Source organism: Perca flavescens, chromosome 13 (genome assembly GCF_004354835.1).
Source record: "Perca flavescens isolate YP-PL-M2 chromosome 13, PFLA_1.0, whole genome shotgun sequence".
NCBI lineage: Eukaryota > Metazoa > Chordata > Actinopteri > Perciformes > Percidae > Perca > Perca flavescens.
In genome coordinates this window covers 18,376,206-18,520,384 of record NC_041343.1, presented here as the reverse complement: position 1 = coordinate 18,520,384, position 144,179 = coordinate 18,376,206, and the positions used below count along the sequence as shown (strand labels likewise).

Here is a 144,179-nt window from a genome sequence, read left to right as displayed (position 1 = left end):
AGGTACATTTAGAATGATTCTGACAAGTGCATATTGTATTTTGACAGCAACTGTAAGAGTGATTATTTCATTTAACAACACATCCCATAAAAGCCTAATACTTACCACTCTCTAGGAGGAGAGTGATGGCAATTTGCAGCCTGTATTGGTTAACGTCCTGTTGATTTGCAGGAAAATCTACTTCTTGTTTTTTTAAAAGTAGCTCTGCAAACTTAAGAAAAATTGACATTAGAGAGATTCCAAATTACAACCTGTTAGTAACAAAAAACCTATATATATATATATATATATATATATATATATAAAGCCTTACAGAGACAAATCAGTTGTCAGTGAACAACATTTTTGTTTAAGTCATTGGTTGTCTTAAAAACTATTTTTTGTCTAGCATTTATAACTGGACATCAGTGGTATTATACATTAATATAAGAGGGAGGACACTCGTCTGGTTAGTAACATACTTTCAGGGCAAATACACCACAAGAGGTGGAGTCAGACTGTTTGGGATGCTGGACTGTCTCACATCTCCACCTTGAGACATTGCATCCCTTTTTTCGCATGAATGTCCTGAAGACAACAATATAAAAAAGATTATAATCATTAATGTTGGCATTGCGGCAAGAATAGTGACTTCTTGGATCCTGGGTAAATAACCTTCATAGTTAAGAAACAAGCATTATAAAAAATAAGCAATACAATTTTTCTTGACATGAAAGTTTTTGCAGATTTATGATGTTTAGAATTTTTTCTACCGCTAGTGTCCAGTGGTGATGGTCATTTATAATGCCCACCACAATGTTGTACTCCTGGGGTTTCATCTAAAATTGAAGAAAGAAATGTTGGAATTAAGATAAGTGCAACTTTATGCAGGATTGCAGCCATTCATTCTTATTCATCTTTCAATACTGCTCTCTACTGCTCTCTTATCAGCTGACTGTGTGTTAACCTTTCTTAATGAAAAGTTGTTCCAGACACTATGTTGCTGAAAAAAAATACAACTACTTATATTTTAAGTTATTCCAAAAATGTTATACTTTATATCATGGCCATTTTTAAGTAATCTGAAGAGTTCATTAGAGTACATCCATGAGATATATGATACCAATACAGACCTTGAGTCTTGGAGTCCCCCTGTTCCAGATGGTAGTCATAGCAAATGAGTCTATAAATGCTGCCATGGCTGTGTTTTCATGATTATGGCTACGCACCAATACCGCCAGATGTGCATTGATTGACTGTGAACAAATATTAAACATATTATATTGTTTTTCATAAAAAGGTTTTGATAGCTCTATAGCTGACATACAAATTAGCCTCTACATTTAATTTCCAAAAATGTTTAAATTACATCATCTCACCTCACTTTCCAGCTCCATGTTGGGACCAGTCCTCTTAATGTCCCAATAAAATAATTGATATGCCCCTATCTTGGAGAGTAGGACATGGGCATTAACCTAACTCCGCCAGATGGATTGCATATCCATCTGGGAACTTTCCGTTGGGGAACTTTTGGGAAGGGGCGGAAATACTGGTTAGCTGATTGGATGAACTATCTGTCTATCACCTATGTTGGTGATAGACGGGCCAAATCAACCAATCAGATCCACGAAGCGTATGAAAATACAACCACAAGCCCACCCCTGCTGCTGCAGGCAAAGCATAGCTCGTTAGCTCAGCATGCAAGCAACATGTCGGTAAAGGATATTTGCCGTTTGTGTAACGAGAATTTAGGAATAAAAGGCACCATTTCAGGTTCCCGGACCATATTCCAAAAGAAGGATCCAAGAGAAAAAAAGCATTAGCGAGCGGTTAACAGAATTAGGGCTACCGCTGTCTGAAAATACTGGTTAGCTGATTGGATAAACCATCTGTCTATCACCACCTAACCTACCTCAAAACCAACGCTGATTGGCCCGGTCCTTTGGCTAACGGCTCCAAATTTTCTCTGCCTCAAGATGCCAGACTGATCTGCGAGTGGAAAACTGGAGCTCGCGAGATCAGGACGGTCTCACGAGGCTACATGGGCATCCCTTCCTGCCCAAGCATCCTGTACATCTGTCAAAAAGAATGTAAAAATAAATAATTACAATAATCTACAACAAAAGTTTGTACACACTGCCAACAAAAGACTGGAAACCTTGTGAAATGCTTAAAGAAAAGAAGTGGCGAAATGTCACACATTTAATCATACATTAGCAAGAATGGCAAAACATTTCACATTAAAAATATAAAAAAGTGGTCTTCTCAGTTACCAGAGTCTTTGTTAAAGAGGAGGTGATGAAGAGAGGTAAACATGACCTGGCCCCAACTTTTTGGAGACGTGTTGGCCACAGAAACAGGACAGACAAGAAAATTATTTGTTTGTATAATGAAAATTGAAATATAATACGTACATTTCTCAGCAACAGCTTGATTGTATTGAAGTGCTGCCGATGTTGCGGCCAGTGGAGCTGCTGGCTGCTGGGGGGCTGCAGCTGCTGGCTCCTGGGTGGCTACGGCTGGTGTAGCAGCTCGATGCCTTCGAGCTGAGGCTGGTGGAGCTGTGGTCTGCTGGGGGGCTGCGGCCAGTGGGGCTGCAGCCAGCTGGGGAGCTGTTGTAGCACCCACTGGAGCATTGCGTTTGGTTTTATCCCCCCAGTGTGGCACTCGGGGTGTTTCCCTAATGTTGTGTTTGAGCTGGTCAATGTTTATTTTGCGCAGGAGTGCTCCATTTTCATCCTGCAGATCAGCACTTATATGTTCCACTGCCATGATTATGAATGGCCCTACAAAATGTGCCTCCAATTTCCCCCCCTTCCTTTGTTGGCTCCTAATGTTTTGCCTCAAAACACTGTCCCCGACTTGGAAGACTGGGGTTTTCTCACTGGCTTTTCCTTTGTTTTTTGTTTTTTCATCTCCCTTGGCCAGGTTTTGTTGAACAAGGTCCATTAACTGTTGTTGTTGTTGTTGTATGTCTTGGGCCACAACTTCCTGCCCCACAACGTCCTCCATATACACAAATAGATAGAGATAGAAAAAAGGATTGAAAAATAAAAATATATGAGAAAACAACCATGTAATGCTCAGCGACTTCCGATGGATAGCGAGCCTCTCTGCCGAACATGAGGTAGTAGGGCGAAAATTTTGTTGTAGTTTGTTTTTTTGTTCGGAGACCGAATCCAGATAATCGTCCCAAGTATCTGGATGCTGACCCACCAGTTTGCTCAGGGCTCCGACAATGAAGACAAATGAAGACAAACATTATATTTATGACATAATCATCGTAATATTTATGACTGTGATCTTCTTTTTTATTGTTTTTATATATTTCTCTGTATGCCATTTCAGTGTAAATATTACATAGAATACTATAAGACTGTTATGACACATAAGTATAAAATCTTAATGTAGTAAAACAAAGAGCTCACCTCTGAATTGTGCCATTTATCCGCTCAACCAAACCATTAGTTTGCGGATGATAAGGTGAGCACAGGCTCCTTTTGATGTTTAAAATCTCACAAACTGTCTTGTTGATCTGCAAAAATAAGCCAAAATCATAACATACATTTTGTTACAGTAATAGTTGGTATATCAACAACATGTACACAATTTTTGGCTAGGAGTGAATTAGGCTACTTACGGAATTGACAAATTCTTTGCCCTGGTCAGTTAGAATCCTTTTTGGGGCTTCAAACTGATGGACAAATTTTAGGATGCAAGAAGTCACCTCCTTGGCTGACTTGGCGATTTCAGAGGGTAAGCCTGTGGCCATTTAGTAAAATAGTCTATCATGACACAAATATATTGATGTCCATTTTTTGTTGTGGACAATTTTCCGACCAGGTCCATCCCTACCAATTCAAATGGTTGAGTGACCTGAAAGTATTGACAAACAAAAGATTTCACGTTGAAATTTTTATTTAAGACTCAATTTCTTAAACAACTTTTATTTTATCATGCACTATGAAGAGAAGAGCAGGTGGAACCAAAAGCAGAAGACAGAATGCACAAGATCTGAAGAATAAACATTATTCACTGAAAAATTATTAATATAAATGGGTTACTAGAAGAAAATAAACAGCCATAACTACTCTTGGCTGAGGACAGATCAAAAGAAGTTCTGCTGCTTTACAGTTCAAAAATTGTTATTACTTCTAAACTCATGGCATGTTACCCAACTTGTACAATCAATTGTCTGACGTCAGCCAACAATAATGTCACCCGGTGGCAGCTTTTTATAGTCATCCAAGTTTTTCTATTTTTGTTCTCATGGATGTTGGTGTGTGGAAATTCCAAGTCCGAAATATCAAACTTCTGAATTGTCTGTAAAGCAGCATTAATCAACTAGTAATATCATGAAAACACCAAGTAATAGAAGATTTATGTTAATGTTTTTTATTTAATACTTTTAATTCAATGTTTTTAGAATTCTTTGACATACTTTTTAAAATACTTTTTAAAAAGCCTTTTAAAGTTTTTGGAATAACTAACTAACCTTTATTGGGGTGTACTCTGTTGGCTTTTTAATTGTTATGGTAGCCGCCTGGCATGCAGAGCATTGGGAAACCTGAAAATTATAAACATAATTTAAATAACAGGAAAACGTTTTTATAAATCATTTTAAGTGTATAGAAAAATAAGACCCATGAAATGACAAGCTTTGTTATAGAATAATAACATACAGTTAATATTACTGACTTACCTACTTGTTGATATCAACTGACGTCCCCGGCCAGTAAAATCTGCGGGATATGCTCTCCCGGGTTTTGGTCTGGCCAGTGTGCCCATGGGCTTGCATGAAAGTCACGAAAAATGTTGTCTGCTTCACCAGCACCACGGATCACTTTTGTTTTCCCAGATTTTGCAGTCCCTTTATAGCGGGTGTAGTAGAGCTCGTCCCCTAAATGTCGACAAAAAACATGCTTGCTTACAAATTGATTTACATCAAACCTAATACACGTGTACCTGGTAATCACCATGGTAATAGTGCAAGCTTGAAGAATTATTTGCACATCATTTATAAATCGATCTTTTTTAAGAAAGACCTGTAGAAATAAATGTACACAGGCTTTTCTTTTCAATGCAAGTGCAAGTGATATGAGGTTATACATGTTTCATCAACAGCGAAAATATGTAACCTAAAAAGTTTTTTGCAATAAACTTGATTAAGCCACAATGTTTTAAGCTTTAACCAGTAGGCCTAGCCTAATAATGGGGAAATTGAGCTGAGTGCTGGCGTAGTAAATTATCAAAGAAAGTTTCAAACTCTAAATAAATTTAAATTATCCTACCTTCAACATCATAAAGGCCAGCTTTTCTGCGAAGGAGCAACTTTTCGGTTTTTGACAAGTTTGCTGGATACTGGCGTTTCACTTTATAATTAACTATCTTTTGGTATTCTTCAGGATCCATTTTGAACGATGTCTAATAATACCATTGACATATATAAAAGAATAATACTGACAGTAGTTTCTTGACTCGTAATCATTGACAAATATAAAAGCTCGTAATCACCTTTTAGCCTCTGACCTCAGACGTCATGTAACGTGACCAGCCTCTGACCTCAGACGTCATGTAACGTGACCAGCCTCTGACCTCAGACGTCATGTAACGTGACCATGGGGAATTGTAATTTTTGGCTTTGATGTCATTCGTGTTGTCCTGGAGTAATTCTTACCCCAAATTATGATAATGAATATAGACTAAAAAATGTAGGCATCGAGTTCAGTCACAATGGTGATAAAATACACAGAAATAACACAAATTATTTTTGACATGTGTTTTGGGTGTATGACACAAATTGTCCACTGGTGTCACTAGTGTGCTTTTGAGTGATGTCTGTTTAGGTAGGAACCTTTAAGCAGGTAACATGGGGTGCTGTTCATCGGAGGAGCACAAGTAGTTTTTGACCGCATCAAATCGCAACACACCGCAACGCTAATGTGGATGTGTAAATGTTTGTTGGTGGAGCTTAATGGACATATGTTTTATTGCACGTTCATTCAAAAACATTGTAATCAATAAATGTCCATCAAAACGCAACGATGACTAATGGAGTCTATGATTTCAACAGTAGGCTACTAAGCGTTGTAAGGTAGAAGAGAACGTGTCAGCTAGTTTACTAGCCATAGACAGTTTGTTTGAAGTCCGTATAACCCTCAGTGGCTTTAAATTATCAGGCTTAGCCATTATAAGACCCTTTCCAAGGTAGGGGAGGGGATACACATCAGATTAAAAACGACCTGATAGTTTGTGTATTCCCTCTGTAACTTTGGATAGAAAACAGCACACATCTCCATATTAACTCAAGTTATTTATTGTGACCTGGTAGACACAGAAAATAACACACATGATGACAGGACAGACCATTTGCTTGTTAGGGGAGGGGATACACATTATATCAGATGAAAAACGACCTGATATTTTGTGTATCCCCTCTGTAACTTATATGGCAGACAGGTGAACAAAGTGTTTAATTGAAAAACCATATTAAACTAAATTAAATTAGAACAGAAATCACGTTACAGGGCAGGGAGGGACGGGTTAGCAAGGACCATGAAAAAATATTGTTCACTAACCTGCATGACTAACGTAGATACTAGGCCTATAGCTAAGGAGCATGTCAGTATGGAACTTTGGAAAACACTGTCGAATAATCCACAATAATAAACAGCGCATTAAACAATTCACACGTTGCCTTAATGTAACAGAGAAATACACGTATTTATGTAGATAAATGAGACCCTTGTTACTATGGAAAATCCCGTCAGTCTTCCACTATGTAACTTTTAACTGCAGCTCTAGTTCCAATGAGACAACCTGTAGGGGGACCGAAGCTCTGCACGCGCGCTCCCGCGGCAAGGGGATACAAATCCTGGCGGGGATAAGTACCTCGGCACGACACCGGCACTCCTTAACTCTGTTTTTCATCCACCCTCAGTGAAAGACACTTGGGTAATTAATAATTCAAGTTTACACTGTTATATTATGTTATATTAAAGTAGCCTATTCATATTTCTTTTACATATTTCATACCTCTTTTTTACACAAATTGATGCTATACATTTTAGTATAATGTACATACGTATTTCTTCTATATTTGTTTAGCCTATTTCTTATTCTGTTTAAATATTTATATTTGTTCTGATCATTTCTCTATAGTCCTACTCTAGAATGGAGCAAATGTAAAGAATCAAAGTAAATTATTTTTGATTGATTGATTGATTGATTCAGTCCCGTACTTTCATGTTATCCTGTCCAAAGGTCGAAAAGGTTGCCTGACCAAAAAACGTTACCATCTGACATTTTGTTGTCGCAATCTTTTGTAGCATATATGCTATTATTCCCTGACACTGTATGTATATATTCTTACAGTATGTTTTTACACTGTGGGAAGACACAGGCACTCTGAACTTGAACTTAGACTGGCATATTTAACAATATAATATGCTTTTTTTAACAGTACTAGTGTGTTATGCAGTGTAGGCCTACCTTCAGTTTATTACTGTCACAGTATATGTTATCCACACTATAGCCTACTGTCTGTATGTATGCATATCTATACTGTGTATTTTGTGCTGTACTCACTATGTAAATCCTGCTCTGTGTATTTGTTTGAAGTTGGATTTTTGTTTTGTTTTTATCCAAATTAAATGGAAACTAGAAACATTTCCTCACCCTGCCCATTAAAGCAATATCTCATTCTAACTTTTCCACACCAACAGATTTTTTTTTTGTAGAGGATAAATATAAAGCAGATAAAGTAGAGCCTACCCTGCATTTTCATATTGTATCTACCATATCATGATGTTACATGGTTTATGGTGCCATGGATGGGAGTTGTAATGACAACAGCACAGCGCCAGGCCCGTATTAAGACAATGTGGTGCCCACTATACCTCAACCCCCAAACTTTCAACAATTTCAAGTGAATAATATAACAATTTACGGAAAATATTGTTAAAGCTTGTGTCATGTGGTGCCCCCCCCGCCCCACACACACTGGTTGTGAATGGTTGGTGGCCCAAGTGCCCTTATGGATAATCCAGGCCTGCACAGCGACATTTATAAAACTGAGCGGCTGCTGCTTAAGTCACACTGTCAAGGCTGTCCAGGGAGGTAAGCACTGATATGCATCTCAGCCACTACTCATTTTATAACACATAGCAATGACAACCGCTGTCAATTGTGTGTTGTACTGTACCAGTTGCATTATCTGCATAATAACTCTGCCTTCAGTATGTTTCAGGTGGATGAGAACTACACGCGTGTATCAGAGTTTGTTATTGTGGGCTTCCCAAGTCTCCAACCGGAATATTTTGACCTAGTGGGGTGGTTTTTCTTCTTCCTTTATGTGACCACAGTGGTGGGCAACCTTCTGCTGGTGGTGTTGTTTTCTTTGGAGCACAGTCTCCAGAAGCCCATGTACATCATCATGGTCAGCCTGGCCCTCGCAGACATTGGTAAGTAGGCGATTGAAACACGGGTCGAATGAAACATTCCAGTTTTCTCCGAGTGCAATTTTGATAGACAGACTTCCGGTCAAAACATAGAGCATGTTAACCTCCTTCTATCAGCCAAATATCTTCCTGTTATTTCCTTTTATCACGGAGTTACAGGCGATAAACAAGTTGTGATGGTCGAAAGTAAACTTCATTAGCGGTTACATTTTTTCGATTATTAATTAATTAATAAATATATAATTTAAAGGTTCAACTGCATGCTTATTCAGTAGACCATTAGTGTTCTCCACAATCCCAGACTTTCATATTGCTTGTTTACATGGACGGTTGAAACAGGCTGTAACTCCATGTATTTTAAGTAAATGCACAAATCTGTGTTTACAATAATTTATGGAGGTGAGACATGGAAAAGCAGTTTTAGAAAGATGAAAATATATTTGGGCCCCACCAGGTAGGGAGTTTTCCCATGTTATCCTATGGAGACTGACGGGCTGTGGGTCGTTATAAGGGAACTATTTGGATGTGCAGTGGCCTAACCCACGTAAAAACCTAGTGAAACGACATTTCCCACAATAGAAACGTGATATAAATGGGAAAACTTTAACTGTTTTAGCTATAAAGAAAAATGGCATGATATTTCAAAAACCGTCATTCGTAACCATTTGATTACGAATTACATACAGACATTCACAGCAACAAGCTATATAAAATAACACCTTTTGGGAGTACCAAGCATGATATTGAAGTTGTGGGAAGTTTATATGGCTTAAACTGTATGTTTCATTCGCCCCCCAAGCCGTTTCAATCGTCCCGACCAGGAGGGACGAATGAAACATTACGCACGTCCCACTTTTGCTGTAATAATTCCTGAATGGTTTTGTTCAAAGCAGAAAATGCTTCTGTATTTGACAGGTGTAGGTTGCTAGTGACAAAATATTAGCTTTTAGTGCGATACGATCGCTTTGTAAATTACGTTTAATTAAAAAGTGTTTCAGCTGTCCCGGTGGTTTTCGTTTATGTGTCCAGCCAGACATCATCTGCTTTCAGGGCCTAGTGTATTTGCTGCTGCTTTCATAAAAAATATTACTACTATGGCTATTTTGTACCATGCATGTCTGTTTGTTGTTGACATTGAGTATAGTAGAGACAATAAGTAAAATGAGAGAAATAATTAAAATATCAATAATTGAAGTGTAGTCCAAGTTTCTGAGGTCAGAATGAACCAAAGTTTCCAATAACTAGTGTGTCGGATTCCATGCTGTTGAGTGTATACTCAAAAGTATGTATGTCTGCCCTTTATTTTAAATTAATGCATTAAGTGTGACAATAAATCATAGATTTGAAATGAATGTGATCCTGAAATTGCATGAATGTAGTCTTCTACATTAAATAGTTATTCATATAGAACAGCAGCTGTCATGACCTGTTTTATCTTGTCTTGTCTTTTTTTTCACAGTCTGTCTTTTTCCTACAGGCTTTACCACAGTGGCTTTACCCAAACTAATCGCTCGCTACTGGTGGAATAATGGTAGTCTTGGCTTTCATATGTGCCTCTTCCAAAGGCACATGATCCACTATTTTGGCTCCTTGAACTCACTAATTTTACTGACGATGGCCCTGGACCGATATCTGGCCATCTGTTTTCCCTTTAGGTGAAAAACAAGCAATTTGATTAATTTCCCCTCAAAGCTCTGGAATAAGACTAAAAGCAAATGATTCTCTTTTTTCTCTCCTCTTTCTACCTCCCTCTCTTCCCTCAGATACCCGATGTGGATGACAAACCAAACCATGACAGGCCTCACGCTCTTCTGCTGGGCGGTGGCACACATCTTTACTGTCATCAGCACCATCAACTTTACCATGATACCGTTTTGTGGGCCCAACAAAATCAAACAGGCATTCTGCGACACCTTGTCTCTTACAGCTCTAGTGTGTGGGGACCCCAGCCAACTAATCAGTGCCGCCTATGCTTCAGCAATGTTTATTCTTTATGTTCCTTTAGCTTTCATCATCTTTTCCTACATTTGCATCATCATCTCAGTATTGCACATGGCTAGTGGACAGGTATGGTTCATCTCTTTTTATCCTAAAATAATGGTGTATTTTTACATCTAGTACATTTGTCAGACTAACAGATACTTTCATATGTTCATTTTAAATTTGACACTTATTTCTGTCTTTTTGTGTTCTCTCTTTTTAACCCTCATCTGCTGTTCTTCTCAGGGCAGAATGAAGACATTCTCTACCTGTGTCACCCATAGCTGTATCATTTCTATCTACTACCTACCACGTTTCTTTGTCTACTCTACACCTTTCTTTCCTAACCTGAAGATGACGCCTGACAAGGGTATAGCGACCACCCTCTTCTACAGTCTTTTCCCTCCACTGATGAACCCGTTCATCTACTGTCTGAGAACCAAGGAGATCAAGCGAACATTAACAGACTGGGTCTGGAAATGTAAGAGCATTATGCCTTCAAAGCATGGCCAAATTGCAGCTGTCACCAATTCACACTGACAAGTGATCTGTGCTTTTGTTGTTTATAAATGCTTGCATTATAATTTATGAGTCAGTATGATAATATGCATGAAAATAGGTTAAGTAGCCTGATTATACAAAATAAATTGTTTCAGTGGAAAAACCAATGCATATGTTTGTGTACCTTTGTTTTGTGTACCAATAGTGCTTTAATTCCAAAATAAAAAGTAATTCTGCATTTACTAGTGTCAAGTCCTTGTGTTAAAAATGTGAATATATGCCACAACAAGAACAACATGATCCTTTGTAAGTCGGTCCTATTATTGCAAACTGAACTGTTAAGATGTGGCGAGGGTGAAAGTTTGGGCATTTTTGGACTAATAGTCACATATGACATTTACATAGTTGGAAGCACCATATTGTCTGAGTCATAATTTTGTAGCAAAATATGTTTGCTGTGGTTGGACATACTGTAAGAGACGGACACTATTTTAATCCATAATAATCAGAACACAGAGAAAGAGCGAAGCTGCAGACATATTAGATACACCTTGTCAAAACCAAAACAACAGAAAGTAGATTTATAAAAAAAATTGCATATATACATACAAATATTGCTAAACAAAATGTTAAAGATCTCCAGCTATTTAGGGACAAGAAGGAAGAAAAAAATCTCCTTTTTGTGCAGAAGTATACCCAACACGAGTGTACCATATAGTAAATGAATGCATACTTATGGCCTTAAACACAGACATGCAACAGCTTTATGACTTTGCACGGCTGAATGATGATTGAGTTTGATTTAAGAAATTCCGATTAATATTATGATGACAGAATCTCAGGGAAGCTGTGTTTATAGAAGGACTTAAAGAGTTTCAGTCATCCTAAACTCAAAATAGCTATATCATTGCAGTAAATATGTGTTAAAGAGGGCTATAGATTCACACTATTCTTATTCAGTTCATCCAAATATTACTTTATCATTTTCAACAAAAATGTTCGGAATTTGATTGAGAAACATCTAAATATAGCCCATCTATAATATTCTCTAAATATGAAATTGATTTCTATGCAGGGTTATTTCAAGATTCCTATTTCTAAAGGAAATAAATGAAATACAAACAAATTTGATGTGCTATCATTTGACTGACAACATGAAGTTGTAAAGATGGAGATAATATAAAAGGACCACCCTAATCACATGATATATTGAGTTATCTTCAATTACAATTGAGGCAAACATAAGCTACTTTAAAAATTAAGCAAAATCATATAACATACTTTAGCTATTACACAGAGGAATTAAAAAATAAACAACATCACAGATTTCCTCCAAAGCTATAATAAAGGCAATGAACTGTGCAAAAAAAGGTGGATAATCAATGTGCTTGGGGAAAAAATAAATGTATTAATATATATGTAGATAATACGGAGTTTACTTACCCCTCAACAGAAACAACAAAGTACTTTGCCAGAATCATCCACCTAAAATAACAATAATATGCCACCAAAGCACCCTCTACTTTGCATCTATAGCACTGGTGGTTTTAAATGTTGCTATACCGATATTTTGCCAGAAGATGGCGACATCCTCAAACCTTACAGCAGTCATGTGTCACACACTGAGCAAAGAAAAGTCTTGCCTCTGTGCTGTTTGGCTTATGTTTGGTGGATGTTACCCCATAATTAAATTTGTGCCTATATAATCCATCCAAAGATGAATAATGAATGTGTGAGTGTAGCTCTATGAATGGGATTTCCTCATACGCGCCCACCCTGCCTGTCCTATTCTTTTACAGCCAGTTGTTGTAGTCAGACGCATGAAACAGCATGGGCTTTGTAAAGAGGTTGTAAATGTCACATCTATTTAAATGACACTGCAAAAATGTTTGTTCATGCAGACTGTCACACTACCTTTGAAACAATAATTTGTCTGTATAAAGAGACTGGAGTATTGTTCAGAGGCCAGGCAGCGTATGTGTGTGTGTGTGTGTGTGTGTGTGTGTGTGTACCAGAAGAATAGCTGTATTCATGTCACTGTGTATGCATGACTACAAGGAGGAGAGAAGGTGGTGGGGTGGGGTGGGGTGGGGGGGAGGAGAGGAAAAACTACACAGACAAGAGAAGTCCAGTCATCACTTTTTTAAAGCAAATCAGAACTCCCCTCATACGATGCTACCATGTCACAAACTTTAATATTTGATTTCTTTAATCTGAAACTGTCCCCACGGTAATGTAACATCTTTAGTTTGTTCAGTGAAAGTATGTGAGGCAAAACACATCTGAAAAAGTGCTCTCAAGATACAGTAAGTTCCACTCCATTCTTCCTGCTGCACTTTGGCCTACTGACTGTTGTGCAAACTGGACAAGTGACTTAACAGCATCACGTGGTCGTCACAGAAAAATTATACAATTTTATTTTATTCTTTCTTGCATTACGACTATCATCTCTATCATCTTTACTGAATGTTGAGTGAGCGGAAAGTAAGCAATGTCTTCCTCTTTAGAAAAGCATTGGTAAGTCTGATTCTTTCCTGTACATTGACTGCCCACAAGTCCACGAGGTGGCTGTGGCTCAGGTGGTAAGAGCAGCCACCTTCGGATTGGACGGTTGGTGGTTCAATCCCTGACCCTGCAGTTCCATGTTGAAGTGTCCTTGGGCAAAACACTGAACCCTGAATTTCCCCTGATGCTGCACCATCAGTGTGTAAATTAGCGTGAATGTTTATCTGATACATGATCCTTGTATGGCAGCCTTGGCCACCAGTGTATGAATGTGTGTGAATGGTTCCTGCACTATGCTAAAGTGCTTTGAGTAGTTGTTAAGACTAGGAAAGCACTATATAAATACAGTCCATTGTATTCAAGTAAAAGTCAATTCTACTCAAGTAAAAGTACAGAAGTATTATTAGTAAAATGTACGGTAACTGTAATCAAAAGTAAAAATTGTATCATTACATAATTACCGTACATTGTTAATACTGATACATTAAGGCATAAGCATACTTTTTCTGAGCTAGTTTTAACTACTTCTACATTAAGATTAAAAAGTGGTAGTAAATCTAAGGGTTGTGAGATGATTATTTGGTCAAGAAAGAAGAAAAAAACAATGTTCTGCTGAACAAATTTGTATTCATTTTTTTTGGGACTTTTCTCAAATTATTTTTGTGGAATATATTGGATATTTTTTGGGACTTTGAACAGCTACTTAAATGAAGCTATCTGAGGAGCATGAAGGGGAAATGTGTCTTTGGTGGAACTGCTAATAAGAAACATGACAACCAGTCACTGCTTTCTAATAAGGGATCACATCCAAAAAGGTTGAGAGCCACTAATCTTTGACAGTATATTACATTTCATAAGGTCATGCAATGTTTCATATGCAAATTCTTAGTCTGAAAAGTAACTAGAATATACAACTGTCAAATAAATGTAGTGGTATAAAATAAAGTAGAATATTTCCCTGACATGTACTGGAGCAGAAGTACAGTATCAAGTAACATAAAATAGAAACAAAACAAAACAAAAACTCTCATAATGTACCTCTAAAAATGTATACAAGTACAGTAATTGAGTATGTAACTTTGTTACATTTTTACCACTAATCTTATAAAATATAGTGCATTGTTATGGCTACCCAGCAGCCATCAGTTCCATTGTTCCTGTAGATGTAAAAGGAGAACCAAAATAAATAATGTGAGTCACCCATATTCGGTGGTTTACAGGTAGCACACCAAACAGTACAAAATATAAGCCCCACCACAACCAGGTACATTAGAATGATACATGTTAGTGCATAAATAATAAAATAAATATAATTTACCACTCTAAAATGGATCATTTTGCATAGTTAGTACTTTACTTTTGATAGATTTAACGGTTTACTGACCACAGTAGTTTCACTTGTGATTGAGTATTTTTATATAGTGGTTCTGCTTTAAGTTAAGAAAAATATCCAAGCACTTTATAACTTCAAATCAAATGATTTCAAATGCATCACTGGTCAGTAAATCTTTACTGTAACTGTAAAAAGGGGTTTTACGTGTATATAAAATCAAACGCAGCCTTAATTCTAACTTCAAACAGCTTATTTCCTGACCTCATCTGCTGACAGTGTCCCAGAAGAATATCAATAATTATTTCAGCAGGAATACTTAATGTCTTTACTGTCAGCTTGTAGAACATAAGCCTGATCTGTACTCCCCCATCCCACCTCCATTCTACATACACATTCGTTTGTGGCTTCCTCTTTATGTAAATGATGCTCTGGCTTAATACAGAGAGTTGCAAACAAGCCTGCTACTTCCTTTGTGTTTGCGTAAGAGATTGTACGCACATACACATATACAAATTTGCATTGCCGTCACTGTATATTTTGAGGTTCTTTGAGGCTCTTTTAAGGGGGCTTTTATGGCGTGGGGCTTTTAAGTATTTCTGGCAAATGAGCAAGACCAATGCAACTGTTAATATTATTATATGACAGGACGTGTCCCAGAAGTTAAAATATGATAGGCCTATTTCACAGCACACATTTTGACATACTTGTTGTAGAGAAAACCCAGGTGTTACCATTCAATGGCATCTAGCTGTCTGCTAAAAATCTTGTCAAAATCAGGAGATGCTCGAGTTTTTAAATTTAAGTCATGACAAAAAGGCAGCGCACTTCAATAACCTTTATTTAGTTTACAGATGTATTCCATTTTGAAGTTTGAAGGGGGGAGAGGGAGCATTAGTGCTATTTACAATTGGTTTGAAAACATTTATCTCTGTACAGATTTGAACCCTGATCAATATAAACAATATTTTTTTTAAGACCTAGTGCTGTTACAAAGCGATTCTTTAAAGCAAAGGGGAAAAAAAGGATTACATGAAATTATAAACAAATGAAAAAATAATAATAAAAGAGCACAGAAGAATGAAAATAAAAATAGTCCGTCGATGATGAGGGAGGTTTTGCTGCTGTTAAGCACAAGACATTGTCAGCGAGTGACTGTGAACTGGCTAGAAGCTAACCTTACACACAATCATAGACTAAACACCAATATACTGTATATTAACAGGATCTAGAGTCATCATGTTCTATATAAGATTCATATTAAATATATTCTACACGTTACCTTAGTTTGGAGCATTACTTCCATTGGAAAAATATAAAATAAAACAATAAAACGTTTTATACATTTTTTTAATCTGATAAGGGACCACATGCATCAGTTGTGCAAAATGGACTTTAATTAATGCAGAGAGAGAAAGAATTAAGGAGAGAGTAGGAAGCGAATTAAGACAAATAGTTAATTTCCCTGCTTGGACAGCAATCAGTCAGAGAGATCCTGCACAACACGGTTAAAAAAAGGAGCACAATGAGCATATGGTGCACCAGGGAGGGAAGAAAACTGACATGACGTTTTATTAATCACAACACTGGTCGGTCAGTAATATGCGTGGACTGTCAAAACACAGTCACAAATGTCAAGGACAAACAAATAACCAAAACAAAACCACCAACACTGACTGGTTGTTTGTCTATTTGTTTGTTTGTTAGGCTTTGTTTGGCTAAGAATGTGTCGACTGAGAGAGTAGGACGTGTTCGGTCTCTACAGCGCTCTGCAGACATAAAATAATAACGTCTCTCTTGTGGCCTTTAAGGGCACATACAGAGGAGGGCAGTAAAAAGGACACAGGTGCGTATATATGTTTGTGTTTGTTTAGTTTTTTTGTCCTGCTTTCAGTTCTCTGATCAGGCACGTCTAAGCTTTGTCTACTGCACCGAGGGAGATCCCACAAGCACATATGGTTGGATGTGTGGACAAGATGTCATAGTGTGTGTGTGTGTGTGTGTAGGTGAGTCGTTAGTGGTTAAAATGATCAGCGGTCTGGATTATAAAACAAGGCCACACACAAACTTGGGCACTGCATTAATATGACAACCAGCTAGAATGGGGAGGCAGTTAGAAACGTTTAACAGACTGGCTGAGGATGGCTAGATAAGGTGTGTGTCTATTGTACGGTATGTGTGTGTAGCAGAAGGCTTAAAAAGGTATGCATTAAGAAAAAAAATACCCACATACAAATCCAGTTCCTTCCACTAATTTTCAGTTATGACAACATATCAAGTACAACAAAGGAATCCACTCTATCATTAATCAATTTCCTGCTCCCAACTCTGTGCCTTGAATCGGGCTGAGCCTGCTGCCTTTCTATGTGTGTGTGAGAGGGGGGGGGTATGCGTTTGTCCATATGCATATCTGCATTGTGGACAGGCTCCAGGACAGGGGACAAGCTCATTCGGTCCAGGATGTTCAGGGCGAGAATGGATGAGAAGGATGGAGGGCAGGTGGCGGTGGTGTGTATTTACAGAAGACAGTGTTGTGTCCCCGGTTTACAGAATGACACACACACACACACACACACTCTCACACACACACACACACACACACACACACACACACACACACACACACACACACACACACACACACACACACACACACACACACACACACACACACACACACACACACACACACACACACACACACACAAATCAATTATCATCATCAAAAACTGATTCTACACAGTCAATCAAGGTCATCATCTGACAAGTGGCTATGTTGGCCAATCAAATACATTCAAGTACACGTTCCTGGCAGATTACTCTGTAACGTGAATGCTTTATTTCTCAATTTAACTCGCGATTGAAAGACAAAATAGCTCTCAGAGTATCATAAACCACTGTGCAGCATTATGGCATCTGATAAGTCTTCAAACTCAACATCCTGGATTGTATTTCACATCTCACCGATACCTGAAGCAACACGCCAACTTAGGTTTTTCTGTTAGAGTTGTCTAAGACGGTTTCATCAAGACAAAGATAATAAATAATAATAAAAACTCTACCACTAAACATCCAGGTGATCTCAGAATTTAGAGATGTGTTTAACATCGTCACTTCCTTGCTACTGACAAAAGAGGGAAAACATGGCTGTATTTGTGGTGTGCTAGCAATGTTGATTGTCTTGTGTTTTTCTAGAACACAGTAACCATTTTAGAAAAAATAATTCAGATTTTTCCTTAACCTATAACTAAACTTTGTCTTGTAATTGTTCTTCCACAATGCACAGGTTTTCTTCTGAAGTAAACTAAGGTAAGTGTTTATTTTACCTTTTTTTTCTTCTTCTTTTTAAAATTATTTACCAGGAATAATACCTAGAACATTATCACAACCAGATGTGAAAGATGAAAGGTGTTTAGGACGTCTAGCCTCTGCTAATTTGCAGTCCTTGTCCCTGGTCAGGCTTTTACAACAACAACAACAACAACAACAACAACAACAGTCTGACCGTTTCCTTGGGCTTATTTTACCCAGAATGCATAGCAAATTGAGCACAGTCAATAACTAGAGTTTGTGCGACCTTAGATGTTCATCTCAACTACATACATACATACATACATACATACATACTGTACATAAATACAGTACATACATACATAGTACATACATACATACCTTCCATTACACAGTCACAAAAAGGAGACCTGTCACCTAATATGATTTATATCTGCTGTTTATTCTACACAATGTGCTGTATCTTGGGGATACATTTAAGGGAGCCAATTATTTGCACCACTGGCTGTTCCTAAAACAGAAGCCATGTGTAGAGATAAATAATGGCTGGGAGCAGACTGTTTGGAGTTGTTCAGTGTGTGAAAAGGCCTATTGAAAGGAAAGAAGGGGCTGGTTACCTTGGGAATTTGGCTCAGGCAAAGTCTCTCTGGCAACTAAATGCATCACTGTGGTCTTCCCCAAGGGCAGTTTGAGAGCTAGCGGGGGAGAAGTGAAAGAGAGAGAAAGACAGAGAGTTAGAGAGGATGCAAAGGTTATTCAGTGAGCTACAACATATCTGACTTTACAAAGTCATTCGCCATCATATCATCTTGAACAGCTTTTTAAACTTTTAGAGTACAAATCATGCTAAACTGGAAAGAGTTAAGCTACAAAAGAGAGAAAAGCTAAAATGTTTCTTTTTCCCCCTCTGAGTAGCGATTTGTCACCTGCTCAATTCACTAATCACTCTTAAGAGAAAAGAAAAGTTTCAAATGCATTTACTTTCAACAGGACTGGGAGCAAAATAATATGTATACAGTTATGTGATCATACATTATTTTTGTTGTCCAATGTCCCAATCAATGGTTATCAGAATCAGGTATTGATAGTTCCATTTCACACACAGGAAGAGTTTGATCTCACGTAATGAATGCAATTGGAACACAGCAATTGCTTTGATCATTTGTGATTTTTATGCATTTGCCGTATAATATGCAGCATATCAGAAAATGTATTCTATTTCAAATATATCGTCATATCCTACTATCAACTCCATTACAACGCAAAAAAAAACTGAACATAATCTTCACTATGAAGGATTACCTACCTATTTGAAGCTATTTAGCAGTTGATTCTTATACCAAAATGAATGAAAATCAATGGCTGCCAGGAAAATAGGTGCATTGTGCATTCTACTCATATATTATATGCTTTGTAATATAACAAGTAACACTAGTCCTACTGTGATATTTGATGAAACTAGAATTACAGCCTCATGGCTGTATGCCTCAGTCCACCAGTTGAGTTGCAGTTTAAATCCATGTCTGTCCAGACTCATAATATATGGAGTGAAGACTTTGAAGGATTGTAATATTGACATGTATGACTCCAGTGAATAATTTCATGCTGTCTTCACTTAGAGACTATTTTTACAGAGGAATACAGAGAACTGATAGAGAGCTTTGTTATATGATGCAACGCCAAATATATCAAATATAGATGTTGCTTCAAAAAGAAGCTACAAATTCTAATATGTGGAGGCTGCAGCACAGAAGATCTATACAATCACCAAAGTTTCAAGGTGGACACTCAAGATTGCGGTCACCTATTCAGTATCCGACCAAATGAGGAATATGGTCACAATCTCCCCTTCTGTTCCTGACGTTGAATAATGGCCATTATGCCACATTATGATGTCACAGTGGAACTTTTCAAATAAACTGCAAGTTTTGGCCCGACTTGTAGAGGATTCTGTGTCGACTTGCAAACACGTTAAACCAACGATAAGGGAATTATCAGATAGATGGCAGTAATTGGATGACTAAAAGGGTTAGGGATAGCATGACCCTATTAGCCACACAAAACAGCAGTCCAATCAAAATTGGGTTAAGTAGACTAAAAAGCCTGAAAGGCAGGGAGAAGTGAAGTGGGCTGCCATCCTCTTTCTCTCTTCGCTTTTCATTTTCACGCCCCCCTCCCTTCCTGTCTCTTCTTTGTGCTGCTTAAGGTCTACTCTAATGCCAGTCTTGCCCCTTTCCTGACCAGTCTCTTTCCCCTCTCTTTCTGTATTTCCTCTCTCCATCAAAGCAGGCTTGTCCGGAGCACTGAGGTACCTCTGTTCTGTGGCTCAGGAAAAAGATGAGAACCGCAAAGAACTTTCCAGCAACACACTGCTGTGATTTCGTATGCATGTCTATGAGCACGCAATACTTCTTTTTTGGGAGGTGTACTTTCTGTTTTCTCACCTCCTAGTGTTACGTTGCCATGTAGAAACCGGCCCTGGTAGATCAGCCTCAGGATGTTAGGACTGCTGACCTGCTCTTCCTCCCAGTCTGAAAGAAAAAAGGGACAGAGGCAGATGGAAAGAGAGAGTTAAAGAGAGAAATTAACATAGAAAAACAGAGGACAAGCTTCATATATTGTCCTCTTCCGGCTCATCTCTTTTTTGTTTTTGTCTACATTGTCATTGAAAGTTTGTAATTCTTTGCCACATTATTTTATCTTTTTCCAATGAAACATCATCATTGTATAACCTATAATCTCACAACCTTTTGTTAATGCTACCTGAGGTTGAATATGCTTTAAAAACCACAATAAAGTCAAGGGGAAAGAGCTAACAAATCAGTTCTTTATTGAAAATCGAAAATTCCCAGGTTTTAGTTGAGCAACTTAGAAAAGGACAGAAGGAATTTAATTGTTAAGAGGTTCTACATAAATACTGTAAACGATGTAGTGAAAAGAAATCCTCATCATTGCATGGTGAAAGAAAGAGTCCACCAACAACCGCACTGAAGATATTTTCAGACATTTAGGGCCTTTATTTTAGATCATTATATACGCACAATGTATAATATGTGGGCTCTGTGGGATGCACTACAGAATGTGAGGAAGAAGGAAAGCAAGAGAAGAACATGAGGTGTGGCCTGGGATGAGCTACAGACAAAAGGGAAGCCATTAAATGAGAGAGAAAACAGCGGGAGGAGTTGCACAGCATCCGCGTCTGGCCACCAGATGTTTGTCTCCAGCTAAACGGAGGGTGTTGGTGCTGACTGAGAGCCTGCTCTTGGTTTCACAGGGTTCAGATCTGTTGTCTGGGAGGAACACTGGGCGCTTCCAAAACTGACCGGACTGAAAGCAAAACTGCTCTTGTCAAGGAGAATCTGAGTCCTTTAAGTATAATTTATAGTTTTCTTTATGTACTGTAGGCATCTCCAAAGCCTGACTACATTCACAGCACTGTGGGAAAAGGTGTTCAGATTTGAAAGTGGTGTAAGGTCGGCAGTATCAAATGAATTCTAACAGTACTGTAGCAGTAGTTAGGGAGTGGGTAGATTACAGAAAGGAGGTGGCTGTACTGCGATCCCACATTCCTGTATGCAATGATAATCAGGCTGAAAGGAGGAGCCCACTCTAATTACCCTACACCAAAGATCGGCACGTTCCCACACTGCTATATAGACCTACATCTAACTAATTAGCAGTGGGTTTGAATGTGATCTCAGCTCCCTGGATGCACAGTATAGCTCCTTAGCTGCCATTATCTTTGTTATAGAACATGCAGCCAGGATTAGTTAGATCACATAGTTTCTGTGCTTCCAAACTTGCACACATTGTATGCTAGCCGTCTACACAAGAAGGCTAGCAACATCAGTAAGGACCCAACCCACCCAGGCCACAGTCTGTTTGTCCCTTTTTCATCGGGGAAGAGATACAGAGCCATCAAAGCCCACACAAACATACAGAACAGTTTTCTACCCTGGGCCTTTTCCCAAAGGTATGGTTATGTGACTTCAGACTCCAGAAAAATAAAATAATAGTGAATATAGTCACATATGAAGTCAATGTCTGAGTGAAGAAAATTAAATGGCTGAATCACCTCAGGATGATTTTATTGCCTTGAGACTACACATGTAGATGTAACTTATACTACAGCTTCATCAACTGCCATTGCCAGTAAGAATCACTGAGGTATCTCAATGGAGCTACTCACCCATCGGCCAGTTGTCATAGACGTGTTTGGCAATGTCCGCTGCTGAGTCATTGGGAGAGAAGAAGAATTCTTTTGTCTTTCCGCTGACTAAAATAAGCCGCAGGTTTATCTGCAACACATAAAAAAAAAGATACAGTATGTACATTAGAACAGTATATGAGAAACATCAAATGGAACATAACACAAGAAACCATACCATATGTCACATTAAACACAGTCAAATCAGGAAGCACACAGGTTCAAGTGAAGTAAGTAATTTAATAGGAAACAGGAGAAGGATATGAGGACCCTGAGGAGTGTCCTTCCGCAGGATTAACTCCCATCTGTCTCTCCAACTTCCTCCTCACTTTTCTCCCCATCCCTCTAACTCTGTTTCTTCATCTTTGGATCCCAATTCTGTCACTTACTGACAGTTTGTCACCTCTCAACTTTTGCACTCAAAAGTCAGTTGTTTTTCTTTACCTTGTTCCTCTAGCTGGAGTTCAAACCCCATGTGGTAATTGTTTAAACGTATGCTTTATTATAAGATATTCCTTGTAAGACTAAAATAGAGGTTTACACATGTAACTGCAAGTTAGAGGCACTACTATGCATATTTTGTCAACTACTTTTCTCCATTTATACTCAGAGAGCCAACTGCATTTTACAATGACAGTTTCATTGTCATTTCATGTTTTGTTATAATTTATGAATGAGACTGTGGGTAATTTCAACACAACCAAACTTGGCTCTCACTGTGTAAACAGGCCACAAAACATGAACAATTAGCTGGAAAACTACAGGCTGTAAAAATGTGCAACCTGCCCTGGATAGCTTATCCCGGTAGTCAGTGGTGACAGCCAAGTATTAAAATAAATGACCATAGTCAGATACTGAACAGCACCTCTAGAGATGGTAGGGAATTGTCATTATGGGGTCTACTGCATGATTTATAAGATGGGGAGAGGTCTTAAAGATTATTTAGATTACTGAAACACACAACAGTCAGAACAGAAAATACAGAGGACAACAACCTGCTGGCTATTGTATAATATGGTCAAATTTCCCCCCAAATCCTGATAGAACACAGATTCCTGTACCAAAACAGAAAAGGACATCCATCTGAAAGGGTTTAAATAAGATGGTGAGAGATGAGAGCAAGGAGGACTGTAAACGGTAGGCTAACGTTATCTGCTGCCAAGTGTAGTGTTAAATAGCTTGACGTTTAGGAGCATCAGAGAGAAGCGCAGGCATTTCAGTGGCACCTAAATAAGGCTCCAAAATCCGCGTCGCAATCCGGTCCGGTAGATAACGGTCGTTAAGGCAACGGGGCCATATTAGCACCGGTCTCGGTTATGTGTGTTTAGCAGTGATACAGTATGCCTTTAAGAGCCAGCGCAAAGGTCTGTGGTGTGTATTTGCTTTCTATTTTTGAGTGTTTGGCCTGCAGTACATACTCCCCATGCCCCACCAAACCCACTCTGCTGAGCGACACACACACACGTGTATACGTACACACACAAACACAGAACCGGCTGCAGTGATGTAACAGAGCTGACATCAACGGATTGAAACAGAGATCTCTGTAAGCACGTTATCAAATCAGCTTATAGGTTTAAGAATGGAAGAGCCATACAGAGACATATAGGCCACACACATCCTGTACATATACTGCATACAAAACAACACAACATTCATATATTATATACATTTGAGCTTCTGTTTTTTTATGTATGCAAAATACCCTGGGCCATACAAATACACTGTATGTATATTGATTGACATTCGAATCGCGATCCAAGCTCTACCGATTCAAAATCGATTCATAAAATTCCAAAAATCGATTCATATTTTTTAATTTGTTTTATAAATTGTATGTCTACTGCATTCACATGGGAAAAGTAACTACATTTACATACTGTGAATCTTTTTTTTTTTTTTTTTTTTTATAAATCAAGAATCGTTTTTTAATCAAAAATCAATTTTGAATCGAATCTTGAGCCTGAAAATCGATATTGAATCGAATCGTGACATTTTCTGAATCGTGCAACCCTAATGCAAACACATGCAGCCAGACAGAGACATACAAATGCTTCTTCATATGTATGGACTTATTGTACTGCATTTTTACTGAAAAAAAAACACCAGCAACAATAAACTGCAATTTTCTGCTGTGATTCACAAGGGACAGTTTCAACTATACCAATGAAATACAGATAATAAAGTAAGAATTTGCAGAATGCTGATGAGTGACTGGCTGAATAGGAAATGTAAGTTATTACATCTGCAGGGTTTTATTTTTATTTTTTAAATAAATACACCCTGAAGACAATACCTGAGAATGACTCTAAATGAGACGATGACAGACGAAGATGGAAATAATGAGGAAGAAACACAGAGGAATACCCTTTACATAAGCAAGGTCTTGCTCCATCCTGGCTGAACACCTGATCGTTACCATGGTGTCAACATGGCGACAGCGAGTGGTGGGTGGCTTAACCTGATAACACCTACAAGATAGCTTTACCCCTCCTCCCTTCTCTATATGCCCATTTCCTACAGTGTCACATCATATTGTCTTCCTCTCCTTGGAGCAATGACTGCATCCCTTCCCTCCATCGCTCTGTCTGTTTGACTTGGTCTCTCTCCCCACTCTGCCAATCTCTCGCTCTGCACAGCATACAGTAAAGGAATGCAAAAGGCCAGAATAACAAGAGGCACTAAGCTAGCTTCAATTAAACAACATTAACTCAGCCTTTCTCCTCTTATCGTATACCGGCACAACTTTCAATCTCTTCACTTGCTTCTCTCTCCCTCTCCATCCTTTGCTTTCTCTATTCTTAGAAGTCACTTTCTATTTTAAAAATAGAGACAGGTGACAAAACAAAAGAATAACCTAAATAGAATGAGACTTAACAGATGCAGATATGCTTCCATACAAATTAGAAAGGTTATTGAATGGTTAATAATGGTTTATTCATATAGTTGCCTATTTTTCTTATTTTTTACTCACATCACCCTTATTATTTTGATTATGAATTTACCGGAATCAAGGTCTTAACTCTCTCTTGCTCTTTAACCTCTCCCCGAGGGTCCCTGTGCCTTCTCCCTTCCGCAGAGGGGCTGATAATGAGGTTTCACAGCCAGCTCAGGGAAGTATATTCAATTACCATCTATTCTCTGGAATAAATACAACAGCCCCAGGTATGGGGGGAAAAGTGTTTCATGCATTCATGCATAAACATACAGTACATAAATATATCTGCAGGCAAACAGTCAGTTACTCAGCATGTCCTTGCTTACAACCAGTCTCCCTCTGAGCTCATGATGTCAGAAATCAGCTGTATGAAGGCTTCAGCAGTTTGCAGAGCTTGTGGAGAAGTGGAAGATACTAGTGAGTATCTCACTTCTTCAATGTGAGCATGTGGAAGTATTTGTAATGCTGAAACACCCTGGCTCAGTGACTTCTATTCCTGGCTATTTCTGTGACACAGCTCCCTGTTTGTCAAGCCTCCACTGCCGACATTCAGACACACTACAATAATGTGACCCTGCTGCCAAGTAGTGGCATGGTGTAAACATTTGAAGTAAGCAAACCCTCTTGGGTAAACACTGTTTGCACATGGTGGAGAGCAGGGAATGCAATGCCATCTATAATTATTCCTAGTACCACTCTCAACTCTTTCTCAAGGCAATAGTGTGTGTGTGTGTGTGTGTGTGTGTGTGTGTGTGTGTGTGTGTGTGTGTGTGTGTGTGTGTGTGTGTGTGTGTACCAGAAGAATAGGTGTATTTATGTCACTGTGTGGACACAGCATGACTGCAAGGAAGGGAGGGGGGGGGGCAGTGAAAACAGGGAGGAGGAGAGAAAAAACACTACACAGGGGCTCACTGCTCTTTAGACCCAGCAGCAGTTTTAAAATTATAGAGTGGGAAGCCTTCCTGTGGGAATATATTAGAGTAACTTTATATGTAGTCTGCACAGTAAGGTTAGCCGCTGCTGTCAGTGTGGATTCCTAACTGTATGAATGAGTTTAAGAGAGGAGGTGGGTGATTAGCCTGACTGGGGTCTGTCTAAAACAAGCCAGCTGGATCCAGCAGCCAGCCTGCTTGAACTTGCCTTTTACGGTAAATCTGGAGAAAATGTGACTGTAAACTCAAAAATGTAGCTATGCAGCACATTGATAATACAAATCCCACATGAACTATAAGTCGCTGATTTTAATGATAATTAACAGTAGGCGCTTTTCTTTCTGGCACGGCTGTCAACAAACTTTAATGACTATTAACAGCTACAAAATAGGAGACATTATAGGCCATGCTGCGGCTTGTTGGGCTGAATGTGAACAAGCCTAAAGAATACAAAGAAAAAGAGCAGCCTGAAAGACACTCGTCACTTTTTTTTTAATTAGCCCAAACTGAGTAAATAAAACCGCTTTGCAAGCTTTTAGTGATATTGCAAACACACAAAGAGCTACTGCAATTATTAGCCCCCATTAGCACACAAATTCAATCATGGAGTCATTGTTTTCTTTAATTAAAAACACACTGAAAAGGGTGTTTTTAGAAAAACACTGTACGTGATGGAACAGCAGGCTGAATGCAGCTTCCTCAGATGTTACAATAGCAAGCGAGCTCACAGGAAAATAAACTCTTTTGATTTGTCAAATAACCTCATTTAGAGTTTGACATATTTAATACAATATTATAAATAAAGTTGTTCTTCTTTGTGTGAGTCCCTCCTTTGTGTGTGCACAAAAACACAGAGAGCAGTTACGTAACAGCGGCTGACTGATGATACTGTGAAAAAAAATAACCCATGCAAGGATTTGTAATCTCAGTGAGTCTGTGAGTATGTGTTTTACAGTGTTGGGGATACAGCATTACTGCAATCAGTTTTAAGGTATTTTCTTAAACATTTTTATATCTTGTTTTTTTTTGTGTGTTCTCTTATATGTTACTTCAAGAGCTAACACGTTACTAACTGGAGATAACCATAGCAGCTGATACTACCAGCTGGCTATTTTCATCCTGACAACGGGCAGAAATACGTCACATTATATGCAGAGGACAGCATCTTCAAAAAAAAAAGCTGTGAAGGTTTGATTGCAGTTACATAGAAAGTCTGACAGAACTTCAGGGACACAGAAAGATATTTTTCTTATTTCAGAATATATCAAAAAATGTCTTACACTTCACTTTAGAAACTTGTGGGGGAGGCCATGTCTATGCTTTTGTACCGATTGTTATTTTCTTAAGTGCTATCATATCATGCTCTTTTCTTGCATGTAATTCATTTGAAATGTTTATATTTTAAAGCAAAGTTAGGATAAGCTTGTAGGCTACCAAAATACAGATTTGATGTCAAGGCACATATCCATACAGTATGTGCTTAGCACAAACATCTGCGTCACTGTAGTCAGCTAAGGGATGCAACAGGCCTTTTCACTGCACTAAAGATCTAGAAATAAACAGTACGCCCTTGACCCGGCTGAAGTTTTATATTATTAACTTTTCCATCTTTATAGGGAACTTATCTATAATGGCTAGTGTGTCATGGTTTGTTTTTACCTACTCACTGACCAATTGTATTACACAACACACGCACAATATGCAAAACATTAGTTAGCTAATCTGTTGTTTCCATGAAGGACAAAGGTTGACGAGAACATTTAACAAATAAATAAACTGTGAAATGGAGTAAGGCAACAAGTGAGCTATTCCAAAATCAATCAATACTGGATATAGACCACATGTCAAAAACAAACTGACGGAAAGCGGCACAGTGAGAATCTTTACAACAAGTGCCTGACTGAGAGGGGAAAAAAGCTCCTGTTCTTGAGACAAATTGTCTATTTATTTATTTTTACTGTCACAGAAGCATAAAGAAAGCTCCAGCCATGCAATCTTTTCTTTATTATTTTTTTATTTTACAAAAAGGACAACACACATTAATCAACATTTCTGTAAATGTGCCAGTGTTAGCCAGCTGGCTAATTTTCAACTGTTATCTGACTGGTCAAGATTTATTCCAACACTGCCAATTATGCCTACAGTCATGCTCTGCTAGTTGTCATGCCAACACTTGTGGTAACCAGGGTGCTAGTTAGTCATCAGTGGCGTTTTGTCCTGTTTTTCTATCTTTATGCATGTACACTATGTGGAAGTCCTGTTAGACAGTGCTCTTATAATCAAAATAATAATGCACCATTTGATAGCAAATCAAGCTGATCTTTAGTGTGGTTACAGGTACTTTGTTAAGGCTTGAGGAGCGTCTTTTAAGTTGTCAGTACAATATTAATTGCTATGCTCTGTGTATATTTAATATCATATGCACATTTGTGTCGGAACAGATTTTTCGGTCATGCTTCAGTGCGGTTAAAATTAAACATTTCTAACCTGATTAGCTACAGTAACTCAGCAGGCAATATTACATCGGGAAAACACCATTAATAGTAGAGTTTCCTCAAAGACAAGAGCATTTTATCATTTGTCAGAAAACTGTGCGTTACTCAAAGCTGGAGGTTAAATGTGACACACACACTGAATGTAGTGCTCTTTTCTTCTGTTAAATCAGCTTGAAAACAAAAGCTGATTCTTCTTGCAACATCAGCCCAGAAATGACTTAGCAACCATTTCAGCCAAGGCAGATTATCCTCGTTCATATGTTGCTCCTTGACAGTAAATCCAACTGTTTTGATGGATTCCGCAGTCCAAGTAGTTGGACAACTTGATATCACATCATGTTGTACTTTTGCACTTCCAGGAAAAGTTTGCATAGATTTGCTCACTCTCTCTCATGCCAGGTTTGTATTTTTAGTCGATCACTGCACAAAATGAACAGTGTTTGCTTAAAGGCAAACAGGTCTTACACTACAGTACATTGCTCAGCAAAGCATTCACAGACTTTCCATCTTGGCAACAGATATGACCACTCAGCATGAACATTTCAAAAATATTTCTATCTACATAGAATTTTATATCTTTACATTACATCATTCACAGATACACCTTTCATAAAGCTGTTTGCACTTTGACAACAATTCCTTTCACAAGTTGATGTTTCAGCTACATGGCTGAAGCTTGAAATGTCAGCTTTAATTTGAGGGTGATAAAGTCATGTGTCTAACAAGCAAACAACTGCTCTTAACAGCAAATAGTATACTGTGTTTTTTGTGTCTGTTGCAGAAAATGCAAATAACCCCTAGGCTGGTAGTTCTGGTGCATTCATTCAGGCGTGGCAGCAGGGCCTGAATAATCACTACAGTACAATAATATGTCTTTATCTCTAGACACAATATTAAAAGCAATCTTTTGACTCTACCATGGTACAACCAGCAATTTTACTTTCATCAACAGAGGCTGTGCAATGAGGGGCTTGATTCTAGAACAGGAACACATACAGTATGTGAGAATACTGTTCATAAACTATAGTTCAGCATTCAACACCATTGTGCCATCCAAGCTCAGAGACCTCGGACTCAGCATTCTCCTGTACTCCCTGTTCACACAGGACTGCATGGCCACACATAGCTCCAACACCATCATAAAGTTCGCTGAAGACAAGATCGTCAGCGGGCTGATCACAGACGGCCTACAGAGAAAAGGTCAGAGCCATCTTGATGCCAAGACTACAACCTCCATCTCAACATCCGTAAAACAAAAGGAGCGGATTCCAGACTGCAGGAAGCAACAGAAAGAAGGCCACAGCCCAATCTCCATCAATGTGACTACAGTGGATTGAGTCAGTGGCTTCAGGTTCCTCTGGGTTGACATTAGCGATGATCTGGTCTATATCCTTGACGTTCCGGGATTGCTCCAGTGCCGCAGGAAATTCCTCCGGATGCATGTATGTCCGTTTCCTTCTGTTTTAGAATTTTAAATTCAGTGGATTTATGAGGACTATTGTTGACTGCTCCTCAGATCTCTGCAGGGTAAATTGAGACAGCTAGCTAGACTATCTGTCCAATCTGAGTTTTTTCTCGCACTATTCTAACTATTTTACAGTGGCTCCGTGCGGGGCTTAGCGCCGCCCATAACGACTGTGATTGGTTTAAAGAAATGGCAATAAACCAGGGCACGTTTTTCTCCCATCCCGGAATGCTGAGGGAATTAGCCAGACCCTCCTCCGCTACGCAGCGTGTAGATAGGCTGGCAAAGCGAGACTAGCGATTATCTGACCTGGATTCACCATACCGACACCATCCCAAAGACTGCTAGACAGTAGGGATGTAACGATGCATCGTGAATCGGTTAAAATCAATTTAAATGTATAAAGATTACAACCGGTTGAGATAAAAAAAAAATTACTGCGATGCAACAGCCTACGCCGTGACGCTAGTTAACATACAGCAGGTAACGTTGGCCTACCATTAGCTGGTAACGTTAACTGGCTCAAACACGGTTAAAATGCTGACAGTTAAACATTGTAAAGTGTGACTGTATTTCACTGGAAGGGATTCCAACACCGGGACGTAACGTTACAACAGTCTGCAGCTGAAGACACAGAGGAGACTTTGGGACAGCATGGACACTACCGCTGTCGCATAAACAACAGTGAACGGAGTGTTGCGTTTGGGTCCGGCTCCATAAGCCTTTGTTGCATTCAATGTTGTTGTAAAATATCCATTTTAGCCCTATATCTTAACTTGCACTATTTTTTTGTGTCTTCGATTTAGATTTTGCATTTACTTGTGTTTTCTTTTACTTATTTATTAAACATTGTTGGAGGTGCCTGAGGCCTAAGATTTTCATTTCCATCGACTACTTCTGTTATTGTTGTGCACATGACTAATAAAGAACCTTGAACCTTGGTGAACTCTGAAGCCATACATGTGATCCTTACTGGCAGTCCAGTAAAGTTTTCTTTTCTTTTATGTCCGTTTGTGTATAAAGTGAGCAGCCTGTGCAGTGGACATAAAACACAGACCTCCTTCCTGTTGGACTGTATTAAGGCCATTAATCATTAAAGAGAGGCTCTACTGTAAGAGAGATTGTAAAGGCCAACAACACAGACCTATCAGAAGCACTTTCTGTTGCATCATGCTAGAGGCGGCTAATGGCTACATTACAATTCTAATAGTGTCGTAAAATGAAGTTTTATTTCCTTTATTATAGCATCACATATGTGGCAGTTTAATTGCACGATGCAAAGAAACCCTCAACTTACGGTTCCTCTGCAAACGCTAAAAATACATTATATTCTAGAATTATTAAGGGAAAACTCATTATTTGACATTGAGGATTTTAGTTTTTTAAGGTGTTCCTTTTCAGACTTTAACTCTGACCCTATAAGTGTTTTTGCATAGTGGATCTGCAGCTATGAACATTATTATCCACTGATGCATCTAGAACTCTCGGTTTTGGATCCAGGAGAGAATGTGCAACAAAACTCCCATCTCCCTTTAGTTGCTCTTACTACTATCAGTCATATGTCTCATTACACCGTTACCCAATCATACCTCATATATCTTTCCAAGCCCTTGTCCTTTTGTACTGTCATTCAAAAAGACCTATCCTTTGATACACTGATGTCCTCATCACAACCATAAAACCCCTCTCCTCCTCTTTTTTCCTCCCTCTCCGTCCTGTCACCAGCATGATGGGCAGTTTCCTGCTCTCCAGCCGGCACTGTACCTGACAGCTCTCCGCTTTCTGTCCACTTTCTTCATCCCTCCCTTCTCCCCATTTACGAAAAGATAACCCTTTAATCCATCAGCTGCTTCTCCTGTCTCTAGAAACAGGTAGAGCTCCTTTTCATGCTGTCATCTCCCCTCCTTGCTTAACTCGTGCACTCACCCAAGGCTGCATTCCTCTCTCCTGACAGACGCCAGGTAGGTGCCTTTGATCACACGCTCTGTGTCTCTGTGATCAGAGCTGTCACAAAGAGGTTGACGCAGGTTTACTTCGCATGGCTGCCTCCTGCCTCTCCCTCAAATCTACGTCTAGCATTTCAAAATGGCTGTTCAACAACCCAGGGACAAATAAGTCAACATGCCAACTCTATTGAGAACTAAAAGAAAACTGAAGTAAATTACTGTACATTACCTACTGGCAACCCACACGCTGATGGGACACTGTGTGTGGAAGTTGTGATGAAGATGGTGCAAGAGCTGAAGGAAGGCACCACATGCTGCAGTGTTAGCTAGTAGGGCTGGGCGATATGGTTGAAAACTGTATCACGATATAAGTTTTTCATATCGGTCGATATCGATAATTATTGATATTTTTTATGACCTATTTAAAATAAGGACCAGGAGAAAAATATATTAAATTTAAACATTTTTATTTTAAACTTAACCCTGCTCTGATTATAATCCCCTCAGTTATAAAAGCAGAAATGTCAACACAACCATGGAAAACACTCAAATAATTCAAATGTAAACAAGTCTATAATTACAATGAACACTTAACAATTATCTTTTAACATTAAGGTGCAAAATTAAAGAATAAGTAAGAAATGCTTAATAAAGTGTCATAAAATAGTGCAAAGTGTTAGCTAAATATAAGAAACCTGAGAAGGAACTATTTTCTGCAGGTTTAGTGCTAGGTTGGTAACCTGGCTTCTGGACAGTGCTCAGCATGTCTGCCTCCGTTATTTCTTTGTAGCGTTTAGTAAGGCGCTGACTCTCCATGGCGCTCTGCTGCTTGTGCCGTGTTGCAGCTGCAGATGTTGTTGGACGTTGATGGCGAATACGGCTGTGCTCCAAAGTGTGAGCACGGCTAAAGTGGTAAAACAAGTTTGTGGTCGTACCAGTGTTGGTGGGGACGACATTGGTCTGACTACGGTCAGACTTATAAAATCCCCAAAACTGCCATACTGACTTTTCCTGTTTTATACTGTCTATGGTTTTATCAACGATTTCCTCACTCGCTGCGGCACTCACTTTCCACTCCACGCCGGTTCTGTTATTGAAGAACACGAGACAGCGATGTGGCGCAACCAAACTTGATACTGTTACATGATTGGCTGTTAGAGTGTCACTCCCCACGTTGCTAGGTTGCCAGAGAGTGAGGGCCTTTGTTCATGCAACCAAACTTGATTCACAAACTCTGGTTTCTTCTGATTCGAACGTTTTATCGACCGCATTTTCTATTGATATTGATTATGTGTCTATCGCGATACATATCGTTATCGTTTTATCGCCCAGCCCTATTAGCTAGCCTGATGAAGAGATGTTAAGGAACAAGCCCAGCTAAATATTTACACAAAAGCAGGACCTCATTCCGATGCTACGTCCTTTTTTCATGGCAAAAACGAGAACAACAGGAAAACCATACGAGCTGCATAACAACCATTTATGGGAGCTATTCAAGGGAAAATTAGGAGCGACAAGAACGGAAAAGATTGTGTCTGCTCCACAGACACTGGTTATTTCTGACTTTTTGGTTTGACTTTGATTAGTGTCAGGGCCCTGACATTTGAGGTCACAACAATCGTCCACACACCACAAGTTTCACCACCACCGCATCTTTACCGACTCAACACAAGGAGTAAAGACGCTTCATAATTGGCCAGAGAGAATGAGAAGTAGATGGACATGTAGTAAAGTGAGATAGAATGTCACTTGGCAGAAAAAAGATGACAGCTTTATTTTCCCACGTCAGACCTCAGCTGGGGGAGCTCCGCTGTCCTCATCTCATCAAAAAGAACAAAACTCCAATAAATACTTTCAGAGGGAGAGAGGAAACATAACACAGGCCAAGACAGTGGCATGACACCAAAAGGAAAAAAAGAAGTGGAGTGCTATCACACGCACCACCTCCAAAGTGCTGATGATGTACAGACGCCATGCTAGTGATGGCGAGGTCTGAGACTATAGGAGGACAGAGGAAACGCTGACACTTTTGGAGGCAAACCCATGGGACCGACGGAGGAAATGAGAGAGCGAGAGAGAGGGAACTCAAAGAGGATTCAAAGAGGGAACAACGAAGGTCAGAGAAGAGGAAGCGTGAAAGTGAAATCCACTTAGTTTCTTCGGTCATCCACTAACTATTTGGTGTTTTGCATTCACGCGCATTTGCTCATATATGAACACACATGCACTTGGCGTGCACACTCAAAAAGCCTGCGGGGGAGGGGGGGGGAACTGCTGAAGAGCTCTGCTTTTGAAGCTGTGGGCCGAGACGTGAAATTGCTCTTGCTCTTCAATCGATTTCCCTCTGCACTTCCCTCTGTCAGCGTCTAGACCGGATGTCCCTCTCTCCCCAACACAAGGCAAGAGATGAGATAGAGAATGGGATGACAGGGACATAAAGATGTATCTGTAGTTGTCATTATCGGTTGACAATGTGATACAGGTAGCGAAATGATATTTCTCTTGTTGGTTGACCAAGAAGTCTGAAGGTTAGCACGAGAAAGCACATCTGGAGCTGATAAGGATTGCAGCAAGGTAGATGTTTGCCAACATGGAGATTTAAACCCACATGCTCCAGTTTAGGGGCGGTTTATCAGATAATAACATCACCCTGCTTCGCCGTATACAAACCGTGTGAAAGCAAAGGAAAGCAACAGCTATTTTAAAACTTTTTCGAGACAGTTGCACACCTTTCCCAGCGTACATTTTGACATCGTCTGTGTGGGGGTGAGATAGTAATGTGGGTTTGAACTTCTCTCTCAAGTTCTCTTTTTTTTTCCCCCCCATTCTTTACAGAATTATTTCTGTCACTTTTCGTGTGTACAGCCAAGTGCATCACTGCGAATGTAAAAGTGTGCGCTGTTATCCCCAGGTATAAAAAACATTGTGTATTCCCCCATTTTCTTCAGACATTCAATGCAGACTTACATGATGCCCTCTGTATTAAAAATGTGCCCTTCTCTTATTTATGAGCACAATGAATAGTTACTTCCGGTCTATGTGGCAAATGGAGGTGCAAGTGATTGTTGGGAAGCAGAAAGAAAGAATTAACTACTTCAGGAGGCAAGAATATGTTCAGCAAAAAAGATTTGATAATACAAAGTTGATAATACAATAATAGTTTGAGGAAATTGTTCATACATAACCACTTTGGAAACTGATTTGAATCATAAAAATATCAAGGTCTTGATTTAACAAAACAACTACAGAATTTAATTTGACTTTCATTGTTGCTTTATAGTGTATTCAGCTTTGCAGGCCACCATGGCAACTTCTTTCTTTTTTTGTGTTTCAAGGAAAATACTAAAAGCACAATGAAATACTGTTAAGCTGGAAGCTGTTACGTCTTTATTAAGTGTTGTTAGTTTAAATTAGCACTGGAATGGATTTTGTTTTGGTTTTCAATTTCTGTGCATCTCTGTTTGCTAAATTAGACATTATGTGCCCAGCCTTTGTGTCTACATTCTGTCTATTTAGGCACTGTGGAGGGGGGGACAGCTACCAGCAGAGACACAAACCCAAAGGCCAACATGCCACATGTCGTCATGCTGCTGTTGTGAAGGGACCACACAGAGGGTTGATGATCCCTGATGGCTGTGATGAAAGGACCTCCTGTCCTTTACCTCCTTCGTCCTACCATTTGCTCTGCAGCAGCCCTGTCTGCTCCCTCCCCCTCCTCCTCTCACTGTCCATCACTTCCATCTCAGGGTATCTCACTAATATGACTTCCTCCCCTGTGTTTTCACGACCCCCTGCTATGTGAAAACCCTGGAGTCAAGTAAAGCATCCCCATGCTGTTCTCCCCCTCCCAAGAGAACTACATACTCTGTGGTGACCTCTGCCTTCCCCCCTTCCTCCCTCCTATTTCCTAGGTGGTCTCCCCAGCCGTGTGTAGCCAATGCCCTGCAGTCAGGATTCACATGATATGTAACCTTTCAGGTTGTTCTTTCTAAGCACTTTCCGTTTTCCTGTGTGCATATAACATGAAGGTTTAGGATACTTGGAATCTCTTTTTTCTTTACACATTCATTGATTTTATACATTTTTACATTCACACCTGCCCCCCATGAAATTTAAAAATAAGCCAGTCTTGTGAAATAGTACTGAAATGATAATTATTTATTATGTTGATAATATTTATGAATCAAAATCAATTGACATAAAAACTATTTTGATAGTTGATTAATCGGATAAGCCATTTACTTAGCTATTACTACTCACTGGTTCCAGCTTCTAAAATGTGAAACTGTGTTGTTTTGCTCCGTTTATTTATGGTAATTATTATGTGGGATTTGGACTGTTGGTCAGACAAAATTAGCTGTCACCTTGTCCTCTGGGAAATGGTGATGGACTGGTTTCATGATTAATCAATAAAATAGTCAACAGATGTATCAATAATGAGAATAATCATTAGTTGTAGCTTTAAAATCAACTAACATGTGCTGGTTTTCCTCTTGGTCTACGTGGGTATTTACAGGTACAGGTTTGGATGAAGACAGATAAATGTAACTCGGTCCAGTAAAAAAGAATGTTATCATCGGTCATGACCCTGTGTATACTGCTGCTGCCAGGTGAAAATGTAGTGTTGAGTTTTCTGCCTGAAATGAAGGGCTGTCATTTGAGAAAACCTTTATAACATAAAAAAAAAAAAAAATCAATTGATTGGCAGGTAAATCCAATTCTGTATCTCAAATCCTGTTGTTGTTTTTGTAGATGGTTTTCAACCCCATTGATAAATCTAATTCCCTTTCTATTACTATCTTTGTCCCTTTCCTCAGATACTATAAAAGCTTAGCAGACATTTAAAGGAGAAACTTGATGTAACATCAGAGAGGAGAAATGGTTGGGAGACTGCAGTTACATCCACGACACTGCGTTTTCTTTTTCTCTCCCAGAAAAAAAAGACTTCTGCCTGCAGTCACAACTCACGTGATGCCGTGTGTGTAGCAAAGAATGTGTCTACATATGTGTGTGTGAGAGAGGCACACAGATAGAGACTGCTGGCAAGCTAAAATGCCCTCTGTGCTGGAATTTACCAGATGGCACTAGACAGAAACAGCCACACACACACACACACACACACACACACACACACACACACACACACACACACACACACACACACACACACACACACACACACACACACACACACACACACACACAGGTTTACATGCAATGAAAAAGCCATTTATAAAATCTTATGAGCATGTGTTATAGTAAACATACAATTTATTAGTAGTATCGTAGAGATATAAAAATAGAACACAATATACTGTAATCCTGTATAATATGGTGTGATCTAACGCAACAGCCCTGCAATAAAGAATATCTTTGTGAAGCCTACAATGTTACATTTTTGTTAAGAATTTGCTAGAAAGGTGAATATATACTAATGCCATTTTTTCAGGCTGTTTGAGGTGTTGTATTAGATTTCATTGTAGGTATAACCATTGTATCTACAGCTACACAATATAAAGTGTCAATGACTCAATAATTAGCAGAGTTAATTCAACAGAGAGAATCCACTAACAAGCCCACAGAATGCGCCGGCTCTATATTCACATTTAATACAAAATTAAAGTGAAATGAATTGAATAAATTATCACAACAGACAAACTTAGTGTGTGACTGTCTGTGTTTGCAGTGTTTAAGAGATGCATCTTAGGGGTTTCCTTTTTGTTTTATTTTTCACTGTTATCTGGTTAGAGATCAGAGCCACTGGTTATGTTTGTGTTGTGCACAACAGCAAAGAGGCAGCCTCAGAGGGGAGACAGTGGAGACAACCACTTACACAAGCAACAACAGGAAGGAACAGGGCAGCGGGGGGGGGGGGTGGCGGTGGCTGGGGACCCAATCAAGATCTTTGACAAACAATGTTCCACCACAAGGCAGAGAAAATAATATGAATAACGTAACGATGACATAATCAGCCAAGGGGTGCTGTTTAGGGGATGTTTTGCTGACTGTTACATGACCATAGTAAGGATGTTTACAGCCATGCTAGACTAGAGATGGCCCGATACCACTTTTTTGCTTCCCGATACCGATTCTGATACCTGAACTTGAGTATCATATATTTCATTATGTTTTAACAGCTGTATACTACTATCCCTGTATGGATGTGATATGATTTCTATCTTTGTTGTTGGTCTGGTTCAGGTTAAACTCTTTGTGAAATATGAACAAACAATGAATGCCCCAGAACTTTCTTTTATTCTCCAGTTTGACAGTCAGTTATAATGGAAAAAGAACATAAATAAACTACTTTAATGTAGATTTTCTTTAGGGCTTTATTACGTGGTATCGGATCGGTGCATAAACTCCAGTACTTACTGATACCGATACCAGCGTTTTAGGCAGTATCGGAGCCGATACCGATACTGGTATCGGAACATCTCTAACTATGACATTTAGATTAAAAATTAAACAGGATTAAAGTACCTGCCATCTCTGAGCCTTAATGGTTCCAGTGAGCCTTAAACCACACTGTACTATGAACTGTAACTGTACCAAGTTCAGCTGACTCAGCTATTCTGTGGCAAGCTAAAAGGAAGTCAGCTAAACTTAGCCAAGACATTCCAGCTTTACTCACGCACAAACATTCGAGCTTTCAAACCCACTAGCCCAGAATACAGATTTAAGAGTAGGTGAACACTGCTGTTTCACTGGTAACCCTACGTTTAGCCAAATGATATCTTGCACAGAGTAGCCACTTCACAAAAATGTGTAATTAAACTAAACAATAGGTTGATATCTAATTTCCTCTTTGTGGGTCAAAGTTCTGCTGCTTCTCTCAAGATAAACCAATGCTTCCTCATTACAAGAAACAGAGAAAAAATTAGATGAAAAGTTCTCAATCATTCTAGTGCAAGGTCCAATGCTTATTACTGCTAGCACATTCTCTCACACACACACACACACACGTACACAACATACACACATAAAACACACACAACATACACACATAAAACACACACAACCCCTGCTGGGATCATTAGAGATATTCATAGTCAGAGTACTCCATTGCATCCAGCATGCAATGACAAATTTGTGCAAGACAGCATGAAGGCCAAATATACCCTCTCTCAATGCTTGCTCTTTCTCTATTCATCATCCACACACACACACACACACACACACACACACACACACACACACACACACACACACACACACACACACACACACACACACACACACACACACACACACACACACACACACACACTCTCTCTTTAACTCTTCTGTGACTATTTCCCACTGACGTATCTCTCAATGAGTGTGTGAATATCAGAAAATCTGAAAAGATACACAAAAAAGGCTCCCATATTGTTTTCTCTGACATCACAACAACCTTTAAACAACAAGCCAAAAACATTTCCTGCTAATTGTCTTTTTGCATTACAGCTCACAAATTCAAAGACATAAGTACACAATCAATGAACTGCTGTCACATCATGTTCAACATAAAGCTGACAATCTTTCAGCATCAGGCTCAGAATCACTATCCACACACAGGAGTTTGTCTTTGTAAGTTTAGTGCAAGGACACCAAAAGTAGTGTATTTACAGTGAAGTTGTAGAAAAAGATTTAAAGTAGTTGAGACAAACAAAAGGTTTAGATATAATAACAATATTAAAGATTAGCAGGACAATTGCTGTCTATACAGACTGTTCACATAGTGGCAAACCCCTGAAAGCCTCAATACTAAAGCTGGCTCACAGTATCAGCTGAGGATTAAGGCTCTAATTTAGTTCGTGCTTGGTATTTGTGACACACAAGCTTCTGGAGGAGGAACTCTGAGATGGTTACCTAGCAACAAATAGTCAGTTAAAAGGGTTGGAAGTGTGAGGACACGCTGGTTCCAGAATCGTTTTCCACATCCCAATTTGGAATTTTTGTCCTCAATGTCACTTTACATGAACACAGGACTCTACTGCATGGCTTATGTGGACTGCTCTAAATACTAAAATATCCATGGTTTTGAATTAACTCATTGTTTGAGTTTATCATTTATCAAGCAAAAAATATCTGGATCCAGCTCCTCAAATGTCATGATTTGCGGTTGTTTGTTTTATATCACACAAAATTAAATATCTTTGGTTTTGGACTGTTGACCGGACAAAACAGGCAATGTGAAAAAAGTCAGCCATTAGTGTAGGGATTTGTTATTATTTTCTGACATTTGAAAGACTAAACAATTAATCAATTAACCACAGAAATGAACAGATCAATTGATTATGAAAACAATCACAAGTTGCAGCCCCTATTAGCGATGATAACATGAAGACAAATATGCCGCATTGCTGAGTTGGGTTTGAGTACAAAGCTTGTCGGTTTATTTTACATTGTAAAAGCATGCAAAAGTGATTCTTTAATTACAGACAGCCACAACAGAGTAAAAGTTGGTTTAAAGGCATGTGTGTGAGGACTAGAGGCCAGCTGATCCTGTTGGCAGATCCAGTAGATGAGGCTTGACCTTTGGATGACTGCTCTGTGACTAATGTCAGCCCTGTCTGGGACCCGACGAGTCTCAATACTGACCCTCTAATTCCCTCAGTACGTATAGTCTGTCTGACTGCGCTGGCACAGGACGTTCAAATATCTGGACAGATCTAAGCACTGATTTAGAAATGGCAGCCTGTCCCAAAATGTAAGGGAAAAGTGACAGTTGATTCTTGCTAGCTAGCTGACGCACATACACAAACAGTCTGTGCTGGCAAAGGCGAAGCTTCAATATAAATGTTCCCTCAGCTGGAAATTGTTTCCAGTGCAGCTGAAAGGCTCCTTTTATTGAGCTAGTCAAACACTACCCCTCCCCATCCCTTATTATACACACACACACACACACACACACACACACACACACACACACACACACACACACACACACACACACACACACACACACACACACACACACACACACACACACACACACACACACACACACACACACACACACACACACACACACACACAGTGTGTTTTACTCACTTGAGAGCTTTTGTTTTACGTCCGTTTAAATTAAATTTGGAACAATTACAGCTACTACAGAAAGTCCCTCCTGTTACTCCTGTATCATCAGTTGAAAGACAATAACATTAAAACAAAAGGCTGCATCATGATCCCCGAGTCTGTCAATGCAATCAATCCCTGAAATCAATACAGCATGCACTGAGAACATTGATTGAGCACGTTATTTGTGCAAAAATTCCATTAGAAACTTATTATCTAAAAAGGAACACATAAGCGAGCAACTCCCGGTCTCCATTAATGAGTCACATTAGTTCACATTACTGATTGGCAAAAAATGTCTGTGAGTAGAATATTTAATGAAGCTAACATGCCGCTTCACACAACTGCCTCAGTTGATGTGAGAAATGAGCAAAAGGTTTTTTGCATTCACTAAAATAAGATCTTTCTGAAGTAAAATAAGTTTTTGTTGGCTGTTCATCTTCCTCTCTGCATGTCACAGAGTGACACATTCTTCTCAACTCAAGTTTCTCTTCCTCCTTTCAGTTTCTCAATTCAGCCAGCCCACAGCATCCTATGAATTTCATTTTCTTTAGTATCAGAAGGCAGTAACTAATTTCTCATTAACTCATTCAGAAGACTGCAATTACAAAAGAGATACTGGATGGCAGGTTATTTTGCGCAATTGTATTTGAATTTAGCATTTACACACCACTGGCCACCAGAATTATATCCCTGCCATTGTGGAGAAAGCTTTCAGCAGCATCCTGTCAGGATAACATTTTCAGAAAAGATCACTGGACGAATACAATTTGAAACAAAAACTAAAAGTCAGAGAATAACCTTATCTTTGTGATGGCTAGTCAGACTTAACCGAGAGATAAGGGACCAAATGGCACAATGCCACAAAACCACTACATGCAAACAATGGCCTTTAGGCGCAGCTCTAGTTTGTGCTGTTCTCTGGAGCAAAAGTGAACTGCAAAGTGGGTGTTGCTCCATTGGCAAAGCCAACAGCAAACATGTCACACTTAACAGGAAGAACAGGTTCTGCTTTTGCTGGTTTCACCATGCAAATATGCTCATGCATAAACAAAATACATGCACTTATACATCAAAAGTGGCTGCAGACATCCAGAGTCTAGTTTTTTGTGTTAGCGCCATCTGAGATCTCGCATATTACTCACACCCACTTATTTATATCATGCTCTGACTCTGTAACACAGCATAAAAGCTGAAGAGTGTCCTTACTTTACTTTTGTCCTGAGGTGTCCAGCATGTACTGTAGAGAACTGTTTTGCAATGAGCTCAGTGCTCAGGAATCAGTAATTAATAATTCATTTATTATGAACTTGATGAACATGACACTGCTATCTCTGCTCCTATGATATTAATATTCAAGGACATGAAGACATACAGCATACAACAAGTGCCTATTCACTGTCAAGAAAGATCAGGACTAGAATCAATAGCGTAGACCAGAAGTCTCCTATTAAACCGGGACCCCGGGAGCCCCCAAAACAGTGAAGTAGTTCAACGCATTCCTTAGCAAAGCCATACCTGCCAACACTGCGGCTGAAAAGAGGGGGATTTTCCGGCAGAATAAGCTCTTATCCCAACACGCACACACTGACTTCTTCTTAGAAACCCTCTGGGTTACTTACAGAACTAATTCAGTCTTCAAGCTGGGCTGTTTAGAAATACAAACCAACAACAAAGGAGATGGGGTCTCACTTTCAAGCCTGTTGAGTGAAATCTATCCTGAAGATTTAATCTTGGTGGTTATTACAGTTGGCTCTGTGAAGTGTGTCTCTAGCCTAAATTATCATAAGCATTACAGCCAACGAAAACCTCTTAACTTTAGTAAACTTGAAGTTTTAAAGGTCCCGTGACATGGTGCTCTTTGGATGCTTTTATATAGGCCTTAGTGGTCCCCTAATACTGTATCTGAAGTCTCTTTCCTGAAATTCAGCCTTGCTGCAGAATTACAGCCACTATAGAGCCAGTCCCACAATGAGCTTTCCTTACTGTACGTACACACGTCCGCCCACTTGATCTGCAAAGAATCTCTGGCCGCCCTGTCGAGGACGCTTGTCAAAAAGTACGGGGAAGCTTTTCGACGATTTGGCCGCTCTGACGTGGCAGCATTCAATGTTCGATCATGTTCAACACACAATTGAAGAAACAGCCCAAGCAGCCACTGCGCGGCCAATCCATTGACACTAGAAACCTTTTATAAATGACATATATAATGACAGAAGTTTGTTGGTCGCAGCGATGTCCGTTAGCAGTTAACTCGCTCGTTAGTCGCTGAACCGCAGCAGAATGCTGGCAGAGCGAGCAGCCGCCAGCTGTTGACCCGTGCAGGACTTCACCGTGAGCGGACTGTTTAGAAACGAGGTGACCGGCAGCCGGTAACGTTAACTGGTCCCTATACGCAAACAACGTCATATCATAAATGATAGGGAAACCAGCAACGGCGATTACGAGCTTTTCCTCCATTTTCACGGAGCTAATGTTTTGTAGGACCAAAAGTTTACATCGTACGTTTCTCCGGAATCAGCCAGCGCGAAGGACGTCTATATTCCGATTGGTTGCTGGCGTTTGCCGCTGCTTGCCGCTGAACCGCATCATTGCTTTTAAATCTAAGCTAAAGATCTATCTTTTTAATGTTGCTTTTCTTTAAATAATCTATTTTATTAACTTTAATTTCTTATACTGCACTGTAACTTTTATTCTTATACTGCACTATCAATTTTATTCCTGTCTTTTAATGTTTTTAATTTGTTTATTAATGTTTTTAAATTGCTTTTAATTGTCTTCTAACTGCTCTTTTATGACCTCATAAGGAGCAGATTCCAGATTGGCCCATCTGAGCTTTCATTTTCTCAAAGGCAGAGCAGGATACCCAGGGCTCGGTTTAAAAAACCTCATAAAGTGACATTTTCATGCCATGGGACCTTTAACTTGGTTAACCACTGCAAACACATTAAGGTATTAGTTAATGTCTGAGAGTGTATGCGGTAGGCTGCAGACAACAGGAAAACATGAATTTTGCAGAAAAACTGAGTAACTTCGTAAACGTTTATGTACAGAACAGCAAATGCAAACAGGTTAGGCTGGATACATACACAGTATAGTAGCCTAGCTGTACTATGATTACAACCCTAGTGCAGGTAAAACATACACACACTGTGCAGGTTCAGAAGGTCAAAAATGAATTGGCTGTCATGCAAAAAAGGTTATATTTATTGCCTCCTGAAAATGTGATATTTCAGATTTGATATTTTTCACCACGGAGAGCATTATGACTGGAACATTATAAATATCTGATCAGCTGGAACAAACATGGGGGGGAAATGGAAAAGAGGAAAGCAGTAGTGTTGATAGGTACAGTAGGTATCATTATTCATAGAGGGCATCACATAGGATGCACATGTACAAACACATGCGACACTGAAGAATACACAGATAAACAAAAACAGTTACATAAGAAATCAATGGATGCGAGGTTCTCAATAGGACTTCCTGTGTGGCAGACGTGCATCAATACAATTTAATTAATTCTACACAATCAGAGACACATACACATTCACAAAAGCTTTGCTAATACGACCAAGGGTCAATACAACGCACTGTCTCACAGCCAATCAAAAAAAATGACGTTAAACAACCACTTCTCTATTATTATTATTAACCACGATGTACAGTAATACCATTAGGTAGTCACGTCTTTCGTAAAAGTCGAACAGATCTTTCTTTCAACTCTGAGTCATCAATTTCCTGAAATGCTTGAAATGAATATGAATGGAGCACAACTCCTGCACCTTCAGAACTGCTATCACAACTTTCCGTGGCGCTGCGAGGCCGACATGTGACAATGTCAGAGTCGATATATCAACTCCTGTACCCAGGCAGGATGATGTAATCCTGATTTGTGACTCAGACTCACAAAACATGGCATCAGCAACCGCACACATATTCACTGACATGCTTCATCCAGCTGTCAGGATATTTAATAGTGTTCTTTTTTTCCCCCTGAATGTGTCAATCAAAGCCCAATCAGCAGCTCCTGCCCGAGGCTGAAGACCGCCTGTGGACCTCTCTCCGTCTGGAGCTACTCGGTGTCATGAGTGCTGAGCTAAGCTCGAGTAAGACATGGGACAGAGACTGCTGTTTTCAGCAGCAAGGATTCCCCATCTATTGTTCTTTCATCCGCGACCGACACACCGCTGACCTTCGACCCTAACCTTTGACTCCTTTTTGTGGGTGTGTGTCTGTGTTTCTGTTCGTGCCTCAAGGGGACTCTTTAACAATGTGGGAATGAACAATAAACTGCTTTCAACTCATCAAAATTACAATTACCCAAACGCTGGGTAGCAGAGGTAACTAGCTTTTAGCTACATACTGATACAGTAACAGATGTTTTGTTTATAGATCTATTGATACATTTATTAACTGTGGTCCTAATTTGCCACTTCAATTATAGATAACAATAGAGTAGAAATGATTAGTCGATTAGTAGATTAGTCAATTATTGTCAATAATTAGTTATTTCTTTTAAGTAAAAATGTCAACAATTCACTCGTAATAGCTTCATGTACATTTTTGCTGGTTTCTGAATATCTTTGGGTTTTTGTCGGACAAAACAAGACATTTAAAGACTTCACCTTGGGCTTAATAAAGGATTTGTTTTTACTATTTTCTGACATTTTAAAGACTAAATGATTAATCAATTCATCAAGAAAATAATCTGCAGATTAATCGATAAACGGGAGGAAGAAAAAGTCTTGGTTGCAGCCCTAAATAACAACCTACATATCACAATAATGATTGTTATCTAACTTTTTTAACAATGCTATTTTTTGGTTCCTATAAGTCAAGAGTTTACAGTATGATCCGACACACTTGTCAATAAGACCTTATGGCATCCAAGAAAATTCATATGCAATTCCACCTGACGTTTGAAGGGTTATTATGTTCTATCGAACTTCCTGGTCTGGGTGAGTATAAGTGCTGTGATGGCCACCTCCAACACAAATGAACACATACTCTTCATTGCACAAATGACAGGGTGTCTACCCACTGAGTGTGTGTATGAGTGCGTATGTGTGGTAATAGTGTTTATTTCTTCATATCGAATCAGGATCAGAGGTGTGTGCCTTTAGCAAGCACTTCCAACCAGGAGGAGAAGCCACACAGTCATGTTGTTACCACTTTGGGCTTTAGCTAATGGTTAATAAATTATTTACTAATGCTTTATACATCTGTAATAAGAACAAAGACAGATTGTTCTGACAGGTTCTTGTTTCTGAAGCTTGGACACAAGAATAAAGAAAATTGCTCTGTAAGAATTAGGAAAAGTGAAATGTGATTGTAGAAAAGTGAAAAAGTGAAATTGTAAAAATAATATCCATCACAAGTTCAAGAGGACGTCTTCAAATGACTTGTTTTGTCTGACCAACAGTCCAAAACTACAAAAATATTCAGTTTACTATAAATCAATAAAAGTAGACAAAACCTGCATATTCACCTTTGAGAAGCTGGAACCATTTAATCTTTTGGCATTTTGGTTTTAAAATAGTTGCTAATTAATTGACTAATTAATGGTTTCAGCTGATTACCAACCAAGGGTTTTTTGAATTGCTTAAAGGAACACGCGGACTTATTGGGAATTTAGCTTATTCACCGTAACCCCCAGAGTTAGACAAGTAGATACATACCCTTCTCATCTCCGTGCGTGCTGTAACGCTGCCTGACGGTTCCAGCATTAGCTTAGCCCAGCACAGATCCTGCAGGTAACTGGTTCCAACTAGCCTACTGCTCCGAAATGTGACAAAAGTGACAAAATAACGCCAACATGTTCTTATTTACATGTTGTGATTTGTAGAGTCTGGCGTGTGTAAAAAACAACGTAACATGAGACACAGCCGTCTTCTAACAGTAAACAAACCAGGAACTATATTCTCAGACAGGCTTGCTGCGAGCATATCACTCCGCCCAAGTACTATATTCTTCCGCCTGAGAATATAGTTCCCGGTTTGTTTACAGTTAGAAGACGGCTGTGTCTCATGTTGCGTTGTTTTTTGTACAGGCTGTGACTCTATAAATCACAACATGTAAATAGGAACATGTTGGCGTTATTTTGTCACTTATTCGGAGCAGTAGGATTACTGGAACCATTCACCTGCATGTTCTGTGCTGGCCTTATGCCGCTGGAGCCGTCAGGCAGCGTTACAGCACGCACGGAGATGAGAAGGGTATGTATCGACTTGTCTAACTCTGGGGGTTACGGTGAATAAGCTAAATTCCCAATAAGTCGGCGTGTTCCTTTAAAGAAATGTGTGTGTTTATTCTTGTCCTGCCTCTCTATCTCTCTCTCTCTCTCATACCTGCAGCGCACCCCGGCCCAATCCTTCCACATACTCACACCGGCATCCAAACCTCAGATACAAGCGTCCCACTGTTGCCATGGGGACCATTTCAGCCCTGTCAGCACTTCTGAGGTTTGCCTGGAGCGAGGCAATTTGCCCCCTCCTCATCCTTCACTCTTCCTATCCCTCCACCCCTCCTCCTTTTTTCCTTTCCAAGAAGGAAAAAAAAAATCCCATTCTCCATTCTCAAGGGGGCATGACTATTCCTTCTCCTATTCTTTCTTTCAGATTCATTCACCCACAATGTTTGGCATCGGCAATCTCCTCTCCTCCTACTCTCACTCCCACTCTACACAGCCTTTATAAGTGTGTGTGTGTGCGTGTGCGTGTGCGTGTGCGTGTGTGTGTGTGCACTTGCTCCTTCCCCAGACTGAGAGAGAGTAGGGGGAAAACGAAGGGTGCATCTGCTGCTGATTTCAACCACACAGGATGAGTTAAATGCAGAAAGCTGATATTTTCCCAAATTTCCTTGGGGAACACAATAAACTAGTGTACAGATTGAGCTAAGCCACAAAAGGAAGCAATTGCTCTTAAGATTTTTCGCTGGCAGAAATCCTGAAACATCTTACTTATGTGCAGAATTTGACCTTTATGTTCCTGCTGCAGGCATATTAATAACAGGAGCATAAAGACAGCATCTCTGGCAGGAATAAAATCCATTTAAAACAATGCTCGAGAGTTGGCAGTTGTAAAAAATATTATTATTTTTCCATTGAACTTTATGCCCGAAACTGGCAATAAATGTTGTGAAAATAATTTGATACTTCCCCTACAGGGAAATTCTCACAGCACATATCAGATTGAGCTATAAACCAGCTGGCAGGGATTCAGTGTGTTGCTTAAAGACACTTCAGCAGGGTATCTGGAGGCTTTAACCAAAGTTCTCTGGCTGAATGATAATCCTATAATACACAAGAATAACACTTATTACAAATGTAAAGTGACCCTGCATAACACCGCAACAGAAGTTCATTCGAAGCCACACACATCCACACAGATGGTGACATAACACAAAACCTTCTATAAATGTTATCTAGATTTAGCCACCAGCCATAAGAGGTCATAAAATTAAAGATTTGGCTCATGATTACGTCTATAATCCATGGAAATTCCTTGCAATGTGCTATATTTAGATGTTTTAGCTTTGACCGGACATAAACATAGAGGCCTGCTCACCTCTAACTTCCTGACAGTGTTATCCCAACAACATAATGGACCTGCTGTTCAGGGGATCAGCTGAACTTCAACAGGAGTACAGGCACAGCTGATCTCTGCGTGGAGGGGCACATTATGTGGTTTATCCTTTCTATACATAGACCTGGAAATATTTTTAGAGCCACCACGCACAAGCAGTAAAGATGACCGACATAAAGCTGCCAGACAGAGGGGAAATATAATGTCTAAGACTGGGTGAACCCAACTGAACGCATTTTATACGCCTTTTAATTTGTGGAATAGCTTACCCACGAGATGCTGACATAAATCTTTATGATGAGAGTTCATAACACACACCACAGTAAGTCAGTACGCTAGAGTAGAATAAGTTATAAGAGGATAGTGTCTTGAGAGGGTGGGGGTTAGCTAATAAAGTCACCTGACGATGACCAGACTTTATAGGTTACAGTTTAGCCTCCTTTTAAAGCACCACTATATCAGTAGGTGGGGATAATAGGGCTGTAGCAGTGATGTAGTTACTCATTTCCAACCCTGTGATGCGGGAGTTTCACAAATTGTGTAATCCGTTGCAGTGAGCATCAGGGCAGCGACTAACTATTGTTTTCATTACTGATCAAACTGTCTATTATTTTTCCAATTAGCCTACTCATTTAGTCTATGAAATGTTAGAAAATACTAACTGAAGCCCATCCCAATTTCCCAGAGCAAAAGTTGACGCCTTCTTTATGCTTGATAACTAACTAGGCAGTTATGAAAATTGGCAATTCATTTTCCCAGTTGATATATCATTTCACTGTTTGATCGCTACTGCTCTAGTGAACATCAAGTGTACATTCATCTTTGTCAGGCTTCCATTATCACAATTTAATGCAAACTTTTCTGATCTATCCAGGGATAAATGCTACTACCACATTAAGATAATGTGACACACAAAATAATGCAGACTTGACGTTCACTGTGCTAGATTACAGGACATTAAGAGGTGTTGAAGGGGGTGATTATAGAGTTTCATACTGTGGAGAAAGCAATGGGAGACAATGGCTGCATGGAACTATAGGAAAATGTGTGTTTTTTTTTTAAAGATTAGCAAAAATGTAAAAGGTACATGAGTTTAAGTGAAGGAGGTAAAACTTGCAAACACTGATAAGAATAAAGTCACAAGGATATATAGTTTATAGCCTGATAAAAATACATCCTAGTGATTACCAAAGTTGGACTACATACAGCGACGTTCTTAAGTCAAATCAATGAAACCAGAAGTAGCTCTAGAAGAACACTCTCGCTGCTATCATCCGCATTTTATGGGGGTCAAAACCTTGAGGAAATAAATGGATGTAAATGGTTAAGTGTGAAAAACGGACAGTAAATTCTCTCACCATGTCCGCTGGGGTGCTGCCCGTCATCGTGAAGGTTTTGCCCGGTCCTCGGAGGGGTTCACACACACAACACAAGATGAGAACACAAATATCCCCTTTTCGTCTTCCTTGTTGGAGCTCAACAAACGTTTTTTTTTATGGCTTAGAGCAGGAAACAAAAACACAATGTATTCCCGGTGACTTGCTCTCTCCACAGTCACTACACCGAGGTAGTCAAGACGTTTTACGACGCTTCCTTCTCTCTATTGCACAATCATTTCGTTGATCATTTTCCACACAAATTGGGAAATTTTGAGGTATAGTTAATGTTAGCGTGATAATCTGTCGACCCGAGGGCCTCCTCCGACCCTCCAAACATCAAGAATATCCTGCTTTAGAAAAGGTGCCTACGCCATGCGAAAAACCCAATAACGTTACTGCTGGCACATCCGGACACGGATCTTTTTCTCTCTTGGTGAAAAAGAACACAAAATATCCGCAAGGTTAAAGGTTACCGTCCGCCGATTAACTCAAACACCTCCGCCGGTTGGTACAAAAGGCGTCCCTTAGCGAAATCTGTCGGTCCTTCTCTTTAAAACGGGAGTTTGTGATGATTGTTGGTTATGTTACAGACTGCGTTGCTGTACCTTTACGACCCGTTCAGCTGCCATCCTGCCTTAGAAAACTAACGTCAAGTTAGCCACGGAAACAGACATGGGACTTCCGGTTAAGTACTAAAGGAAAATAAAACCACTTTAATCCTTCACATACGCAGTATGCGCATTTCTTTTTGGTCATTTTGCAAACAAGGACGTAAAAGCAGTAAAAAGAAGATTATATAGAATGAATAAAATATGTAGAATAAACAGTAAGGATAAATATGAATACCCTAAGTAAGTATGGACAGTATGAACATGCCCAGCGGGTGCAGTAGGCACAACATATATATATATATATATATATATATATATATATATATATATATATATATATATATATATAGTATAATTCATATTCATATTGTCTGTATGTATATAAGTACTAGTATAAGTACAGGATAAACAGCATGAAATTAACAGATCAGATGCATTTCCAAAAAAAAGAATGCTACTTCCTGCATACATTTATATCAATCTTAGCAAATAATATGATGAAATTGGTTACCGTGCTTCCCATAATAATAAAGATGTACCAAAAAAGTAGAGACTCTATGTAGATTTCTGTATTGTTGATGCTCTTATACGCCATAGCTCTGTTATAAAAGTGAGGGAATAAAAATAGAATTGTACCCCCATACCCAGTAGAAATTATATATTGTAATTAATTAATTTTGATGAAGAGAAATAATTCATTAATGAATGACTAAACACATAACAGGTATGTGTGCATTTTTATAGCAGAGTGGTTAAATGAGTAAAATGGGGTTGCATTAGTCCAACTATGCATCCTCAAAAGTAGATATTCATCATCATATTCATCAAACAATCACATTATCTAAAATCAAGTTCTCTGCCATATAGATTTTGTATTGCTGTATCCTGAAAAAAGTATCTAACAAGCAAAGTGAGAAATACTTGGCTTGTATGTGACTAACAGCCTCACAATGATGGAGGAAGTATTCAGATCATTTGCTTAAATGAAAGTAGCAATATGTGATGACAACAGTGTTACCTCGGTGTTCCTTTGGTTCCTTTTGTGCACCATACATCACTCACACACCGCCTCATGCACACCTTACACTACTGATTTTGCTGACACACACTCCAAGCCTTGTCAATATTAATATACAATTATAATAATAATAATTTACTTTTGTTAAATAAATTGCTTTTGTTAAACCATTAAAAATAGAGAAAAAAAACAGAGCTCACCCTGTTTCAGACTCAGCTGAGGGGCTAGAGCTATAGAACTCAATGAAAAGAGTTAAACTATTGAAGTGTGTCTACCATATTTGTCATGGCTCAAGAGCCAGGAGACACCATTACAAGTAAAAGTCCTGCATTCAAAATTACATTTTGCAAGTATTAGTAGCACAATTTACTTAAAGTATCAAAAGTTGAAGTATGCAGAATGGCCCCTGTCAGTTTTACATTATTATATTATTGAATCATTATTATTGATGTATTGGGATTAACATGTGAAATGTACTTGAATGTTTTAGTTGGTCATGGTGGACAAAATGCAATGTATTCCAAAATGTCAAATACACTTTGATAAATGGCATCGTGTTTAAGGTTTATTCAGATGTTTCATGTCAAGTTTATGTTTTATTTTGAAGTCAGAATTACTTTGTATCTGGGTTTAATGTTTCTTAACGTGCCACTTGATGCATCCCCTTTAAGAACATGGCAGCAGTCCCCAGATTTGGGGAGAGAGTGCTGGAAGTAGTGGGAGCATGAATGGGAGAGAGTACAGTTTGGGTGGAGGAATGAACGCACCACACCTCCTGAGAAACAAGCATGGACGAGGGTTTCCTTCTTGTAGAAAGCCACGCAGACAGGAGAAGGTGTGTGGATAATCAATGGTTCCTTTCTGGGAAAATAGAAAATTCACGACACACTGGTGATAATATGCTATACCTCATCTAAACACAATAATTAAGCTTTAATTGTCTGTTTTGCTGCTGTAGAAAAATCTCAATCAAACCTTTTCTAACAAGTACATTTTACTTTATTGACCACAAAAGGGAAAACTCATTTTCACGTATGGGAAGGTTAAAGGTCAGGGTCAGCTGCGGAACAGCACTGCTAGAGCTGGATTTAATGTCTTTTAACCCATCTTGGATTTACAGTAGTGCTCAACACTGACCTGTTTACAGTTATATTTGCAGTCATGCATGGTGGCAGTTGGTCTATTAGAAGTGATCAGTGACTTAGAGGATAGACAAGGGGACAAGGCTGTATATGTTCATCCTTCTGTAATGACTTAATCAATAAATCAATAAATCAGCCATTCAGTATCCAGGATTGCATGTGCTGTCATGGAGAGTGAGGAATGTCTTACAGAGTTAAAATGATAAAATAATGGCCTTTGTTAAGCAGCCTGCGAGACTTTTAGTGGCAAAATACTGGATTTAATGTTTGTAAGTTAGCCTAAGTAATACATATAAATACAGTATAAGTATTACATACATACATAATGGCTATGATTATAAAGAGTTGGAACAAGACGTGACAGTTTCATAATATTAGTTGAATATGGTTGTGGGGTTATTTATAGCATGCATCTAATACATATGCAATATAATATCCTGTCCTTGGTCAAGTGCTCTGCCTTGTGTGTGTGTGTGTGTGTGTGTGTGTGTGTGTGTGTGTGTGTGTGTGTGTGTGTGTGTGTGTGTGTGTGTGTGTGTGTGTGTGTGTGTGTGTGTGTGTGTGTGTGTGTGTGTGTGTGTGGGCCCTGTTTCCGTCAGAGGTCAAGATGCGTATCGGCAGCAAGTCTGTCCTCTCTCTGGTGGACTGAGTGAAATCCATTGTGGCATCAGGAGTGGCTTTTTCTCTGAGATCTGTAGGATTAACTACCTAATCTCCCCACCATAAAGGGAGAGTGGAGAGGGGGTAGTGAGTCTGACACACACACACACACACACACACACACACACAAAAGCATAAGCATGCCAGCACAAACAAAAGTGAGATGTGAATGGGTTTTTGATGGCTGTATTTTCAAAATTATTTTTTAAAGTAATTAATTAAGGTCAGTATGATTTTCAAATAGTGAGCCAAGTAGTGCAGCAACTAATGGACTATTGTCATTATTAAATAATCTCTTGATACGTTTCTAATTTTTATTTTTTTATATTTTTTTAAACATTTTTAAAATTTAAAGTTTTCGGCCTTTATTTTTGACAGGACAGCTGAAGACATGAAAGGGGAGAGAGAGGGGGAATGACATGCGTCGAGGAGTAAACCTCTATATACGGGTGCCATTCTTTCTGATGAGTCAATATGATGATGTAAAACAGAAATTACATAAGAGCAAATTGTGACTTTTGATAAAATACAATTTCAAGTGACACAAGAATGAAAGGTGGAAACAATATTTTGTATACAGTATTATTCCATCATGCCATATATGAAATTACTAAAATACATGTTTCATCACTTTCAGACTTACTTACTTATAAATAGTGAATTAACCTTCTACCACCCACTGTTCTACCCGCTAGCACTGTGTTTACAATCACTGACTGCTAGTACTATAATAGGTTACATTAATATGAACATGACATTTTTTTATTGATGTATTAGACTCATCTTTTCAGTCATTGTCTTTTTAATAAAGGATGGTGTGTGTGTGTGTGTGTGTGTGTGTGTGTGTGTGTGTGTGTGTGTGTGTGTGTGTGTGTGTGTGTGTGTGTGTGTGTGTGTGTGTGCGTGCGTGTGTGTGTGTGTGTGTGTGTGTTTCCCTCCTCAGCACTTGCCTGTACTTGTTCGACAGTGCAGGTCTGTGTAATATGAACTACCAGGTCACCTTTACAATCCCTTAGTTCCTCTCTTTAAGGTCTGCTGATTAAATATAAATGTTACATTTTGTGTAAAGAGAATACAACTCTGTAATCCTCTAAGCCTGTTCTCAATGTGCTCAGACCACACACGACCATATAGTACTAATGAAACACATATATAGAAATTGGTCGTAAAAAGGAGTTTTAGTGTTTGAAAATTCAAAGGGCATGATTAGAGTTTAACCAGTATATTGTATCCACTTGCACGCTGTCAGAGCAGAGATAAACTGTGATCTGTTTCTGTTTCCAGTGGCACTACAAAACAGTTGCTGCATTTTGGCTTTGGAGGGCAGCGTGCATGACACCCTTGGTGGTTACCACTGCTCCATATATAAACATTGACGCTCAGCACAGCAGTACTCGAACATCCCACTGCTTGGCTTCCACTGCCTCCCCATGTTTCCCACAGATTATTAACATGCAGTGTATGCCATTAGCTATTCTGAGATCCTGCAGCCCAAAGGTTGGTGTTGGTAGCCACTGACGCAAAAGACAACCCCCAGCGTGATGCTTTACACCCCCCCCCGACTGAGAGGACAATTCAGTTCACCTCTCCCAGAGGAGATGTGAGCAGTTATTTCCCCATCATAACCACAGTACTGTTTGATGTCCCCTTCTTGTCTACCCTACAGAGATCATTAGGAACACTGGCAGTGTTATTCTGAAATGGTAAGGTCACCAAAATGATAAACAAAATCTCAATTTCCTCTAGTGGAAAACAACCATGCAGATAGTTTTAGTTTTATGTGTGCAATATCATCTCTGCAATCACCCCAAGAAGTAAATGAAATTGGGGCTATTTCTTCTATAAAGTGATTGAAATGTCTTAAAACTATTGGTTGTCTTGAAATTTGGTTCAGACATTCACATGATGTCCCTCTTGGGATGAATTGTAAGGACTTTGGGGACCCACAAACTTTTAATCTAGTGCCATCATCGCATAAAATTTTCAAATTGTCAGAGAGGCTACCTTGGTTTGTGACCAAATAGGGCCTACCTGCAAAACTAATGCCATTACTTTCAGCCTCGGCTGTGCTTTGTGTTTAGTGCTAATTAACAAATGTTAGCATGCTAACACACTAAACTTAGATGGTGAACATGGTAAACATTACACCTGCTTAACATCATCGTGTTAGCATAGCCACTGTGAGCATGTTAGCATGCTAACATTAGCATGCTAACATGCTAAGTATAACATCACAGAGCGCTAGCATGGCTGTAGACTCTTGTTTTTAGCTATAGAGGTATCTGGTCTGTAACAAGCTGCCATTACTGCTGTGGCATCTCACTTGCATTCACATCTAGTAACGTATAAAGTGTAGTAATGGGCAAGCATTAGCATTTGTTGTCTTTTACCATTACATTGATATGAATTAGGTGTAAATACTAAGCTAGCTAGCATTACTTTCTCTCAAAGCTATCACGAATAATGTCTGAATAATATCCTTATCCACATTGCTAATCTACCATCATCAGCTAGAGGGGTCCAACCTTCCATACTTTCACTTAACTGTTAATTAGTCGCCCGATTCGTCTATACCCTGCATTTGAAATACTCACTCCTGTCATTGTCATGAACAGCTCTCATGAACCCATTCTTTTCTGTGACTGACAGCTCTGGTACAATGTCACCAATCTTCAGAGAGCTGCCTCTATTACTCAGGATCATGTCCCTCTCAAAAGCAACACTCTAAACCTGAGTTGGATTTGGTTTAGATTTACCAGGAGACAGCCTAAACCTGAGCTTATCTACAACGAACTGTTATTGCGGGGATCAGGAGGAGGTGGGTGCTCCACTAATCTGCCCACCTGTCAACACACTCAGTGGTAAACATACACAGGGATTTGTCCTGAGATCCCTCTGATAGACCTTTAGCTGGAGGCTAAATCTGAGATACAAGATGTAGCTGGGATTCCAAGTCACTGCGTTGGACTGTTTGTGTTTTTGAATCAGTGTTGAGAGCAGTTGTTGGTTTGTTGGGCGATATACAAGCAGAGAAACAGCACTCACAAATTGTTAAAAGCCTCCTCCCCTCTGCTGTGAAAACAATTTATCATCATCTCACATTCTTGCCATCTGTCTGTCTGACACAGAAGGGGAAAGTACAGGCTTGTATTTATTATCTCTGTGCACACCTGAGAGTGTAGATACTAGTACTAGTATTAGCTGGCTCTTTACAACTTTTGTGTGTGTGTGTGTGTGTGTGTGTGTGTGTGTGTGTGTGTGTGTGTGTGTGTGTGTCCGTGCGTGCGTGTGTGTGTGTGTGTGGAAGAGAGAGAGTTTTTTTAGCTGGTCGGATGGGTAGGTCAATAACTACTTGATGGATTGCCGTGATATTTTATACAGACATTCGTGGTTCCCAAATGATGTATTCTCTAATGATGATCCTCTGTTGTGTTTTTGGTTCAGTGTGAAATATTTCAACACTTTAGAAAAACTGGTAGAAATTTGGTACAGACATTCATGCTCTCCACAGGATGAATTCTAATAACTTTGGTGATAGGATCATAAAATCTCACAAATGCCTGCACCATCCTCACACAATCTGATACTGTTACACATTTTTCAAGACACTTTTATGCATAAACCCTTTACATATAGGTTACATTTTCTCTGACAGCACCATCTGGCCAATTTATACCTTAATTTCACCACAACTTCCATTTCTGTTTTTCTTAACAATGAACAATACAGCCTCACAGCTGCTAGCATGGCTTTAGACACATTTTTCTTTAGAGACAACAGTGATTCCCTTAACATGTTATGTATTTTAGTTTTGTCTAAATGAGAGTTACTCCACAGGAGTTGTCTAATCTATAAAAAGGTTCAGACAGTCTTTCTTTCTTTCTGCAGAGACTAACAGAATATAGCAGAACAGAATAGGCATATGACATCAGGAAGGCACTAAACCTTTAAAATGATATTGTAAGAAAAAGAAAATACAGTTGTCACTGTGACGCCGTCAAGCCAGTACATATTTGCAGTGACTATTATCACCCTACCTGCCTACTAAACAAAAACACAGTATCTATTGTTGTGATTATGTCTTAACCCTTTTCACATCAGTGATTATAGTCAGACAATGTTGGCACACAAACTCATTTTTAGAGCAAACCTCAGGCAGCGGCAGTGCCAATCTCTGTGTACCTGAGTCAGCCTCCAGTTCCTTCTTCACCTCCCCCTCTTTTGTTCTTCCTCTTTCCATTCCTCCCTCTCTCATGGTGACTAGGCAGGTATAAAATAGAGGGTGAGGCACAAAATCAGCAGTGCAGGAATGGTGTTATAGCTACGATGTGGATGTCAGGCAGTTGTTATGAAACAAAATAGCTGTGATTAGATGAGCAGCAGTCTTCCCAAGAGCTCAAAACAAAAACAAGAGGACTGCGAAGCAGCATTGACGGTGGCAGTTTCTCTTCCGCACGGTTAGGCATCCTGTTTGGTCATGTAAATTTGTGATACAACAGAAAACTAGATTCTCACATTTGATATATTCTATATCATACAAGGACCATGGCAGTTGCCTCATTTGGTCTTCATTCAATGAGCATGTGTAATGTTTACATGTTATTTTTGCTGGGCTCAGTCCTCAACTAGCCGTTGATTTTCAGGTGGTGACTTGATTGGTGTTTGTGCCAGGATGTCGATTTGCGTCACATGGGGTGGGGGGGGAGTGTTGTTGCACGGTTTTGTTTTTCGACAGAACAGAACAGTGTTCGCAAAGCTGAAAACAAAAAACACAGAGAATGACTAAGAAATCCATGCCTGACTCACAAACTGTGTCAAGGACATAATCTGAAGGGTAATACAAAGGGAGTTCAGTATGTCAACAAACTCCTGGTTCACGTATTGAAAAACTGTGTTGTCCACACAGACAGTGTGACAACACACAAGATACACAACTGTGATTTAGGGCGGGTTTTTTTTAAACATTTGATGCAGGTACTTCTTTTATTTTTCCTTCTTCTCTCTGCCTATTTGCTGTATACTACACTATAAAACAGCAGTATCATAAAAATGTATTTAAATACATAGCAGAAACATTATTCTCATGATAAGTTATATTAAATCCCCTTCAATAAGTTGTCTATGCATGGGGAGGGTTGTGTGTGTTCCCTCTGCTGTTGGCGCCTCACTTCCTCCTTTGATTTCCATCAGCTGAAATTCACACACACACACACAAAGTTGATAAGGCCGCAATGGACTAAAATGATGGGTGATTCAGGGTTTTTGAGTTGACCTAATAAAAGAGATCCTGAATTAAATGATTACTTCCTCATGACTACTTCTTCTACATGATTACTTCCTGAAAACAAAAAAGTACAGGAAATGTCACGAACAGTCATGCAGCTGTTAATCAGTTAAAGGAACAACCTGGAATATTACTCGACAAGGTGCACATGACATTATGCATCCATATCAACGTTCTCAAAGTTAATATGTATTGCAATGGCATTGTTGGATTTCATTATGACAGAGGTGTGTCCTTAATATGGGTTCACTGTAATAATGGCTTTTTACTAATTTCCAATCAAGTTGTACATTTTAATCAGTATGGTGATTTTAGCTGATAACCATTCCATTAATGAATGTGCCAAAAATCTGCATCCTAATCCTACATAGAAGACATTGGGTTATGAGAATCTGATAATAAAAACCCACTGGCACATTTACTCATGAAATCCCTTTGAAAGTACACACTTTGATTTTGTTAGAGTGCCCAAATCCTCAATCTTCCTCCCAGCTCACTTTGGAGGGTTTAGGACTAAACTGTGACTTGTGTTAAGTTTCAAAACACCACCATCAGTGAGTTGGGAGGAAAGTTTCCCTGGGGCACTACAACAAAGTCAGTCACTACATCTTTAAAGAGCAACTTAACAGATGCTGGTTGAGCTCAGAGGTACAACAGACTTTCAAACTTTCAACCAGAGAGGGCAGTTACAACTGCTTTTCAGCCTGGCATGAAGTTAGTAGACCGGAAGCATCCCTGTGTTTAAAAAAATAAAAAATAAAAAATAGCTGCATGGGTGGGAGTCGTGTAGTGGTGAAACAATGAAACCAGGTTGGTTTGAGGAATAGATCCACAAGTTTGAAGGCTTATCAGACACCAAAACACTGCCCAGTGGTTTATAATAGACAGGATTTTACAATTCTGGAAAGTTATCAGTTATTTTTTTTGGTGACGATCACACAGTAAACAATAAGCATGAGAGTATAAAGAGTGGCTCCATTCAAATAAATGAGGGGGCTGTTTTTTTTCACGTAGGACTAAAGTCGTTCTCAACGCGGCCTTAAAGCCAATTAATTGATTCTTGGCCACCAGGGGGGCGGTACAACATCAAAACAAGCTGACAGATGCCAGCACATAGAACAGAGCTGTCATTAATGTTATTAGTAACGTTAACTTCTATGAGAAGACAAAATATCTGCTGCCAAAAAGGTATATATGCATGCTATTAATCTAATAATAACTTTCTTCTCTCACTTTTCTAACTCTGTTCTTGGCCTCCTGTTTGGTGCTGAGAAGTTGTCAGAGCTAAAAGCTTCAAAGCTTCTCAGAGCTGCAGAGCTGTGGGTCTGTTACAACGAGACACCCTTTTCATATTATGCATCGTCTTTCAGTGTTAGTATCAAACATTGTAATTAATGCAGGTTTATGGTCTATAAAGTCTTTGCAATGTTTAATTTGTATTGTTACTATTTACTTTGTACTGTACAGTAAATAGTTTAACCGCCTGGTCTAAACGTGCATTTCTTGCAAGATTTTGTATTGAAGAGTGGCATATTAAAAAGGTTTCTCATGATGGCTTGTTTGTTCAGCATGGTAAAGCCAGTACTTTGAGTGCTGACCTAGAAAAAAATGCCTTATTTGCAATTCCCAACTGGGAAATATTTTTATATTGTCTCTGTGATTACAGTATAATCAGTGTAAATCAAACCTGTAATATGTTGATGACCTGATTACGATTACCTTATTGAGCCTTTCCAGTCTCAACATTCTCCACAAACTGAGGCAGCAGCTAACAAAAGCTAATTTCACTCATAATTGTTGTTGCTGTCGCATTCGAAACTAAGAGTTTATATCTCTCAAGCCAGATTTTGTCAACGCGATAGGGTCACAACCGTGCAAGATGCAGTCATGAAACGCTACAGGTGAGTAGTTAACATCAAAATGTAGGCCAAGTTAGAAGATGGGTTTGGTCCGAGGAAGGGCAGCTAGCCTGAATTTGGCGTTGAGGCTGCACGTGATCCCACCGCAAGATGGTCTCTAGTTTGTTTTTTGTATTCACATCCTCTTTCCCCTCCTCCCTCTCCAACTTTTTTTCTCATCTTTCTGTTAATGAAATCTTTTATGGTTCTTCTCTCAAAATTAAATGAAGACAGTACAGAGCAACTCCTTTGACATTTCAGTTTCATCTCAAGCTTGATTTGTTTGTCTGAATAATGAAACAGCAGCACACTCACACACAAAATACAAACTGAGGGAGAGACTCAGTGGAGAATATAACAGACAAAGGTATTGATTATGGATCAATAAACAGATGTTCTACACTGCTGTTAGGAGCACATTTCTTTGTTTCTTTCTTTTTCAATGTTTCCAATCTGTTCTCCAGTTTTTCAGTGCTAATCATAGCACTCCCATTTTATTCACAGTGTTTATCATTATCATTATAAAATGTCACAGTTGAGCTTTGTTGTCGTTATTGTTCTTGGCATGTAACTCAAAACCTGCATAACACCCAGTCAGTAAACACGTCTATCTGTTTCTTTGACAGATAAGAAGCAGGAGGTTGTACACATTTGATCCCGCAAACAATGCTCGTCATTTCTGTCAACACTTTACTGTGCAGATGTTTTATAAGATGTTTTATTGTGCGTCTGTCATCAAAACTTGAATGCTAACTTCTACAAAATTTGATTATTTTCTTTGTACAAATGTAAACCTATCAATCCAGGACTTGTATTTCTCCATGTCTGCTAAAGCTTGCTGACTTAAGGTTGAATTGATTCATGGTTAATGGGGTACAACCTTGGTCCAAGCTTAGATCTGTAGAGGGGGTTTAGATACATGCAGAAGAACAGATTCATAAAGGCACAGTGCAAGAAACTGATGACAAAGTTATTATTTTAACTATATAGCCTACTGAAAATGGAGATTGCAGAACACTTTTGTCTCATTGGTTTAGCTTCACTCTTGGGCTGCTGTGTTACTAAACCATGGCGCTTTTTTGTCGTGCTCCGATAAACGCCCCCATAAGTTGTTTGTTCTAGTAGCAACTACTACCCATATTTATGTTTATAGTGGCGGTGCCATGGTATGGTTGGGTCCTAACCTGACACGTCAGATGGTTTGTTAACACAGAACAGGTTTTCGGGTGACATGTGATCCTGCGTGATCTTGTGATAGTGCGGTAATCCAGCTGCCGTGCAAAATGAGTAGTAGGGATTGACCGATTATGGGTTATCAATTTTATTAACTATTAATAATCGATATGGGTATCAGCCTTGAAAAACCTGTATTGGTCGATCCCTAGTTAGTAGAGTCCACTTGTCCGCTTAAAGAGAAGGGCCACTGAAAACCAAAAGTCTGAGTGATCACCTTTATTCTATGAATAGTGACAAATTTGTTACTTATCTGTATGTGAATTCTGTATTAGGGTGGGTTTTTCTATAATTTATGTGACTTTACTTCAACAGAAGACACTTCATGGTAAGTGTTGATCCACATGGTCTTAGTCACTTTCTTTGGCTTTCTGCCTGCGCATGCCTACCGCCCAGAAGTCAACATACAGTTTGTACACATAGTTCAGTTTGTCCTACACATAGTTCATATAAACATAATAACACAAGCACACCTCTACATTCACTGCCACAACACCCATACTGTCTCATACAAAAGACACACACACATGCACGCAAACGCATACACACACACACACAGAAAAGAGGCGTTAGATGACTCATGAAAATGTAACCATGAGTTCAGGATGACAAATCTGATTTCACAAGAACTCAACATTGGTGTTTGGAACACTTTGTACACTTAAAAACAGAGGAACATGCATAGATGCACTTAGACTTGTTTCGCACTTAGAAACCTTCTTTGTGGGTATGAAGTGATTAAAGAAGCTGATTCGTTACACCTGTTGTAGGATATAAATGTAAACCATCTCTATGTGTACTTTTCAGAAATCAGAATCAAAATCAGAATCAGAAAAGGATTTATTTTGCCAAGTAGGCTAAGTAACATTTACAAGGAATTTGCCTTGGTGGTTGGTGTGTACATAAACATAAACATATTAAACATTAATATGACAATAATTACAGAAACAAAATTTTCTGGTGCTTCTCAGGAGAAAGAAAATAAATACAGTGAAAGTTCACATACTATAAGTGAGACCCTTATATTCGTCAGAGAGGCTGTGACCATGGTAAGTAAGGTTTACATAAACACAGGGTCTTTTCTTTTCTAATAGCATCACCCAGTGGATGAAGAGGTTTATAACAGTATAGTTGATGGTCTATAGTAAATTGATGGTGCAGAACCATCTTTGAAAGGCTGCTTCCTTCAGATCAGAACACTGTGTCCCGTAAAATGATTTCCTCATGCACATTTCTTTAAAATAAAGACGGTCAATGAGTGTCCACCCTCAGTGGTCCAGGCCTGAGTAACCAGCCCTCACATGATTGGTGCAGAGGTGGGCTGGTACTCAGAAGAAGCACCTGATTGGTCCCTCATTTTGAATTAAGTTGACATTTAGACAGTAGTATGACTGAAATGCTTTTTTCATTGGAGATATTGATGACTCATGCACACAAGCACAAGCACAAACACACACACACACACACACACACACACACACACACACACACACACACACACACACACACAAACTACAACTGTAATTTGACCAAATGAAATGAATAAAAAAATAAGAAAAAGAAAAAAATACATTGCAACTATTCTGTCAGATTGGGTAAAAAATATAGATATTTCACACTGTGTCACCTTTTAGATCTAGAAATTTAAATAAAATGTCCTTTTTTTAAATCTGAAAAGCCTTGTCTAGTTCTTAGTCAGTGTGTGGGCCTTTTCTCTATATTAATAATACCAATATTGAATATGGAAAATGTGGATTATTTTAACATTGCTCCAAGACACATGCATGCACACATTATTATTATGAGATAAAACCACACGTTGTTATAACGAGTACTTGCCATAGAAAATAAAAATGATAAAAAGAAAGAAAAAACTCACTGACTCACAATCCAATGGGTTTTTGCTTCTCTTATCCAGAAAAAAATAATAATCAAAGCATTGTGCCACACTTCTGTAGAGCCTTGATATGCTCACTTCAGTGAACACAAACTGGATATAGGCAAAGGGTTATGATGTGCTTCTCATGCTGGCTGCAGACTCATGGCTGTGCAAAATGTCTTTTAAGAAAAGTGGTAGTTTTCCAGAGATTTGCTGTTGAGTAGAAATTACTTTCATCAGTTCTGGGTCTTCATTAGGGGGTGACTGATCATCAGTGCATTGGTCTCTGCTCAGACTTTAGGGTTCTGCACTTACAAACTGAGCCTATTTGCATTTTAGTGACAAATTTCTTAGGGAAAGTGTTGTCTCAGGCACATTTTCCTATCAACGCAGGTGGAAAAGGAGAAGGAACTAATTAATTTCAATATATTTATAGTATCATGACATAACGTAACAGACGTTATCTTAGGACAATTTACAGATAGAGTACTAACAGAGACCCAACTATTCCCCCTAAGAGCAAGCATTTGGTGCGACAGTGGCGAGGAAAAACTTCCTTTGTATAGGCAGAAACCTTGGACAGAACCTGACTCTAGGTGGGCGTATAGCAGTGAGTATAATGGAATGACATGATGAAAAGTGGCAATTATAGTAACAGTAAAGATAATTGGTGTGTGTGTGTGTGTGGGTGTGTGTGTGTGTGTGTGTGTATGTGTGTGTGTGTGGCAAGTACAGCTGAAAGGAATAGGAAATATAATGTTTTCTTTTGTTTAGTATTAATCATAATTTGAATAATAACTTTCTAAATATTCTAATTCTGATCATCTGTGGTGGACTAAATCCTGGTCCCAATAAAAGGTGATAGACATGTGGAGAGAAAGACATGTGCACATGGTTTTAATAATGTTGACAAATGTACAGCAAAGCTGTTTGTCAGGGCAGGCTGATATGTAGGGGATGGAGCATGCAGGTTAGAACTAAACTGATGTATGGCAGAGGTCTAAAAGTGTCAACACACAAAGAATGGCTTCATTTGATGGCACACAGAACACAAAAACAAGCCACAAGTATGTACAATAATGCAGAACATGTATGATAATTCTACTTTAACCATGGAGGAGGGAAAGTGTTGTGCAATTTACAGTAGTATTTTTCTTATTTCTTACTTTGTCATCTACAAAGCAGATGTTAGATATGAAATGGGCCACAAATCATTTGCATGATTGCTTGATGTTTACAATAAACGTCACATTTTCCTGGAGGTGACAATGTAACGCTTGTGGCACAGAACAGACCAGGACCCAAAAGCACAACACAAAGACAGTCAGAGTAATGCAAATATTTTGCCAGCTTTAATACAGAAACAGGCAAAGGTCAAAGCCAGGAGATCAACCAGAAAGACAATTTTAACCAGGTAGAGGGCAGACTGTAACTCATCAATCTGGGAAACAAGCAGTGGTTCAGGAAGACATAATTAGACAATCAAGGCTGCAAAATAGGGTGTATGTTTACTAGACAATCTGGCAGAGTTCTAGTGGAAATGAACCGGTTTACATAGGCGTACTACTTGGTTGATTAGGGGAAAAGGGAAGCAGGTGAGTAAGTGGGTGGGAAAGTCAGGTGGTGGTTACAGCGGGACAGGGATTCTGTAGGACAGATAGGAATGGCTGGATCGGGAATGACATGAGAGTTAGTAACAGAGCAATGCAACACAATGAATGTTGTGATCTGGCTGGAGTTGTGACAGACATGGGTTTATATGATTGGGAAGACTGAATAATAATTGCATTGCTCTGTTGACAAAAAATACCCTCTAAAGCAAGGACACAGTGAAAACACATCACTTTTAATGATTCAGGATAAAGACAGTTTTGCATGATCTGTAAAGTTCACATTTACCTCCAGGTGGTGATAGAATACAGGTGGGGCATCAAAGAATTCATGACCAATAAGTGCTTTTATCAATCTTATTAGTTTTCAAATATTAATATTCTTGTAAACTAGTTATTTTTAAGTATCAACATTAACCTTGAAGCAACAAAACTTGCCTTGACTTTAACTATCTTATCTTTACTGATGGATTTGGAGAAAAACCTAATGATTGTTGGTTATTTTTAATCATCAGTATTAAATTAAAAAAAAACTTTTGTAAAGTACATTTTGCTGCTAAGGCTCTTGTGTTTTTACTCTAGTACAATTGTGAAAACAAGACTTTTATTTTTAATGGGTTATTTTCATGTGGTATTGCTACTTTTATCTAAGTCAAATACGAAGAGGTAAAAACCCTAATATACTTATAATATAAATCTCAATCCTTCATCATCTGACCAATTATTTAACGAAGGCCTGTTATTCAAGTAAAATATCTGGATTGAAAATGAGTTAGAGTTTGGAAACACCTCTGACCTCCTCTTTGATGATGGACTTTATCATCAGTTTTGATGCAGTTGCAGCAATGTGACCACTAGGTGTCACCGGAGACCATTGATTGAACGCAGTGTGTACAGTGGACACCAGGTGGCTAGGATTAAGGTTTTGGAGCCACTGTGTAGCTAAACCTGCTATACTGTATGCGCACTTCTGGCCTGTACAGGCCCATACAGACACTGATCAACAGCTGAGTGCAGCCACCAGGCGCTGCAACTGTTTCAGCATAGTGTCCCCTTTTCCTGCTGAATCCTGCATGATCCACTGCGATATGAATAGGACAATCTGATGGCCAATTCAGTTGATGTGAGTGTAAACATTCACCATTTTAACTGCTTTCCTTAATCTGTTGTAACTGTAGGCAGGGCACTGCACACGGGAACAGTGGGGAAATAATAATCAGCAGTGACAGCAGCTTGCAGCTGTCACATGTTTGGTAATTGTACATTGTCTCCAGTTAGCTTTCCATGCAGCTTTTCTATTTTTCAGGACAATAACAGATGTAGACAATACAGCCATGATATAACTCAAGGTTGGGGATTTAAGAAATTTCACCATGGTTGTCATCATCAGCTAGATTCAAATTTAATTGGAAAAGCAAGCATCATCAATAAGTGCGAGGAATGCTCAGGGATAGCAAGAGGCTATGTCACCTTCAGGGACTGGCTGGGCTTTATCAGAGCGGTGCAGAGGTCAGCTGCTGCCCTGTGTCTGCCTGTCCTCCAGCCTACTTGATACCAAGCCTCATTCAGCAGGCTAAGGCTGACATTAGTGCTGAGACGGAGCAGATATGCAGCACAGAAGAAGACACATCCTTGTAATTTACACCACAGATCAGAGACATGTCTGTGCTGCTCTGCTCATTTCTATGAATACTTGTGTGTGCTCAGGCTGACAGTTGGTAACCCACAGTCTGAATGAAGCTCTCTCCCATGGGGAAAACTGTGTTGTTGACACCACAATGTACAGTATGTGTGTGCCTTTTAGGTTTAGACTGCAGTGCTTTGTACACATCAGCCATATTCTTATGTCACTGGGTTTTCAAAGCACATAATCCTTCTTATATAAATGGTCTTTTTTTTTTTTTAACCCTGGATAGGAGTATGTGAGAGATGAAGCAGCTGTATCTAAATAAAACAGGAAGTCAGTGATGCATGTAGAGCAATCATGCTACAACTTTCAGTGTACCTCCACCAAGAAGCTTCAATACATTGCGTGTTTGCATACAACCAGAGTAGGCTAAAACATGCATGATGGGTAACAGTTTTGAAGACGAGCCACACTTCATAGGAACAGCTTATAGAGGCCTGAGTCATTAGACGATTCCCCACTCTATTCAGTTGTCTCCCGGCATCGTAACGTTAACATAAAATTGTATTTAAATGAGTAGACAGCAATGGGTTCTAGCACACAAGACTCACCTCCAGAAAGATGAAAATCACTCGTTCTATAAGAAAAGAAAAAAAATCAGACTTATAGACTCTTATATATTTAATCATCTAGGTTTTAATTGTTTGCATTCATTTTGGCAATGCTGATATACCAGTGCAGAAAGCAGCTTGTTTAGGCTCGTTTAGCCCATTCTTATCATGCTTCCGGACCACGCGTATAGTTTAGTCAAATTAATAGTATTAATGTATACTAAAATTAGTCTGCTTTCACCAAAAGACCCCATTTAATAGTGGGAGGAGGAAACCTGCAAAACATTAGCAATACAAAACGGATTTATTAAAAAAAAAAATGTTTATTGACATCAGAAGCAATTTAAATTTCAACAAGGCGTTTTTCTTTTCTTATTCTTGCTATTACAGTGGTACATAAAGATCAGTAAAACAACTGTGATACGTCAATTTTGATAACATGTCATTTGAAATAAAAACACACAAGGAAAGGAAAAAGAAGAAACACTCAGATCTAACTCAAAGTTTTTTTTTTTTTTTTTTTTTTTATGTGCTGTGCACCTCTAGCTAGGGTAAATACTGTAAGCCCACCCTTTTACACTGTACCAGGCAAGATAGTGGTCTAGGAACTATCACTGAAAAAATAAGACTGGCAGAAAGATACAGACACAGTACTTGCGTAGTGTCAACTATACAAAAAGGAGAAAAAAACTGTACAGCATAAAAACAACCGATATACACAGCCTTTTTTGTTGTTTTTTCCTACCCCTTGGATACTAACATATTTTCTTTCAATAAGTGAAGTGTGTACAAGGGGGTTAAATGCTTTATAAACAAGAAAATGACCACTACATATGTCACTCGGCATCTACTCGTCATCATCATCATCATAGTCATCCTCCTCATCATCATCATCGTCATCGTCGTCATCTTCCACCTTCTTCTCTACCTTGGGCGGGGCTTTTGCTGCTGCTGGACCGCCACTACCGCCCGTTTTGCCCTTAGCGCGATATGCTGCGACGTCCTGTGATGGAGGAATGACATTTTATTTAACTAATACGGAGACCTATACAGTCATTTCTAATGACAGCTCAAAAGTGAATAGCTATGTTTCCATTCAACTGTCATGTGAACTTTAGAAATGTCGCAAAAAAGAAATGCGAATTAGGTGCATTTATCATCAACTGGTTTGGAACGAATGAACTAGACTACAGCGTAGTTTGGTCAGAGGTTGGTCTATAGGCTACGCATGGCTGTAACATGTCAGTAAACTGAGTAGAAGAAGTAGAGGTTGCTAATCGGAAACAAAACATCACATTGTCCATCTAACCACAAAATGAAGAGGTCTTAAGGAATTTGGTTCAATTGAGCAAGTTTTGTCCTGCAAATTACATGTTCACTATATTAGAACTTATGGCAAAGGAGTTCTCATATTCCATTTGGCGAATCAATTATTTTCCGATGAAGTAAAAGCATAAAAAAAAAAAGAAAAAAAAAGGAAGAAGGTTTATTAAGTTTTGCAGTTTGCATTCAGCTTTTCCAATGCGATACAAAATGTGCATCAAAATAGGTGAATGGAAACACGACTGAACACAACAGATCACCATGTCTTTACCTTCTCATACTTCTCCTTCAGTTTAGCTGCCTTTTTCTCAAAGGGCTGCTTGTCCTCCAAAGCGGTGCCATTCCACATCTCACCCAACCTCTTGGCAACATCTCCAATGGACAGACCAGGGGTCTCGCCTTTCACCTTAGGGCGAAACTCTGAGCAAAAGATGAAGAAGGCAGATCTGGAAGAAAAAAAAAAAAAAAAAAAATTTAAAATGAGCTCATCATTTATATAATGTAAATGTGCTTCATACTGTTCAGCTGCTTGTGATTCAATTTTGTTTTGAATTTGAACAGTTTTTGTTTAAAGAGCAAATAAAGTCATTAAGTGTTGACTTCCAGTACTTACGGGGGTCTCTTGGGGGCATTAGGGTCCTTGTACTTCTTCTTCTTGCCTTTTCCCTGGGCTGGAACAAAGTTCATCATCTCCTTCTCATAGCGTACCTTGTCCAGCTTGGCCAGATCCTCAAATTTGCCCTTCTCCTTGCCAGACATCAGCTGAAAACAAAGAGGTTACTTGCTGATGGTACTGTGTGGGCATCTGAGTGCAACTAGTCAAGAGCTGTAAAATGAACAAACAACATCCTGCACCTGAATTATCTTGATGCACAACAATGAGTCCAGTCTCAAGAATAACATTTGAAATTTAAGAAACAGACAAGTTTATTTATACAGTTTGTCATCCACCCTACCTTCCATCGCTCGGAGCACTTCTTGGAGAACTCCGCAAAGTTAACCGAAGCTTCGGGGTGTTTCTTCTTATGCTCCTCCCGACAGGTCTGGACAAAATATGCATAGGAGGACATCTTGCCCCTTGGCTTTCCTGCTTCTCTCACCATGTTGACAGCTTGACAGCAGTATCTAAAAACAAAGGTTTAGAATTAGCCAACATGAACAGATGGACAACTGGCTGGGGTGTTGTGTTATATGGTCCAAATTCTGTATCCTAAAAGCTTTATAGACGTAAAAAAAAAAAAATCTAATTACTTTTTTTTATATATATATATATATATATATATATATATATATATATATATATATATATATATATATATTAAAGTGTATTAATTATATCTTAAATCCATAATTCTAAATATAAAAATTGTATAGCAGGTGAGATATACCTGCCTAGCATGTCATAACAATGGACACTTCTTTTATTTTTTCTCTATTGACCACTAGTATTGATACACTACCTAGGAGACCCGCCCTCCCAGCTGTCAAACTGCACTAACTTAGGACCCGTTAAAACAGTCCGATGAAATAAAGCCGCACGACACAGACGGGGCTAATGCGATGAAAATGAGTTTATTTATTGAAGTAATCTGCGCCGTGGACTTTACATAAAACTCAGTGGTCCGTGGTCAACTCCCATGTGGTGGTTTAAAAATGGCTAAACACATCGCTAAGGACTCAAGAATAAAAAACAAACAAATTAAATATATTTTTTCAATGCAACGATCCACTTTTCGGTCCGTATCACTTTCACGTGAAAACTGCAAAAGTTCCCCGAGTGCAACTGCATAACACACACCTTAGCCCTATGTGGGACTATAACAGTGAGCATGGCTCTTAAGACAAAATGATTCGTGATTTTGCACACAAAAACATCATCTGCAATAATAATATGACTTCTGGAGACACCCTGTTTCATTAATGTTCATGTTTCATCAAACAAATAACTTTGACACAAAAAAAGACAAATTTTACATAAAAGGCGTATTTATTGAAAATATAACACTTAAAAACTGCGATTCAATGTGATTTGACAATCTTATCTTATCAGTCTTCATTTTCTCTTATTCTGGAAATAATTCCACAAGATTTGCGAATAGTGTTTAAAACTGCTCAATTTTCCCTATACATGTTCCTATTAAATGCTACTGTAACTCCCAGTTAAGCTGTGTCGACCGAAGTAGTAATGGCGCATAGGCTTTCGTTGAGGAAAAGGAGGTCAACAACGACAGCAATATTTCTTCTTCCATTTTGTGAGAATGCCTTCTTCATGAAAGAAAGTCCCCATCAAATGTCTCCTCCCGCCCTTCAGTTCGCTTTGCAACACGACAAATATGTCTGGAAAGCCGGCGATCTTGACAAAATATTTCCCCGATTGATTCCTATTGCACTAGCCGGTTTGTATAGTAATACATTGGGTCTGTGCTGTGTCTATGAGCGGGCTGTGCTACTGCCTTGGTTTCTATGAGCTCCTAATGGCCGCTCGTCTTCATCCACTAACATGGAGAATATGGCTCCTTCTCTTTGTGTCAACGCACAGCCATTGCACTGCATGCAATAGAGGGCAGAGCGACCGCGGCGACCACTTAATTTCAACCCCCGATTAAAAGGTTTTAAAAGCATCGGAAAAATCTCGCAATGGTGTCGTTCTAATCACGAAAGATTGAACTTTATTTTGCCGTCGTTACATTTTATAGTTACGGGCTTGTTTCTCGAGAAAACACGGTTAGAAAAAGTTGAAGTGAACTGCGCCTCTGTCACTAGCTTCCCATTTGCCTCGCTGCCTTGCCTCCTATGCGAATACAGTCAGCCATTACAGTAAAGCGCAGATCGTGAGGAGAATTTTTTCACCGTCTTCTCGGGCGAATTATGACAAACAAACATATGACCATGTATACTTTAATACGGTCTTTCTTTTTCCTATGTTTTTATAAATTTGAATTTGTATCAAAACCCCGGACACTTCCCAGTCTTCACATGACAGGCGTTCAGCTTCGCAATGCACTGCAATGGCTAGCAAACGGCGAGTCTTCTACCATTGTCGCTAACCGTGTTGTCCGCTAGACATTCCTGAATTTTTACGCGATATCTAATGTTTGATTTGGCTCCATGTTGTATAAACGATACGACAGTAATATACAAAATTATTAGCATTTACCAAAATCAACGTTTTTCGTCGAATTTCGTCAAGGTTAATATTCATTTCTTCTTTTTTATAGAGCGTCTGGTCCACACTCCCAGGTAGGGCAATGTAACGTTACCTACTTAGCGCCGCTATTTTGTTGTTTTTTGACGTTTCACCGCAATCAAATCATTTACAAGCAGTAACAGGTTTTGTATTCGATCATAGAAAACACATAAGTAAGATATGTATAAATGTTATCTTCATTATCATCATTACGAACACTTAATATTTCGGAATGTGATACTTACCTAGGGACTATCACTGGATCTCAATGCTCTGCAATGGCTGTGTGTGAGGGAACACAGGGCGATACGCAGTGTCTTCAGTCTTCAGCTCTCTAACATTACTCTCGGCGGGGCTCTCACGCCATTGGCCGGCGCCCAGTCTGGCGCTCATCCGATTGGACGGAGGCTTTTCATTGTCCTAATAGAAGACGAGGTCCCATTGGCTTCCTTTTGTGAAACGTCACTGAAGTTTTCTGAGGCGCGTGGATACAAAAATATTCCTGTCCCAGCATGCTGGAGCTGGTAGTAGTGTAGTGTGTTTGCCATAGTATTGAATTCACTACGTCGTTGAGCACAGTGTACAGTAGGCAAGTTAAATGAATGAGACAACGTGGAGCGCTTGTAGTCAGTGAACGAGTCAGCTGTAAAACGTTGTGCGATTGTGTTAGATGGACTGTTCCCCTCTTCATCAACCGGCTCCATACATTCTCCTCAATACACGTGATCTTATTTGCAAATTATGACTTAATAAATGCATTAAGTGAACTTCGCTTATTCACGTGTAAAAGACAGCAGACGCGTTTGCTCATCCCATACGGGATAGTTAATCACTGGAGATGACATTTTAAATGATTTGGTTCCGAGTTAGAATGGAAACACAATAACGATTTGGTTAATGGCCTCCTTTCAATATAAGTCGCGATTTTCATTTCCAGGCCATTATTGAGGAAAACGTCACTACGCTAACTATACCACACCACCATACTACTTAGTTTTAGTCTTTCCGACAATTATAGCCTACATAATAATTACTTTTAGATGGCACTTATTCAGTGCTATACATTTGCTTCTAGCCTGTGTTCTAATATACAGTATGAATGTATCAGCAGGCATCAAATCATGAAAAATACATTAAATATGTGTATACTAGGCCTTGAGATGAATTATTTTTATTTTTTCCCAGAACAATATGCTTTTTAGTCAAATTTGGATAGGCTTCATATACAGTAGCTGAATTAAAGATGATAGTGTGCTCATCCCTAATTAAAACTAATGAGATCAAAGAGTTGTCGTACAGTTTAAGACAATGTAAGTGAAGAAAGCAGTTTATAGTTAGAAGGAAGTAATTTGGCAATAATTTAGGTCTACAGCATGTTTTATTATCTTGTATAACAATTAGACAGAGTGACATATTGCTTGCAGGCCTGTTGTTTTGCAATAATATATTCAAACTTGCCAATTGCAAGTCCCATAGAAATAAGAGGTCTGTATGATAGCATAGCAGTAGGCTTTTCACTCCCAACCCCAGATTCATTGTTCTGTGCAATGAAATGGTTAAAGCCCTAAATATAACAATATATTTAAATTGAAAAAGACAATAGTGAGAATCCATTCACTTTAATGCAACCCATTGTTCCCAGCCATATTATATAAACAGATCAGGACTTTTAAAACAGTCCATGGATTAGACTTTTTTATGAAATTACATGTCGGACCAGATTAAAAACTAATATTTTACTTAACACTAACAATATCCTCCTTTTTGATAATTTCATACAGATTTGTATATATTATTTATACTAGATATCTTATCTCATAATGTTTTCACAGTTGTTCCACCTGTTTGCTCTCATATGTATCTTATACAAATTCAGCAACACTCTAAAACTACATTTTGTTATGCTGCAGTGGAACAATTTGGCTCATTAGCTCGGTCAAGAGATGTCAAGAGGTCATACGATTGTGTATTTGCTTATATGTCTGATTAGCAAAAGGTTGCATAGATATTAATTTTGCTGTGCACATTCGTGCTATTCAAAGAAACTACTGTGATGTGTTTGATGACCCTGTGACCTTGCTCTAGCGCCACCATCAGACAAAGATTAGAACTGATTTAATGAGTGTTTTCTTCTTTAACTGTTGTTATCTCCGGACCCGTAATATGTACGGACACTACACTTGTTGTGCACTAATTGAACATAGCCTAACTAGGGGCAATAACTTACATTTTATATAGGAATTGTGCACATGTATTTTGCTGTTTAAATTCATGTTTCCTGTAGGTAGGAGGATACAGACTTTTGTGACCTAGTGACCTGAGCTTTAGCGCCACCTTAGGTAAAATGTCACATATAAACAGAGGAGAAAAGGGCGTGCATTGAGCAAGCAGCCTGCAAAAATTTCCGGACAATAATTTCTGACTGTGAAAGGGGCCTTTCTCAAAATGACTTGCTTATTTCACCCAAAGTGGAGATAATGCAATTATCTGACTTTAAATGCTTGTGTGTTTAAATGTGATGGGGGAGGGGGGGTGCTAAAATAAAGAAAATGTCCATGTTCATTATGATTTGCAGCATATGCTCACTGAAGGTAATATTATAATCATACATGCTGAAGAAATTATTAATTGTTTTTATGCATTGTTCTATATGCATTTAATGAATAGTCTAATAAATATCCTTCTGCTTAGCAGCTAATAAAGAAACAAAGAAAAATGGCTGACACAGAGTTTATTCTTATCCTTGAATTAAGAATGGGAAGGGTGAACTGATTCCAAATGCCAATCACAATCCAGACTCAGGCCACATGTCTGCCTGTGATGCTGCCTGTCTGTGTCTCATTTTGCATCAGAAGATGCCACGGCAGAAAGCTATGAGGCTAGGAGGCGGCCGGTTTATGCATTCTAATGAGCACTCCCTGGGAAAAAAATGCAAATTAATTTTGTCATCATGAGGAAAATAGAGGACAGGAGAGCAGCAGATACAGGAGGGGCTTAAGGGAGGAGGGCACATGCAAGAGGCGGGATTGGGTTGAGGAATACGTGTGTGCACGTCTGTAAATGTGTATGTGGGCTGGGGGAGTACAAGAGCAGGAGGTGTGAGACTTGGACTGTATTAGAGGGAGGGGGATGTAACCCCCATCACATCCTCACTTAACCAACTCCACCCTACCTCTCAAATAAATAAATAAATAATATCAGCCTTGTTTACAAAACTAGATAAGTAAACTAAGGATAAATGTATACTAGTATTTCAAAACAGAAGTATCGCAGGTCAGTTATTGCTGCAAGTACATCTGAAATAGAACAGAAAATTAGGCTAATCAGTTTCAATTTTGACAATCAATCCATCAATTTGTTAAATGTGAAAGGTTTCTTGCTCTTCTGTTTCATATCAGTTTAAAATATACCCTTTCTGCTGTTTCCAATTAACTCAATCTAAACCAGTTTAATGATTATCTATTAACAAGTAGGCCTACTACTACTAGATAAATAAATAAATAATAGTAACAATAATACTAATAATAATAGTGATAATATCGTTGAAAAATGATATTGAAAATTAGAATTGCAATTGAATTTACGTATTTTAAGACTACTTTTAAGAAGTTTATGTTTCAGTCATAAAAACATGGCATTCACGATTCATATTTCCCTTCTAAAATTATGCTTTAAAAGACAATAAATAATTATGCTAATTGCCTAGACCTATTGCTAATTATGATAATTAATAACGAGATCAAAATGCAGCATTTCTTTTTATCGCGTCCGTGTTTATGTACACCGATTAATCCCCGTTTCATGGGCAGTGCTTTACAAACCTACAGTACCAACATGAACAATAACTTGAGCGCAGCCCACTGCAGTTTACTTGAAGTACCAAGTGGGGGCCAGCGGAACCATTGTCCGTAAGAGGGGGAAGTCAAAGACCGCTGCACAACCGGTAGCGGTCTGAACAGAACGTTTCTAACACGAACTGGCAAAGGGATGCACATGGACTCACTCTGCATGCAGGGATTAAGAAATACAACTCTGAGTGGATGAATTTCGCGGATCACCATCTTAATATAAAATATAATTTAAATTTGGTGTCGGTACGTATACGTTTTTATTCACGAAAGCTGAAAATGAGACCAACGACTGAAATGAATGCCCGGCTTAGGCTAATATGTTAGCATGCTAGCCGCCAGGTGCAGAGGCTGATAGTTTAACGTTAACGTTAGTTAGTGCATGTAACGTTAGGCTTGTTAATGGACTTACAATTTAGTGAATAATGTAACTTTATTTGCCTTTAGAGATGCATCTTAACATTTTGCCCTTAAAACGTACGTATATTACGATTGTGCTTTTTCAACAGTTACACACATAGATCCCAAATGATGAGGGTCTTATTTGAGACAGGTTGTCCTAACCATAACCATAACCACAACCAGCAGGTTCATAATTAAGGACATTGTATGGGGAATTTGAGATACTAAACCGCACATAGAATCTTCCATAGGAAATTTGGGACACTAAACTGCAGGTATACCCGTTACATAATTTTAATATTCTTGTTATTGTTATTAATGTTATAATTTTTTTAAATTAAGTTATTCCGATTTCTAAATAAACTTGTGCCGATACAGTGAATTGAATACCTGAAAGATTAAGGTACTCTATTACATGGATGCAAATTCCTGTATATCCAGTATTGCCACAAATCGTTTTGCTCATTTATTTTTAGCATTGCCTCCAATATAACTAGAGCTATTAAAGTGAGTTATGACTGTATAAACAATATAGAAAAGCTTGGTTTACAGATTTCTATAGTTGCACTGTATGTATAATCTTATGTTCTTACTCTAAAGTAGAGTGCATTTGCATGTAACTCTATAACTTGTAAGCATTGAGTAACATTGCCGTATGTGGTGCTGTATTGTTCTCTTCAGCTCCTTTGGAGGTGAGCCAGGTTGCAGTGACATGGTAATATGTTTTGAATGGCACCGGACAGCTGTGGACCAGAAGAGCAGCAGTGGTTTACCAATGACTGGTGAAGACACTGGTTTGGGGGCTTTGGCCTCACCACTGGTGGGGTATTTGGGAAAAGTCAGTAGAGCTCATGTTTTCCTCTAACTGTTGTCACTTGCGCAAAGCTGAATTATATTTGAAAAATACTGTGACTGGGCAGTACCAATCCAAACAAAAGAAACAAAACACAAATGGAAATCTTTGGTAGTAAAAGGCGAAAGTTTTTGGTTGGCTTGAAGCCAACCAAAATGATCAAAGATCAATGGAATCAGAGATTGTTATATTATGTACGTTATATGAGAAACTGTGTACTACATAGAAAAGTTACTTTTTTATATGTACTTGACACCTACTGATTGATAAAAAAACTTGCTGCACATCCATCTTGACTAAATTGTCACTTACACTGACATTGATGAGCAGAAACCTGAAGCTAAAGTTTAGAGAGGAAAAAGGCAAACACTAAAACCTGACAATTACTTTCAGCAGTTCTTACTTACTTGTATGTTCCACTTCTGCCAGGTAAATCAAGTAAAACCTTCCTAAAGTCTTTGGTTACTCTAATGCATGTGTACAGATGAGTATTTAAATGTGTTTGGAAGAATCTAATAATGAATGCTGCTGACAGCGGTGGGGAGATGGAGATGCTAAAAAGTGGCAGTGAAGGTGGTAGGAAAAAATCCATTCATCTGATGAACATGTATATAGGTTAAAATTTCAGTTTGCATGAATGGTGAAAATGTGTTTGATAACTTGGGTTTAAATATAAAAAATAGTGAAACAACTCAGCCTTTTGTGTGGAGGTCAGTGGTCTTTATTAATACCACGTCACCTTAATGTTTATTTTTATTTTTTAAAGGTTCAGCAAAGAGCTGCTTCACTGGAGTATTGTCCCTGGTGTACTTCGAAGGGCTTGACCTATGTTCTGCGCTCATTCCGCATCAACCTCCAGGAGTCAATCACACTCTGCACAAACCCACAGGTAAGGCCCGGTTTACATAGCCTGCAGCGGCCCTCAGGCTGGCTGGCAAAAAACGCATTCTTTTGAATGGGGTAGTGCGTTTAGGCTGCAGCGATGGGGGCCACAGTGGGGGTGCCGGGGGGAAAAAAATCAACGGCAGCAGCCTGTGGCAAGAAAAGATGAGAAAGATACAACTTTTGGAGATACATGACAGGATGACACACAAATGCAATTGGCCCATTTAGTTGACAGACACTCTCTCTCTCCCTCTCCCCCTCTCTCTCTCTAACAATGTTTCATGTCGGGTTTTTTGCTATGTTCCATGCTAACGTTTCTGTATCCATTCCCACATAGTGCCTCTTCCCTCTTGTCAGCCGGTCCTTGGAGGATGTTTTGGCGAGCTTGGCTCCTGTGGAGCCCACTGTCGGGGAAAAAAGAAAACATCCCTTTGCACTGGAGAAGGAAGAGCTGATTAGACCCGAACACAAACGCCTGCGATCAAGTGAAAATGACAGTCTTGGGCCTCAAAGTATTACAGAAACACTTATCAGCCAAGTAGAGCATGGTGCTGTAAATGTCAGTAGTGGCCAACATGCAGCACCCAAGACAGACGGTGGAAAGGTAAATGGATACAGGGATTCTCCAGTTGCAGAGACAACAGGATGGGAGTCACTACACAAGGATTATGTGTTGGACCAGGAACCAGAGAATGCTGCTTGTAGAGATACTATTGGATCTTCTACATGCATGACACCAGCTGGACACCTGCAGTGCTCATCGGAAGCCTTGTTAACCTCTGATGGGGATGAGCCTGCGCTTTCTCCTCACCATGGTACTCTTGGTACATCAGAGGCAGAGGATGACTTCAAGCAGGTGAAGAGTGAGGTGCTGAACAGACGCTGCCGTCTGGACTCCAATCAGTCCTTTTTCGCAAATGGGGACATCTATTCGATTGGAATGAATATTCCATCGCCACAGCACAACGAACAAGCAGCAAGGACTGAACAGAATTCACTATCTGCGGACGTCACAGCGTGTAAGGACATAGGAGGCTTTAAGTCAGCAGCTGAGGGTTTGTCCACTACCATGATAACTGAGTCAGAGAAGCTTGTATCTGTTCCGAATCGGCTTTTCTGGAGGAACAGCGACCACCTGTGTTGGCTGGACTCGCTGCTTGTTGCTTTGGTAAACTGTAAGAGTTTGAGAAAGTGTAAACATAAAGATGAGCCTCAGCGGTCAGCCGTCTGGCAGCTGATGACAGGATATGAAGACATTTGTGCTGCCATCCAAATCCATCAACAGACTGGCAGAGGTAAGTTAAACAGATAATCTACAGTATGTCTGGGAGTGTAATGCCATTGCAACAGTCTGTGTGATATTTTATTTGTAGTAGTGCATCTGCAATCAAAACAAAGTAATATTTAATATCCTCTATGCTTCTATTGTTTGTAAAAATACGCTAATCTTAAAATGTTACTGAAACTGCTAACTCACCCATATTTTCCTCTTTTTCTGCACCTCTTGTGGTATATAGTCATGCGGATTGTTGTCGTTTGAGGTTTTAAGATAATAATCACTGAGATTTCTTCTTCTGCCTCCAATAAAATGGATGTACATGTACTGAAACAAAACATTGAGCATTGAAATATTACAGCAATATGACTTTCCTCCATTGTATTGGGATGGTGACAGAAGTTTGACAGGTTAATACATCAATATCTGGGCACAAGTGAAACGGTGCCTTTCTAGATACCACAAGGGTTAATTGAGAACATGTTATGATTTTTTTTTTTTTTGTAATTTTGGTGAACTGACCCTGATGTGTTTGCATGAAATGAAAATATTTTGGATGAGCACAAATATCTTACTGCCGTCTGACTTTTAATAGTGCTACCTACGATCAGTAAAAACATTGCAAATCCCACCGACTGAAAAGCTTTTTAAGTTAATTTACTGATGAAACATTTTAATAATGTTTTAATAATCAAATTCAATGCGTTATGTGTGTTGTTTCTGTGTAGATGGCATTGTGAGGGTGCCAAATAAAGTGCTGCAAAAGGCCAATGCAGACCTACAGAGTCTCAGGATGTCCGTCTTCAAACTACTGCAGCCCAAGCTGCATTGCAAACTGGGTAAGCACAGACACTGAAGACATACCATCTGCACCAGCCAGGCAGAAATAAATTAAGTATAGGAAAGTGATGTTTTTGGTGTCTGTCTCCACTGGCCCACACCACCGAGAGGCAATTCAAGACCTTTAACATTAGGTACGGGTTCAGGCCGGTGCCAGCCAAAAAGTGGTCTGAACAAATCTGTAATTAGGTATCAGGAGATGATACTACCGCTCAGAAATGTATTAAGACATGCATTCTGAATGGATATGTCATTCACCGTGTGCACTATTTAAAATGTGTTTCTATTGGATGCGACGAGAAAGGCAAACTTCACATATTGAGTGCTACTTCCTCTTTTTTTCTTTCAACTTAAACTTCTTTCATGCGATAATGACCAGGGCCAGACCAGGGTTATCTGATCCTTTTAACTCTTCTCTTTAAACAATTCAAACCGAAGCAGTCAAAAGGGCTTGATCCCGTCATGACAATTCAAATGCGACCTGCAAAACACTCTGCTTCTGAAGCGCTCCTGGTGTATTATGATGCACGGCGGAGAACGAAACAAAACCACGGCGCAACCCTGGTTTTGTGCTTAAATTTGTCATTGAACAATAGGCTCTCTGCCTACGGCAACGAGCTGAGGCAAATTTTTTGATTCAATTTAATGAATTTATACTTTTTCATTTTGAGGAGCGAGAAGCAAGAACAGACTCTCCCACACAGCTGTAGAGAGGTTTGTAGAAGTTGATAAATATAAAGAAATCAAATATTTCTTTAAACTGTTTTTCTGGAGTCACCAGGACTGATAGGAAACCAGTGTTCATTCAGGAAGGAACAATATGCAAATTGTACTAAGCTGCAGTACTGTGAATATGAAGAGATTTCTGAGCAAACGTTTTTCAAACTCAACAACAAAGTGCTTTCACGGTCTCTCAACCCTTCTGTTCGTGAATATTAGATTTAAGGTTGCCTAATGCCACTTTTTGAAATGGATTACAGCGACAAAAAAGTATATAAAGGAGTAGTCTGTCACATCACAGGCCCATGTTAGATTTTCAAAGTGCTTAATAAAAGTGCTTAATTATTTTTTAGTTTTTTCCACCTTGGTGTATTGTGCTTTAGGTGTTTGGCAGGAATCCAAGGCAAGAGTTAATCTTGAAATTTCAAAACGGCCATTATCACCTGATAACAAAGTGGCAAGTTTGGACATGCAAACCTTGGATTTTCCTGGCTTTATATGAAAGTGGGAAAACTTGCTTTGTGGCCATTACTTTAGATACTGAAAATCCGGAGGGATGGGCAAGGATAGTGAGGGGGAACACAATGCAGGTAATTTGGATACAGGCAGAAGATAAACTCTACTCATTTTCAGGTGTGCGGACACGTGATCTCCAAAATTTGGCCCTTATCTCACCCACAGATTGAATTCTTTAAAATTACCGGGAAGTGGAGAGTGTAACCGCAGCTCTTGTCATCACTTGCACCTGTGACGATGCTCTAACTGCTGCATGGTTGTACTTTCAGGTCAGATGGAAACTCCGGTATTTGCCTTGCCGCTTCTGCTACAGATGGACTCTTGGGTGGAGCCTCTCTTCCAGTCAACCTTTTACTGGGAGTTCAAGTGCAGTGAATGCAAAACTACCACGAAAGAAAGGTGGGTGATAAAATACTATATATTTTACTTGATTAACTAGAGTGTTTGTCTTTTTAAAACTTGATTTACAGATTGAATGCTCAGAAAGTAACCATACCATGCTGGGAACTAATACACCTCTGCCTCAGGTTTGTTTGCAGAAGGGAATATATAGATTAATGAATCACTGAAGACAAGTTGGTATACATTCCTTGTAGGGGTGGGGGGAAAAATAGATACAGCATAGTATTGCGATATTTTTTTGTAGAGCCCGACTGATATGGATTTTTGGGGGCCGATGCCGATATTAACTCAAAAAGAGCTGATTTATAAGCCGATATTTTGATTTTGAAAATAAACTGGATATTAGACCCATTTCCTATAAACTGCACTTACACAACATTCATTAGCAAAATATCTGCCTGTTCTATGTATGTGGGCTGTATAAACCATTTTCCAGAAGGGATTATGTTAAAAAAAAAAAGCCTTAGATTACAGTCTCAATGACTAAACAATTGCACATCAAAAGTATATATTTTTTAATGATCAAAAAACAGTTTAACACTTTTACTTACTTCCAGTTGAAGCTGGTTTTAACAGTCTGTGTACTGTAAATAAATTATAATACTAAAGTTAAAGTAAAAGAGCTATACCAAACAAATTCAATATTCCACAAAACCATGTCAAGGAATTGAAAATAAAATTAAAATAAGTTAAATGTATAGCTACATATAAAATAAATAAATATAAAATAAATAAATAATACCAAAATATAATTAAATTTGTAGAATGTTCTCAATATATACAACACACAGGCAAGAGTTTTTCCTCCTTCACTACTTTTTGAGTACCTTATCAAATGCTTGTGGCAGGGTAGACTGCTGTGTTCCAGCAGAGTTTTTTGTACCTCACTTTGCTGCTGTGCCTCTTTATATTGCTCACTGTGTTTGGTTTTCAGATGAGTCCACAAATTGGAAGTGTTTTTCTGCTTCGCTTTGATAGACCCCTCGCTTACATTAGCTGCACATATATTGCAGAACACTGCATTAGAGGAAGTAGTCCCACACTTTGCTGCTACAGCGTTCACTTTTTTTTCAGCCATCTGTAGGGCAGAAAGAGAGACGAGACACATAAGCATGTGTATTAATAATATCACCATGTATCATTACTCATGTCACCATAATTATAATAATAATAATAATAATAAACAGTGATCTCATACATAGGCAAAAATGAGAAAGTAATAGGTATTACCTATTTATATTTAACAATATTATTACAACATTTTCCTGTTATGTCTGTAAAGCTGCTTTGAAACAATCTGTATTGTTAAAAAAAAAAAAATTTCATTTATTCATATTCATTTCTGACGCACCTACTGTAGTTACTGTTACTACACTATATTTGCTCTCAATACTGTGGCAATACTGTATCGATACAGACGCCAAGTATCGATCGTTTATATGTTGGTCAGTCTGTCTGCTTGACAATCACATTTTGCAGCAATAAAATTTGAAGTGAGATGAACAGATATTAGATAAATCAGATGTTAAAGTTTTCTTTTGGGGACATCATTTTTAATTGTGAAAAGTTGGAAAAAAGGTAATATATCGCAGAATATTGCAATATGTTTAAAATCGCAATAATATTGTATCGAAACATAAGTATCGTGATGATATTGTATCGTGAGGCCTCTGGTGATTCCCACCCCTAATTCCTTGTAATAAGTGGCTTTTTTATTTTTCTCAAATCTCTGCACTTTGCACTTTGACTCCTTTATCCCAAAGTGATTGTGAATGGTCTCCACAATACAGGCCTAAAACTCTCAGTTCATTAAGTGTTGGTGATTTGGTGATAGGTTTGATGGAGAAAAGAAAACGTGTCCAGTAAAGCCATTTCACACCTATACAGAACAGTGCATGGTCATGTTTTGGTAATATGATATAAAAATGATGCTACCAAAAGTCCATTGTGGTCCTTTAATGGCTGTGCCAACTTACACCCTCAGTTGTGGTGGTGAGGGCTGCAACTCTCAGAGTAATTTTATAACTAATTATTCTGTCAATAATTAGTTCAACAAACTTTGTTTCCCAGATGGTGCCATAACCAAATCAATAGATGATACAAGTTTAACTGGACGTCATTATATGTTTGTATCCCAGATACAACTAATAATTCATTGTTGACATGTAAACACCCCATTGTTAGGAAAATATAATTATTTTGTAATACATGCTCCTCTTGTGAAACCGTATAAATCCTAAATGTATGTTACACCGTTCTTTTCAGGGTTATGAATACTCTCCCCACCTTCACAAATGTTTTGCCTGATTGGCGCCCTCTGGATGCAGTCCACTTGGCCCCGTGCAACGTGTGCGGCCAGAAGAATCAGAGGAGGACTATGATGCTGGAGAGGTAATAATCGGCTTTTAGTTTTTTGATATTAATGAACGTCCATTACATTCAAGCCATTGCCAAATGAGTTGCTACAAAGCTAATTAAGACTACCAGCTCGACCCAAGTCTCTCTGTAATTCTCAGTATGACTATGTTCAGAAGATTGTGTCGTCCGGTGACCTCTTCTGTGGAGTCTGTTTTTTGTTTTGTTTTTTTATAATCCTCCGTGTCCTCCTTGCATACTAGCATACTACTGCACGTTCACGGAGGGCTGTATCATGTGGACGCGCCGACAGTGTTGTTGTGATTACTTAGAATTCCTCATGGGGGAGACAGAAACTACGTACTATAGCTTTAACAAACTATTAGCTATTGAATGATTTTATATGGGGCGACATTGCTTTCCTGTAGTCTTCAGATAATAACAAAGTAAATTGTATGATTATAAGAATACAAACATTTATTACCAAGTCCTGTGCAAGATTACGAAAAATGTTAAATGGAGAAAAGCTATGTGCCCCCACAGCTACACAAAAAATTAACTAATTATTTTTGACTGTCCACCTACAGGTGTTAAGCCAAAGCACTCACTGTCTTAAAGTGGTTGTAACTTCTTGTAGTGTGAATTACTTTTTTTTATTTATTAATTATTACTCAACAATTGAAATTTTCTGAAATCAAAAGATAAAGCTGTAGTTTTGCAATGTCCACAATTGAATATTAAGCGTAACCATCTTATAGTAGAACATACAGTCTGATAACACATCTGTACATTAGCAGGAGTGACAAGATATTATTTAAAGTGCTTTACTTTTCAATCTGTTTAATATTTTACTTTTGCTTTGTGTTTTGTTTAGTGTGCCTCCGGTGTTTGAGCTGCACTTTGTCGAAGGGCTTCCTGACAACGATGTCCGCATCTACGCCTTCACCTTCAAGGGGAAACGCTACTCCGTCACCACTGTCATACAGTACAACCATCAACTTAAACACTTTGTCACCTGGATTTGTAATTCTGATGGTAGGTATTCTGTTATAGTTTTATTACTTGTTTTCACTGATAGAACGTGTAATCGATAACTTTACTGTTGAAATGTAGTTACATTAATTAGTTTGCAATGCATGATTAGATATACATTTTAAAATATGTTCAATTAATTACTAGGGGTGTACATCTCTCCCTTGTAGGACGATCCAATACGTATCTAGATACAAGGGCTATGATACGGTTCAGGGACGATACATTTTAATATTACACACACATTCATTTCCCATTTATAAATGGAAAATAAGCCAATTCTATAAATGGAATAGGGCAGAGGTGGTGGTCTGTGTGTTCATCAGTGCAACTGCATGTGGATAGAAACTGTTCCTTAGCCTACTGGTGCAGGCATAGAGTGCTCTGTAGCGCCTTCCAGATGGCAGGAGGTTGAAGAGGCAGTGTCCAGGATGGGTTGGGTCCTTACAAATGCATAGGGCCTTCTTTCTACAGCGAGTTCTGTGAATTTCCTCCAGTGTTGGGAGCTTTGCTCTGATGATTTTCTGTGCCGTAGTTATGATGCGTTGTAGGGCCTTCCTGTTGTCCGCAGTGCAGCCAGGATACCAAGTAGTGATGCAGTTTGTGGTAATAGACTCAATGTTACATCTGTAGAAGTTGATTAGCAGCTGTTGCGGGAGTTGGGCCTTCTTTAGGCACCTACCTTCAAATAAATATATATTTTGTAGAAGGGACCAGGGAATAGCAAAGCTACGACATGCTAATAATATACAATGTAACTTATATTTAATTGGCAAGCCACTCATAACCAAATCACATCAGCTGGATGTTAAATGAAACCGCCTCCTTGCTGCTGTAATCTGAGTGACAGAAACTCAAATATAGGTCCACGTTACACAGCCACTGTGAGTACTCCATTAATAATAATCATATACAGTATTACGTGGGTATGTGAGCACAATAATACTGTTGTGAGCTTTAGCATGCAGCTAGCAAACATTTATGCTAATATTACAGAACATCTTAGAACATATAAATGTCAATATAAACTTAACACACAGTTATATACATTTATACCAGTCTACTCGCATGTTTATGAACACATACATGGATGGATGACTCACAGACTCTTTGAACAGCATTGCGCACACCGCAGCAGCTTGGTTGAATTGACAGCAAAGCTTCAGTCAACCGATTTGTGACGTTAGAACCGAGCCATTGGTCGAATCTTGGTCCATTTAGACTGATGCAGAGGTCCGTGTATCAATGTAGCCGTATCTGTGATAATACAACCGGATACTCATTCGTATCGGTGAATCTTTTCACCCATATTAATTACTTTACCATCTTGAGTGATCTCTGGTTGAGGAATGAGGAGACTTGAAAGACGACAGACTCGGATGTATTCAGAGTAGATGCAGCTTTATTTTATTTTGTATTTATTTTTAAATGTGTTTTATTGAGTTTCATTTTAACCAACACATTCATAAATGTAGACAAACCCTGAAAAACAATAGATGCAAAAACCAAACTACAGCAATCGCAGCCACAGACTAAAAATACAAATGTATAAAAAAACCCTTTAATGAAATAAAAACACAAATTTTATAAAGAGTAAATACAGACAAAATTGATGCCGCTTTATTTGAACACACGGTCCTGGGAGACGCATGCAGTAAAGCATTCAAAATCATCTGTAAGCTACTCTGCACTTGGTGTGAAACTAAAAACACTTTAGCTCAAAGTTAAGTCACATGAAGGTTGATATTTGTATTCCTCTACATAGTAGTTTGCCAACAGCACATTCTAGTGGTGAATTCACGCAATGTTGAACTGCAGAAGACTCCAGCCATTTAGAGTCGGTGTCATTTATAGAACCTATTTTATGTGGCTTGTCAACTACTTTTTTTTTTTTTAAACCAATATTATAATAATTCTGCATTATGTTTTTCAATGTCTGTGTTTATGTGTTACTGCTGTTTTTGCTCCTGTAAAAGGGATTGCTACTCTCAGTGAGGCATTTTCCTACTGTTGAATAGATTTAACAGTGTATTGTCGTACCTGTTCCTTGCAGGATCATGGCTGGAGTATGACGACTTGAAACATCCAAACTGTAAGAGCCACCAAAAGCTCCCGGTCCCTGCTCAGGAGATGCACGTCATCTTCTGGGAGGTAGAGGAGGATAAAGAGCCTTGTGCCTGTTCTCCCTCCAGCACATTTCCTGAATCTCCCCCATCTAAAAATGAGATGAACCCCAGTCAAGGTGACAAAGACTTAACGGCAGAAGAACTGTTGGCTTGCGCTCCCGATCAGTCTCTACTCATGTCTTTCAACGACACTGCCGACATCGTCTGTGCACTCTCAGTATCCGAAGACAGCAGCAACATCATAGACACAACAGTCACAGCCGGTGTTGATACATCGATAGGTTCCACAACGCTGCTCGATGCGTTCGAGGGTCTTTCCCATAATGACATTATAACACTCACACTGGTGGAAATAAAAGAAGAGCAAGAAATGCAGCCTTCAAACGACAACGAACGAACGGATGATTTTAGTGTTCCCAGCAGGAATGAAACGCTTGACTCAACACCAGATAGCTCCTCCGCTGCAATAGGTAGTGAAATGTCTCACGGCCCTGACGTTGAGCTCCCCACCCCCTCCACTTCATCTGATTCTGCGAGTGGCTCGTCTAGCGATCCTACGTTTGTGCCTGGGGGCAAGAGAGGGCGAGGGAGACGAGTCGGCAGAGGCAAATCAGTTGGCAGACAAATGGTTAAAAAGGCAGCCGTGCCAAAAGCAGCTCCGAATATTTTACCTGAATCTTCTGAGCCGTCCGAAGTGATCAGTAGCAAACTTGAGACCACTACTGCTGCTTCTCAGAATGACACGCCACCTGTTGAAACCACACAGCAAGTCTCCCCCGTGTCTTCCACAGACACCTCATCCCTGTCCACGAGTCAGAAGAGTCCCACAGTGCCGCCTCAGAATGCCCGCTGGTCCTTCCTGCTCAGCAAACACCCACTGAACCACGTTCACAAGTCAATTGCTAAACTCACCCCCAACACCTCAGTCACACAAGTAAATTCCACTCCTCCCGCTCACTCTACGCCCAACCCTGTGAGAAGACCGCAGACTTCTGATAGATTCTTCCCTAAGCCACAGCTCAGGACCGAGGAGAGTGAAGGTCTCCCACTTAAAGCGGCAGAAATGTACGGTGGATTCGGTGCAAAGAGCTCAAATACCCCAAGTCCAGTCCCATCTCCTGCACTTCACTTCAATGGTAAATCAAAGCAGTTTCTACCCATAACTTCTAGCCACCAGAAATCCCTAAAGGACACTACAGTGGTGTCTGGTACATCACTTCCTATGCCTGGAGGAAAGCTCCCTGAAATATCCTCCTCAAAGAAACTTAGCAGCCAGTCCTCGAAGCTTCCTCTGGGACTCAGCGACACAGAAGCCCTCAGGTACAAGCTGATAAAGAAACTGAAGGCAAAGAAGAAGAAGCTCGCCAAGCTGAACGAAATGTTGGGTCATCAGGGCTCCCCTAACACCGTCACCTCCAGCACCTATGACGGCTCCATCTGCGACGACTTCCTCTCGGACCTTCTCTCGCCAGCAACGACAGCCAGCCACCTTTCACCAGACAGCAGCGGCTTTCTTGAGATGCTTGCCAACGGGCAAGATGGAGTTGACCAGTTGGACAGCGGGGTCAGCGTGGTCGCTGCTGTGTCGCAGATGAACGCACCCAACACTGAAAACTTCCTGGATGAGTTTCTCTCGCAGGCTGTGGCTGAAAGACCAACTGAGATGGAGGCCGAGGCACTCGATGCACTTGAACTTTTTATTTGAGCTTGTGTTGGGGGGGGGGGGTCTGCAAGCTCCAAGCACAGATAACATTAATCACGACAAACCTGACTATAAACCTCATCTATTGCTCAGAAATGTCAGTTTTGAGCAGCCTGTTCCACATGAAGTTGCATTTTACAAGTTTAAAGTAATCTGTATTTATGTTGCTATTCATTTCCATGGTTTATTCAAGTTTATCTACATGTTATGGATGACATTTGTAAAACTTAAAATTCTGCAAGTTTGGCACTTTGTAGTGTAAATATTGTATGTAACTGGGTTGTATGAAGCAATCAAATTTACAGCCAAATCTGTTTTGTTTGCTCTGTTTTGGTATTTTGACAAATTACTTGAAAGTTCTTGTGTAACAATTTTTAAGCGTCATTTAATAAATACTTTAGATGACTCTAGTGTTTGTGGTTTTATTTTGTTGTATTATTATGAAATTTAGGAAAACGTGCAATGTTTTGTTTCAGCTTCCACAATAAGATGTTTATATTTTCATTTTTTATTTTTTAAAGTACAGTGAGGAGGACAAGTATTTGATAAACTGCCAATTTTGCAGGTTTTCCTACTTACAAAGCATGTAAAGGTCTGTAAATTTTATCATAGGTACACTTCAACTGTGAGAGACTGAATCTAAAAAATCCAGAAAATCACATTGTATGATTTTTAAATAATTAATTTGCATTTTATTGCATGACATAAGTATTTGATCACCTACCAACCAGTACGAATTCCAGCTCTCACAGACCTGTTAGTTTTTCTTTAAGAAGCCCTTCTGTTCTCCACTCATTACCTGTATTAACTGCACCTGTTTGAACTCGTTACCTGTATAAAAGACACCTGTCCACAAACTCAATCAAACGGACTCCAACCTCTCCACAATGGCCAAGACCAGAGAGCTGTGTAAGGACATCAGGGATAAAATTGTAGACCTGCACAAGGCTGGGATGGGCTACAGGACAATAGGCAAGCAGCTTGGTGAGAAGGCAACAACTGTTTGCGCAATTATTAGAAAATGGAAGAAGATCAAGATGACGGTCAATCTTCCTCAGCCTGGGGCTCCATGCAAGAACTATGATCATGAGGAAGGTGAGGGATCAGCCCAGAACTACACGGCAGGACCTGGTCAATGACCTGAGGAGAGCTGGGACCACAGTTTCAAAGAAAACCATTAGGAACGCACTACGCCGTCATGGATTAAAATCCTGCAGCGCACGCAAGGTCCCCCTGCTCAAGCCGGCGCATGTCCAGGCCCGTCTGCAGTTTGCCATTGACCATCTGGATGATCCAGAGGAGGAATGGGAGAAGGTCATGTGGTCTGATGAGACAAAAATAGACCTTTTTGGTCTAAACTCCACTCGCCGTGTTTTGGAGGAAGAAGGAGGATGAGTACGACCCCAAGAACACCATCCCAACCGTGAAGCGTGGAGGTGGAAACATCATTCTTTGGGGATGCTTTTCAAAGGGGACAGGACCACTGCACCATAGTGAGGGGAGGATGGATAGGGCCATGTATTGCGAGATCTTGGCCAACAACCTCCTTCCCTCAGTAAGAGCGTTAAAGATGGGTCGTGGCTGGGTCTTCCTGTATGACCTGAAACACACAGCCAGGGCAACTAAGGAGTGGCTCCGTGAGAAGCATCTCAAGGTCCTGGAGTGGCCAAGCCAGTTTCCAGACCTGAACCCAATAGAAAATCTTTGGAGGGAACTGAAAGTCCGTATTGCCCAGCGACAGCCCCGAAACCTGAAGGTCTGTATGGGAGTGGGCCAAAATCCCTGCTGCAGTTTGTGCAAACCTGGTCAAGAACTACAGGAAACATATGGTCTCTGGAATTGCAAACAAAGGTTTCTGTACCAAATATGAAGTTCTGCTTTTCTGATGTATCAAATACTTATGTCATGCAATAAAACGCAACTTAATTAGGCCTATTTAAAAATCATACAATGTGATTTTCTGGATTTTTGTTTTAGATTCAGTCACTCACAGTTGAAGAGTACATATTATAAATTACAGACTTCTACATGCTTTGTAAGTGGGAAAACCTGCAAAATCGGCAGTGTATCAAATACTTGTTCTTCCCACTGTACTTGTTTGAAGTTATTTGTGAGTCACAATTTTGCAAATATTACAAATTCTTCTAAATTAAAAATACCCACCAGCATTAGGCTGTACTATAGCTAAGAGCAAAATTGTTACTGATTTGATTCTGATGTCTATGGTACGTTTAGTCAGACATCAAACATGCATTGATTATTAAGACCTCTATCAATCTTTACCACTTCTTCCATAATATGTTGATATCACTAATAACATGATGAGAAGGATAATCTACAAAATAAAGTTGAAATTTTTAGGCAATTGAGTGATAGACTTTTGAAATCAAAGAAAAAACTACATTTTTATGGTACAATGGAAAATTCAAGTCAGTACAGAAATTAAAACAAAATCCAATAAATCAGCTAATGTTGCGGTAAATATTTAGCTACATTACAACCTTAAAGGAAAATAGGTAATTGAAGTCTTCCTTTTCATTGTTGGCTGGTAAACATGAAGATGATGAACATGATCTTTAGAATAATATACTTTTTTTGACTATGACGAGTAAAGTTGCACCTAATCTAATTTATATTCAAGTGTTTGGTATTTGTTTGTCACAGCCAGGTAAACGAACAAATATAAACTAAGATAAACGAGTGTCTTTTAATACAACCTGTGTTTACCACGCCTCACATCAGGATGTATTTAAAAAGAATCAAAAGAGACGTTCCCATACCGGGAGTCGAACCCGGGCCGCCTGGGTGAAAACCAGGAATCCTAACCGCTAGACCATATGGGACATGCCATAGAGATCGCTTGAAAGATTATATACATATTTGTATGATCATCTTTACGGGGTTGTGATACGGTTGGTTTCCTCCTGTACTGTTGACATTACGGTTATCACGTTTATTTAGCTTTCTCTTTGATGATTCGAATTAAAGAGCTATCATACATTAATGAAATAGCCTGCATATTACATTTTAGTCAAATTCAATGTTTAAAGGTTTAAAGATTTTCCTCTGGGTCTGTAAATGATGAATTAATAATAAAATTGGATTTATTTATGTATTTATTTATTTATTTATTTATTTGTCAACATTAACATTTCTCTGCATTCACACCTTTTTTGCTTTTCCCTTTGTTATGCCATCCATCACTGGCCGATTTAATTAATCAATTTATCTATATTTATAATCTATAATATCTATAATGTAGCCTAATAAATGATTATAACTGAACATTAGTGATAGTTGGGGGAGGGGGTCGTGGCTTTATTGGAATTCATTACATCAAAAAGAAAAAGATAATTTTCTACAGCTTCATATCCTACAACATCTATAGAGTTAAATTGTGAAGAAATTACAGTAAAATTATACAATCACTAGGGGAAAAGCAGCTGCATTACCTGTCAAAAGCACTTGCAGGTGCTGTTTGCCTGTTGGTACAAGGCCAAGTCATTGAGAGAGCTTGTAGATAGAACTTTTTTCCCAGCAGACAGGTGGCGGAGGGGGACATTTACTCAAGTGCTGTACTTGTACTGTTCCTGTACTGTTGAGGCACTTGTTAGTATTGCATTGTAGGGTAGATTATACTTCTCTACACATTTCAGAGGCAAATATTGCCTCATCTTCTACTAGATATTTTGAAGCTGTGAAATAGGCCTATCATATTTCAACTTGTCTGGGACACCTTCTATCATATAATTATAATAACAGTTGCATTGGTCTTGCACATTTGCCAGAAATACTTCATAAAAGCCACAAAAGAGTCTCAAAAAACCATGCAAGGCAAGGCAAGGTAGCTTTATTTGTATAGCACAGGGCAATTCAGTGATGTGATCCACTTTCTTGGTCTTAGTGAGGACTCGAGCAGCAGAGTTCTGAAGCAGCTGCAGCTGTCTGATTGATTTTTTTAGGGAGACCTGTAAAAACACTGTTACAGTAGTCAAGTCTACTGAAGATAAAAGCATGGACAAGTTTCTCCAAATCCTGCTGAGATATAAGTCCTTTAACCCTTGATATATTCTTAAGGAGATAATAGGCTGATTTTGTAATTGTCTTAATGTGGCTGTTGAAATCCAGGTCTGAGTCCATGACTACACCAAGATTTCTGGCTTTGTCTGTTGTTTGTAACATTGTCGTTTGAAGCTGAGCGCTGATTTTCCTCAATTTGCTCCAAAAACAACCACCTCAGTTTTTTCTTCATTTAAATATAAGAAAGTTCTGGCACATCCAGTCAGTAATAGCGATGCAAATTTGTATATGTGCGTGCAATCTCTCACACAAACACAGAGGAAGTAGCAGGCTGGTTTGCAACTCTCCGTATTAAGCCAGAGCATAATTTACATAAAGAGGAAGCCACAAACGAATGTGTATGTAGAATGGAGGTGGGATGGGGGAGTACATGATGTCATAGAGGGACAGATCAGGCTTATATTCTACAAGCTGACAGTATAGACGCATTTCTGGATGTGAAAGAGAAGCTCAGCCTCCCTATCCACCTTCTCCTACAGCTCTCACGTCATCATGGACATAGTGGTGGAAAACATCTACCTCCTGGTCATAGTCACCCTCATCAGCGTACTTCAGAACGGTGAGAAAAAGCAAGAAGCATCAATCATAGTTTAAAACTCTGAATCAGTAGTTACGCGTAGCCATAATTTACAGTATAATGATGTTGTGATGACGTTAATGCTCTCTGTGTTTAAGCATTCTTTGCCCTGAAGGTAGAGAAGGAGTGCATCAGTCAAAATATCCGCACACCTGCCTTTGAACGAGTTTCTTGTGCCAAGTAAGTGCCCTTTCATACTCTGTTTTTGTGTTAATCTAATCAAACATCAGAATCAGAAAAGGAAGTTAAACACTTACAAGGGAGTTGCCTTGGTGGTTATATTATAAACATTAATATGAAATAAACAATAAATACAGAAACAAATAAATACAAAATAGCTGTTTAACATACAAAAAAAGAGGCTGAAAAGAGGCCTAAACATATGCCAGTGAAACAATGGGATTTGTGTTTCCTACTATAACACTCATAAACTTTGCATTTGGTTTAACATTCCCCTGAATGTTACCTCCATTAAGAGGCAGTCCTCATTTGCCTGAACACTCCCAGATTGGGGACAAGAGCTGGTACAGAGTTCATTTGAATGCTTGCTGGGAAGGTGTCAATAATTTATAATATAATAATTTCATTTTTAATTTATACTTTTTTTTTTCTAACTTTTTTGTTAGAAATCACTACACACAGGCCTGAAATACACACACACACACACACACTCAGGACCTATTCCTGCACAAATGGAGAGATGTCAGAGTGAGTTGGCTGCCAGTGCTGGACCAGCGACCTGAGCAGTTGGGGGAGGGGTGGAGTACAGCTCAAGAGCACCATGGCAGTGTCCAGGAGGTGAACTGGCATCTCTCCAGCTAGAAATCCACACTCTGTACTTTGGTCCATATGGGCTCTTGAACCAGTGACCCTCCTGTTTCCATCCCAACTCCCTATGGACTGCGCTACTAGCATTAGGAAAACATGTTTTTCTCCAGCCTCTTATTTAGGTGACTCATCATCTTGTGTTAAAGTTAAAGGAATAAAAACTGCTAATATATTTTGCAGTCTGTGGATGGACATTTGATACTGGTGTTATGCTCGGTTTCAAATTTCAACCCAGGGATCATGTGCAACATAAAAGCAAACTTGTTTCTCAGAATAACGACTTTTTTGCGCTTATTGCAAAACCACTTGGCACATACAAGTTTGCCAACACAAGAGTACATTTACCTGACTACTTACAGTCGATTCCTCATTGCAACAATCAAACAATGACTCAATTAATTCACAAGTTTACAACATATGTGTTAAGTGATTTACCAAAAATGACAAACATTCTCTTGTTCCAGTTTCTTAAATGTCAGGATTTGCTGCTTTTCTCTGTTTTAACAAATAGACTAAAGCTTGAAATTCAAATCTTATGTCTGTAACTGACACGTCGCAGTCTTTATTCCAGTCGCTTAATTAGTCCATGAGTAACAATAGACTTCCTGTTTTTAAAAGGAAACATCGTCACATCCTGTCTAGTAGGTAATACGAGGATTTCAAACATTAGCCTCTAAAATGTGATGCAAGCATTTGGTGACTAAAATCTTTGTAATATTGTTAACGGGTTTTAGAGATAGAAAGAGGTAAAAGTATCCAGTACAAGAAAATGTTAGAAAAGTCAGAAAATATATTTATTTTGTGTTATTTTGTGTAACAAATTAGCTCCTGACCCCTCTATTCTGATGTATGATATTTCTTTTGATAACTCTCCTGACATGTGTGTGATTGGAAAAGGTTTAAGGGACATGGCTCCGGATGCAACACACTGCACTGATTATTGCAAAGTATTGCAACAGCCAGTACGTGCAGACTAGGAGAGTGGGCTCAATTTTTCCTGGCTTCCCATTTCAACTCTGTTCCTCCGACAATCAGGCAGCCACACTGGGTTTTCTTGCTCATGCACTGTTTTTATCTTTCACAGCTACTTCTGCTCTGCAGTTTCAAAACATTTCCTAGTAACAGTCATGGCAACAGGGCCTTTTAGTATCAGTCTCCACATTGTCTGTGTAACAGTTTGCAGATTGCGTCATAGTTTCTTGTTGCAGGTGACTTCCTTGACATGTGCTAATTACACCTCTTGTTTTACGCCTCTCCCAGCCGTAACTGCATGGATTCTTATCCCACCTTCCTGGCAGTGATGTGGTGTGCCGGTCTGTGTCTCAGTCAAGGTAATCATTAATCAGTTACTGTAAAAGAGAATATCACTTATGTATAGATTACTTCTTTACTTTTATTTGAGAAGCAACATTCAGAATTGCACCTGCAGTAAAATTAGTAACACTATAATTAAACTATATGGCCAAAAGTATGTGGACACTCGAACACACAAACATCTCATTCCAAAACCATGGGAGCTCATTTGCATCCAGTCTTCAGAGAAGGCTTTCCACAATATTTTGGAACCCTGGCTGCAGGGATTTGCTGCCATTCAGCCACATGAGCATTAGAGATTTTAGGCATGGATGTCGGCCGATTAGGCCCAGCTCACATTATCAGTTAAGAGTCCGTATGGGGTTGAGGTACGGGAGCAATGATGGGACAAGCCTTTTGATCTTATCAGACTGGTTGCTCTCGGCAGATTCTATTGACATAATAAATTCATGTTCAAACTTACTGCATTGTATTTCATTTGCAACTTTAACATATTTAGACTCTTCTGAGCTCAACAAATAATTAACCCAGAATACTCAGAATGCTCAGAACAACTAACACATATTTAACTCATGTATTTTCATACAAAAAAAGTTCCCATGTAAACTAAAACATGTACATTAAACCAGACTATCACCACTTTAGTCATATTTTTTCAGGATTAACCTTTAACCTGCAACTGATCAGCAGCCCAGATACTGTATGTAACATATGTAAACACTAGTGTATTCCAGTTTCTGTTACCATCTTTAACAAGAGTCTTTTTACTTGCAAAGGAAAGCTTACTCACCATTGCCTGAGAGCTTCACTTGTAACCATGTCTCAACATATTAAAATAGCATATAAAACACCTACGAAAACAATTAACAGGGAGCCTCTCAGTTTCTAGAGGGCCGGGAGTGGGAATTTTCTATACGAACAATGCAGTCCGTTGTCATGTGCATCCTCACCCTCTGCCAACGGTTTTATGGGCTTCACTGATAAGATAAATACATAAAAAAGTGACTACATTCTGTGTGGGTCACATTATAGAAGGATCAGTGTGTGCTGTATCATGAAGACTTCCCTTAAATGGAAAAAAGGAGCTTTGCCCAAACCATGAAACACCGCCCCAGACCAAAAGTTGACAGGGATATCCATGTACTTTTGGCCATAGAGTGCGTTATGAATGAATGAATGAATGCTTTATTTAGAACATTTTAAAATAATAAAAACACAAATACAAACAAAATATTAATTTAACATATCCGAAAAAGAATAGGAAGAAGCAAAAGCTTATTTGATCTTACCCCCCTTTTCCACTACTATATAATAATCCTCACGAATAGCTAAATGTTCCTCCTCCCTGTATTTTGTGAAAACCATATTTTTGTACAGTTTTTTAAAACTTTATGAAACCACATGGAGGTTATTTACATGATTTCATTTTTCCTGTCATCCGTTTGAAGCTCCTGCTGCCTTTGCTGGGATCATCTATCTTGTAGTCAGGCACAAGTACTTTGTTGGATACATGGGACAAACTTGTCAAAGGTAAATAAACACAAGCAATCGATGTTGCATGTGTGTGTTTAAAGGCATGGTCTAACAGATATATACTTTTTTTTTTTCACAATTCTTCATAGCACCCCAGGCTACCTGTTTGGAAAACGCATCCTCTTCTTCCTGGTCCTTATGTGCATTGTGGGCATCTTCAACTACCTGCTGATGCGCTACTACGGTAGCAACTATAAGGAATACGTGGAAACCATCACCAGCGCTTCATCTGCTCTTCTCCTCATCCCTTAGTGCAGTGTGTGTCACATAATGGCAACACTCCACATTTATCTTTTTACTGATGAGAACTTAATTAAAACTCTGTACTCATGTTTTTGTAAAAGAGAATTTAATGTGTTTGGTAAAAAATAAAAAACCTCTCATAAACAAATGCTGATTCTTTAGTACAAAATTCTACAAACCTTTCATTCTGCAGTAACACAGATGTTACCCCTTCAACCCCTCATGAAACAAGTGAGGCCAAAAGCCTGTTTACTAGCACAATTAAAACACCTGAAAAATTCTAGACAAAATATGCCTGAATTATCTTCATGGCATTCAGAATGTCGTTGTCTGTGGTTTCCACTCACTGAACAGAAGAAGTATGTAGACCAAAAAGCCATTATATAAAAAGGTAGATCCTGCAGGTCCAAGAAGTAGGCTGGCCATTCACCTGGCAGGTTACAACCATTTGTCTGTTGATCAAGAAACTTTCTTGAGAATGCAGACCCAGATTCCATCAAAAACTGAGGGGATAAACTAATTTCTTTTTCTTGCTCTCCATCCAGTGCTGGCTCATGTCAGTCTCAACTTTAATGGTAAGAGATATGAGCAGAGAAGACAAGTTAGACAAGTGTCTGTGCACACTGACAAATACGGAAAAAAAATGTTAGGGTTACGATTAACGTGATAAGAAGAATAAGAAATACTTACGTTAAATGTTCTTTTGCTGAACCCAAACCAGTGTGGGAAGTCAAAGAGAGCATCAGAGTAGTATTTGAGGGTGAACGAGGCATCTCTCCACACAGGTTTGACTTTGAGTTTGTCAGTTATGATGTGGATGTTTTTTGCTGCCCAGCTCTCCAGTAGTTCAGTCAAGTCAATCTGTTATAAGGAAAAGTCGATTTCAATGCCAAAGTACAAAACATGGTAACTCCTGGAATGTACTAAACCACATAAACGTGACAGAAAGACCATGAAGTCCTGCTTACATCCACCCTGTAGCTTTCCCCAGCAACAGAGGAGATGGTCCAGTCCAGGCCTCTCTCCATCTGCCACTTGATGAAAGGATTATTGCCATCTATGGACACCACAAACTGCTTCAGCACTGATTCAGGGTTCAAGATAATTCATGAGTAAAACAGGAGAGAATACAGCGAGGAGATAGTGCAGAAAACATGTTGTCATGTGGCACAAGTACTGTGCAGCCATTGTAATTTCTCTACCCCACCCATTGCAAACGTCCCAAGTTTGGGGCATGAGTCAGCCATGCCACCAAACTGAATGACCCATTTAGCAGCCTAGAGCTGAGTAAACACTGGGTTCAAAATTACAATTTTGTGCAAGCTAAAAATGCCAGTGGTGCCTTTGAGGACCTTTCTTCTTTTTCTGTACTGTGCAATTATTTCAGTGTAATTACACAAAAACGTTTTTTCTGAGTCATGCGGTCTTGGTAAAATGGGTAGTACAGTTTAGGTTAGGCTACCTCTAGCTTCATTTGCTGCCTTTTTGCCGGTCACTGAAAAGTTTTCTTCGCAGGCAGACATCAGTAGATAGATCCTCTTGGTCAGCAGACTCTTTCTCATGCTGGTGTACTCCCATAAATTGTGCATTTTAACTTTCCTGTTTAAAAAAACAAATCAGAGATTTTCATGGGAGTTATTTTTACAGTCTGTAGGCCTATTATATGCGTGTATTTAAAGGGCCGTGCATCATCCCATGCAGTAGACTTGTTTTCCTCACCTTCCCAACGACTTCTGGAAAACTATTTTCCCTGTGCAGGAGTCGAAGTCATCGACGAGCACCAGGCTCTTCTCCGGCTCGCTGTGCACTCGGTAACCCGAGCAGAGAACCTCCACGGAGAAACCGGCCGGAGGTTCTCTCAGGAACTCTCCCACTTCTGTCACTTCCATCCAGCTGCTGTGGGACACTTTGTTTATCGTCATGGTGTCACACTTTTCTCCTGCACGTCCTCCTGCTGCTGCTGTTTACGTTGCCCGCCTCAAGCCTGCAGCTTTAATAACCACGGTGAAGTTACAGTTTAGGCTACACGATAAGACTTCCGGTCTTCTTTGGCCAAACTAATTTAAATCCCATAATTAGGATCGTTCAAGTTATTTAACAGGCACAAACACCATCCATCCCCGTGCTCTAGCTTCTCAAATGTGAAGATTTGCTACTTTGGTTTACTATAGGCCTATGGCATTGTAAATGGAATATATTTGATAATATAATCAAATACATTAATTAGTAGTCCTGATATGAGCAGTAAATTCATCTTTTAGTCAATCAGTCGATTCAGATAAATAATTGTAATTGGCATTTTTCACAATTTACTGACATTTAATACACCAAACTATTAATTGAAAAAATAATATTAAGGAAGGCTAGAAAAGTAAATATAAAAACCCTCAAAGAAATGTTGCTTCAAAGTTCAAAACAATTGATATTCTCTATATGTAACATTATCCAGATGTTACAGATTGTCTAAAAAAAATACATATAGGCTATCGGTAATTTCTCAGATATCTTATGTTTCCTTTTAATGTTGTTCTTGCCTTAAAACCTTTATTTTGAAGGCAAATGTATTTACTTCCTGTTTTATTATGCATGACATGACCTGGAGGGTATGACTATAGGGTATGACACAGCTCTTCCAAGGATACTTATCAAGGCTTCCCTATATACATAAATACATAACACAAATACATAAGTAAGTGGGCAAGTAAAGTAAATGATAATGATAAATAAACAATTATTATACAAACAAAAAAAAATTATGAAAGTCAAATAAATTGAAAAACTACATTGCCCATTGTTTCCATGATGGTGCGAGACTAATTGTTCCCTTTTATTTAGACTATAAGACTAATGACACGGGAATGCAAGAGTTTATGAGAAGCCACTTGAAGGCAGCATTTGGCCTTGCATGGAAACAGCTGCAGGGGGACTCTTGAACTGAGAAGGAAAAGTACAGCACCCAAATTTAAACATAATTAGTCACCTGAGAACCTCTGTGGAGCAATGACAAGATTAATGTGCTGCATATTTGTGTATTATATCAACAAACTTGCATATTTTATCCATAAGCAATGTTTGCTCAGACCTTTTCAGATGAATACATGTAGGCCTATTTACAATAGTTTTCTTCAGCAAATAACACACCAGAGTAAAAAACAGATCCATAGATCAATTATAGCTCTTGTTTTATTGACACCAATAACTGTTTGATAAAGTTCAACTTTATCCAGTTGTTTTAGAGTGAATTATAGCAGTTTATCCTTCTTCTTATTTACATTTTCCTCAAAACTTTCAAGCTGACACAGCTCTCTCTCCCTCTCGTTTGGATTTCTCTCCGTTAAGTTCACTTTATTTGCACACAAATGTGAACACTCACTGTGGTTTCACAGCAGAACCAGCCCGTTTAATTTGTGTGGCCAAGAGGTCCAGGTTTAGACTCAGTGGTCAGAAAAACCGCTGTTTCGACCAGTCTGCATGCCTACAACAGAAATCATGCTTTCAGCCTCCTTTTGGGATACCTCTACCTCATTTGAGACTGTACCTGCCCTATATTGGTAACAAAATACAACATCCCACCTTGCCCACAAACAAACCTTTGTACAGCTCATAAAGTCTAGTTTATCTTTACTTGTTTATTGTCTGTTTATTTGTGCGAGGCTAACCTCTGACCTCCATGTGGAGGGTAGACAGAGAATGTAGGCTACTGCTCTCAGATCAGAACAGAGATTAAATTCAGTGCTGCTTTTGTAGATATGCAGGACTGAGAAGGAAAAGTTTAAAATTGTACACTTAGTAACAGTTTGTCTGATCTAATGGACTCCTCTGCTGTACTGTTGCTTTGTCAAAAATCAAATCAAACAGAGAGGTAAAGGTAGGCCTACATTAGCATTATCTACACACTGTACCTAAAGTACTCATTAGGCAGTGTCAGTGTTATATTATCATATAATACTGGATTATTATAACTAATTGACCAACATTTAAGCAGCTAATTTTAACTATATATAGGCTACTGTTGAGTAGTCTACTAGCCTATATATTTATCAGTCAATCATATTTGTATAAGTAGGCTAAAATCATTATCTTCTTGGTAAACAGCCTAGCTGTCAAGTCCCTGTAGTGGAGTAAATAGTACAATTTTTGTCATTGAATTGTAGTGATGTAGAAGTATAATAATAATATCAATACTGAGATAATGTAGGCATACCTCAAAATTGTACTTAAGTAACTTATGGTCCACAACTGATAGGCATAAATAAAACTGTCCTAATTAATGCCTATTTACTGTAACCATGAAAAATAGTGTACGTTAGTGTAACTTACATTATATACGTTATATATTAACGTTATATCAAACGACCAGGGCACAATATTATTCTAGTGTACAGAATGTCAAGGTAGTAACCTAATATACTAGTGACCGCTAGGGGTCTCTAAAGCTCCGCACTAACAGTCACTACAGTCGAACACAGAGTTCTGCCAGTGCAGGAATGTAGCTACTAGCTAACCACTTTCTTCAATTCGCCATTAAAAGACGGTGATTTCAAACGAAAAACAGCAGCCACGGGAACCATGTCACACCATAATGCGGTGAACGGATGCAAACTGGTCGCTGTGCTTCTTCTTTGGCTTGGTAAGTGGGGTCAATCAATGCCCTACTGAGACAACTAGCTAAACCGCTAGCACTAAAGCAGGAGACACTGCGTCAGGCCGGCTGAAAAATACCGGAAGTTGGTTTGATTTGGCCTTCAGTGTGAAGTTATCAATGTAATTAAACAAGACATGGAGTGCATTATATTTGGAAAGATGTATCAATAGATATATTTACTTATAAATTACCCACTTGAGTTATTCGTCATTGACAGCATGTTACATGCTTTGCTCCAAAATATTGGATAAGTTTTATTTTTGAATGCAAAACAGGAACTGGTACATTTATAGTGACTAGCTTGACACACCACTAACAAACGCAGGTCATCCCATTATTGTTTAGTCTATGGTTCCCATGGGGGTTTGTAGGCTACTATACTTCACGTTTGTCTGTAACCCCGTGGTGTAAGTTGTACTGACCTATCAGAGGCATCAAAACTAATAGGAGGGCGAGGGAAATGTCAATCAAACAAGCCAACACAGTTCTGAGAAACCGGCTCTGGTCTAATCAGGATAAGTGGAAACACCTGTGGGGGTGTGTCATGGGTGTGCAGTGCAGGGTCTTTAAAATAGACACTGAAAAGCATAACCTGTTTTAGTTAATAATAAAATAATTTACAAAATGCATATCATATCATTAGTATTGCCACAGAGCGTAGACATTTTATGTGGTCGTTCATAGTATATATTTTTTTACATTATTGCTATAAGCCCTTTTCATCTTTCATATGTCATAGCAGAAAAAGCACAGGTGTAATTAACATAAATATTGTCTGCATTCCCTCTACTATTACGCTTACTGGGACACTCAATCATTAATGTTATTTATTACACCTGTGTTGACCATAACAAGTCAAAATTTCTGCTGTGAAAAGGCCTTTTGGCTGATATGGGTGGAAATACATATTATTTATATATTTATTTGCTTGAAATATCAAATGATAGCCAAAAGGAAATATAGTTCAAGTTCATTTATTTATATAGCACATTTAAACAGCCGCTAGACAGACCAAAGTGCTTTACAGAGCAAGCATATAAAAACATAAAACCTTATGTCTTGATTGTACACACAGTACCTTCCTTCTACCTGCTGTAGATTGAGAAAACATCAAATCAGCCAGATTAATTACTAATAACTGCATGAGTCACCTGTGTGAGTGGAAGGGCCTTGAACAAGGAAATATAAAACACATGATGGTTCAGCTACCGCATGGGCTATTTCTCATCTCAATTTTACAGTATTTAAAAGCATTTTTGTTGTTGTTGGTTAGATTAGAAGAAATTCAACATCTCCAGATCATGTTTTTCTAGTTTGAAAAAATAATTTACAGCTACATCAAGCCTGTCTCAAATAAAAGTATTAATGGACTTTCCACGCCACAAAGAACGGCACAATATTTTGTAAATTGTAAAAACAAATTGTAAATTGTAATTTCCCCACTGGGGATCAATAAACTGTATAAATTATTAGTATAAATTATTATTATTACAATGGCACTTTCCAGCCATATCTCTACCCTTGGCATAGATTGACATGCTTATATACACCATTATACTTGTTGACCCTTATAAGGAGGATATGTTTACCAACATAAATACGCACTGCCCTGCTTTTAAAGTCTGTTTTGAGGTTTTTTTTTTTAGATTAAAAGTCTTAGTTGTATATTGTTAGGATAATTATAAGAAGTGTTGGTGCAGACATAACTCTACTACTGCAGCTGAGTCTGCTACTGCTGGGGCTGTACTTGCACCATTATTACATTTCATACTACTACGGTTGTGTCAAGATGTTAAATGTTAGTGAAAATGGTTCCTTTTTGCAATAATATACACAGTTTATACTTGCTGCACTAGCGTTTAATATGAAGACAAGTATATTGACAGACATATGTGCTTATTAATGGGCTTTAAACAATTATTTCCTGTACTGGCTAATGTGTCTAGTAGTTTTAGATATTGACTGCCAGAAATGTCTCAAAGTTCAAGGTGACATATTCAGTCCAAAACCCAAAGATATTATTTTTTCAACTATTTAAAATGATGTAAAACAGGGATTAACTGGCTACTTGTGACTCAGCACAACTAATTAATGAATTTTGATGAGATATTCCTGCTTCTTTTCTGACCGTCTTAAGGTGCCTCTGCTGGAGACAAACACACAGGTCGTGCTCATGTAAGTGCCGCTCCCAGATTCCTGCTGTGATTGTGCTTTACCATGTGGCTCAGCAGTGTGTGTCAGACTTAACGAGAATCCCTTTGACTCCCTGCAGGCTGCAGAGCACCAGCAGCACACGGCACACAGCTCTGTTGGTGAGTGAGGGATTTCACTGCAGATGGACTGATTATGTGTTATCCAGAGTGCATATTAATGACATTTGATTTAATCCAGAATGTGAAAGAAAAGCTCAGCTCAGACACCAAAATCTTTAAGATTGTTCATTAAAATAAATACATCTGAGGGTAATAGGAGGACATGGACTCATAAATTAAGTAATGTTATATCCTGTTTGTTTAATCCATACATAAACTGAAGTGTAAAAATGTTAAATTGTAGTTTTACAAGTTATGTGTTGTACTTGGTGGAGTCTTGTCATTACTGTGAGGTTTTCCTGGCAAGAAAACAAATGAGTTCACAAATTCCCTGTTTCTTTGCATCATCATGTCTCTTTGCATTTCCTAATTTGTCATCACTCTGCCTTTTCTGTCCACCTTTATCTCAGGATTGGACAAGGTGGTGTTAGTGATCCAGAGTCAGAGGAACTCCTTCCACGCCCGCCGAGGCGGTCAGAGAAAGGTGGAAGTTCTGAAGCAGGCAGCTGAGCTGGGACAGGTAACATATGGCAGGCAGTCGTTTCTGGGTTTAGATCTTGGCTCTGGTCTTTGTTCTGTGCTGTTTGTGTGTCAACGTGTGTGTGTGTGTGTGTGTGTGTGTGTGTGTGTGTGTGTGTGTGTGTGTGTGTGGTAGATGAGTAAAAGCTTTCTCTTTTTGATTTGATGTTTATTACAGCAAGTTAGACATTGATTGTAAGCTGTTTTGAACGAGTGCAGATTGTGGGTCATGGGTTTTTTGACTGAAGTATAACCAGGCTTGGGTAGTAACAGAATACATGGAACATTTTAAGGATATAAAAAAAGGTAACTGCATTCCGTTAAAGTTACGGAAACAAAAAGAGGTAACATGATTATCGATACATTTAATAAAAAATGTCAGCAGGGTTACAATTTTAAAAGCTTTTCAAATAAAGAATGATTTAATAATGCACATGCGCACACATGACAACACTTCACCAGCCTCACACACCACTCTGGTCTCGTGTGAAACTATAGCTCAGTGGTTCCGTAGCTTTTTCACACCAAGGCCCCTAAACTGACACAAATTAGAGCATGGACCCTCATTTGATAAGATTTTGTCCCAGGGTCCCCGACCTGATAGGATTTTTGCTTTTAGATGTTTTATTACAGAAAGTGTATGAACCCATGATAAAAAATAGTCATACATTGTGTTACTTATGGATGGAATTATAGTAAAAATAAATGATTCCCCTTTTTGCTGGAGACCCCCTGGAACCCCCCCCTCAACCCTGGACCCCACTTTGAAAACCACTCCCATAGCTAACAGTTGCCAACTCATAATCATTATCAAACTCTGACAGCTTGTTGTCTGACTGACGTATGGCTGTCTTCTTGTGTTTTGTATATTGGTTTGTTTTGTCATGCAGTAAATCATAGTTACACAGCTGTGGTCATGATGCCGCTTAAATATTAGCAGCAGCATCTCATTTTTAATGTTAGTGCTTTGTTTACACAGATTTATATCCACATTAGCATTTATATAGCGATAAACACATTACTTTTTATTGTTATTGGCCGTAAGTGCAGGCTTTTAATCCAACACGTCAGGGCCAATGCTGCGTCTTGTCAGCCTCATCGTACCAACCTCAATACAGAGTCGCCCCATTTGGCCGCCACGCTCTCAGCTCATTTCGTCCACATCTCATCACAACACTTACAGCGGATAATAACCCCATCTCACACCCTCAGAACCTGAGGTGGACCCGAGAAGAGATGTGCTTGCATGTGATCTTTCAATGTGTAGATGTCTGTGTGGACATAAAGTAACCATACTTTAATATAAAAGTGTATAAGTATATTTCCAAAAGTAAAAAAATATATATTTTATTCTTCATAGGGCAAGAGGGAGTAAATAAAAGAAGAAATTTTCACTTAATTCCAAAATGTCACTTTTAGCTGTTACATTTATTAGGTATACTTAACAAAACTAATGTGGTCTAATACAACAGTTCAGCAAAAATCTTGCCTTCATGAAGGTTATAATGTTCAGTTTTTGTTGAAACTGTTTAAGCCAGATGTTGATTCAACTGATCATTTAAATAAAGGCTACATTTCGTGGTGCTCTTGAATTGTATTGCTTTATACTGACAGGTGTTTCTATTATTTTGTCCACCCCATTTATATCAATGAGTGTAGGCTAAAAAAACAGAAACACCTCTCTGAATAATGAAATACGTAGCTTAATGACAGTGAGTTCTGCACGACAGTCCTGTTGTATTGACATAATGCACATGTTTCAGTTGCTACATTTAGAGCTCTGCAGCCAGGAAAAACCTCGTCATTGTCACCAATTAAAAACTATTGACTTTGCTTTTGGTCACTCTTTGGCACTTGGGGGACTTGATCTCTGCCTAGACAAGTAAGAAACAGACACTGACTCATTTCAACCTTATTCTTGGCTATACTTTTCGATCCTGCCAACTATGTCTCTGTCAGTGCTGTGAATATGCGTGGAAGAGATTTGTGAGTTCTTCTGTACGAGTCATTTAGAGAGGAGGGAGTCTTAAAAACAGAAGACTCCTAATCAACTCTTTCCCCTTGTTCTGCCTGTCATCGTCAAAACTATAATGATGTATAACATTTCAAACAGTAAACACAGCAGGATGTTTCAGTTAACTTGTTCAAGGCCTCGCCACCCACCAACATGTCTAGGTGTATTCGGCAGATCATCTGTCAGTGTCAGTCAGGGCAGCATGTATCATTTCCTCCACAGAGTCACTTATGTTTATACTTCTTGTATCTTTTCACAAGGAATGTTTAAACCACAAAAAAGTGATTAATGTACTTTTTGGTTAATCTCTGGAAACAGTTTATTCTGAAAACCAATGCATGCTCTTCTCACTTATGTTATTAGCATCCCTCAGGGAGACAATTACCCTTTTACAGTGCCCTCTGGTGGTAAACAATTCACACCGTCCTCCAGCAAGTCCTTTGTTGTCTTTATTGTCTTGGTGTAAATCGTGTTCCCTCAAAGCCCTCAGTTTTAAATTTTATGTGCGATCTTTTTGCAAAACAGTAAAGCAGTTTCAAAGAGATGTCTTCAGTGTGATTTAACACTTCAATTCACCCATGTTTGGTTTTTGATAGACCTAAGGTGTGTAGTTAGATAGATTGTCATGAATATTTTTGGCTTATCCTCACCATCACACCATTACCTCATTACCTCAGTGTTGTAACTCTTAGTTTTATCACACACACACACACACACACACACACACACACACACACACACACACACACAGTTTGTACTAATTTCCTTATCCAATCATTTTGTTTCACGCAGGGAGTACCAGTTGTTCTTCTTCTCCATGAGCTGTCAGAGTATGAAGGGGATTGGAGTATCCTCCCTGTGCTTCCTTAGTGAGTGGTAAACGCACATATGGAGATGATAAACAAATTAATCAAATAAGATATAATTGAATTTAGCTTTATTGATTCCTACGGGGGAAGTAATTGCATAAAGTATTTGGCTTTGTGTGGATCTTTCCAGTCTGTCTGCCAATTATGGCCAGTCGGCATCCTGGTTTTTCTTCATAGAGGAGGAAACCAGCGTCGCATTGCCTGCTCTGCTGCAGGTCCTCCACAGATATCAAGTCCAAGAGGTGAGATGCATGCACCATGACATGCAAACATCTTCCTAACAATACTATCTGTATTATACAGCCTTCTTTGCTATATGAATGTCTCGATGGTTGATCTACTTCCCTGCTCTGACTATAAACAAGCAATGCCAAGAAAATGACTGAGCAACTTTCTTTTCATATTACCATGCCTAATGCCCCTTTTTGCAACTCACAGGAATGGTTTTTGGGTAAGCGTCTCCAAGACAACGAGGCCTCCATTATCCACCACTATGCGTTCTCTGAAGACCCCAGTTCCTTTAGTTATCCTGATCCTGCGGCAGGCTGGGCTCTCAGCACGCCACTGCTCCAGAGGTGTCTGCACATGAATGTGTCACTGATATGTTTCTTTCCTTTCTTTATTTGACATAAAAAAAAAATCTTTAAGAAAGGGTTGGTCCACGGCAGCAAGAATGCCTTCATATCATCATCTCAGTGTTAAAGTAGTTGAGACTATTACAGGACATGGTGTTGGAAATGAAGACCCAGTCCACATTAAAATGAAAATGTCACAATCACATTTTTGTCTACGCTTGAAATTTAAACAGGCAGTCCATTGATTTTTATGTAGGCCCATTAAAGGTCCTATCTTCAGAAGTACCTTTTAATCTACTAAGCATAGACTCAAATACTTTTGAATGATGAAATGACACATTGGTATTTAATGTAGAACATGCACATTTTTATATATTTTATATTAAGATAAAACAGGAGTCAAAGGGATTGCTGAACCAAACCAACGACTCAGGACTTCCATGACTTACTAATGTACATTCTCATATACAAGGTAGGAAAGTTCCCACTTCTATTCTGCTGTTTCTCGTCTTTCAACATCTTCCACTTTCATGTGTTTCAGACTCACTAAGCGGCTCCAACACGAGCATCCAAAGTCCGATTTTACCATCGACCTGAAACATGAGGTACTTTGAAACAATTTCCAGGAGTTCATAAATCTGTGTGTCCTCTCCTGCCTGTCGCTATGTACAGTAAGGGATAATGTAGGATCATTATTGCAAATTACAAACCCTGACTTGGTGATGCAGGACCCCGATGTGAAGGATTACTATTGTTAAGACTCTGTTGTGGTTAAATTGTACTTTGCGCCTCAACAATTGCTGTGATAAGCAGTGCCATCTTCCAGGCTGTCTGCTGAGCTAAAATGCTCAGGAGCTTTCTATGCCTGCAGCTTTTGGTAGCTCTATTTTTATATTATTAATGCAAAAGCTCTACTTCTGAATGTCTCTAAGAATGTTTTTTGTGGGTATGGGCAGAATGTGAATAATGTGAATAATAATTTTTTCATTATGAAAAAAAAGTAATTTTCTATGGAATGTTTTAAAATTAGTCCTAATATGAGAGTAAATTCAAAATCAAAACAAAGTTTACTTTTCTGGTGTCCAGACCAAGAAAAGACATTCATTCATAATGTTACTCCTCCTTGAAAGCAAGGGAATGATTTCATTAAAATGCATAGCGAGAGTCATAAACCTCGAGCTGTGTGTCCCCTTTTGAAATTCTTTAATGGCTTACGGGTAATACAAAATAAACAATTTATCAGGTAAGTAAGTGTATGTGACTGAGTTATTAAGAGGTCCAGAGCTACCAGGAAACAAAAGATATTTACTGTTTGAGGACCCAGGTGAGCTCTTGTACTTATCACTGCAAATCACTGTTTCAACTGTTACCCCCTAAGGCCTACATCTGTCTTCATGTCTGTTTCTGTTTTTCTAGATTGCGTTGTATATTTGGGAGGACGGAAATGGACCAAAACTGACAGCAGTTCCAGAGTTTTGTAAAGAGACGAGAGACAACTGTGCTACGACATTTGCATCCTACCTGCCCAACTGTGTATGTGCAAATCTTATTTATTGATGTTTACATCACTATATTTGGGTGACATTAAAATTTGCAACAGGTTTTTAACGAGAGCCAAATCTCTGGCCAAGACATAGTGTAAAGAAGCAGCAGGTGTGACAAGACTAATGGCCAAGAGCTTATTTGAAATTGGTGGTAGTGCTAAAATTCTGTCTTAATTTCTATACACCTAAAATATAGAAGCAACATTTTCTCAGCATGTAATGGACTTTGCACACCATTAAACAAATGTATTATTACAATACAAAGTTAAGTAGACCTTATATTTGGACTACATACTCTTTGTTATGCCAGAATGTCTGGCCAGATGATAATATGTGGTAGTACTGTTAGGACCATGTGTTGCCATCCCGACAAATTTAAAGTCTACATCCTGTGTGTTGTCGCACCGCACACTGTTTGTGTTCACCTGTGCACGTTTTTACAGTTTTATAGCTATGGCACATCATGTTTTTAATGAAGAGGGACTTTTTTTTTCTTTCCTTCTTTTCTAGGGAGATCCGGTGTCGAAGAATGATGTATTTGTTGCCGTGAAAACTTGCCAAAAATTCCACTCAGAGCGAGGTGCGTTACTCCCAACCCTTTTTGAAGGACAAAAACAGTTTCATTCATTAGAAAATATTACAACCTGCAGTGGTGGAAGACATATTAAGATCCTTAACTTAAGTAAACGTAGCAATATTAATGAATTAATTAATTTGTAATTAGTTAATTAATTAATGTGTTTATTTGTAATTTATGATGAGTAAAAGTCCTGCATTCAAAATCCTGCTTAATTAAAAGTACAGAAGTATTTTCAGCAAAACGCACTTATATATCAAAAGTCAAATACTCGTTTTGCAGAAAAACTGTAACCTGTAACTGATCTGAATAAAAACTGCAGCTATGTCCCTCAAATAAATGTAGTGGAGTAAAACGTAAAAGGTTTCCCTGACATGTAGTGAAGTTGAAGTATAAAGTACTGTAGCATAACTTTCACTCAATTAGAGTACTTCTAACACTGATATTGTAAATGTGCAATTATTTTCTACCACTGTCTCATTAAGTACAATATTATAAATTTTGTCCATTGTAAAGGTGCAGTGAAGAGAATTTTTTCAAGTTCAGTAATACATCTCAACTACTAGATGGCATACAATAATTTTTTTTATATTTCCACTTACTAGCTTTTTGCAAGCCAAACTGTCCCAACACATTTGTAAACTCTTAGTTACACTTGAAAGTTATTGATGATTTGTGCTATACTTTTTGTGCAAAAGTTTCACTAGTTGTTGCCAAGATGAACTTTTTCAGTGTAAGTTTATCACAGAATAAATGGAAATGAAATGTAAATTACAGGACATTTAGCTGCAAAAGATGCACTGAACTCTTTTAATTTGTCACTGCTTTTTTGTTTACTGACCCTTGCTTAACTGGTCATTCGGTCCTAGTTAACCTGTCAGGTGAAATCTACTTGTTGAAATCCACAGCCTCATCTAGGTTGTCCACTGAAATTGCAGCAGTGTATGTAATTATCCAAAACACTGATGTCTTTTATGGTCAAAACTGACTTTTTAAAAGTGATTAACAAAATCAAAGAACCGTGTTTGATTAGCTTGGCTGTTACTTTAAATTCAGGTTATAAGAATTGTGTTTAGTATCAATTAGTTAGTGGATTTGTTTGAGAATGAATTAACGTAGGATAACGTAGAGTTTTGAACATTTTGAACATCAACATGCAGTGAGTAAGCATGTAGTTATCCAGTGTTTTGTTCAAAGACAGCCTGAATTGTATTATTCTCCCAGTTTGCAGCAGCAGGGACTCACAAGATAGTTTTAATTATGAGCTCTGTATGTGTCTCTATGATTCAGTGTTGTTTGAGGTTAATTTTTCTCCCCCCCACCTGGTCTCTTTTTGTTCCTCTCCCCTTTCTCCTCACAGTACCAATTGTGAAGGCAACCTGGGAGAAAGACGCTGGGTTTTTAGAGTATTACAGCGATGTCACTGATGCCTCCATACCCACAATCAGTCTGGGAGTGCCCAACACTGAGAGAGGTGAGCTGATCCAGGATATGTTGGAGGGATTAAATCACAGAGCTTGTCTTGGAAGCACTTTGGGATGCCCCAGAAGGAGCTGGAGAAGGAAGTTGCAGAGTTGGAGGGTGTTTGTGATGCCTATAGGCCATACAACCCTGACTAGAATAGGTAGCTGAAAAATGAGGGGATGGATGGTGATAGGCAAGTTGTCAATAGATGATGTGCAGAAAATTTGAATAATTTTATTGATTCCTGACTTTTCCTCTAGCGCCACCAGCAAGTTTCCACTTATTGAGTGGATTGGCATAATGTTTTGTACAGATATTCATGGTCCCCAGAAGATGAATCCCACTGACTTTGGTGATCCTTAGAGTTTTCATCTAGCCCCATCATGTTTAATTTGTCCATTACATTGATTTTTGACAAAATATCTGGAAAAACTAATAAAGCTGTTAGGGCTGTCAAACGATGATTTTTTTTTAATTGCGATTAATCGCTGAATTTCTATAGTTAATCGCAATTAATCACATGTTTTATCACATGATTAAAATTCTATTATTTTGCATTTCACAACTGTTTTTAAGTACATATTAACAATGGAAAGCAATTCTTACCAGTGTATCTTGATTGGGAATCAAATTAATGCAAAGAAAGTTACTTTATGAACTTGACTTTAAGATTTGTATTAGTTTATTATTTATTTACTGTAAACAAAAGAAAAAAAAAGAAAAAAAAGAAGGGTACTAAACAACACTCAGAAACTTGCCATGGTCAAAATTTTAGTAATAATGTAATAACTATAACAATAACTTATTTCACCAGTAAATTGCTGTTTAACAACAAAAACAACCACCAGATGGGAAAAGGGTATTTTACAATTACTGTGAATGCACCACGAGGCTACCTGTTTTAAGTGAACGCACCGTCTGTGTTGTTTAATTCCAACAACGGCAGCTGCTGCGCTGCAGAGCAGACTGTTACGTCCCGCTGATGGAATCCTCTACAGTGAAATACAGTCACACTTTACACGTTAACGTTAGCTGTCAGCATTTTAACCATGTTTAATCCAACTGTTAGCTAAAGGTAGGCTAACGTTACCTGCTGTCAGGTGTAGTGTAAAGTCAGGCACCAAAATATTTGTTCTTATTCGGTCTTGTTACTACGGTATAGGTTGGCATGTTTTGGTACCCAACCCTACTTACTAGAGTCAATAAAGTGTGCAGTAACTTCTAAATAATTTTGATTACTCACTGACGTCCAGTGATCACCGGTTGATGAGACAGCGTTTGCACTTTGCTCTTTGGTTTCATCAACCTGAGTCACGTTAACTGTGCTATGCTTAGCTTGTAGCTGGTAGCTCAAGCTTGACGTGCTTCGGTGATATTTTAATTCGGCTTTACACAATGTGCATATGGCTTTGTACTTGTCTACAAGTCATCCGGGAGTTTTGGAAAATAAAAATCGCAATTCAGAATTGTGTTGCTGCTGCATTTCTCCATCATACCTGCAGCCTGCAGCAGGAGGATGTGTTATGAGGAAGAATGGCAACTTGATGATAAGTAAAGGTGCAGCCAAGGGTCAAAATAGTTGCCTGTTAGGCACGACGTGAAGCCGAGTGAAGTGAAAATAAATTAACGCGTTAATGCTGACAGCCCTAAAAGCTGTATGTTTTGGGCTAAATTAGCAAGTGTTAGTATATGCTAACAAGCTATACTATGGTGGTTAACATGGTAAACATTATACCTGCTTATGCTTATCATATGAGATGGATGGTAAAGATGAAAAATCAAGAAAAAATCCCAGTCGTAATTACAACTCGGAAGTTGATGTGAAAGCTGTTTACAAGTGGAGGTGGCTCAAGATGGCGGCGAGAGCAGACGCACTGTGAATGGCTCAGAGTAGCAAAGCCTTGAATATCAACAGAATGAACTTTTAACTCAACAACACCCTGAAAAAAGGGCTGTAGAGTTGGAGCGTTATAAAAGAAGGTGGAACCTGCGAGTAAATGGCTTACAGGAGGGAAAAGACGAAAACATCGACAAATCATCTCTGATATCATCGGAAAGATTGTGCCACGCTGGAAGGAGAAGATTGATTTCATCCTGGATTCGGTACACCGACTGGGGCCGAGTAACATCAACCGCCCTCGTCAGATCATCATGCAGTTCACAGGACGCCACTTCAGGGACAAACTCTGGCGGATCACCAAACTTCACCCCGTCTGCAAGGATCTCAACATCCGTTTTGACCTCACCAAGGAAGACAGAGAGGCGCGGAGGGCTGTGTGGCCGAAAATTGAACAAGCAAGGAAGGCAGGACTAAAGGCAGTGTTCCGGGGGCCCTCATGCTTTCATTAATGGACAAAAAGTCTCACCATAGACACAACTATCCAGGTCCTTTGAATCCCGAAAACAAGTGAGTTTGAATGAAAACGTATTCTCGGGGTTTTGCTACTATTATCTATTCTTGATAGGAAACTTTTACTGCTGTTTTAAGTAAGTTCAGCAATCCGTTGTTGTTGATTGTTTATTAATATTTTTTTGTTTTTGTTCCATGTTCAGTTTAAAGAGTAACATTCCTCTAATTTCTGTTAATGCAAGGGGTTTAAGAGACATGACCAAAAGAAAAAGTATTTTTTTATTTTGTAAAGGGAAGAAGTAAAATATAATTTTTTTGACAACTGGCTGATTCTTATCATAAACATAGATGGTCTGAAATTCATCTTAGTCAACATTTATGGATATAATATTAGTAGAGAAAACCACAACCTACTTGAACAAATTAGTTTACATTTAGACAATCTCAAATTAACACACTCAACTGATAACATCATCATTGGCGGCGACCTAAACCTAGTTCATGATGATTTGTTTGATAAATACCCTTGCAGATACTCTGCAAGTCACCCAAATACAATATTCACAAGCTTTTGCGAAAAACAAAATTTGATTGATACTTGGAGACACTTAAATCCAGAAATATCTAAATACTTCTGGTTTAGCTCAATCCACAATTATAAATCCAGAATTGATCACTGGTTGATTGCAAATCATTTGCTAGCTTATAATATTAGCTCTGATATTTCTGCTGCACCTCTAACAGATCATAGTGTTATTCTACTACAGATCAAACCCAATGGCAACAATGTCCACTCACACGCATATTGGAAGTTTAACTCCAGCCTGCTCAAAAATAATAACTACTGCCAACAAATCAAATTATTAATTAAAGAATATGCCAATTCTGAGGAGCTAACTGCTACCAAAAAGTGGGAATTCCTAAAATATAAAATACGCTAATTTACCATCTCATTCAGTAAAACAATTAAAAAAGATAGTGAAAAACAAGAAGTAGACATTATTAATCAGTTAAATATGTACTGCAATAGACCAAACCCAACTGAAGACGATAGACAAATGATTTTAAACCTACAACCTAAACTAGATGAAATCTACAGTCGTAAGGCCCAAGGGGCGTTTATTAGATCCAGAGCTAAGTGGATAGAGGAGGGTGAAAAAAATTCAGCGTATTTCTGTGGTCTTGAAAAAAGAAGACAGGAAAAAAAAATAGCATCAGATCCCTGATGGTTGATAATAATGAAGTCACAGATGAAAAATTGATCTCTTCAGAAATCTGGAAATTCTATAGCCAGCTCTATAGCTCTAAATTTTCTAGCGTGAACTGTCAGAATTTTTTTCAGGACATAGCAAAACATATTCCAAAAATAGAGGATGGCCTCAAAGAAACATGTGACAGTCACATAACAATTACATAACTTGATGTAGTAATTGGTCGTCTTTCTCTTAACAAAGCCCCTGGATCTGACAGTCTCACATGTGACTTTTACAGACATTTTTGGGTAGATTTAAGAGACCTGCTGCTACAAGTCTTTTTTTCGAAATATTTGAAACATGTGTGCTTCCACCAACAATGAGACATGGAGTTATCATCTCAATTCCAAAACCGGGGAAAGACCCCAGAATTATAGATAACAGAAGACCCATTACACTCAGAAATTCAGACTACAAATTCCTAACTTACAGCTTTGCTTCTCGTCTTCAAACAGGGATTTCAAATATTATTGCAGATACACAGTCAGGGTTCTTAAAAGGAAGGTCAATCCACAACAATATAAGATTGATAATGGACATCATTGTGTACAGAAACCAAATAGAGGATGATGGTTTCCTTCTTTTTTTAGACTTCTATAAAGCATTCGACTCCGTGGAGCATCCATTTATTCTTTCGGCGCTCAAACACTTTGGATTTTGAATCCAATTTAGAAAATGGGTTGGTGGATTATATTGTGTTATTAGTAGCTGTGTCCTATTATCTAGCGGTACCACCCCAAGCTTCAAGATTAATGTGGGTATTCCTCAAGGTTGCCCCATCTCACCATACCTGTTCATCTTAGCCACAGAAATGCTAGCAGTCTATATAAAAAACTGTAATGATATTAAAAAACATAATGTACTTGGCACAGACATAATAATAAGCCAACTAGCGGATGACACAACAATATTCTTAAAAGATAAATACCAAATATCAACAACTATTGCCAAAATTGAAAAATTCTCAAAAGTCTCAGGTCTAACATTAAACTTAAAAAAGTGTGAATTGCTGGATGTACATGACACTGTAATATCCCTATTAAATCAGAAATCAAATACCTGGGGATTTACCTCTCCAAGGACCAAAAACAAAGCCAACTTCTGAATGTAGAAAATAAAATTAAAGAATGCAAATCAAGACGAAATATATGGCTACAGAGGGACCTATCAATACTAGGTCGAATTTACCTAACTAAGATGGAGTGTTTATCAAGATGTACTTATCCAGCCTACTCCAATGCCATTCCAAACAATTGGATTAAATCTATCAACCAAATCAACCTAAACTTCATTTGGAGAAACCACATTATATGAAGAAAAGCAATATGGTTAAAGACACAAAGGATGGAGGACTAAAAGTTATTGACTTTGACTGTCTTAATGGAACCTTACAAATAAATTGGTTAAAATCTTGGATCAAACACAGCAACTTCTTTTGGTATTGTATTCCAAAGACCTTATTCAAGAAAATTGGAGGATTAGAATTTCTTCTCAGAGCGGACTTTAATGTTAACAAACTACCTATTTAATTGTCAGAGTTTTACAAACAAATACTCTTGTATTGGAACATGTTATACGTACATAACTTCTCACCCCACACATCTGTACTCTGGAACAATAGATATATTTTGCACCGCAATAAATCTCTATTCTTTGAGGATTGGTATGGGAGAAGCATATGGTCCATGGTCGAATTAATGGATACCAACGGACAATTTTTAAATTATGAAAATTTTTGCATCAAACATAATTTCAAACCCTTAAAATCAGACTTTACTAAATTACATAAAGCACTACCCCAAGGATTTGTCCTTCTAACAAGAAACATTTTGGCATATTATCCAATACAACCACAATTGGCCCCACTATCAATTCAAGGGTTCTCTATTGGAAACTCAAGGCTTTCATGAAATGTCCTTTACAAGTGCATTAACCTTTCAACCACAACTGTATTCTAGTGTGAGATGCCTCTGATTACGCTGTCTGTGCCACTCCCTCAAATGTACTTTTCAGTCCATTCACACAGCAGAGGGAAAGGTACAATGTCAATGACACCTCCATCTCTTTCTCACATCCATTCTTATATTTCTCTCTCTGCTCTTGTTCACAGGCTGATGGAAGTATCACGGTGCTTGTCATGTCCTCTGTACAATACCTTTTTTCTTTTTGTAATCCCCCACATTGGACATCTAATTTTTCTTTCACATATTTTTTCATCATTCCCAACTGTTCTTTGCCTTCCTCTTCACTGTTATGGTTACAGACCGCTCCTAGCTACTTTTTCTTGATGTAAACACATTGTATGTTCTCTGTTTGCAACAGTAAACGGCATCGGTACCTGTGTGCATTGTCTATTTGCCAGATTTTCAAAAATATCTTATTTGACCTATGAAGTAAATACAGATATTTTTTTGCAGTGCCAGAGTGAGTGAGGGTGTAGTTTATGACCATGGATCAAAACTATTTTAAAATATTGGCAGACAAATGAAAAATTGCCATGAATAATATCAACAGTGTTGCATTTTTCACCCACACGTTATCACATAACAAACCAGCTAGCTTAAATAAAATGGGGAATCATTTTTATAAGCAAACAGTCCAGATCTGTCATATATGGTGGACCTCTTCAGTTTGAGCACAAATCCACTCATAAATACATTTATCTTAGGGGTCAAAAACAGCCAGTTGATATACTTTCATGGGGTCTGATTAGATCTCATGAGCCACATACCTAAACTGACAACCCCTGCTTCATCTTTTTCACCTTATTTGTCCACATGTCATCTCCCTGCAGGGCATTGTGGAAAGACATTTGCCATCTTAAGGCAATTCTTGAGCAAAGCTGTGCCAAAGGCTGATTGGCTACTCATTGTTGATGATGATACACTCATCAGGTAAGAAGAGAGAAGATATTCTGTTTAAACCTACCACTCTGAATTTTAACAATTGAAGCATCAACAACAACATCCCAACCAAATGCATTTTTGATTGATATTGCAGTGGTGACTTACTAAGACAGACACAACTTTAGAAATGGTTTTATAAGAATCCCTCGAGACTAAGTCTCTTTTGTAGAAATATTTGATGTAGCTAGGACCTTGTTTTGTGTGTCTACATACACTCTATACAGTTTATGGTATGTGCTTGTTTTTGGAAATAATGCATCCATGCACCTCACTTCCTGTTCCTCTGTTGATTATCGTCCATCTATAGTTTACCCAGGTTGCGGCGACTGCTGCGTTGCTATGACCCAAAGGAAGCAGTGAGCCTGGGGGAGAGATACGGCTACAGCTTGCTTCAGAACGGATACAGCTACACCACAGGAGGAGGAGGGTGAGGCTGTGGGGTGAAGGCAGTGTGAAGGCAGTGTGGTTGTGCTGCTGGTGTTGAGGTGTTCAGACAGAAAGTGAATCGAATGTTCGCTGTGAATTTAACCCATGGACTGTTTGTCCTCATTTGCCTCAAACTGCCTATTTATGAGCTGTACAGACGGTAGCTGTAAGTTATCAATGGACACAACACTCATTTCTGTGGGAATGTTTTTTTTTTCAACTCTGGTTCTTCCTGTTATTTCCCTTTAAAATTCCTGTACAGTTATTGAGCAGATTCATAAAACCCCAGGAAACGCGCACATTTTTTGTTCAAGTTGTAACATTTTCAACTTTAGAGTAATTTCTTTCCATTGACTTTGTATGTCCATTGTATGACCGTGCTGCCTCTTAAATTCGCTTTGTGTCTGAACACAGTTATGGGGAATGAAGATGCTTTGCAGGTTTTAACCATGGTAACCATGTTACAGTAAAACAAAACTCAATATAGTATGACAGTGTTGCATATATTGTACAGTCTGTGTCTACCTGTCACATAACTTCATTGCAGCTGCTTTCTGGCAAATACTAAAATAATCCACATTTTAGAGCCATCTTTCATTAGTGCACCATATCATCAAATGGAAAACATTTAATGCTCGTGCATCATAGAGAATTGATCTAAAATCAAAAAAAGAAAATCTAATCTAAAAATCATACAGAATTTTGCACATTTGACAAATCTAGTATCGTTGGAAATCTTGTTATACAGGCATGACTAGAATTTAAAGCTGCTATAATCAATATGTTTATTGATTGATCAAATGACTACTTGTATGTTGCAATACAAAACTTGTTGCTTATTTACACATACGGAGCAACATTATAATTGATTTGGAGCCTTAATTGTGGCCCCCTGATAAATGTAAGTCCAACAGTCAGTCTCCTTAAAGAATGGTTATATACGGTATTTCACGCTGTTCCTTAAGGTTTCCTAATAGGGTATGTAACATTGGTTGGGCTGAAAATATTCCTTTTGCGGTTTTTTTTGGACCTAATGCTACCCTGGTGAATGGGACTGGACTGAAACAAGAGCTTTTCTGCCTTATATGGTCTGCTCATGAATATTTAGATGAGCTGCACGCTGATTGGTTGAGCTTAGCATGCACACACACACACATACACACGTTCCCCTCTGTGCCCATGTCCCCAAAGCACCAGATATAGAGTTTTGTTACAGTCTATTCATTCTCCTGTGTGTCGCGCACGCACAAGCACACGCACACGCACGCACGCACACACACACACACACACACACACACACACACACACACACACACACACCAATGCTTTTGACACCGTTCCCTGAGGATCCATGTTGGAAAAAAAAGTTAACGTACCACGAACCACCGCCGACAGGCAGCTCCCGCGCACTGCCCATTGCGAGTCCAATGCGCCACTGATTTAAATCCACATGTCCCACTCCATTGTCCGCTTTTCTCTGGGCCAGTATTCCGTATCTCCTGACAGAGCTCCAGCCAGTGTGCAGCGGGGTCTGACAGTCCAGGCAGAAAGCCAGCGATCCGGGCAAGCACTGCGCCGCTGCCACGGCATACTGTGGAGCTGCTGAACTCCGAAACAGTCGTCCTAAATTTGCAATTAGCCATAAATCTTTGTAAAACGGCCCATATTTGAGCTTTATATAGTTGATTTCTCGCATAAAAAAAGTCTCAGAAGTGAATTTAGTAATGCAACAGCAGTCGAACAATGTATAAAGTGTCTGAGATTTGCGCGACCTAGATTTAGAAGACTAACTGACCTCAGATCAGTTAGTGGCCTATGTACATTTTGGGGCATTACAAAGGTAGAGCCAAATGAGGAGGAGTTGAGAAGTTGACGTCAACTTTTAGCTTTGTTCAGCTTCCGTTTTCAGAGGCAGTTTCAAATTGTGAGATTTGCAGAGGAAAGAGGTGTCAATGGGATTTTGAGGTTCTATGTATGTCCTATTTACCCACCAAACTGTCATTTTTTTGATAATGACAAGGTAAAATCGGTTTTGTATTCTATCACTTTAGCTTTGTTTTTAATCTCTACCGACCCAAGGGAAATATCTGCCTCTTTAGCTGCTAAATGCTCCACTATGTTCACCAGCTAACTTTTTTGGTGACACAAAACAGCGCTAGAAGCACTGATAGTAATGATGCACAAAGCAAAATTCAAGGAACACTCCCTCTTACAGGTCCCATTCTTATTTAAATGTCTGTATTCTGTGGGCAGGATGGTGTTCAGTCGGGTAGCGGTGTCCAGGCTAGTTTCCAGTGGTTGTCGCTGCTACAGTGATGATGCTCCAGATGACATGGTGCTGGGCAGGTGCATCACTTCCCTGGGTGTTCCCATCACACACAGTCCACTGTTCCACCAGGTAGAGAACAGTAGACACACACACACACACACACACACACACACACACACACACACACACACACACACACACACACACACACACACACACACACTTACTTGTGTGTGTTCTTAATATGATTGTGAGGTCCTCCCTTAACTACATTTGCTTCTCAACCCCTGAATGTTGAGATATACTCAATCAATTGATGATGTGGTGGTCACTAGCTTTAGTTTACAAGTCCCATAGTGTTCTATAATGTCCTATAAAGAAAATTATATGATGTAACTGTAAATTCAAAGAACACATTCTGGAAAGGTCTATGTAACTTGGTACTAACATATCCAGACAGTGATCAAATTATACGTAATGTAAAGTAACCTAGAGTGAAAATGTTGGTCAGTGTACAGCAGGTCAGCTGAAATTTTTTTTAAATTGTCTACAGGCATGCATACAATTCAACATATGTGAAGAATATGGTTGTGCTTGGGCACCTGGGACCAGTAGATTGGTGGTATCAGTGGTATCAATCAGTGATATCAATCATGCCCAAATACAGTAGATTTACTACCCTAATCTAAAACCAATATATATACAAAGGGGGGATCAGCTGGGCCTGTTACTTTTATAACCATCATTATGACTGGTCAATATATATATAATATCTTTTTTTTATCTGTTCTAAATGTACTTTATTTTCATGAGTTTTTAATTATCAAGTTGAATTTGAGACTGGACATACGCCGGTGGTAACTCAGTTCCCATCGACAGTACATGCAAATCACTTTAGTCTTGTGGAGAAAACCATCTGGAAGGTCTTTGAAACTCATCTTTCCATTCTAAAGACCTTTTTCTTTATCCATTTCTGATTAAGGAGCTTTGTTTTTGCTAGCCATCCACTCCCGTTGGATAGAGGGGTAGAGACGTCAGCGCAGTGTAGTGTTTAAACGAGGATCTGTGGACTGCATGCATGGGAATGAATAACAATAGAAATATATTTGAATATATTTCTAAGTCGCTAAGACGTTCTGAAAAGACGGTTACTGCTGAGTGTACACACACACACAGATAAACCACTTGTTCTTGATATTTTAGGCCCGACCGTATGACTACTCTGAGACATTGGAGCAAGCCATCTCCTTCCACAAGCACTGGAACATAGATCCTGTGGTCGTCTACAAACACTGGCTGCAGGACACCCACCCACGAGATGAACTGTAGAAAGACCATAGACGATATATAGAATGGACCAACAGATCCCGTTGCTCTGGACGGAGACCAGTGAAGGATATTAGAAGCACTTTCCCAGTGAGCGCTAGAGTTACTGCGCAGCCTCCAACTGAGAGAGACAACGTAAATGTGACGTGAGCAACCTGTCTGAAAGTTGTAAGTCTTCTTGTAGCTGTGTCAAGAGAAATCTCAATCATTCTGAATCTTGCAGAGACGGAGAGCTTAGGTATATGTAAGGAGATAACATAGGCACAGGCTAATTATTGCTAACTAAAATGCTAGTTAACATTAGTAATTAAACTTAAACAGCTAATGTAAGTCGAAACTGCCTGCGAGCTTCTCCTGTACTATACGGTAATTGCTCTAATGTGTGACAGAAAGTCCCGTGGTTATGACACAATCGTTAGCCTATTTACATGAGATACAAGGTAATGGAGCCTTTTATACATTGTCGTGTTTCTTTAGAAATAAACAATGGACAAATAAAGTCTTTAAAAGCTTCAGATGTAAAGTTATTCGCTGTCAAAGTGACGTCAAAATGAATGGCAGTCAATGGGATGCTCACGGGGGTGAGTGCTTGTTAGCATCAAAATGGCGCCATAGGAGCTACACGTTGTGAGGAGAAGCTTACCCCCATGAGAAAGACTGTGTGTATACAGTATGTACACTGTAATGTAAACAAACATTCAATCCAAATTTGCTCAACAGCATAGAGCAAACCAGCAGCAACCACTACAGTGTCTGTGATGTCCAGAGAGACCTGGAAAACGTGCCCTGACACAACTTGTTTAAGCAATCGCAGAGAATTATCACCCAACTTTGCAGCTCTACAGAGTGTCACTGCTGTCACTTTACCCCCAGACAAAATTGTAATCATGAACCAAGATTTAATTTATTGAAGAAAGACTGATAATATATTTGATATAATGTCAACAATGTGATCTGATATGATCTGTGTTTTATTGGTGAAGAGATATCCAGTGTTTTGTTTTGTTTTATTCAATTAGCCAGGTAAGGCCCTTCGAGGTTGGAAAACTCTACGGAGACCTGGTCATGACGGTAGCACAAAAAAGTTTCACACAAAACAATACAAAATCAGGCAACAGCTAAAATAAAATACTAAACAGGTAACAATACTAAGATGCTAAAATACATGTCAGCTAAGAATAGAGACAATTAACAAAGCAGTCATTTACCATATAACTTACAATAGTCTTGATGATAACAACATGATGTGTAAATGTACATGTTTTTTATGAACTTGCTGGTTACCACATAGAATAGGATGATGTGAATGAGTCTCTAATGGGGGAATTTAAAATAGTTTGTAGAATTTTATCTTTGATCTGTGAACAGCAGAACTGTGTGTTTGTGGCTTAGTCAGTGTGGATGGGAGTAAAAGTAATTACAGCCACAGATGGCAAGCCTGTGTTAAAATGCCATTTTGCAGCTGTTTTCATGAATATATAAATGTTTGTGCGTGCTAGCTAAAAACCTGTTTGCATTTTTGAATATCTTTAAAAGAAAATATCCATTGGATTTAACAAAACGTTTTTGTGCATGTTTTTTTTTTGCCTCATTACAGACTATTATGTGCTTGAAGTGAGAATCACATGCTGTAGGTTGGACATATGGTCCACCCATGAGAAAGAGAGAGTCATGAGTCCAGCTTTGAGTTTGCGAGCTCTGGCTTCATATCTTAAGCCAGCTGTCAAAAATTGGGGGGTTACTTTCGATTGCAACATGAAATTTGACAAGCAGATCAGCAATGTTGTTAAAATGAGCTTTTTCCAGCTTCGTCTCCTGGCTAAAGTTAAGCCCTTCCTTAACAGGCATGATCAAGAAAAGGCAATTCATGCTTTTATTAGTTCAAGGTTGTATTACTGTAATCCTCTTTATGTTGGTTTGTATCAAACCTCCATCTCACGACTTCAACTTGTACAAAATGCTGCTGCTCGCTTTTTAACCAATACACCATGTGCTCACTTCACTCCCGTTCTCGACACCCTACATTGGCTCCCTGTGCGTTTTAGAATTGATTTTAAGATTTTATTGTTTGTTTGCAAGGGGCCTTAAATGGCCTGACCCCGGAGTATTTGTCAGAGATTCTAACCTTGCATGAGCACAACCGGTCCTTGCGGTCTTCAAATCAACTGGTTTTAGAAGTCCAAAGGTCTAGGTACAAACGGTGGGGTGATCAGGCTTTTGCCGTTGCGGCCCCGAGACTCTGGAACAAGTTACTCCCTGATATTCGGACAATTACAGATGCAGCTCTTCTGTTTAGAATGGCTTTTAATATGTAGTAGAGGTGTGACAATTTCCTCTTCCTGTTTCTATGTAACCTTTTCTGATTTTACTATGTTCTATGTTTCATTCTTTTTATTGTATGATATATGAGTATATGAGATATATGTATGATGTATGATATGGGTTTTATTCTTGGTTTCTGATGTGAAGCACTTTGGATACCTGCTGGTTACTGTAAAGCGTTATATAAATAAATGTTGATTGATTGATTGATCATGGCTTGCAAACAAGCAAAGTGGCAGTTGGTCAAGGCCACACCCCCACCCTCCACCTTGCCCCCCCTCCCACCCCTCTCTCCTCCTCAATAGCATTTAAAGCTACAGAAACAGAAATGGCACATACTAAGGAAAGCTCATTGTGGGACTGGCTCTAATGGCTGTAATTCTGCACCAAGGCTGAATTTCGGGAAAGAGACTTGAGATATAGTATTAGGAGACTACTAAGGTCTATATAAAAGCATCCAAAAAGCAGCATGTCATGGGACCTTTTAAAGGTCACTTATTTGATCACCACATGGGGGAGACCACTCCTTGATGATATTACATTTTCTTGCCTCAGTCTGTTTGTGTCTTTCATTTTCCAAACTTGTTGAAGTCTTGAAGTGCCTTAGTATCATGTCACTGTGACATTAGTTACTATAGCAACAGGGACATTGACAGTCCATAGCGACTGTCCCGTTGTGACAGTTTCTCTTTGTGTGTGATGCTCGGCAGATTCATAACACCAGAGAATAATTGGTTGAATTGTTACTGGTGTGTGTTTAATTGACATTGATATGATTTGTCACATCAATTCTGTGTGAGAGAGAGATAAAATGCTTTCAAACTAACTAACTTTTGTCTACTCTCCTTTGCTCTTCTCAACTGAAGTTGAATATTTCATTTTTAATTGCAATTCCCTTAACTTTCATATCAGGTTGCAGCTGAAGAGATATTGTACAGTTCTGGGCATATTTCATGTGTAAATGTCTCTACAAACTCCACAAAAATGGATCACTCTGTTCCACTTGCAACTTTCATTCACAGACACATGCGTGCACACACACACACACACAATGCCATCATTTATGCATCTCTCTTATTGACACACAATTAGATGTTTTCAGCTCTGCAGTTGACAAACAAAACCGTTTGAAAGCTGTTGCTCATGTTTCTCTGGGTAAATCAGCTGTCATTACCATCGATGAACAGTAAGTCAATCTGATTTGGTAAACAGATGGTTCTTATTAGTCTGCTTGAGGCCTTTTATAAACTATAAATAAGATTTAGCCATGGTTAGATTTAGTCTGTTGACTATTACTGCATAAATGTTTTTCATTCTGTTGGCCTGCCTGTTCCTAAGGGTCCTCCTTAGGAACAGCTTCTTTAGCTTTCAGTACATTTCTGATGAAATATTTGTCTTACCTTTTTAAAGAGAGAGAGAGAATAGAGGCAGTTATTTAAAGGTGTGCCCAGGGGTTGTAAAATATTTTGTCTGGTAATTATATTTTCTACACACACAAGGCAAAGGAAAAGAGGATTTGTCTCATGTTTTTTAAGAGGGACCATCAGAGTCACTTATCTGGCCTAGTTTAGGATTGGAAGTGAGGAGGAACGTATTACCAACCCATTAAAATGATTAATTTAATGCTAAAGCTGCTTCAAAGAGAGATGAGAAGAACACATTTGTAAAAGAAGCTTGTTTAAAATGATGTTGGTTATTTTACAGCGCTGAAAGCTTTGATATACTAGATGAATAGTTAATTGTTTTCAAAGCACACATAGATCCCTTCTAAGATATTAACCCACTGCCTGACTGGTATCAGTGAGCCACTTACTACCCATATCACTGTTATAACAAGGCACAGCCGCTGACTGGCTATTTTATTTATTTGTCAATATGTTTTGTTAATAAACATACTGGGGATTTTTCTGGCACCATCCGCAAAGGTAGTATTTTTGGTTTTTAGTATATTTTTGGCTCATGATTTAATTCTCCTCTTGAGACAGTGTGTTATGTGTGCAGACCACATTATTTCTGTTGAAATAGTCATGAAAATGTATCTGTTCCTCTCATGCTGGGAGTTAAAATTGCAGACACAAACAGATTAGCCCAGTTTGAGCTTCCTTGTGCCGGTCTTGCCAGTAAAATAATAATGAATGAGCGTATTAATTGCTCTCTTCAGGTAATGTGTGTATTATGATAGATGGAAAGTGGTGTAAGCTAAATAGGTTTTCACTAAACAAATCACTGCGTCAGAATGTCTTTGCAGTCACTAACTGGCTTTAAGACATCAGCGGCTGTTTCCCTGGTGATAATGTGCCAGGTTTGTACGGCAGTCACCTTTACTTCTTTCTTGTTTTTGGCGCTTGTTGTCTTTAGTTTGGTCTTTAGCAAGTGAAACACCCACTCAGTTGGATTGAGGTGTCTTCAGTTGGCCAATTATAGTTGAACTGTATTTTTTGTCTTCTTTCTGCTACAGCATCTGTTAATGGCCCATGTTCTCCTTAAAGTTAACAATCAGAAACCAAACAGGAGACATTAATATTTAATTTTGCATTCATTTGTCGAAAGCAGTCTTCCAACTTTTGTCAATCAAACAGACACCTTCCTGCCTCTCCAGTCGCCCAGACAGAAAGGAGTATTTCTGATTCATTTCAATTCCAGTGTGCTGGAGTTAGGCCTGGAATTTCCCCATTTTAGGGACAAGGTAGTCTATATCCACAACGTTCCACTTCCAGGATTGCTCCGTTGCCGACGGAAATTCTGCCGGATTTCACTCATTTAGGCCGGATATCCGTTGCCTTGGGCTTCCTCTGTGTTGAAATTTTAAACTTCGGTCGATTAATGAGGACTGTGGTTAACTGCTCCTCAGATCTCTCCAGGGTAAATCCAGACAGTTAGCTAGACTATCTGTCCAATCTGAGTTTACTGTTGCACGACTTAAACAACTTTTAAACGTACACATGTTGACGATTGTGATTGGTTTAAAGAAATGCCAATAAACCAGAGCACATTTTTCTCCCATCCCAGAATGCTGTGTGGACTTGCCAGACCCTCCTCCACAGCGCTGTGGAGGAGGGTCTGGCAGTGCGAGACTAGGGGCAAGGCCACTTAGTTGTTGGTGTTGTCAATTTGAGGTCACAAAGGCCAAATGCAAGGGCAAGGGGAATAAAATAAAACAACAATTTTAAGTCCACAGAAATAATGAACTTTTACGTTTAACTTTATTTTTATTACATAGTATAACTATCAGTGGGGATAGGAGATTTTACAAATTACGAACATTTGTTCAAACTCTTCTCAGAAATTCACTAAGTCACAGATTTGTGGCATTGACACATCAGGATGAATCACTTTGTCAATTTCACTGATTGTGTTATTATTTTTGTAAGCTACACAGCGTTTTACAGCCCTTCAATCCAATCCAATCCACGATTTTAACAAACACAAGGTTTCCAAAGTGCTGCACATCCATTCATGACTAACAGCGGGAAATGAGGCTTGTGTGTGTGCACAGCTCTACAATGATTAAGATTTATAAAACAGAACCAGGCCTCCGTGCGGCTTTAAAAATCTGATTAAAATAATGCATTTACATATTTTTGTCTTACACAAAAAAAGACACTAAACCATATTGACAAGAAATAGGCAGAGGAGAAAATGGCATAATGTATCACTGCCCTACTTCTTAGGGATTGTATGGTTTGTCTGCAGGGCCTGTTGTGTTATTCTATTTCTCCAGATAACCACATAAAAAACCCATTATTAAAATTCTAAGATGTGTTCCCTAGAGAGAGAGAGAGAGATAGATAGATATTTTATTCATCCCCGTGGGGGAAATTCAAGTGTCCAGCAGCTCACACATAAACACACATTCCCATACACCACACAGTTCCCCATAATTACTAAATAAATACAATGCAAATGCATACACAAGAGAGTTAAGAGGATGTCGAAAACAAGCAAATGTGGCACTTCCTAACAAAACCTCTGGAATGCACTGACTTTACAGGTAGGCCTCTAACAATTATTACATAATTGTCTAATTGTCAATTATTTTACATAATCGCAGATTCTTTATTTAACCACAATTAACTGCTAACATTAGCTAAGGTGGCAACAAAAATGACATGGGAGGGATACAGTTAGAAAAATGTTTTATGATAATAAAGGGGCGTGGTTAACTTTATAGGCTGTGTACTTGTGTTATTATATTACCTGGGTCGCATGATAGTGATCATATAACCAAAAGGTTTATCTTGGAATTCATTCAAAACTTTAATTTGTTTGAAAAAATAATGAATAAATAAATATTTGTTTAATTTGACTGAAAGAGAAAATTATATCGTTAATCGCAATTTTTTTCTGAGAATTATTTGTACAGCAAAATTTAAATTGTTACAGCTCTAAATACAGACTGATATTATACAACATCAGGAGAGAATCAACCGGTGAGCTTTTCCTTGTATGTGATTTAACCAATGACCTGCATTCACCAGTTCAGAGTCGATTTCTTGAAAAGGGAAGGTGCATTTACAATGTCTTTCAGATCAGCTAGCCCAGGTTCAAAGAAGCCGCTATCTGTTGTCTCATTGGCCCTCATTTATCAACCTAACGTAGAAACCAGCGCAGATATGAGCGCAGAAATCATCTTACGACAGGCTTCACGTGGGATTCATGGAAAGTTCGTATCACACCAATCAGAGCGTAAGAATGGTCCTACATTGATAAATGCGGCGGCTGGAAACGATCGTCATTTAAATATCACGCCCCAATATATTCTGGATTTTGAGGCCTCGCCCCTACAATTTACGACATGGAGAGACGTAATCCGGCTGAGAAGCGGAACTTTTCAGAGGTGGAGCTTGAAACCCTGATATCTCTGTTTCATTTGCACTAACGTGTGTACTATTTGGCAGCCTGAAAACTGGTATTAAAGGCTGTAGAAAGAATGCAGGATGAAAAGAGATCACTGATGCGGTCAACAGTGTTGCCGTAGTAAATCGGACTCCAGCTGAAGTTTAGCCTATTAAATTTATACATCCTTGACACATTTTCTATAGTCCTAATAGTAATATACAGGCTTCTATTGCAATCTATTAGGCCTACATGTAGGTGTACCTATAATTAAATAAACACACGGTAGCGGAGTTTATGCAGTGTCTTTTATTTTTCTCGTGTTCGTCGGAACGAGGCAACAGCTGAGGGAGAGCGCGTGTCCTCCGCCCCCCCGTGCTGGACCCTGTCTCCTGACAGCAGAGGGGCTGGAAAAACAAGACAAAATAACTTGGTCAATGGCAGAAATCAATCATTCACTTGAAAGAGAAACAAAAACCTGAAGAATAAATAAAAATGTTGTGCATCGTCATGTTTCCTGTATTGAATATCATTGCCAAACATAACACTATAGGCTACCTTTTAAAAGTGAGGAATAATATCCTGTCTCCTTCATAAAGCCCTCAGTTGGGGCTGTTCTGGACACTGCTCTCTGGGCATCGGGTCATCTGGCTCCATCGCTACATTTATGGCACCATGTCTTCCTGTGCGATGTTGTGCAGAACCCCACAGGCTAAAACAATGTTGCAGACCGGCGCATAGAGGTCTTCTAAAAGAGCAAGATCTGCCATTACTGATAAGTGATCAACTGATGACTTCTCCTTCTCCTGTTAAACTGATTATATGCTGCACCGCAAGTCCACACTGACTCGAAAACTTGCGTACACGAGTTCAGACCAGACGTGAGATTTGATCGCAGCCTACGCTCACGTCCAAATTGATAAATGCCGAGCTTTGCGTAGGAATCGGCGTACGCCCGTCGTACGCCTGTTTTAGGTTGTACGCACGTTTCATAAATGAGGGCCCTTGTGAGTAAGTAAGGGCCGTTACAGAGTCAACGCATCGGTACGCATACGCGTCCGCAAGGCTACGCATCGCTACGCTTCGGCCGCCATTATGCGTCGATGCGTAGCCAAATGTGTCGTCCTAGTTTTTGATACGCGACGCGCCGGTGCGCACAATACTATGCGTTGACGGTGGGGGCGACACTGCATGTATTGTAGTAGTGCCCTATATTTAAATATAGGATACTATATTCTACATTATCAAAAAATATTGAATCAACTTAGCAGAGCAAATTCATCAAACATAGGACTACTGAGTCACATTTTTCGGTATGTATCAACGTTCTGTGTGTGTGTCTATGCTGTGTGCCCTCCTCAAGAGGCTGAAATAGCGTACAGCAGGAGAGAGAGAGAGAGAGAGACCCAAATGTATTTATATATTTTTAAAACCTGCTAAACCTGCTAAATGTATTGGTCAGTGCTACCCAATCGTAGTACACTGTACTGGTTGGGAAACACGCCAGCATCTGATAAAAAGAAGTCAGCCAGCAGCTGCTCCCTGACGAGGGCCAGTCTCCGGGAGGGTCTGGCTCTGCCGACCGAACACCGTGGAGCACTCTGCTGCCCCCTGTTGCGTGGGCGGTGTATTGCATTTCACGTATCGTCCGTGACGCTTGCGTCTACTTGCGTCCGCTGTTTAGACTATGAAAGGGAGCGCGTCGCTCGCGTTGCTTGTTCGCGTTGCTCGCGTTGCTCGCGTTGACTCTGTAACGGCCCTAAACGCTGTACTCATCAGTCAGTGTCGGTGTCACATCTGAAATATTTCATTCTCGCTGAATCTGAGCCATCTGCTATCTTTGGCTGGCCTGCATGAAAACGAGCCGCCAATAGCAGCCTTCTTGGCACTTTCCTCTAAAACTGAGGCCAGAGGTTCCAGTGGCATTCAGATATGTCTCTGAGGCAAAGGAGACAGGAGCATGTTAATGTCATACAGATGGAGCTGTTTAGTCCAAGAGATCAATAAACAGATACAAACAAAAAAAGATAGCAGCCTGGAGGTTGTACACGGACTTGAATGTGGAATGCTGATTGGTCTGATTAAAGCAATTTTGAGCTGCTAAATCACAGGAGGATAGACGTCATAGCTTTGACATTTTACGAGATTCTACACAAAACACCACATTCCACATTGTCCCCAAGTCCTTTGAAAATGTGCTTTAATGGAAATAAGCCTGCAAGTGTGTTCAGACAGACTGGAGTGCAATGCTGCACTCACACGTTCGGTTCGACTCCAACCTGCGGCCCTTTGCTGCATGTCATTCACCCTCTCTCTCCCCTTTCATGTCTTCAGCTGTCCTCTATAAATAAAGCCTTAGATATGCCCCAAAAATCTTTAAAATAATAATAATAACTTTTATTTATATAGCGCCTTTCAAGAAACCCAAGGACACTGGTGTTTCAGTAGTTTTTTAAATATGTCCAGGGATGTAGCATTTCGGATATCTGCAGGGAGGGTGTTCCAGAGGGATGGGGCTGCAACACTAAAGGGAATGGAGAGCAGGCCAGAGTCTGAGCATTGTAGGTTTCGGGGTGGGGTGTATGGATGGAGGAGGTCGGAGAGGTACTGTGGGCCAGGGAGGGATTTGTAGGTGAGAAGGAGGATTTTATTTGTGATGCGGGACTTAATTTGGAGCCAGTGAAGGTGGATGAGGGTTGGGGTGATGTGCTGCAAGGTTTTGGTGTGGGTGAGGACCCTGGCGGCAGAGTTTTGGACATACTTGATCCTCTCTAGGGTTTTGCTGGGGACCCCAGACAGGACTCCATTGCAGTAGTCCAAATGGGACGTTATGAAAGCATGAATGAGGATTTCTGCCACGGAGTCAGAGAGTGATGGCCGGAGTCTGGAGAGGTTTTTATTTTTATGAAAAAAGGCTGATTTGGTGTTTTACACCAAGGTTGTGGACCTCAGAGGACGGGCAGATGGCGCACCCATCAACACCCAGGATGATATCTCCAACCTTCTGGAGCAGCGCCTTTGGGGGCCACAACCAAGAGCTCTGTTTTATTGCTGTTCAATTTGAGTAGGTTGGTTGACGTCCAGGCATACATGAAAACATGTACTGTAATGCAACCTTTGCAACAAGGCGGCCTGTTCAAACTGTCACCTTACCCAACACTTGTGCTACTGCTCACATAACATAAGCAATGTAAGCTGCCAACACTTGCTTTCAGAAGGCTCTGTGGAGGAATAAAATCATGTTCCCACCAACTGAAGGGGATCTCTGCTTCACATTACCAAGCTAAGTATTTGCATTTGGCAATATCATTCTGTTGGCTTGCTGCTAAATGTTGCTCTTAGGATGCTGATCATCTCTCTCTCTGTGGAGTTTTTGCATTGCTAATTGGGCTTGTTGTAGCTGAGCTTATTTGTTTTTCGGTTGTTTGGCTTGTGCATTATGCTGCTCATGCTTTTAATAAAAAGGTAGTATAATAGCTCATGTTTCCTTGCAAGTTGTTGTCATTGTTTCGTGGGTCCTATTGGCCTATTAGAAATCAGGTGTCAAGCAGGTGGGTTATGTTGTATATAAGCTCTTAAACAGGACGGCCTTTGGCTTGGCTTTTGTCACACATGAGATAGTTGGTCACGCTCACAGTGGCCCTCATTTATGAAACGTGCGTACGACTTAAAACAGGCGTACGACGGGCGTACGCCGATTCCTACGCAAAGCTCGGCATTTATCATTTTGGACGTGAGCATAGGCTGCGATCACATCTGGTCTGAACTCGTGTACGCAAGTTTCAGAGTCAGCGTGGCCTTGCGGTGCAGCATATAATCAGTTTAACAGGAGAAGGAGACGTCATCAGTTGATCACGTATCAGCAATGGCAGATCTGGCTCTTTTAGAAGACCTCTATGAGCCGGTCTGCAACATTGTTTTAGCCTGTGGGGTTCTGCACAACATCTATTGCAATAGATGTTGTTGGCTTCTATTGCAATCTATTAGGCCTACATGTAGGTGTACCTATAATTAAATAAACACACGGTAGCGGAGTTTATGCAGTGTCTTTTATTTTTCTCGTGTTCGTCGGAACGAGGCAACAGCTGAGGGAGAGCGCGTGTCCTCCGCCCCCCCGTGCTGGACCCTGTCTCCTGACAGCAGAGGGGCTGGAAAAACAAGCCAAAATAACTTGGTCAATGGCAGAAATAAATCATTCACTTGAAAGAGAAACAAAAACCTGAAGAATAAATAAAAATGTTGTGCATCGTCATGTTTCCTGTATTGAATATCATTGCCAAACATAACACTATAGGCTACCTTTTAAAAGTGAGGAATAATATCCTGTCTCCTTCATAAAGCCCTCAGTTGGGGCTGTTCTGGACACTGCTCTCTGGGCATCGGGTCATCTGGCTCCATCGCTACATTTATGGCACTGTGTTTTCCTGTGTGATGTTGTGCAGAACCCCACAGGCTAAAACAATGTTGCAGACCGGCGCATAGAGGTCTTCTAAAAGAGCAAGATCTGCCATTGCTGATAAGTGATCAACTGATGACTTCTCCTTCTCCTGTTAAACTGATTATATGCTGCACCGCAAGTCCACACTGACTCGAAAACTTGCGTACACGAGTTCAGACCAGACGTGAGATTTGATCGCAGCCTACGCTCACGTCCAAATTGATAAATGCCGAGCTTTGCGTATAGGAATCGTCGTACGCCCGTCGTACGCCTGTTTTAGATCGTACGCACGTTTCATAAATGAGGGCCAAGGAGAGGAAAGCTTTGCTTCCTAAACAGGTTTAAGGAACAGCAGAGTGGAGCAGTTCAATGAACTGTTCACTTTATGCTCAAACTCAGGCGTACAGAACACTACCTGTGCAGCATGTTGCCGCCTGAGTGCTAAGCTTGAAATGCTGTTGCAACCTGAGCAAATTATTGAAATATTTCCACTCAAATCAATGGTTTATGTGACAGCTTGCTTTACTTACTATTCTTTATATTTTAAATCTAAACTTCTCTATGGTTTATGCTGCTGATTCACACAGCTATACTCACTGTCAACTGTAAGCTTATATCCATGTACTGATGGTCATCTCTGCTGCTTACGACATTACATTTCAAAGAGGAGATTTATTTCCAGCTGTGAATTTTTTTGCTTCTTGGACGCTCAGAAACATTCTCACATCTGAGAGTGGAACAAAAACCATGGGCATTAAAGACCTCACATTATGCTTATTTTCAGGTTCATAATTGTATTTAGAGGTTATATCAGAATAGGTTTACATGGTTTCATTTTCAAAAAACACCATATTTTTGTGCTGAGCTCTCCGTTTTAGCTACAGAGTGAGGCATCTCTGTGATGGTTGGGGTCGGCTGGTTGTGAGTTTTCTGTTTTGTATACTATTCTCTATTTTGTTTCTCGGTTGGTTTCGCCTCCTCTGTGTTTTTCTGTTGGCCTGCCTCTCCCTGGCCCTCATTTATCAACCTAACGTAGAAACCAGCGCAGATATGAGCGCAGAAATCATCTTACGACAGGCTTCACGTGGGATTCATGAAAAGTTCGTATCACACCAATCCGAGCGTAAGAATGGTCCTACATTGATAAATGCGGCGGCTGGAAACGATCGTCATTTAAATATCACGCCCCAATATATTCTGGGTTTTGAGGCCTCGCCCCTACAATTTACGACATTGCTAGACGTAATCCGGCTGAGAAGCGGAACTTTTCAGAGGTGGAGATTGAAACCCTGATATCTCTGTTTCATTTGCACTAACGTGTGTACTATTTGGCAGCCTGAAAACTGGTATTAAAGGCTGTAGAAAGAATGCGGGATGAAAAGAGATCACTGATGCGGTCAACAGTGTTGCCGTAGTAAATCGGACTCCAGCTGAAGTTTAGACTATTAAATTTATACATCCTTGACAGTGACACATTTTCTATAGTCCTAATAGTAATATACAGGCTTCTATTGCAATCTATTAGGCCTACATGTAGGTGTACCTATAATTAAATAAACACACGGTAGCGGAGTTTATGCAGTGTCTTTTATTTTACTCGTGTTCGTCGGAACGAGGCAACAGCTGAGGGAGAGCGCGTGTCCTCCGCCCCCCCGTGCTGGACCCTGTCTCCTGACAGCAGAGGGGCTGGAAAAACAAGACAAAATAACTTGGTCAATGGCAGAAATCAATCATTCACTTGAAAGAGAAACAAAAACCTGAATAATAAATAAAAATGTTGTGCATCGTCATGTTTCCTGTATTGAATATCATTGCCAAACATAACACTATAGGCTACCTTTTAAAAGTGAGGAATAATATCCTGTCTCCTTCATAAAGCCCTCAGTTGGTGTCTGTTCTGGACACTGCTCTCTGGGCATCGGGTCATCTGGCTCCATCGCTACATTTATGGCACCATGTCTTCCTGTGCGATGTTGTGCAGAACCCCACAGGCTAAAACAATGTTGCAGACCGGCGCATAGAGGTCTTCTAAAAGAGCCAGATCTGCCATTGCTGATAAGTGATCAACTGATGACTTCTGCTTCTCCTGTTAAACTGAGTATATGCTGCACCGCAAGTCCACACTGACTCGAAAACTTGCGTACACGAGTTCAGACCAGACGTGAGATTTGATCGCAGCCTACGCTCACGTCCAAATTGATAAATGCCGAGCTTTGCGTATAGGAATCGGCGTACGCCCGTCGTACGCCTGTTTTAGGTCGTACGCACGTTTCATAAATGAGGGCCCCTGTGCCTACTCTGCTCTCCCCCTCCCACTGCTGCTTCCAGCTGATTGAGCGCACCTGGTTACCATCCCATCATCATGGTTACCATCCCATCATCACCTTCTCCCGCTGCGCACACCTGCCTTCCATCTGCAATCAAGACCGGTATTTCTACCCCGGCTCAACAGAGCATTTCTGCTTGATCTGGTGAAACTCAGCAAACTACTCTCTGAAATACTCACTGTTTCCTTGTCTGTTGCTGTACGCTCTCTTACCTTTTGTGTCTCTTTCCCTCAGTAATCCTCTCCATCTCTGATCGTCATCTCCCGTCAGCTAGTGATGGGCGAACGGATCTTTGTGAAGCCTCTGAAGCTTCTTCCTGATTGTATCGCAAAATGATCCGAAGCATCAAAGCATCGAAGACAACACAGTGACATCTGCTAGTCAGCAGAAATGACAGCGGCTATGAACTCGACACAGACAAACGAAGCTTATAACATGAACATAGGAGAGACAGAATGGACACATGCACATGGAATGACATGACTGAACTTGAATTAAATGACATGAACATGACATGACTGAATTAAAAATATAAAGCCTGTGTTTGAACGTTTGAATATAACATTATAATATAATGATATAAACTAGCCTACTGTGATCAGGATTTGAGGATGTTTAAATATGGCTAAATATGGATTAAATAAACAGCAGCAACAATGCCACCTTCTACCGCTACGTATAATTGCATGCAGGTGTATGTAAGTAGGCTAATTGATAAGTTAATCAAATACATTGCAAGCCACTCATATACCCCGCGATGCAACATAGCCTACGTTGGAGGAAAGGCAACGCTGATGCCTGAGGTATTCCCACTACCGTTACATATGGAGCAGGTGTATCATGCTTATTATAGCTGTATGACAAACACGTGTCTAGTTTATTCCGTAATAATTCTTGCAACAAAGTTGTTTTACTACAATTATTGCTGAGTAACCTAGACACGTGGCAACACGTTTTGAGCAGTAACCAAATATAGAATGCAGTTGCAGCTGAGGCATAGGCTATATACAGGCTTGCTACAATTCAGAAAGCATAAAGGGGTTTGTGGAAAGTACTTGTGATACAGGTCTATGTGAAATACAAGAGGTCGTTTGTGTGTAAGTGCTTGTGTACAAAGGAGGTTTGGGGAAGGTGCTTGTGCAGTAACGGGGATTGTGAATGACAGTTTGGGGAATGCTTATTGTGTACTTGTTTTTCTTTCCAGATTTTTATTGAGAAACAAAATGTGTTCGACGGTGCTGGGTTTGAGGCGGTTTCGTCGGCTGCTGACTACTTCCCCAGCCTTGGAGAAGACCCTCTCACATGGCATGGAGGATGCTGGAGTGCACAAATAGCGCATGGCTATTTGAGAGACATGTGGAAAGACAAGGTGGTGCCTTTCCCAGTATTTAAGAGGGTCCTCTGACCTAGGCAAATGTGGGTCTTTCAAATACCTGTAAGCAGAAGGAAAATACAATTTATTTCATTATAATTCTTCTTAAGTCTGTAGGGAAACCACCAATCCCAACAATTTACCTCTGGACCTCGGCAATGGTACTGGCTGTTGCGTTGGAACCACGTTGTGTGCCAACGTGGCTGTCAAGCAGGCCCCAGAGATTGTCCTCCTGCTCTGAAGACTCCTGTGAGGATGGTGGTGGTGATGTTGGTGGTGGTGGAATGATGTTGGCACATTCCCTGGTGAGTCTCTCCACTGCAGCCTGAGACGAGTTTGCACTGCAGAACCCCATCTCCTTGTACCTGGGGGTCCAAAAGAATTTCCACACTGAGAGCAGTCATTTTTGCGACAATGCCAAATTTATCATTGAGTACCTACTTTGTCTGGGGTCCACAAGTGTTGGCACACTGAGAGCAGTCATTTTTTCAACAATGGCAAACTTGTCATTTAGAGTGCTTTGCACATTATTGGCCAGTTTCTGCGCCAATGGGTTTGCCATTGTTGTACACAGTCTGCCAGTACGATGTCTTAACATCTTCACCATCAGAATGACTTTGGAGCCAGACACTCGTTCTTCAGACAGTTCGACAGTGGCCAGGTGGAATGGCTTCAGAACCAGCAGACACTACTGGATGGACTCGTATTCTTCCGCTGAAAATGGAGTGATGTCATTAGTTAGATTAGCCAAAGTTGCTCCCAAAGGCTCTCGCAGGTCATGGATCCTCTGCAGCATGGCATAGGTGCTATTCCACCTTGTATCCACTTCTTGGATCGGCTTCAGCAGAGGTCTACCCATCTGTAGCTGGATTTCACACAGTTTTTCCTTGGCAGTTGTGCTGCATTTAAAAAGATGCACAATGCGGCGTGCACGAGACCGCATTTCTTCCAGCTCAGGGGTTAGAGCAAGGGATCGCTTCACCACAAGGTTTAAAACATGTGCGAAACAGGGGACATGGCGGAGATGTAACTGATTAGCACATGCAATCATGTTTGACGCACAGTCGGTCACCAAGCTATTTACCTTCCCTGTAATTCCCCAGGCGGTCATAAGGGCTGACTTTGCTTCAGCGATGTTAGCTGCTGTGTGCGTGTCAGGGAACTTCCTCACTCCTAAAAGCACAGTGGAAAGCTTGCCTCTGCTGTGACATAGTGGCATGTTACTGCCAAGTAGGCATCCATGTTTATAGATGTCCACATGTCTGCAGTCAGGCTTACTGTGGATGCCTTCCCGAGCTCAGCTACAGCCTTCTCCTTGGTGTCTTCATATTTTTTCTGCAGCATTGCCTTCAAGGTCTTCCTCCCAGGGATAATATATGTGGGATCCAGGAGATTAACAAAGGCCTTGAACCCTGCATTCTTCACAATGCTCAGTGGCTGGGCATCCACCACCACCATCTCCAGCAAGGCTTCATCCAGCTCCATTTTCCTGGACACTGTCACACAAGAAGCATCATTTGAATGACAATATTAATTCAGTAATTATTCATTACTTCATTATTATGCAGCAAATGTATACAGTATATAAAATATATATATATATATATATATATATATATATATATATATATATATATATATATATATATATCTGACAGTTGCTTTTTGTGTGTTTGCATGTTTTAAATGTGAATTCTGAGCCTTAACAAATAATACATTCTGCCAGTGTTTGGGACAAACAACGTAGCAATGAAGTAGGCCTAGCATAATGTTTGAAGAAAGAAACCACAACTAAAAACCGAAGTGAGCATTGTGTTTGAATTAGGTGACATTAAAGGATATAAAGCGATCAAGGGTGGCGATCAAGGTGATTTCTGCAAGGTGCGAGGACTGCAACTAGTGATATCCTTTCGCCCAGTTTGGTGCGTGTTCCTTCCTGGTGGGGTGAGACAAGATTAATAGGCTGTGTGTTGTATAATGATCACAATAATGAAACGAAATGAAACAAACCAAACGAAAGACCGGAATGAACATTGCCTTGAATGTTGGCGCTGGGTGGAGCATTAGATGTTGCGGCTGCTGCTGCTTCGTGTTTTTGCACGGAGGTGCCTCAACATTGAAGATGTATTATTGTTGTATGCCAGTTCTTGTGGGCATAGTAAACACCGAACCTTAAAATAATGCAAAGAGTGTGACTGTTTAGAGAGAAACACCTGGACTGGCCTGTTAGAATAGCCAATTTGATCTGAATTACTAGGTAGGCTAGTTAATGCATCTAGGCTACTTTATTTAGCAGATAATGTCTGAATGACAGTGCCGGGAATAATAATAATAATAATAATAATAATAATAATAATAAATAGGCCTAATAATACAACAGTCCATAAAACGTAGCCATTTACCTTATTCGGGGATAGTAGGTCAAAATGTTCCCACACCCTTGAACGCTTCCTTACGTTTGTAGCCTACTGTTGTCCCAACCCGGTCTCACGCCAGGTCGTGTAATAGTCACGTTATTTTGATTCACAAATTCGTGTACAGGTTACGATTTTTTTTTTTCGTGTATATGCAACGACTTTTAAACGTGTACAGGTCACGCTTTTCGAACCTGCTCTGGGGGACGCGACAACGGGGAAATGAAACGCCACACGGCGGCCAAAACAACGGGACGGGCCGCCACTCGCGATCCACCCGCGTATGGGCACACAACTACGGGGAAATGAAACGCCGCACGGCGGCCAAAACAACGGAACGGACCGCCACTCGCAGCACACGATCCCCGGCCGCAGGGGCACACAACAACGGGGAAATGAAACACCACAACGGGGAAATGAAACGCCACAATAACGAGACGGTTGGGGTTAGGAAAAAAAAAGAACGGGGAAAGGAACCGTCACACGCGGGACACGCCGACAAAGGAACTGCAACACGCGGGACAAAGGTACTGCCACACGCGGGGCGCTATCCCCGGTCTCCGGGGTGAAAGTCCTGTGTTTTCTGACCCATCCGCCACCCCGACCAACCTCCCTACGCGGACTTTCGCCTTATCAACTACTCGCTACAGTCAGCGTTCTGGGATCACGAAATATGCTTCCCATTAAAATGCATTGCTTTCAATTTTGTAATCGCCACACGAAAAAAACGGCATTTATGTAACCTGTCCACGACTTAATAGATTACAATAACGTGACTATATAACGACCTGGCATGAGACTGGGCTGGTTGTCCATGTTGTATTTTGAATAAACGGCTCTGAAATAAGCACGTCAACTCGATGAAACACAACAAAACTTATCTAGGTGTTCGCCGCGCGTCTCTCCCGTCTCTCCTCGGAGTGAGTAGTATCGGTGCAGCGGCATTTATTCGAATCCAGCAAACCCTTCCGGAGTTTCAGTGACGTTCGAAGCTTCGGACGTCATCAGTCACGTGCTTATTTCAATTTGATACAAGCTCCAACACTGTTTCGAACCAGTGTGCTTTGCGGAAGTGATACAAGCTTGGGTGCCTCGGTGTCAAATGTCCCATCACTACCGTCAGCTGGCTTCACCCACGGACCGCCTCCCTCGGCACTCTGCTCCAGCCTCTCCTCCCCTCCTCTGCTCTCCAGTCCCAGTGTCTCTCCTTCGGCTCCTCGGCTACGGCTTCCCCGCGTATCCCTGATTAGCCTGCTTCCCCTCACAGCCCCTGGTCTCCAGCCCCAGTGTCCCTCCCGCGGCTCCCCAGTCGCGGCTCCCATGAGTACCCACGCCCTCCAGTTTCTCCATCTTCCCCCTTAACTGCTTCTCCGTTCCTTGGCGTCTGCCTCCCCACTCCCCCTTTTTACCCTAATCCTCAATAAACCTTTTTGTTATGAGCTCTGCAATTAAGTCTGTTCTGTTCCCCCGCGTAACACATCTCACTTCTATTCCATCTTTGTTGGAGTCGCACATGCGCAGTACCTAGGTAAGGACTACTAGCCAGTCAAACAGTACGGCGTCCCTGACAAGCAAGCTAGTGTGACACAAAACAAACCCGCGAGTCTGATCCCGAAACGCATGCAGAACAACCCGACAAGCTTCGCAACCTAGACCTTTCAGAGTGGTAAGTTATTTAAATGTTAACAAATTAATCTTTCATACGTAACGTTTTAATTCTGCACTTTCTCCTGGACATGGCAATACAACTATCTGAACTCTTTGATGGCGGGCCACACTAGCAGCTAGGCGAGCATTATAACGTGTCACGCGTTTGTTTCTGTTGGAGATGGTAAGTCCCTTTGGGGTGGACTTTGGACTGTTTTAGAGGTTTGAGGTTTACTTTAAACTGTAACTCTTTGAGCAAAACTGACAAAAAACTGAGTGACAATGAAGGGAGGAGAACAGATGAAATGTATTAATAAAAAATGGTAGTACCACATTTTGAAGATGGAGAAAGTATGCCAACTAGCATGAAAGAAGCAGGTGCTGACAAAAAGGTGTTAGGCAGAAGGAAATAGAGAAGCTGTGTGTGTGTGTGTGTGTGTGTGTGTGTGTGGATCAGAGAGAGTGATGAACAGACAGGACAAATAGGATCAGGATGTTCTTACCTTTTAAAGGTTTTGCTGCTTCGCTTAGAAATATCAGGAGCTCAGGTAACGTCCTGTGTGATGTAATGACCCTCATTCAGCTCAGTGCTTATTCGCTCTGCCCAAAAGCACAATTTGGAGGGTCTTAAATTCAACAACGTTCACCGCATAAGAGCATATTATTTTTCATATTTTAGGGACCAACTGATTATTCATTTCCCCTAACAGTGCCGTGGTTTAATAAAAAGCAGTATCCTTTCAGTTACATACTGAAGGGCTGATAAGCTGCTCGGTTGCTGTCGTGTTAAAGGAACACGCCGACTTATTGGGAATTTAGCTTATTCACCGTAACCCCCAGAGTAAGACAAGTCGATACATACCCTTCTCATCTCCGTGCGTGCTGTAACGCTGTCTCACGGCTCCAGCATTAGCTTAGCCTAGCACAGATCCTGCAGGTAACTGGTTCCAACTAGCCTACTGCTCCGAATTGTGACAAAAGTGACAAAATAATGCCAACATGTTCCTATTTACATGTTGTGATTTGTAGAGTCACAGCGTGTACAAAAAACAACGTAACATGAGACACAGCTGTCTTCTAACTGTAAACAAACCGGGAACTATATTCTCAGGAAGAATATAGTACTTGGGCGGAGTGATATGCTCGCAGCAAGCCTGTCTGAGAATATAGTTCCCGGTTTGTTTACAGTTAGAAGACGGCTGTGTCTCATGTTACGTTGTTTTTTGTACACGCTGTTACTCTATAAATCACAACATGTAAATAGGAACATGTTGGCGTTATTTTGTCACTTATTCGGAGCAGTAGGATTACTGGAACCATTCACCTGCATGTTCTGTGCTGGCCTGATGCCGCTGGAGCCGTCAGACAGCATTACAGCACGCACAGCGATGAGAAGGGTATGTATCAACTTGTCTAACTCTGGGGGTTACGGTGAATAAGCTAAATTCCCAATAAGTCGGCGTGTTCCTTAAAGTTAAATTTGAAAAAGTACTGCACCATTTTATCATAGGACTATAACATTGTGGGACTCTTGATGGACAGTAAAAAAAAATATAAAGGTTTAAAATCGATCCAGCAGAACCAGAGATAGGGGAGACCTGGGATAGATGTAACCCGGGTCAGTTGTAACACGTCCAATTTCTCCAATCAGGAACAAGTTTCGAATCCCCTGATTCACTCTAAAAATGCTCTGTTTAGTCCTTATTCCACATGTGAAGAAGCAGCATCCTGTGACAGAGTCTGCACATTTTAGAAAGAAAAAAAATATTTTTAGGTAGGAAAGTTTTTTTTTTTTTTTAACCCAATTTATTTTTGTGATAGCATTGCCAGCTTTGTAGTTAAAGTCAGCAAACATAAATCTTGTTTATTGTGTGCCTATATGGATAACTTTTACGCAGGTTGTTGGTGCTAACGTTTTAGCTGTTAGCTGTAAATTAAGCTAGTTCATTTCAACAGTCTGGGTTAGTTGTTACAAGAGTCTGGGTTACAAAATGTTACAACCTACCCCAAGCAAAATCTTGGATGCATTTAAGATTTTTCTTTAAATTGTCTTGGAAAAGAAAGACGGACAGAGGGGTGCCTCTCAACACATACGCTTTCATGATG

The 144,179-nt window shown here is 39.5% G+C and overlaps 8 protein-coding genes, 1 long non-coding RNA gene and 1 other non-coding gene across 19 annotated transcripts in view; 4 read left to right on the top strand and 6 right to left on the bottom strand.

The window, feature by feature from the left end:
- Positions 1-1,930, bottom strand: part of LOC114567363 (uncharacterized) — a 2,534-nt gene extending 604 nt beyond the window's left edge. The window contains exons 1-5 of one of the 4 annotated variants that reach the window (XR_003694160.1): positions 1,892-1,930; positions 1,113-1,235; positions 753-818; positions 462-654; positions 106-211 (exon numbers count right to left, since the gene is read on the bottom strand). This is a non-coding gene — a long non-coding RNA (uncharacterized LOC114567363). Of the gene's footprint in view, positions 1-105; positions 212-461; positions 655-752; positions 819-1,112; positions 1,532-1,891 lie in introns of those variants that run through there. The other 3 variants (XR_003694159.1, XR_003694158.1, XR_003694161.1) reach the window with 3 other exon arrangements.
- A 21-nt stretch (positions 1,931-1,951) lies between these two features.
- Positions 1,952-5,521, bottom strand: LOC114567362 (uncharacterized). 5 transcript variants are annotated; one of them, XR_003694155.1, is made up of 7 exons: positions 5,271-5,521; positions 4,682-4,879; positions 4,475-4,546; positions 3,620-3,855; positions 3,408-3,514; positions 2,394-2,985; positions 1,952-2,055 (listed from the first exon to the last, which is right to left on the bottom strand). XR_003694155.1 is itself a non-coding variant. In XM_028596450.1 (2 exons), exons 1-2 carry the CDS (start codon positions 2,989-2,991, stop codon positions 2,009-2,011), a joined length of 645 nt encoding a protein of 214 aa, XP_028452251.1. In that variant the 5' UTR covers positions 2,992-3,401; the 3' UTR covers positions 1,952-2,008. The 5 variants fall into 5 exon arrangements, 2 of the variants coding, with proteins under 2 accessions (XP_028452251.1, XP_028452252.1); XR_003694157.1 differs by having other exon boundaries at positions 4,686-4,879; XR_003694156.1 differs by having other exon boundaries at positions 5,494-5,518.
- Positions 5,522-6,582: 1,061 nt separating this feature from the next.
- Positions 6,583-11,068, top strand: or30bu1 (odorant receptor, family 30, subfamily BU, member 1). Of its 2 annotated transcripts, none has more exons than XM_028596446.1 (5): positions 6,583-6,933; positions 8,218-8,441; positions 9,916-10,093; positions 10,202-10,505; positions 10,665-11,068. In XM_028596446.1, exons 2-5 carry the CDS (start codon positions 8,219-8,221, stop codon positions 10,956-10,958), a joined length of 999 nt encoding a protein of 332 aa, XP_028452247.1. In that variant the 5' UTR covers positions 6,583-6,933; position 8,218; the 3' UTR covers positions 10,959-11,068. The 2 variants fall into 2 exon arrangements, with proteins under 2 accessions (XP_028452247.1, XP_028452246.1); XM_028596445.1 differs by lacking the exon at positions 6,583-6,933 and adding an exon at positions 8,014-8,097.
- Positions 11,069-17,454: 6,386 nt separating this feature from the next.
- ubl3a (ubiquitin-like 3a) lies at positions 17,455-50,705 on the bottom strand. Its single transcript, XM_028595379.1, has 4 exons — positions 50,033-50,705; positions 22,235-22,343; positions 20,490-20,576; positions 17,455-18,740 (listed from the first exon to the last, which is right to left on the bottom strand). The coding sequence occupies exons 1-4, from the start codon at positions 50,057-50,059 to the stop codon at positions 18,634-18,636; spliced, it is 330 nt and encodes a 109-aa protein (XP_028451180.1). The 5' UTR covers positions 50,060-50,705; the 3' UTR covers positions 17,455-18,633.
- Positions 50,706-67,927: 17,222 nt separating this feature from the next.
- On the bottom strand, positions 67,928-72,487 carry hmgb1a (high mobility group box 1a). The gene is made up of 5 exons (XM_028595421.1): positions 72,382-72,487; positions 69,906-70,074; positions 69,563-69,711; positions 69,221-69,395; positions 67,928-68,629 (listed from the first exon to the last, which is right to left on the bottom strand). The coding sequence occupies exons 2-5, from the start codon at positions 70,050-70,052 to the stop codon at positions 68,474-68,476; spliced, it is 627 nt and encodes a 208-aa protein (XP_028451222.1). The 5' UTR covers positions 70,053-70,074; positions 72,382-72,487; the 3' UTR covers positions 67,928-68,473.
- A 3,569-nt stretch (positions 72,488-76,056) lies between these two features.
- uspl1 (ubiquitin specific peptidase like 1) lies at positions 76,057-89,503 on the top strand. Its single transcript, XM_028596003.1, has 9 exons — positions 76,057-76,230; positions 77,068-77,224; positions 78,006-78,128; positions 78,462-79,419; positions 80,129-80,239; positions 81,746-81,875; positions 84,144-84,269; positions 85,108-85,268; positions 87,319-89,503. Exons 2-9 carry the CDS (start codon positions 77,099-77,101, stop codon positions 89,094-89,096), a joined length of 3,513 nt encoding a protein of 1,170 aa, XP_028451804.1. The 5' UTR covers positions 76,057-76,230; positions 77,068-77,098; the 3' UTR covers positions 89,097-89,503.
- Positions 89,504-91,864: 2,361 nt separating this feature from the next.
- Positions 91,865-91,936, bottom strand: trnae-uuc (transfer RNA glutamic acid (anticodon UUC)). Its single transcript has one exon. It is a non-coding gene; the product is annotated as a tRNA-Glu (tRNA).
- Positions 91,937-93,545: 1,609 nt separating this feature from the next.
- Positions 93,546-97,784, top strand: alox5ap (arachidonate 5-lipoxygenase-activating protein). Its single transcript, XM_028595558.1, has 5 exons — positions 93,546-93,732; positions 93,849-93,930; positions 95,839-95,909; positions 97,341-97,422; positions 97,515-97,784. Exons 1-5 carry the CDS (start codon positions 93,666-93,668, stop codon positions 97,675-97,677), a joined length of 465 nt encoding a protein of 154 aa, XP_028451359.1. The 5' UTR covers positions 93,546-93,665; the 3' UTR covers positions 97,678-97,784.
- On the bottom strand, positions 97,763-99,695 carry medag (mesenteric estrogen dependent adipogenesis). 2 transcript variants are annotated; one of them, XM_028595556.1, is made up of 5 exons: positions 99,388-99,695; positions 99,131-99,267; positions 98,637-98,725; positions 98,359-98,529; positions 97,763-98,235 (listed from the first exon to the last, which is right to left on the bottom strand). In XM_028595556.1, the coding sequence occupies exons 1-5, from the start codon at positions 99,588-99,590 to the stop codon at positions 98,221-98,223; spliced, it is 615 nt and encodes a 204-aa protein (XP_028451357.1). In that variant the 5' UTR covers positions 99,591-99,695; the 3' UTR covers positions 97,763-98,220. The 2 variants fall into 2 exon arrangements, with proteins under 2 accessions (XP_028451357.1, XP_028451356.1); XM_028595555.1 differs by having other exon boundaries at positions 98,637-98,752; positions 99,388-99,694.
- Positions 99,696-102,117: 2,422 nt separating this feature from the next.
- Positions 102,118-122,813, top strand: b3glctb (beta 3-glucosyltransferase b). Its single transcript, XM_028595341.1, has 15 exons — positions 102,118-102,298; positions 104,451-104,488; positions 104,586-104,625; positions 105,036-105,145; positions 107,951-108,027; positions 108,158-108,269; positions 108,466-108,602; positions 109,144-109,207; positions 110,019-110,135; positions 110,657-110,726; positions 112,084-112,197; positions 118,585-118,684; positions 119,004-119,123; positions 121,376-121,520; positions 122,595-122,813. The coding sequence occupies exons 1-15, from the start codon at positions 102,238-102,240 to the stop codon at positions 122,718-122,720; spliced, it is 1,431 nt and encodes a 476-aa protein (XP_028451142.1). The 5' UTR covers positions 102,118-102,237; the 3' UTR covers positions 122,721-122,813.
- The last annotated feature ends 21,366 nt before the right edge of the window (positions 122,814-144,179 follow it).

Excerpts from the sequence above, each read along its gene's own strand:
- LOC114567362 (XM_028596450.1), bottom strand. The coding sequence starts at position 2,991 with ATGGAGGACGTTGTGGGGCAGGAAGTTGTGGCCCAAGACATACAACAA. Across the intron at positions 2,056-2,393 it reads TCAAGCTGTTGCTGAGAAAT|ATGTACAGGATGCTTGGGCA; the intron begins GTACGTATTATA and ends TCTTTTTGACAG.
- or30bu1 (XM_028596445.1), top strand. The coding sequence starts at position 8,015 with ATGGATAATCCAGGCCTGCACAGCGACATTTATAAAACTGAGCGGCTG. Across the intron at positions 10,094-10,201 it reads GCCATCTGTTTTCCCTTTAG|ATACCCGATGTGGATGACAA; the intron begins GTGAAAAACAAG and ends CTCTTCCCTCAG. Across the intron at positions 10,506-10,664 it reads TGCACATGGCTAGTGGACAG|GGCAGAATGAAGACATTCTC; the intron begins GTATGGTTCATC and ends TGTTCTTCTCAG.
- ubl3a (XM_028595379.1), bottom strand. The coding sequence starts at position 50,059 with ATGACGGGCAGCACCCCAGCGGACATG. Across the intron at positions 20,577-22,234 it reads CTATGACAACTGGCCGATGG|ACTGGGAGGAAGAGCAGGTC; the intron begins GTGAGTAGCTCC and ends TTTTTCTTTCAG. Across the intron at positions 18,741-20,489 it reads TGGCAACGTAACACTAGGAG|CTCTCAAACTGCCCTTGGGG; the intron begins GTGAGAAAACAG and ends CTCCCCCGCTAG.
- hmgb1a (XM_028595421.1), bottom strand. The coding sequence starts at position 70,052 with ATGGTGAGAGAAGCAGGAAAGCCAAGGGGCAAGATGTCCTCCTATGCA. Across the intron at positions 69,396-69,562 it reads AATGCCCCCAAGAGACCCCC|ATCTGCCTTCTTCATCTTTT; the intron begins GTAAGTACTGGA and ends TTTTTCTTCCAG. Across the intron at positions 68,630-69,220 it reads TGAAGGAGAAGTATGAGAAG|GACGTCGCAGCATATCGCGC; the intron begins GTAAAGACATGG and ends CCTCCATCACAG.
- uspl1 (XM_028596003.1), top strand. The coding sequence starts at position 77,099 with ATGGTAATATGTTTTGAATGGCACCGGACAGCTGTGGACCAGAAGAGC. Across the intron at positions 78,129-78,461 it reads CACTCTGCACAAACCCACAG|TGCCTCTTCCCTCTTGTCAG; the intron begins GTAAGGCCCGGT and ends ATTCCCACATAG. Across the intron at positions 85,269-87,318 it reads CTGGATTTGTAATTCTGATG|GATCATGGCTGGAGTATGAC; the intron begins GTAGGTATTCTG and ends TGTTCCTTGCAG.
- alox5ap (XM_028595558.1), top strand. The coding sequence starts at position 93,666 with ATGGACATAGTGGTGGAAAACATCTACCTCCTGGTCATAGTCACCCTC. Across the intron at positions 93,733-93,848 it reads CATCAGCGTACTTCAGAACG|CATTCTTTGCCCTGAAGGTA; the intron begins GTGAGAAAAAGC and ends TCTGTGTTTAAG. Across the intron at positions 93,931-95,838 it reads GAACGAGTTTCTTGTGCCAA|CCGTAACTGCATGGATTCTT; the intron begins GTAAGTGCCCTT and ends CGCCTCTCCCAG.
- medag (XM_028595555.1), bottom strand. The coding sequence starts at position 99,590 with ATGACGATAAACAAAGTGTCCCACAGCAGCTGGATGGAAGTGACAGAA. Across the intron at positions 98,753-99,130 it reads GGCAGCAAATGAAGCTAGAG|TGCTGAAGCAGTTTGTGGTG; the intron begins GTAGCCTAACCT and ends ACCCTGAATCAG. Across the intron at positions 98,530-98,636 it reads GGGAAAGCTACAGGGTGGAT|ATTGACTTGACTGAACTACT; the intron begins GTAAGCAGGACT and ends TCCTTATAACAG.
- b3glctb (XM_028595341.1), top strand. The coding sequence starts at position 102,238 with ATGTCACACCATAATGCGGTGAACGGATGCAAACTGGTCGCTGTGCTT. Across the intron at positions 104,489-104,585 it reads AACACACAGGTCGTGCTCAT|GCTGCAGAGCACCAGCAGCA; the intron begins GTAAGTGCCGCT and ends GACTCCCTGCAG. Across the intron at positions 105,146-107,950 it reads AGGCAGCTGAGCTGGGACAG|GGAGTACCAGTTGTTCTTCT; the intron begins GTAACATATGGC and ends TGTTTCACGCAG.